At 40.3% G+C, this 144179-nt stretch overlaps 1 long non-coding RNA gene across 1 annotated transcript; it reads right to left on the reverse strand.

The window, feature by feature from the left end:
- Nucleotides 1–5396: 5396 nt before the first annotated feature.
- Nucleotides 5397–60980, reverse strand: LOC120384986. Its single transcript, XR_005589187.1, has 5 exons — nt 60741–60980; nt 57819–58216; nt 6998–7080; nt 6843–6920; nt 5397–5683 (listed from the first exon to the last, which is right to left on the reverse strand). It is a non-coding gene; the product is annotated as an uncharacterized LOC120384986 (long non-coding RNA).
- Between the last annotated feature and the right edge of the window lie 83199 nt (nt 60981–144179).

The following is a 144179-nucleotide window of genomic DNA, read 5'->3' on the forward strand; positions in this document are numbered from 1 at the left end:
TTATCATGTAAGGGGTTACAAACAGAACCCAGCTTCCTGGCCCATTACATGGTTCATCTAGGGAGTGGATTAAAAAAAAAGGAAAAGATGTTGCAATGTAGGCTATTTATGGGGGAAGGACTACCATCCTAGCTTGCTGTGTTCTGTTACTTTGATCCTATTTAGAATTGTTTTTGTTTTATTTTAACTCTCCCAGCTGTTTCATCTGTTCACCAGCTTACAGATGTCTTCATTTTTGTCTTCACTGCACTGAATATGATTGTAGTTTACTGACTGTATTGTACAGTATTCTCTGTACTAATGCACTTGGGAGAGGAAAGCCAATTATTAAAACATATGTGAAGCAATTAGCTATGGTTTTTGAATGATAGGGGATATCTATCTTATCTACTTCAGCCTGAATGAAATAAGGAAAAATGAAATTTGAGAAACGTTAGTCTTCATCTCTTGATCAAGGTGCCTCCTAGTGTCTAAACTGCTTGGACATAAGTTCCTTTTTCTAGAAACCATTCTAAACATCAGAAGATATGATTGAAGTGCAAATGTAACAAAAGCATGAATAACTATGGTTTTGTATGATTATATAAAGATATTATACTTTCATAGTCTGACATCGGATCAAATATGATGGGCCAATTGTGACAAAATAAAAGAGAACAGAAAGAAAGCTAACACAAAGAAAGATTTCAACTGCCTTCCTTTTATAGGTAGTGTAGCATAAGGGGCAGAAGTTTCAGATAAAAAGCAAAATACAGACTACTACTACCACTTACTGTGAGGGCCGGAGTTTTAATGCACATGACATTATGGCCTGGGAAACACCCAACATTCCTGTAGTACTGCTGAAATCTTTTTTATTTCCTGAGTTATGAAGCGAAAACTTATTTGCTGTGCAGTTTGACAATGACAAGTGTCCTTTAATGATGAATACTTTTCATGCCCCTTGCACTTTCTCCCTATTTGATGTAGCAGCTGATTCTATTTATATTCCTTTATGGATAATCCTTGTTTGTCTTATTCTGTAGCAGTAAATTTCAGAGGTCTAGATACATGTTTCCTATAGAAGCATTTAGAATCATAGAAATGTGGGCTGGAAGGGACCCCAAGAGGTCATCTGGTCCATTCCCCTCCACTGAAACAGGATTAAGCATACCTAGATCATCCCTGACAGGTGTTTATGAAACCTGTTGGGGAAAAAAACCTCCAGTGAAGGGTATTCCAAAACCTCCTAGGTAAACTGTTACAGATTTTTTTCCTAACATCTAACCTAAATCTAACTTTCTGCAAACTAAGATTATTATTTCTTGTCCTACCCTTGGTGGACATGGAGAACAATTGATCACTATCCTCTTTGACAACCATTTCTGTATTTGAAGACTATCATGTCCTCCTGAGCTGCCTTTTCTCTAGACCAAACATGCCCAATTCTTTCAGCCTTTCCTCATTGGTTATGTTTTTTACACCTCTTATTTTTGTTGATGTTGTCAGGACTGTCCAATTTATTCACCTCTTTGATAAAGTGTGATGCCAAAAAACTGGACACAATGATCCCACTGAGGCCCCACCAGTGCCAACATAGGAGGTAATTGTTCTGCTCTACTTGGTGCTGGTGAGGCCTCAGCTGGATATACTGGTGATACATCCCTGAACTATATTAGACTTTTTTGCAACAACATTACATTATTAATGTATGTTACATTAATGTATGTTACATTAATTAATAATGTAATGTTGTTGCAAAAAAGTCTAATATAGTTCAGGGATGTATCACCAGTATATCCAGCTGAGGCCTCACCAGCACCAAGTAGAGCAGAACAATTACCTCCTATGTTGGCTCATATTCAATTTGTGATCCACAATAACCCCCAGATCCTTCTAGGCAATACTTCTGCCTAGACAGTTATTCCCCATTCTGTATTTGTGCATTTGAGTTTTCCTTCCTAAGTTTAGTGCTTTGCATCTTTATTTATTGATTTTTATTTTGTTGATTTCAGGCTAGTTCTCTAATTTTGAAAGGTTATTTTTAAGTCTGATCCTGTCCTTCAAAGTGCTTGCAAACCTCCTCCCCGCAATTTTCATTTCTTCTGCAAATTTTGTAAGCATATTCTACAGTCCATTATCCAAGTAATTAATGAAAATATTGAATACTACTGAATATTGAATGCAGGACAAATACCGGAGAAACCCCACTTGATATTGTCCTTCCACTTTGTCACAGCATATCTTGATAGCTAATCTTTGAGTATGTTTTTTCAACCATTTGTATGCCCACCATATAGTAATTTCTTCTAGAACACATTTCCCTAGTTTGCTTATGAGAATGTCATGTATGACTTTGTCAAAAACCTCACTAATGTGACAATATATCACATCTACTGTTTCCCCTACCTCCCATCCACTAGGCTGGTTACCCTGTCAAAGAAGGAAATTAGGTTGATTGAGCATATTTTTTTCTTGACAAATTAATCTTGGCCATTACTTACTGCCTTATTTTCCTCTAGGTTTTAACAAATTAATTGTTTAATAATTTGTTACAGGATCTTTCCAGGTATCAAAGCTAGACTGGCTAAACTATAATTCCCCAGGTCCTCTTTTACCCACTTCTACTTCTCCAGCTTCTGTTCCATCTCCCCTTTACATGAAATAACTATAACTATAGCTTTATGCCTCAAGATCCTCTCTGACAATCCTGGATCTCCCCTGATGTCACTTTCATCCTCTCCTTTCCGTCCATCAAACCTAGGTATTCTAACAACTTCTTTCTAGTGTAACCTGATGGTCTCTTCTCCATCTTTATGGGTTTTTTTGTGAGCCTTAATTATAACTAATTTAATACCTGCATAATCATGGAATGTAGTGTAAAAAGACTTCTAATGTATGAAGTGGAAGAAATAGCTGAAAAGAATATATAAAGCTGTAGTTTTTGATCCTATTGATATTGTTTTTTTCTTGCAATTTAATGAACATAAGTTAATACATCATTGCCATTTTTTTCTGAAAACACAAAAATGAAGTCTGTTTTCATTTTTTTTTAAATTATGGTATCCAGTATTTCATAGAGCTCTCTGCATGAGTTCCTGACCATTCGATCCTTTGCTCTGACCAGCAGAGAAGCCTTTCACTCTGCCACGCATCTCTCATTTTAAAGAAGGGGTATAGAAATATGCATACAACCTAATATTTTCCTTTCCAAAATGGATGTATTTTAGTGTGTGTAGGATACTTATAATGTCCTTTGCAATTATATTTATACCTTCTTAGTCTTTCATATTTTGTTCAATGGCTAATATTAAGTAAATCAAAGATCTTATCTTCTTATCAAACATTTTATAGTTTCAATGCAGTATATCAGGAAGAGAATAGCAACTTAATTTGAGTATTTCCTGGTATATGATTGAAAGTTATTTAAAATAATTTAAATCCAGTTTTTGCAATGTGCTTAATTTGAGTTCTCTTTCTTGATGTTGTAATTAATCATGCTAATATTGTCTTAAGTTAGTGTGCACGCCACATAAATGTATATTAGTTGGTTTGTACACCATTTTCACATTGAATTTTTCTCATCTGTAGGACAGCACCGAACACAAGAAAAAACAACACATTAGATTTCTGCTATCCAACAATCCGAAAACTGATGATTTTAAAATTATCCATGGTGATTTGCCTTTAAAGTGATGCTGGTGTTGAATGCTGTACCCTCACTAGGAAGTGTTCTATGCAAGAGCTATAAAGCTATTTCCAAAATGGATAATAGACCAACTACAAAATTGTACAAGCTAGTTGGCCCATACATTAAGGATAGGAAGGTTCACAAGGGTTTTCCAAAGTTTAAAGTCAGCAAGTTCTAAGCTAGGGATAATAACAGCTTTAGCAAGATATACATTTTATTATTGTTGGATTTTTCACAGTGCCTAGAAAGAAACAAATGTCTCACAGGAATGTAAAGTACTGTGAAAAATAAGCATTGTGGAAAGCATGCAGTTTAGTTTTACTAACTATCTGTATAAACCAACCTAAAAAAATTCTACTTGGTCACTTACCTTGGATGAGAGAATTTGATGAGCAAATAAAATCTAATTAATTTTCTTTATCATCAATCATGGTAGAAGGCAGAAAAGTAAATTTTATCACTGGGTTGGTAAATTTTCAGGACAGTTATGTGAAGCTGATTACTCCAATTAAAAATAAAAGCTTTTAGAAATCCCTAGAAGGGATAAGTTTTATACACATGATAGTATCTGATGACTGACAAAGTAAGGCACGCTAAGCAGAATGTGTACAATTACTTTGCTACTTTAATGATGCTTCTAATAATGCTAAACCTTGGAGCTGAATTACTTTTAAATGTTCAAGACTGTTTCTTCCAATTGTAAACAAAGTCAACTACTGTCATGATGCATGCCCTTTAATAGGATCAAAACAGAGACATAAAAAAGAAGAAAAACTGAGAAGGCTATAAGGAGTGTCTTGCCTAGGTTGCCCACAAATTGGAGATATAATTATCTTGATCTCAACTTGTGTCCTTCTGAAAATATAGGGCTACATTCTGGTCCCTGTCTCCATTCACCTTGTCCCTCTGGCAATACAAAGGGGACAGAGACCCGCCCTATAAGGCCAGCTGGGGATTCCCCTGATGTAATATTTCTCCATGTTGTTATGAAGTTGTTTACTCTACTCTCCTGAGTTCAGGGAGAATGTTTGGGATGAAGGATAGGAAGAGAGCCAGATGGGGCAGAACCTCAGCGTAATGCACTCCTGTGATCTTTGGTTGGCAGAGTGGTTCTTAGGCAACCATTAGACCTGTATAATTTAGAGATGCTGTAAATTATGCTAGGGGCTATTTCTTTATTAGAACTACCTTTCTGCCCATTTCTTGGTCCTGAACCATGCTCAGCTCAGCCAGACCCCAAAATCTGGGGCAGACTCATAAACTATTGCTTTTTCCTTGGTGAAACCTCAGTGAACACAAAGCTTAGTGTCTTCAGTAGTTTTCTCCATTTGAAGAAACCAGCAGGGGTTACAAACTGTACAAACAGTGAACAGTGCATATAACATATGCACACAACACGCAATACATCACATATGAAGTCTTAAATGCCTTGCACACATATCTTCTTTATTGAAATCTTCAGGGAAGACCATGAAAAAAATAAAGCTGCACATGAGTGTCTGTGTATCTGTACAGTGAAATAGTTGAACTTCACATTTGCATGGTCCAGAGAGTTTTTTTAAAGCTACATTCTAAATATTTATTTTCTAGTTCAGCAGGATTATTTAACCGAAAGTTGTTACTAGCCATTCAGCCTTGAATATCAAAGCACAGTATTATATGCCTTTTATGACTCCAATGTTCTGATTGGCTGACTAAGACATTTGATCTCAAGAATATTCTATAATTACATTGTATTAAGTTCAGAAACATCATCAAAGGAGCACTATGAAATTGAATCTTAAAAATATAGTAAGAACAAGTTAGGTTTTTACCATTTCCCATTCACATTGTCATAAGCATGGTTCATAATTATTCTTTTTTTCTTATCTTTGTCAGAAGAATGAAGTATTGGAATACAATACTTTCAAATATTCTATAAATTGCAGTCATGTGTTGTGCTCCTTTGATACTTGTACTAGTCTTCTATTTATCTCATTGTCATTTCCTTGCTCTGTTTACAGCTCCAGTGACCTGTGGGAAAAGAGCAGCATGATCAGCAATCAAAACAAAACACTGAAAAGGTCAAAGTATTACAGAAAGTAGAACACTTGGGACATTGTAATTTTGATCCCTCATTCTAATGAAAAAAGATGAGAACTGGAAATTGAAGGAGAGGAATCTATTTTCATTATCAACTGAAGATTTTGATCTTGCACTCCTCCCTGGGCATTGTATCCCATAACTTCAAAAGAGACACTTTTTCTAACAGCTATGTTAACCTTCCTAGAGTTTTAATCCTATAAGAAAAAAATAGACTGAAGCTTGTAGTTTTATGATTAGAACAACATGTTTCAAATGGCTGGTCTGTGTTTAGCACACTCCTTATAACCTCTATTTAACTTTGCTACAGCTATCATTTTGAGGGATGTGTGTTTGAAAAGCCAAGTCCTCACCTGAGTCTCCAACTTTGTCTCACCTCAGAGAAAACAAGGACTTCACCAGCACTTCATTTCCATCCTGTGCTATATCCCTCACAACCATCACTACATTTTCTTCTAACTTTCCATATCATTTCAGGTGGAAAGGCACTCAGAGGCAGGAAGCCCACTGAACACTTCACATCAGCTTTTGATTTACCTAGGGATGCTAGGTATTCAGTTAATATATTTGTTTTTATGAGGATTGGATATGTAGAAAATAATTTCTTTGGACATATTGGAGAGGGATGAGGTGAGGAGTGAACTGAAACATATTGTTCCCTCATGTCTAATGAGGTAGGTGGTCTTCATGGAATGAAATGTTGCTGGGTAGAAATTCATGGGGCACTGGTAATGCAGATTCTGTGCCATGCCTGATTGGCTCTTATAGCAGTACCCAGCTGTAGCTCCTCATTCCCTTTGATGGCTCCCATTTTTGGGTGACCAAGAGGGAACATCAGCATTATCTGTGACTGGCAACTTGGATGGTGGAAAACAGCGGCAGTTTCAGATTGCTGTCCTGATTGGAATGGATCAATGTGATCGCAAGAGGTCCTGTGGCCACATTCAGTGTCTGCAAATACCTAATGGAAAATCAACCCCTTCTATTTGGTTTGGTGGTGGAGAAGACAAAGCTTTACTACTGGTCAGCATCATACAATAGTTCCTCCATTTAGAAAATAGTTCCTCTTTACTTATTAGAATTCATGTACCTGTCTCAGATTATCCTCAGGAGAGTTGAGTCTAAGTTCTCTTCTGTCATTACTAAGAGGTCATGTAATCAGGCTCAACTGGAATGTATTAATCAAAGATTAGTCAAGATGAATAAAGTACAATACAGACTACAGAAAGAAAGGTTACACATTACCAGCCAATCTGAAGACTGGAAAAGTGATTGTAGCTTGACTCAGTCCTATCTAGCTCCCTGGAACTCTGCTCTTCATACTGTGTCTAGGACAAAGGAAATTCCTTTCCCGTAAATGATCTACACCCGGGATTCTTTTTAATATATCCTAGTTTACCTAATCAATAAGCTAAAGATATCTGCCCTTTTATTACATCTCAGCATATCAAATTAATATACTAAAGATATCTGTAACCAAGTCCTTATTATAGAAAACTCCTGTGGCAATAAGTAATTCCTAATGAGCTAAAACCATCTCTGAAAGGGTCATTTTCTCATTGATCACCTATGACATTTTCAATAGCAAGTATCCCTCAACAACCACAAGTGGTCCTTTCCTGGACATCAGGACACATTCTCCACAGGTCAACAGGGTCAGGGTAAAAATATTATACACATTCCACCATTCAATAACAATGAAGTTCAGTGTGCCTGGAATTATAGATACAAAACACTTTGGTTCATGCACAAAGGATTATGAGGGTTTTATATACAAAGAATTCTGGGACTACAAAGCATCATGGAGAATCAGTTTTATTTTCAAACAAGAACATCTATGGATTATCTCCTGTTTTGAGCCAGTGATGGATTTTCATATGGTGGGGAAATATAAAGCTGTACTTAGTTAGGGCCAAATTCAGCACATTCTTTATCTAGCTTTGGCATTATGTAGGATAATTACTGTGGAGGATGTTTTTGTTTTTTCTGATCTGCAGCCATATATATTTCCTCTTTAAAATGGTTCATATATAAGCATTAGTTACTTTAATTTGAGTAAATGAAAGTGGTGTGGAGGGGTAGCAGTGGTCCTTTAGTTTTTTCTCTGACTGTAGTGTTTAACTTTATTTTTGTAATCTAACTCTCTCCTCTTCCTTCCCCTGACTAGCACTGTCTATGTGACTCTCTCTCTCTCTTTCTCTCTCTCTCTCTCTCTTTTTCTCTCTCTCTCTCTCTTTCTTCCTCCCACCCCACCCTCCCACCCCATTGTTGCACTGCATTTAGTTGTAGTGTTTTTCATTACAAACACATCTAGAATATTTTCCCAGGGGATGAAATTATTTCTGAATAAAACATGTCTTTGCCCTAAGTTATTTCTTACTTAAGACGTTGTGTAGCCATTTTCCTATAAGTGTGAAGCAATTAAAATAAAATATTTTATTGGGGGAACATAATAAGAACATGCATTTAAACTAATTAAAATGTTAATTCGGCAACATTTCATTATTGATGGACTACATAAATCACAGGTAGTATGATTTTGCTAAAGGATTTGATCTGATTTATGTGACTTTAACTATGCAGATGTTATTAATTCTACACACATCATTCATGTTTACTGCACTTATTTAAAATTCTGTAGATCACAATGACTTTTTTTAAAATCACAGCACCTGCTGACATTCTGGAGTAAAGTTCTCCCTTTGAATGATTACTAGAGACCTCCATTATTGGTGATCTTGGCCTAAAATATCTGATACATAACATATACACTACACAAGTATAAATCCTTTATCATTTTCTCTGAACTTAGAGATACTGGGTTATGTAGTCTGAGTTAAAGAAGGATAATGAAATACCAAGACTCAAAGATATGGATTTGAGTATTGAGTGTTGTGTATTCCTAAGACAGATTCATAAAAATACACATTGAAGACAAAGGTGAAAGTTAATTCAAAAACTGAATGTGTTTACTCCCTCTGACTTCTTTTTCTTGTAATGGACAGCATCTAGTAGTCTGAACATTCCTCATGGTTTAGCCATCTCATAGCATCACAAATCTTCTAATTCCAATATAATTCTTCCTCCCACCCCTTTCTTCTCCCTTTGGACTGCTACAGCATCACTCTCATCCAAGGATAAGTCTGGGTTATTACCCAGTCCAACTCCTATTGAAGTCTTTCCATTACAGGCTATGGGAGTTAGATCAGGTCTTTTCTCTGGGAAGAGCTGAAAGCTTCTTTTCTTTAAGGTGATGAAAACATTTGTTCGCTGAATATATTCTGTGTTGTGTGTAGTTTTCTGTCATATAATGTTTTTATTCACTCTCATTTGCACACTATAGTCATACAAGGCAGTGTAATAGTGGTGATAGTGTAACAAATGCAATGTGGTGTTCTGCCATCATTTACTGGTGTATGGAAGTAGAAGTTAATGAACCCGCTAGAGTCTTAGTTAACAGAGCTAATTCTTTTACCCCAAGCAGTAGCAACCCATGCTTTTAGTTTCTAGGTTCAAATCTCATTACTGAGAGCCAGGAGGTCAATATTACATTTGCTTTCATTAAGCAACTGTAATTCTGCATAAATTGTAAAGAATGACTGTAGAAATGTTACAGTGGTACCTGTTTAAATGTGTTCGTTTACACATGCACAGGAGTTATATTTTTCACTCTTCATTATTGTTTCAAAGTACAACTGCATTGTGAATCCTCACCAGCTGATGAGCACAGACACGATGTCATGCCTACATTATCAGGTAATAAAGGAAAAAATAACGTTGTACTTAAAAATGAACAAAGCCTTGAAGAAAAAAAATAGGGTGAATCTAATGAACCCTTAGCTTTAGGGCTGCATCAATAGTTCAAGTAGACATCAAAATCCCCCAAAAAGCCATGATAGAGTTTTCTCAACAACCAGAAGTGGTCAGCTTGACTGGTCTTGCACAGGTAAGGAAGAACGGAAGGAGAAAAGATCCTTTCCCCTGCACAGAAACCAGCTACAATGTGCCTTGAGAACATAGGGACAGCATCAGACTTGCACATGAGGGAGTGGAGGGGCTAGCCTCTCCAGAGAGGGCAGGATGGGGCAGGGCATGGTGATCACCTGACTCCCCTTTTGTATTAGTCAGCAGAAGTCCTGCTGCACTGTGTGCTCTCTGCACAGCCCAAGAAGACATTCTGCACATCCTTCCCCAGATCAGGGCTGTACATTTTCAAGGCACAATATGGCCATCTGAGTTAATTTTTGTCAGACTTGGGCCTTAAAATGTTATATGACAGCATATTAAAATAAACATCTCATTGGTCAGCAAGTGTGAATGCCTAGCTGCTTCCATGTGGCCATTCCTCAGGGACAAAAAGTAAATTCCAGGTGAACAGTATCCTAGGCAGCAGTATTCTTGCTATAAATGGCAATACTCCAGCTGGCCAGTTTAAGTAGAATAGGTCTAGTTTGATTTTTTTCTTCACTCAGCTTTGTGGGGACCAGCTCAGCCCCCATTTCTAAGATTTTTTCCCACATTCAGTGAGTTAAATATCTTGTAAGAAGACCAAAAAATCTATCAACAAATTTAGACGCATAACACAAAGCCAGTCATGACCCAAATATATTGGAGAAAATAATTACTGTCTGGGGAGAACTCAGTGTCTTGCTGTCTGTAACCATACAGAGATCCCTGAAATTTGTTCTGCAAAATTATTAAGAAAAGAGAAACAAAGGTGACAGACTCTTCAGCTATGGAATGAAAATGAAGTAACAAAAGCAATTAATGAATTTACAACAAAAGATAAATGGATTCTTTCCCCTCTCCTACAGAATTTGCACTGAATGATTCTCACCATAGGCAGAGCCAGCATACAAAGCCATTCAAACAAACCGAAGATCCTCGGAGAGTTTAACTCATGCATTGGCTAACCAGAAACCATATAGAGTATGTCTATATTGCACCTGGGAGCATAATTCCCAGCTCAGGTAGACAGACATATCTACTCTACTCTAGCAAGCACGCTAAGAGTAGCGTTGCCAGATGTAGCACAGGGAAGGGCTTGAACTAACCACCTGTGTACAAACTTGTCCTTGGTATGTAGTTGGATAGCTACCCCAAGCCACTGCCCATGCTCTCCCACTAACTGTCTGTCTGAGCTGGAAGCAGGCTTTCAGCTGCAGGAAAGGCATACAGTTAGGCAAAAGCAAACAAACAAAAATAAACAACAAAAAAACATAAAGAGGAAAAAACTCTACATTTTGGTATCTTAAAAGCAATATATTATAAAACTCTAAAGAAGACTCACATTTAACTACTATAAGTCAGAGGCTTTCAACTGCTATGTGAGAAAAGTAGATTCATAGGGTTGGAAAGGACCTCGGGAGATCATGTAGTCCAACCCCTTCTCAAAGAAGGACCAATCCCCAAATGGCCCCCTCAAGGATTAAACTCACAATTGTGGGGTTAGTAGGCTAATGCTCAAACCACTGAGCTATCCCTCCCCCTCAACTGTATGAATCGATATTTCTTAGGACAGAAAAGTGCCTTTTTACACCAGCCAGCCTTACTCTGACCCAAGATAAGGGCCTGTTTCCTCAGCCACTGGAATATTGGTAAATCTTCCATTGACTTCAGCAATAAAAGTGTTAGGTCCCATAGAAAAGATTACAAATTGATGGGAATTTGGGTGATTTTTGGGTGCCCAACTTGATACCCTAAAAAGAACTGTTATCAAGAAGGTGATTGGCACTTTCTGAAAATCAGGCCATATTTAGTTATTTCCAGTTGGGAACCCAAAAACTGAGGCAACCAAAAGGGACTTCTGCTAATCTTGGCCTATGAGAATAATCTTAGAGGTCTATTTGTCTTCATTGAAATAGTCTGCTATTGTGTTGTTATCTCTAGATACAGAAAAAAAGATTTTTGAATAAATCACAATGGTTTACAACCAAATGACTCTCTGCGAATTAAAAGCCACTCCCCGAATTGGATTAAAACTATTTACAGATATCACAATAGATTTTGTTAAACACAACTATTTACAATGTCTATATAGTCTTCTAAAAAGGAGGTTGCTGCCTGTCTCCATTAGCATCTATCTTTTCTGTTAAATCTATATCTCCTCTTCACCAGAATAAGAGAAAATCAACATATAAAAGTCTTCTTGAGAAAACAAAATAATCCTCACAAATGTACCTGTGTAGATTATGGAATGTTGATGATAGAAATGCTGATGATCTCTTTAATAAAAAATTGTAAATTGAATTTCTTCAGTTCATTATCAGGTTTTAGAATTAACTATAGCAAATGTGAAGTCATGGAATGAAAACCTCCTCAGGCATAGCACTGAACATTGTCAAAGGGTATGGTAAACTTAGAAGCTAATATAACTCCAGATGTAAGAGTTATGGACAAGATCCATTGCCTTCAACTTATAGCTTCTGAGCAAACACAATTGATTGACTTTGGGTGAGATGAATGGATAACTTTAAGATAACTATTTCAGCATGTAGTGATACAGGGTGGCCTCCCTCTGAGCCAGAGTGGGAGGCAACTCTCTCTGGGCCCTGATGTGTGGAGCCGGGCGGGGCCCAGATGGATGGAGCCAGGCCAGGCCCACCCTTCACCCCTAAAGTTGAGAGGTGGGACAGGAAGTATAAGAGGCAAAGCCTCCCCTTGAGGGAGACAGGCACATCTTGCTTTCTGCAGGCCTCTGGCCCTGCTACCAAACTCAGTAGTGCCCTGCCCCTAGAGAAGACTGAGTCTAGAGAGGAGCTGCTCAGATTGCTGGTGGCCAAATACCCCAAGGAGATGGAGAAAGCTTGGAAGCCGGGCCCCTCACCCCAGATTGTGGTAAGAAATAGCCCAGGGAAACCAGACTCTAGTTTTGGTGTCAGTGCTCAGGTTGGCATGTTTCAGTGGTATCCCCACTGACCCAGTGGCAGAGGGCTCTGCCACTGTCAGGGCCCTGGGCTGGGATCCGGTGAAGTTGGGTGGGCCCTGGTATCCCTATACCCAGCTGTCAATCTCACCCCTGAGGTGACAGCCTCCCTACCTTAGGCCAAACAGCCTTGCCTGAGAACCAGAGCCCCATAGAATGTTTGCTGCTTTGCTCTGCCTGAGAGCCAGAGCTCCCTAGACTCATTATGGCTCCACCTCTACGAAGGCCAGGGCCCCTTAACTGTTTGCTGTTCTGCCATACTTGAGTGCCAGGGTCCCACAGAATGCTGCCCTTGATTTGCTAATTCCTCCTGAGACTGGGCTGACCGCACAGTGACGCAGTGAGTCAAAGTGGCCACCCTCCAAGCCAGAGGGGCCAGGACGACTCCTAACCCACTACACAGCAAGATTAATTTACTTGTGTGTTTTGTCAGTTTTCTGAGGTAGGTAGCAGTACTGGTGATTTAGTTTGTGGTAACTCAGTTATTATTATTATTTGATATTAGTATTGAAGTAGCACCTAGAAGCCCCAAATCATGGACCAGGACCCCATTCTGTTAGGTGCTGTACAAATGCAGAACAAAAAAAATTCTTTCCCCAGAGAATTTACAGTATAAATATTCTCTTATTCAATTGCCAACCAGTTATTTAGCAAGGTACTAGGGGCCAATGTGTCACTGGAGATGATTTCAGATGAGACGTATCAACTCGATAAGGTGGTGTTCTTCACTTCCTATCCTAATCTGTTGTTTAGCATTGTGGTTCCTTTTTTGCTATGTTTCATCTCAGAGGTACATGTATTTAAGTGGTTGGTGAATGATCTCTGCATAGGAAACAGCACCACAGACTGATATACATAGGAGATATTATATGCATGAAGATAATTGTTTTTAAAACCTCTTGCAGTGAAATTGCTCTGAATATGAAAACTTTTCATAATTTCTAGATTTAAAAAATCTGAAAAAATAAACACTCTTGAGAGCCAATATGAACAAGTGAGATGCAAAACCATGAGATACTCATAGCCTGTAGTCTTAGTCTAGTACAAGAAACAAAGGCCAGATATACACTAAGGAAGAAGGATTCCAAGAAATCTCTCTCAGGGATCAAATCTGGCTCAATGCATTTAGTAGTTTTACAAGTAGCTTAAAATATCTTATAGCAAAGTCACACTAAAAACATGGGAAAGAGTAGCAAATGGGGCAAATCAGTGTAGCTTCATTAACTGAAGCTCTGGCCTCAAGATTAATCATAGAATCATAGAACTAGACCTCAAGAGGTCATCTAGTCCAGTCCCCTGAACTCAAGGCAGGACTAAGTATTATCTAGACCAGGGGTCGGTAACCTCTGGCACATGGCTCAATAGGGTAAGCACCCTGGCGGGCTGGGCCAGTTTGTTTATCTGCTGCATCAGCAGGTTCGGCGGAGTGCAGCTCCCACTGGCCGCTGTTCACTGTCCCAGGCCAATGGGGGTGGTGGGAAGCCGCAGCCAGTATGTCCCTTGGCCTGCGGTGCTTCCTGCCACCCCCATTGGCCTGGGACGGTGAACCACGGCCAGTGGGAGCCATAGTACACTGAACCTGCCGAAGTGGCAGATAAACAAACTGGCCCGGCCCACCAGGGTGCTTACCCTGGCGAGCCGCATGCCAGAGGTTGCCAACCCCTGATCTAGACCATTTCTGAAAGGTGTTTGTCCAACCTGCTCTTAAAAATCCCCAATGATGGAGATTCAACAACCTCCTTAAGCAATTTATTCCAGTACTTAACCACCCTGACAGTTAGGAAGTTTTTCCTAATGTCCAACCTAAATCGCCCTTGCTGCAATTTAATCCCATTGCTTCTTGTCTTATCCTCAGAGGTTAAGAAGAACATTTTTTCTCCCTCCTCCTTGTAACAACCTTTTATGTACTTGAAAACTGTTATGCCCCCTCTCAGTCTTCTCTTCTCCAAACTAAACAAACCCATTTTTTTTCAATCTTCCCTCATAGGTCATGTTTTCTAGACCATTAATCATTTTTGTTGCTCTTCTCTGGACTTTCTCCAATTTGTTCACATCTTTCCTGAAATGTGGTATGCAGAACTAGACACAATATTCCAGTTAAGGCCTAATCAGCGCGGAGTAGAGTGTAAGAATTACTTCTCATGTCTTGCTTATAATACTCCTGCTAATACATCTCAGAATGATGTTCACTTTTTTTGCAACAGTGTTACACTGTTGACTCATATTTAGCTTGTGATCCACTATGACCCCCAGATCCTTTTCCACAGTACTCCTTCCTAGGCAGTAATTTCCCATTTTGTATATATGCACCTGATTGTTCCTTCCTTAGTGGAGTATTTTACAGTTGTCCTTATTGAATTTCATCCTATTTACTTCAGACCATTTCTCCAGTTTGTCCAGATCATTTTGAATTTTAATCCTATCCTCCAAAGCACTTGCAACCCCTCCCAGCTTGGTATCATCCAAAAACTTTATAAGTGTACTCTCTATGCCATTATCTAAATCATTGATGAAGATATTGAACAGAAACGGACGTGGAACCGATCCCTGTGAGACCCCGCTTGTTATGCCCTTCCAGAATGACTGTGAACCACTGAAAACTACTCTCTGGGAATGATTTTCCATCCAGTTATGCACCCACCTTATAGTAGCTCCATCTAAGTTGTATTTCCCTAGTTTGTTTATGAGACAGTTATGCGAGACAGTATCAAAAGCCTTACTAAATTCAAGATATACCACATCTACCGCTTCCCCCCTATCCACAAGGCTTGTTACCCTGTCAAAGAAAGCTATCAGGTTGGTTTGACATGATTTGTTCTTGACAAATCCATGCTGACTGTTACTTATCACCTCATTATCTTCTAGGCAAATTGATTTCTTAATTATTTGCTCCATTATCTTTCTGGGTACAGAAGTTAAGAAGTTACTGGTTTGTAATTTCCCGGGTTGTCCTTATTTTCCTGTTTAGAGACGGGCACTTTATTTGCCCTTTTCCAGGCTTCTGAAATCTCTCCTGTCTTCCCTGACTTTTCAAAGATAATTGCTAATGGCTCAGATATCTCCTCAGTCAGCTTCTTGTGTATTCTAGGATGCATTTAATCAGGCCCTAGTGATTTGAAGACAACTAACTTGTCTAAGTAATTTATGACTTGTTCTCCCCCTATTTTAGACTCTGGTCCTACCTCATTTTCACTGGAATTCACTATGTTAGATGTCCAATCACCATCAACCTTCTTGGTGAAAACCGAAACATGCCTGGACCTGAAATCTCCTTGCACTCCAATTAAGAAAATCCCAATAAAACTTTACTCCATCTATCGGGACTAGTTTTGTTTTGTTTAAATCAGAAGCAAGTAGGTCAGAACAATTCAAAATTCCTAATTTGAGAGGAAATTAAGACTGTTGAGTCACCAACCATTCCCCACTTTCAGGTAGCAAAAACAATCTGTGTTGGACTAAATGACTAACCATGCAGCACAGGTTATTTTCCATGTGTCTTGATATGATCCACAAGAATCATTCATATCATCATGTCTCACAATGTTTTCTAGGGGATAGTTTATATGGTGCAGAAGCAAATATCACGTTTATTTGGTTCACTGGTTACTAATTATTTTGCAGGCATTAATTAATTCCCATTATTTTGGGAGGGAGAGACAAGAGAGTCACTTGCAAAAAAAAAGCATTTTTGTCCTGTTGTGAGATTGATGTAAATGAAATCCATGGCATGTCAGCACATCTAGTTAATTAGTGCTATGAAACCCTCATGATAAATTTTTGTTTATTTCATGCTCTGTTAACATGAATCAAAGACATCTGAAATGAACATTCCTCCCAAGTCTGAGAATGCAAGACTGAAAAGTAAGTATTTTAATCCTACAAGGGATGGCAAAATCTTCACACTTTAAGGGCAATGGGAGTTGTGGTACTCAAACACTGTACACCAAAAAAAGAATTTAATCTTCTAGCCTTCATGAATAAATGGTACCACTGCTTAGGAAAGAAACAAAATATTCACTAAACATTATGGAAAAAAGTCATTCTAATACATATGGCTAATGTAATATGCACGTAAGTGATCACCAAAACTTTCCAAAACTGTACTGAAAAACGTTTGCTATATCGTGCCAATACTCAACTGACAGAAGGATAAAATACAGATAAATCATATGGAATCAGAGAACATAAAGGTGTAAGAGACCTATTATATTGATTATCCAATTGGCATTTCGTTAAATACATTTAAAGCTTCACCAGAGAGTTTTGCAGTCACTGTGGGAACTTTCTTATCCTCTGGAATTTTATATACTTCACAGAGCCTGTCAAAGTCAGCAAGATATTTTTCAATACACTCTGTTTCTTTGTGTTCAGGGAACAACTTGTCCCACAGGAGGGTTCCTTGGGTAGGATTGATTATTGCTTGAGGAGTGTCCACCCTTAGTTCCCATTGGATGTCAAGTATCAGAGGGGTAGCCGTGTTAGTCTGGATCTGTAAAAGCAGCAAAGAGTCTTGAGGCACCTTATAGACTAACAGACGTTTTGGAGCATGAGCTTTTGTGGGTGAAAGTGGGTATTCACCCACGAAAGCTCATGCTCCAAAACGTCTGTTAGTCTATAAGGTGCCACAAGACTCTTTGCTGCTTGTAAGTTGGAGGATCAGTTTCCTGCCAGTGCGTAGACTCTGGGACCTCAGATGGATCCTGATAAGTTGCCTGCCTTTCATTGTCATAATCAATGAGGAGATTTCTTAACTCAGCTGGCTTTTTTCCAGTGTAGAATATGCAGAAATCTGAATACAATTCTTCTGGTTTTGGTGCATTTAGCATATGTTTCTTTGCTCATCTTGTTCTTGCTTCTGTTCTATGTCACACCCAAAATAAGCAAACAGAAACAAACAAAAAAAAACCCTAACTTTTCTTTGACTGTTCCCAGCCTTCACACTTGAGAATAGCTTAAATCTGTTACATCAGTGTTAAAATGTAAATCTCAGTTAAAATAACAAGGGTTGTATAAATCCTACTTCAGCTATGCCACTGTTACATCCAGGGTTTGTGTGTGTGTGTGTGTGTGTGCAATCTAGACCAGTGAGGGGTTGTGTCATCACCTGCTTCACAACCTTTGGTGCCTCACAGTGCTTTGGGCCACTCACAAACAGCTTACCAGCGTGTAGGTCATACCCTGAGTTTCTGTGTTTAGCTGCAGCTCTGGTCCAGCAGTTCTGACCCTAGCAGCCTACCAGCAGCACACTATTCACACTCATTCCAAGTCCCACATTTCCCCCAAAATACATGTTCTGCACTTCCCCTCCCTCTGTTGGACAGTTCAGATATTAAAGGTTCATTGCTTTTACTACTTTAACTGGAGTTACCAAATGGTTCAGTTTAAACACAGCCTGGATTGATTAGATTAAAAAATATAACAAGTTAATTAATAAAAGAAGTTAGGATTTTAAGTGAATTCAAGTATGAGATAAAGTTAAAAATGATTACAAGCAAATAGCAATGAAAACATGCATCTAAAAATCTAAAATTTAATCTAGCAAGTTTTGATTCAAGGTTTTTGTTCAAGATTGACTTTCATACCCACAGTCTTCGAGCAAGATCATGACTGACCCTTCCCTTAGTCCGGATCTTTCCAAGAGGCCCAAAGATGCTGGTGTCTTTGACTTCTTAGGTGAAAAAGAAAGAGACAGAGATAACTTGAAGTTATTTGCCCCTTTCTTTTATAGTCCACTGCAACCTTGAAATTGACTTTTCTAAAGACTAACCCCCAAAGCAGAGTTTATTCAAATAGTAAAAGAGACAACATGGAGTCTGTTGGGGAAGATGGCTCCATGCTCTTTCTTTCCCACCTGTGTTTGCTGAAATGCAAATTTGCTTTGTCTCCTGACATTTCCTCCTCCTGCTTCTGGAGGATCCTATTTATTATTAATAGCAGTCTGGAAAGTAACTCAAATACTTTCCTGATGGACTGTTTTTTCTTTAAATGGACAACCTATCCTAATTCTCAGTTACTGAAGGACAATCTCTACTTATTTTATTTTCCACAACCAAATCTCTGTACAACTTTTCCTGAGTGATGTATCCAAGTATTCAGATTCTAATATCTAAACTGTATTTTTAAATCCATTCACCTACATTTGGGTTATGTACTCTATGTATCATATGACTTTAAAAACAAACTTTGTATTTGTGGATAATCTAAGCACTATACCCAGATGTATAGACACTCTTTTCCCAACCTATGTATTATCTATTTTTTTTAACATTAGCGTTAATAACATTTTTAAATATGTAAATTGAGTTAAACACACATTCCCCTGGATAGACCTGCTTAACAAACTTTGCCTAGGCAGGACTTTTGAACTTATCCTAATAACACCATAAAATGGGATTTCATAGCATTATATATAATGTTGCTACATATATTTCATCAGATATTATTGACCAGATAGTTGTTAGTTTTGAAATGATACTGCACAAGGCATATTTTGTACAAAGATAATTACAGTAGTGTGTGTAGTGTGGATACAGGAGTGTTTCATCACAATCAGAAAGTCCATTCCCTGCAAATATTCATATTCTACAAATCATAGTGATGAGTGTGATAATAAAGATTTAGAAAAAAATTCTCTTCTTTCAGTCCAGTGGGGGATTTGGAGTCCTTCAGAGTTAATTCCATTCACTAATATTGAGTACCTGAAAAAAGGAAATGTTTTCTAAGAGGAGAGGGGCATTTAACCCTCAAAGAATATAAATAGATAGTCTAAACCCTTCACTGATGGGTCATGCAATAATAGGTATGTTATATTTGATTATGGACAAAATATACCTACAGAACGGAACAGAACATGGTCACAGACATCAATAGCTACTGAATTTCTGAAAACAAAAATTGCTGAATTATCAACATTTATTTTTGAAATTCACTCCAACTTTTAGTCAGCAACCAGAGACTATTATCCTGTGACAATGCTCTATCTGTTGATATTGCCTCTGAATAAGTGTGATAGATTGTTTATAAAGGGAAAATCATTCAGAAATATCCAGTCTGCTATACAATACTTAAGATGATTTTGGTGTAAGCTCAAAAGCTTGTCTCTTTCACCAAAGTTGGTCAAATAAAATATATTAACTCACCAAACGTGTCTCTCTATATAATACATAGAGCTTTATTTTCCCTTCATGAAAATGAATGTGCTGTAAGCAGTTTTCATTCTAAATGTACCAAGAATGTATTACTATGTATAGATATTTTGCATTTCATTTAAATACACATCCATGTAAATAAATTTTACAGGCTGAGATTTGATATCAAACTCCAAAAAAGGTTGAAAAGTATTTTAATATTGTTCAATCAAGCACAAGTAAGTTTTGTCCTCTGTAAAATAGATTTTTAAATACATAGATATTAATGTTCACAAACAGACTTTGCAATTGCTGCTCAGATACCAGAGAGAGAGAGACAGAGAGAGAGAGATTGGAAATATCTAGACAGTCAAGCAGACAAATGTAAGCTGAAGGTCAACAATCTGTAAGGTTGTAGAAAAAACAGTGTACTAGATTATATTGTATTTGAAAAATACTACATGGTCATATTTTAAAAACTGTGGAGGCTTTTATAGCAATGAACTCAGCACTTCCATGGACACTCTGACCATGTTCCCTCCCCAGCCAGAACTGCCTAGTTCTGGGCCTTCACTGGCTAATTATAGGCTCTTTAAGCCAATAGTAGTTGTGGCCAGCTTGTGTCCAACATTTCTCCTGGAAGACATTCTGCCACGGGGGCTTTAGTCAGGAATTAGAACTAAGGGACTGGGTTACCCTGGGCAGGAGCAGGGCTAGGAACAAGCAAGTGCTAACATGGCCATAGGCAAATGTTTGAACACCTGCCAAAATGCTGCTGGGCCTAAGAGTTGATCTACTGATGCTTCCCCCAGCAGGTGGTATAGCTAACCAGGCAGTGTCATAAACAGACGGTTAAGGGTTAATGCCTCTTTTACCTGTAAAGGGTTAAGAATTTCACCTAGCCTAGCTGATACCTGACCAGAGGAACCAATGGGGGAACAAGATGTTTCAAGAGGAAGGAGGGAAGTTTTCTCAAGCCTGGTCTACACTAGGCGTTTAAATCGGTTTTAGGAGCGTAAAACCGATTTAACGCCAAAACCGTCCACACTAGGAGGCACCTTATATCGATTTTAATGGCTCTTTAAACCGGTTTCTGTACTCCTCCCTAACGAGAGGAGTAACGCTAGTATCGGTATTAACATATCGGATTAGGGTTAGTGTGGACGCTGATCGACGGTATTGGCCTCCGGGAGCTATCCCACAGTGCACCAGTGACCGCTCTGGACCGCAATCTGAACTCGGATGCAGTGGTCAGGTAAACAGGAAAAGCCCCGCGAACTTTTGAATATTTCCTGTTTGCCCAGCGTTGAGCTCCGATCAGCACGGGTGGCGATGCAGTCCGAAATCAAAATAAAAAAAGAGCTCCCGCATGGACCATGCGGATGTGATCGCTGTAAGGGCAGGCAAATCCGTTCTATCAGCACTCCATTACAGAAGATGAAATTCAGAATCCTTTTTTAAAAATCTCCAGACAGACGCCATAGCAGGGACTCAGCGCACTGCAGCGTGACAAGCGTAATGGAAAGCCAAAGAATCAAATGGATGCTCATGGACTGGAGGACTGAAGCTATCCCACAGTTCCTGCAGCCTCCGAAAAGTATTTGCATTCTTGGCTGAGCTCCAAATGCTTCTAGGGTCAAACACAGTGTCCGCGGGTCAGGGCATAGCTTGGCAATCTACTCACCCACCCCCAGAAGCGAAAGGTAAAACAATCCTCTGACTCTTTTACATGTCACCCTATCTTTACTGAATGCTGCAGATAGACGCGATAGTGCAGCACTCAACACCAACATCCTTGCTCCCCCCCCCCCGCCATGGGTGGCTGATGGTACAAAAAGATGGAAATCCATCCTCATCATCAGCCTCAGCTGATGGTACAAAAGGACTGGTAACCGTCCTCGTCATCAGCCTATTGGCCCTAATTTTTTCTGGTGGATGGATGGTGCAATATGGCTGGTAACCATCCTCATCATAGCAACAGGGGCTGAGCTCCATCAGCCCCACCCTTCATGTGTAAAGAAAAGATTCAGTTGCCCCTGGACTAGCAGTGGGATGCTGGGCTTCTCTCCTATACACTGCTTAATGTCCTGTCTGGACTATCATAGCAGCTGGAGGCTGCCTTCCACTCATTTCTCACTAACAAGTCAGTGTGTCTTATTCCTGCATTCTTTATTAATTCATCACACAAGTGGGAGGACAATGCTACGGTAGCCAAGAAAGGCTGGGGGAAGAACAGAATCAACAGGTGGGGTTGTTACAGGAGCACCCCCTGTGAATAGCATACAGATCATAATTTCTGCAGGCTCTGACACAGAGCAGCTGTGCTCTCTGGTTCTATGATACGGTGGTTCTCTAGTACACTTGCCTATATTAGGCAGCACTGATTCTATTTTTAGATACCAAAAAGGAGGGATTGACTCAGGGAGTCATTCCCAATTTTTGCTTTTGCGCCCCTGGCTGATCGGCCATGGGCACTTATTACAGCATCTAATTTTACAAAACTATGGAAGGTGCAATATGGCTAGTAACCAATCTTGGCTTTGCCCCTGGCTGATCGGCCAGGGGCACTAGCAGCAAATGGTACAAAAGGACTGGTAGCCATGATCATCCTCAGTTCCAATTTATGGAAGGGTTTGGATGGTGCAATATGGCTAGTAACCATCTCTGCTGTCATGCAAAAGCAAAAGCATGCTTCTGTGTAGCGCTGCTGAATCGCCTCTGTGAGCGGCATCTAGTACACATACGGTGAGAGTCACAAACGGCAAAACAAGCTCCATGATTGCCATGCTATGGCATCTGCCAGGGCAATCCAGGGGAAAAAGGCGTGAAATGCTTGTCTGCCGTTGCTTTCCCAGACGAAGGAGTGACTGACGACATTTACCCAGAACCACCCGCGACAATGATTTTTGCCCCATCAGGCACTGGGATCTCAACCCGGAAGTTCCAAGGGGCGGGGGAGGCTGCGGGAACTATGGGATAGCTAGGGAATAGCTACCCACAGTGCAACGCTCCAGAAATCGACGCTAGCCACGGACCATGGACGCACACCACCGATTTAATGTGCTTAGTATGGCCGCGCTCCACCTGATTTTATAAATTCTGTTTTACAAAACCGGTTTATGCAAATTCGGAATAATCCCGTAGTGTAGACGTACCCCCAGTGTTAGTTTCAGTTTTGTGCCAGAGTAAAAAGACCCAGGAATCAAACAGGGTAGTGAGTATTAAAGAAGGAATAAATTAGTTTATGTTTATTTTTTTTGTGACTTGTCTTGTGCATTAGAGGGATAATCAAATTGGGTCTTCTTTTATGTAACTAAGGTTTTGCCCAGGGGAACATCTTCTGTGTTTGAATCTGTTGTCTGTGAGACAGAGGTATTTCTTTTACCCCTTTTCTTTAATTAAAAGCCTTCTTTTTAAGAACCTGATTGATTTTTTCCTTGTTTTAAGATCCAAGGGGTTTGGATTGGTGTTCACCGGAAATTGGTGGAGAAGTCTCTCAAGATTACCCAGGGAAGGGTTACAGTATTTGGGAAGGAGAGATTTTGGCGGGGAAGACAGAGTTTCCCAAATGACTCATAAACAGCTGTTTTAAATGATTTGGGTGGTTGCAGCATACTGATCTAAACTGGTAATTAAGCTTAGGGGTTCTAATGCAGGTCCCCACATCTGTACCCTAAAGTTCAGAGTAGGGGCGAAACCTATGACAGGCAGCCTGAACACACGCGAGGTGTGCTTGTTATGTTGCCCAGAGACTGGCTGTGCTGCAGGACCTGATCCTTACACAGGCATGCAGGAAGACAAGATACCAGGGATATGGTTTAATTAAGACATAACTTTATTAACTTAAAAGGTGGGAACTATCGCCATAACTCAGACAGCGCAGGTCATGATTCCTACCTTAATTATATCCACCTGGTGGAGGGTTACCATTACCACCCCCGCTCTCACCCTCACCCTTCTACATCTCAACCCAGCCCCTTGCTGGGATCCCACTACCCTACCCTCAAAGTGGTTTGTCTCCATACTGTACTAGACACTAAGACCCACAACCCTATTCTCCAGCTTCTTTTGAGGATGCCTTCCCCTAAGTCCACTTCCAACTCCAGTTTATCAGGGAACTGGGCAATGAATGCCTGCATTGTACACCAGCCATGTAATATTCCCATTGCAGAAATACGTAAGGGTGTTACCTAGGACTTATTCCATACCTTTATGTGGCATTATTTATTGACCTGGCCATAAGAGCTGATGGCCAGCTTGGGTTCATTAAACAATTAGGCATCTCTTTAAACCTGCCTCCTTAAACCTGCTAGTCAGTTTCCCAGGAGTTGAGATCTGTACAAACAACACTCAAAGGAGAAAGATAGGCTACTCGCCTCTCTTAATAGATTGTCAATACAGCTTCCTGTTCCACATCCGCAGTCCCCACTCTTTCAGAAACAATGTTGGATTCTATGGATGTTGAGGGAACTAGAGGATCACAAGGGGTATGTCTCATTATATAACCTCACGAAGCATGTTCCACAGCCTGGACTGAAGTCCAATTGGTCCCTGAAAGCTCTGAAAGCATCTTATTTTAAGATGGTCTGGGCTTTGATACATTGTAGAGTTATATCCTAAGAGTATGGAGCTATACAGGACATATATTGACAGAACACAAATTGTAGATGAGTAATGTCCCTGTTTCAAATATTACTGCAGAAAAGGATTGAATAAAGGTCCAATTTGCACTTGCATTAAGATTCCTTTACACTGCTCTAGGAATTTAACAGGACCTTAAAGTGAGCATCAGTGTAACAACTTATGCCCATTTTAAGAACTGTTTAGACTTCAAAGTAATATAATGGTATCTTGACACTTTAAAAAGTACATCTTAAAAGAGTAACAGAGTCAGAAGGAAGAATTTTACTTAGGTATCTGTTTTGCATGTCTTCCACCTTGTTAGGATAACCGCTGTACTGCAGCAAGATGTCAGTCTGATAAAGATATATTGGATTTCAGTATAAATCCTGTCTCCAACCAACAGCACAAGGTGAGGAAGCTACAGCTGAAAGATACATCTTCTCATATAAAAGATACAGACAATTGAGAGGATAGTACATGGTGAAAGTGAACAGATATAATTAGACTATATTTACAATTTTTCAGACTTACTTCTTTAACTTTTATACAGTTACTATAAATCTGCTTTCTGCTTTTCTAAAACCCTAAAGATTTTTCAGTTGGACACTCACCAACATTTAAACACCAAACTTGCTCTGAACAATAAGTACCAGGAAGATGATTTAAAACTGCTTCAGATAGCAAGTGCAGAGAATCATAAAAATCAGAAGTCATCATCAGTGACATTAGCTAGCAAGTGCTGTCTCATCTGAGTCACACTGTTTCATGTAGAATAGGCCTTATGTCATTTGGGCTAACTCTGCGGGTATCAAATAATCCCATTAAAAGTGTTTTCACTCAGGATTTCTTTAAAGTAAATAAATAAATAAAGTAAATGTCATTCATACTGCAACTACCCTACAAAGTACACAACTTGTAAAAGAAATACTGAAGAACTTTCTAAAGAGAAATTCACGACTAGGACTGAAATCAGAAGACCAAATTCTACTCTGTTAGTCCTGATTTACATCAGCGAATCAGGAAAATTTGGCTCATGGTGCTTATCAATGATGCAGTCATATCAAATGATTACACGCTTACCATTCTACTAGTACAGGGGTAGGCAACCTATGGCACGTGTGCCGAAGGCAGGAAGCAAGCTGATTTCAGTGGTACTCACACAGAACCAGTCTGGGGGGCTCTGCATTTTAATTTAATTTTAAATGAAGCTTCCTAAACATTTTAAAAACTTTATTTACTTTACATACAACACTAGTTTAGTTATATATTATAGACTTATAGAAAGAGACCTTCTAAAAACGTTAAAATGTATTACTGGCACGTGAAACCTTAAATTACAGTGAATACATGAAGACTCAGCACACCACTGCTGAAAGGTTGCCGACCCCTGTACTAGTACGTCAGGAAGCTGTTAAACAGCAGCTGCTGAAGGTAGACATTTTTAAATCATCAGATCTGGATAACTTGCATCCAGGAGTTTTAAAAGAGCTGTCTGTGAAGCTTGCTCAACCACTAATGTTGACTTTCAATAAGTCTTGGAACACCTGGAAATCTCCAGCAGATGGGAAGAAAGGTATTGTTGTGCCAATATTTTAAAAAAGTAAACAGGATGAACCAGCTAATGATAGGCCTGTCAGTTTGACATCAATCCCAGCAAGATAATGGAGCAGCTGGTACAGGACTCAACTTATACAAAATTAAAGGAAGATAATATAATTAATGCCAATCAACATGGGCTTATGGAAAATAAATTCTGTCACATTGACTTGATATTTTCTTAATGAGATTACAAATGTGGTTGATAAAGGTAATAGTGTTAACGTATTATATTTAGTAAGGCACTTAACATTTTGGTTGAAAAACTAGAAAGATATAAAATCAATTTGGAACATATAACATGGATTAAAAGCTTGATAACTGATAGGTCTCAAAGTGTAATTTTAAACAGAGAATTGTCATTGAACAAGTGTTTTTTTAGTATGGTCCCACAGGGATTGGTTCATTGGCCTACACTATTTACAATTTTTATTAATACCCTGGCAGAAAACATAAAATCATCACTGATGAAATTTGCAGATGTCACAAAAATTGGGGAAGTGGCAAATAATGAACAGGATAGATCACTGATACAGACTGGTATGAATTGCTTGGTAAGCTAGCCAGAAGCAAACAGTGTGCGTTTTAATATGGCTAAATGTAAATGTGTACATCTAGCAACAAAAAATGTAGGCCATATTTATAGGATGTGGGACTTTATCCTACATTTATTTATAGGATGTGGGAAGCAATGACTCAGGAAAAGGGTCATGGTAGTTAATCAGCTGAACATTAGCTCCCGATACGACATTGTGGCCAAAAATGAGAATGTGATCCTTGGGTACACAAACAGGGGAACCTCGAATAGGAATAAAGAGGTTATTTTACTTCTGTATTTGGCACTGGTGTGATCACTTCTGGAATACTACGATCAGTTCTGGTGCACACAATTCAAGAAGGACGTTAATAAATTGGAGATAGTTCAGAGATGAACCATGAGAATGATTAAAGGATCAGAAAACATGCCTTTTAGTGATAGACTCAAGGAGGTGAATCTCTTTAACTTAACAAAGAGAAGGTTAAGGGGTGAGTTTAATTAGTCTCTAAGTACCTACATAGGTAAGATTGGATTGGACTATTCAGTCACAAGAGACACTGCAAACCATCTACACCATAGGTTGTAATTCCCACCATATCTTGTAAACAAAAGGATGCCAACAAACCTACATAGAAAACAAATATTTAAGAAAGGTGTCTTCAATCTAGCGGAGAACGGTATAAGACAACCCAATGGCTGAAAGTTGGTGGTAGACAAATTCAGACTGGAAAAAAGGTGTAAATTTTTAATGATGAGGTTAATTAACCATTGAAACAATTTATCAAACATCATGGTGGATTCTCCATCACTGACAATTTTAAATGAATATTCTACATTTTTCTAGAAGATTTGCTCTAGGAATAATTTTGGGGAAGTTCTATGGCTTCTGTTATATAGGAAGCGAGACTAGATGATCACAATGCTCCCCTCTAGCCTGGGAAAGTATTAATCTTATATTTAATTGTGCATTTCCTTAAAAACATGTTTCCTTATCAAAACTCACCTTGTAAACAAGTTCACATGGAGGGCTGGGGGGAAGCATCCCAGATTTAGAAGATCAGAAAGAGATCAGTTATATCCTCAGCTCTTCAAACAAAAAAAAAGGCCCTTAAAGATACCCTTTTAAGCTCACTTTATAGCTCTTTTCCACTCTGTTCCTCTGTGCCTATCCAATGCTTAAGGGGGGAAAAGCACTTAATTTTTTTTAAATTAATACACACTTCCATTTATTTCCTTTCTCAATTTTTTTGATGCCAGTCTGAATGTTACTGGAGGATGACTTCAGCAGTTCCTTTTGATCCTGTCCATGGAATAATTTAAATTTTCTCCAAAACTAGGGAAGTTATAATCCATTGTTGGTATTGAAACAGAGAGTGCCCGAGTCCTGATGGAGTATCTTCATGATAACTAGACATTGATAACTTCAAAGAAAACAATCTTGAATGGTTAGAGATAAATGCCCTAACTGATAAAACACTGTATGAGGTACTAGTTGGTGTCTGCTACAGACCACCAAATCACAGTACAGAACAAGATGACCAGCTCCTTACGTACCTATCAACAATGTGGTAGAAAAAAAGCTGTGTGACATCTTCTGGAGGCCTCATGCTGCCACTATTAATACATTGTTGGAATTTCCAAATATTATAGATGCCAATTTTCTACCTTAAAAATTGTTGTCTCCAACATGGGGGAATTCTATATTAGATGTTGTCTTAACAGATAAAGAGGAACTGATTACAGAATTAAAACAGTAATGGTAGCTTATAGTCAGAGAATAAAGTTATAGTATTTAAGGCCAGAAGGTGGCACCAGATCATCCAGTCTAACCTTCCGTATGTCACATGTCGCCAAAACCACACAGAACCGACACTTAGGTAAATTATAATGATTTCATTACATTTATAATGCACAAACAAAATAAAGTCCAGACCTGTGATATATATAGTCGGCACTTTAAAATGGCCAGTTTCACAAAGCTGAAAACAATTAGGAGCCAAATCATCTGGAATGAAGAATTTAATCAGATAAATGTGAATGAGAATTAGGAATTGATTAAGAACACTTTACTAGATGTCCATTAAACCACAATCAAGGAAGAAGGCCACATTGATTTAGGAAAATGAGGACAAGGAGGAGTTAAAAGGGAAGCAGAACAGCTCACTTTTGAGCAGATCAGGGAAGAGAAAGACCTTCAACCCTTGATTCCTGAGGGAGGATCTGCAGGAAGGCAGGATCTTCCCTGACAACAACTGCCTGAAGGCCCATCGCCAGGGAAAGAGAGGGCATGATCTTGATATATACTGAGAGGGAGGCATTCCCTTCTCTATCTCATACTAACTCAGTTTGGTTCTGTTTATTTCCCTTGCTTTTTTTGTTTATGGGCTACCCCAGAAGGGTAGACACTTGGAAATGACCTGGTCAGAGGGCCAAGTCACTTAAAGAAGCAGGCTACCGCATAGCCAAGCAAACAGCAGCCATAGTCCCCAGGGAAGAGAGAGCTGCCATGCTGTGTCCAGCCATAAGAAGGCACCACATGGTGCGCTGACCCTTTCACAATAACAAATAGAAGAAAGGGGAGATTATTAATAATGAATACGAATCAGAATCTGGGAATTATAAGAAGATTGATAAGGGAAGCAAAGGGACACAAAGAGAAATCGGTGGCCAGCAGAGTTAAGGACAAGAAGCAAGATTATTTTTTAAAATATATTAGGGAGGCAAAAAATCCTAACAATGATATTGACCCTTTAGTAGGTGGAAATTGTACAATTATCAACAATGTTTCAGAACAGACATAAATGCTCAATACATATTTCTGTTCTGTATTTGGAGAAAATACATATGATGTAGTCATATAATAAAGTAACATTATTTCCATTCCATTAGTATCTCAGGAGGATGTTAAACACCAAGTAATAAATATAGACTTATTCAAATCAGCAGGCCCAGGTAACTTGCATCCATGTATTTTTAAAGAGCTGTCTGAAGAGTTCATTGGACTGATAATGATGATTTTTCAATAAATCTTGGAACACCAGGGACTCTCCAGAAGACAGGAAGAAAGCTAATAGTATGCCAATATTCAAAATCGGTAAAAGGGATGACCAAGTTAATTATAGGGCTTTCGGTTTGACATTGATCCCAGATAAGATAATGGAGTGGCTGATATGAGACTCAATTAATAAAGGATTAAAGGAGGGTAACTTAATTAAAGCCAATCAACATAGGTATATGGAACAAAGATCTGACAAACTAACTTGATATTTCTTTTGATGAGTGTGATGGGATGTCCACTCCACACAGGTCTGAAAGGGCTTAAGGTGACCAAGTAGGCCAATTAATGCACAGACTATATCTGGAGGAAGAACTAGAGAGCAGGCAACTAATTGGAAGCAGGTTCAGCTATGCAGGAACAAACAGGGCCTGTATAAGCCAGGAACCTGGCAACAAATGGGGGCTGCTAGCAAGGACAGTTATCACTCTCTGGGAAGAGGGAGGAGTGTTTGGAGGCTTCAGAGATGTGCAGCTGCAGTCACTCCATGGTGCACTCAGAGAGAGAAGGGGAACCAGAGTTGTAGAAGCAGTCCAGGGAAGGAGCAGTAAGGGCTCAGAGAATAAAGCCCAGAACTACTGGGTTGGAGTCCCTGGAATGGAACACAGAGTAGAGGATGGGCCTGGTTTTCCTACCAGCCACTGAAGGTGTGGCACAGACCTGAGGCAGTGAATGGGAATACTCTCTAGGACTGTTGATGGACTGTACCCCTTAAGGCGGATTGCTGAGTGACCTAGCTGGAGGGCTGAGTCACAAAGAGGATGCTGCAGGTCCTGGAGCAAGAGAGGAGCTGCAAATCATAAAGAAGGAGAGGATTGGAGTGATGGCATGTAAACCATGCAAGGGGGCATCAGCTGCAAGAGCTAATCCCTGGAGTGACCAGAAGAGTGTGGTGCACCTTCTGACAATGAGATTATAAATTTGGTTGATGTAATATACTTAGACTTCTGTAAGGCATTTAACTTGGCAGTATGTGGAATTTTTATTAAAAATTAGAACAATGTAAAATTAACATGGTATACATTACATGAATTAAAAGTTGTAAAACTCTGAATGGAGGGTACTGACAGACTCAGGTCCAGATCTCAGCAAAACTTGTTCCCCAGGCAAGAAAGATTCACAACCGGGGTTATGACACGGTGTGGGTTGTGAGTTCAGTCCTTGAGGGGGCCATTTAGGGATCTGGGCCAAAAATCTTTCTGGGGATTGGTCCTGCTTTGAGCAGGGGGTTGGACTAGATGATCTCCTGAGGTCTTTTCCAACCCTGATATTCTATGACTCTATGACAGAACATATTGTAACCTATCTATTTGTACATATGAAAGTAGGTTTTCTTATCCATTACACATGGATTCCAAATGAAAGCATGTTAGTTTCTCAGAACTTATGCACTACTACTCTGTGGCTTGACACAGTTCACCTTAACAGACCACCCTACAACATTTTGATGGCAGTACTCATTTAAAGTCTGTCACTGTAAAAGAAACAGAAAGCTCTCGCTAAAATGCAGCTGCTGTGTCATAGTTATGATCCTGTTTAAGATCCAAAGTTATCAGTGAGAATTATAACTCTTATCTTACTTTAAGGCACAAAAGAGAGGAAGAGCAGGTGGCTTATGCAGACAGAAAATAAAGCATGATATAAAGACCCAGATTTCTAGATGTCAAGACTTGGGTAGATGACCCCAATTTATTTAACAGACCTTAGAGTTTGAGAGAATTTTTCTGTTTGGAAAATTCCCTATAGACAAGAAGAAGGAAAGCAGTTTATCAAAAGAGAATAAGATCGTCATACTAAAAGAAAAAAGTAATTCTGCCAGAAGCACTCAGCAAGGAATTCTCCTTTGGGTGCAGCAGAATAGATCTGGAGAGCAATGGGCAAGTACCTATGAGGCGTCACTGAAGAAACTGTTTTAAATAAAGATAATAATAATGGCAGTAATAACATAAATTACATTAAACTGTCATGATGGAGCATGAACTCTAACAAAATGTCCTCATATCCAAGAGGTAAAAGCCCCAGGATGAGTGTGCTAATGCACCTCTGCCTCCATTCCCCAAATGCAACACATTGTGATTATTACATATGACATTTTATCTCCATATTGTTAGTAGCAAAGTTAAACAATGATAGCATCATTATTTTTCCTTTAGACTGAGTCTGTTGGTATTTGTATGTACAACATCTAGCAGATTTGGGTTTGATATCAAAATTGGGCAACAAGACAGGAATGCCATGAAAGAAAACAGCAAAATCCTCCATTTTCCTAGATGCAGACCTTTAAGGGCAGGTCTACACTAAGGGCGGGGGTCGAACTAGGGTACGCAAGTTCAGCTACGTGAATAGCGTAGCTGAATTCGAAGTACCCTAGTTCGAACTACTCACCCGTCCAGACGCCGCGGAATCGAAGTCCGCGGCTCCAAGGTCGACTCTGCCACCGCCTTTTGCAGTGGTGGAGTACCGGAGTCGACCGCGGCGCTTCCGGAGTTCGAACTATCGCGTCCAGATTAGACGCGATAGTTCGAACTCCGAGAAGTCGAATTCACCGCGTCAACCCGGCTGGTAAGTGTAGACTAGCCCTAAGAAGCAGTTCTTTGTTTCCACTCCCCTACAAAACTTTCCTCTGATTTAAAAATAAAACATTTTCAAATTGTTTATATGAATAAAATATTTAGAAAGATTCAATTCCTTTTTGAAGTTTAAATTAGATTTTTATTGCTGTGTCTGCAAACCCTGACCGTGATTAATGAATCTGCTTCTTAAGAGCTATGTAGCTGGATTTCCACTACCACCTCCTTTTTTGAGACCCCCACTAGCACGCATGCACACACACACATACACAATACACAACAATGACAAATAATAATAATAATAAAAAAACAGCAGCAGCAAGGACAGAAAACCTCGAGAGATCTTAAGTAAAAAATGTGGGAAAAGACTGAATTAACCATCTTGTTTCTTGCCTTCTTGGTTATTGATATGATAGCAAAGTGTATGCACAGAAAAATGAATAGTTTATACTACAGTTTAAACAGCAATCAAAGGGAAATGAGTGAGGACTGATGATTTTTCTTGTGGAAACACAAAACGGTCTAATAAATAAAAGCTGCAGCCTAAAGGAAGAGGTTCATCACTATCTTCTGTTGTTGTAGATATTGGTTCTTAGGGTATACTTGTGGGCACAACTCAACTGAAATCAATGAAATTGTGTTCACTTTCCTATATGCTGAATTTGCTCTATAGTTTTCAAAACACTCACTAACTGAAACAAAGAAATTAGAGCAGCAGCTTTGCTGCTTTGGGGGATATTTGCTCACATTTGAAGCACTCATTTTAAAATGCTGATGTCTGAAAATCAAATTGTTCATACAAAACCATCAAGAGATTTTGATTTTTCTTTGGTGTCATTAAAAAAAATGTTGTTTTAGAATACCCTATACAAACAAAGGAGTGTGACTCAACAAACATTACAATTGTCAGGAATAGTATGGATCCCTTTCCTTGGCATTACTGTTAGGTGCTATGAGATTATGACATCTCAATGTTTTAAGTTGGTCTTTGTGACTAGGATTTCCAGGTATTTGGTAGAAAGGGTCCAATATCAAAGTCACCTCACTGTCAACTTGTTCTCTAGTTGTTGTTGTTTTTTTTTTAATCTTTTTACTTAGGAGTGGTTGGCAGACCCTCTTCTCTCCCTAATGAAATTATTTTGTTTCTGATAGAACAGCCACATTGACAAATATTCCCATAAGTACATTTTTGATTGTTTGTCATATGCACAAAAACAAACAAATAAACAACAAGAACGAAAAAAACCCAACAACAGATTTAATACCTGGAGATTCCCAAAACTTTTTTTTTGTGAGGCTTGAAGAAGTTGTATGAACACTCTTGGTGTTTTGATCAATTCAGCGCTCATCTGCACTTTCTAGTTTTGCCTGTGTCTGGAAATGGGAATACTATGAAAAAAGCTGCTTTCACATGGCCCAAACCAGAATATACTAGAAAAATTGTTCTCGCAGTATTTTAAGGTGAAAGAAGTTTGGATAAGCAGCTCACCCATTTAAAACTGGACAAAACACTCAAGTATTCTTCAGGGAACAGTCTAACAGTGGCATGGATTGGGCAGCTTGCTCTCATTGACCTTGTTCTTCATTTATCTCAACAATGGTATGCTTATCCAAACGTCCTCCAACATTTTACATGTACCTGTCAATTAATGGTATTGGATATTTGTGTCTGTTATGCCCCTGTTTCAGAAAGATTGTGTGTGTGAGACTACATAAAATGTGTGCAGGGAGTTCTTTCAGTCCATTAGGTTATAAATGTATACGTGTGTGTGTTTGATTGTAGTTTATGTAATACATATTACTGCAAGATTAAAGGCACTTATATACAGATGAGAAGAGGTGTCATCAATCCGTTAAATCAGGCAATCGCAGTGTTACACAAATGGCAGGAAGAAGAATGAGGTGCCTTCAGTATGCATTATTTATCTTCGATGTTTCTTTCTGTCCTTTTTTCCCAAGCATTTTTAAACCTCTAAAAAATTACTTTCACAGCAAAAACATGGAAGTGGCAATGTTTCCCTCTATTAAATATATGTTTCTGTCTATTTATTTCTCAGAATTGAAATGTCACTGTTGCAGACAATAAGGTACTAGGAAAACCTAACACTACTGTAGCCATTGCTCACAGGCTGCAAAACTGAAAGAAGATAAGTATGGATGCATTGATTATTGTAATGCTATTGTTAAAACATGCTAATGGCCACTAAAGTTGTGTGAATTTTACAATAGGACAAATGTACCCATTCTTTCAAGAGGCAATGAGTGTATAGATAAATTAAATAACTTCCCGTTTCTGATTGGTGGTAAGAGGAGGAAGAAAGAAGAAGCAAATGGTAAAGGATTAAAGGAAATCTCCAGTAACTTTAATCAAACTTTATGCTTATAGATAACATCTAACATTGTCAACTCACTTGTAACAAGTGTATTATACCCACATTCCCCTTTTCCCAACTTTAGGAACTGTTTGTCAACCTCGCGAGGAGGATGAAGATGAAGATGAGGCCAGTTACTTCCTCATACTGCCACAGATGATTCCAGACTCAGCCCCTCAGTGTTGGTCCCTGATCTAGTTTGGCTGGGTCCTGCAAAAACTTTAGTCTGGATTTATTCTGCGGTGATAGAGGGCAGAATCTGGCTGTGCATATGACTCTGGCATTTCTTGATCAAGCCTGCAATTTTAAAAATCTCTGCCAAGCACACTCTGCAAATGTAAGGCCGTATTCTTCTCTCAGATTTTGCACATGCTTTCCTGTACACACAAACAAATATTGGTGTGAGTGAATATTCTGCACCATAGACCATTTCCCCCTACTGTGGCAGACACAAAGAAGAAGCCCATGGGACGAAAGCTACAGTTCAGATTCACTTCAGAGATTCCTTCAGGTCATTCTATAGGGGGAAAAGTAAGACAGAGTTTACCCATTCCAATATAGGCAAAAATTTAGTTGCAGAATCCCAGAGAACTGCATAGACCTTGGGGGAAACTATTGCAGGGCAGAGCCCTGCACAAAGAGACTCACTTCTACTCTCCCATTCCCATAACCCACCCAGCCTTGTCTGGCTTTCTTCATCCCCTTATCAGCATAATTCTAGTGGGCATGACTCATGGCTCCATGCAGATGGCTCTACTTGGTAAGCTCCACAGCGCAGAGAGGGCTCTGTAGGAAAGTTATCTTTCTGTCAGACTGTTTGCAGAGTCAGTAGGTGGTTGATATGGCCCTCCCCAGCCCCATCTGCTATAGTCTGTGGAGCTTCAGCAGAGGGACATCCATGAGGGTCAAAAAGAGGGATATAATGCCAGAGATTTAAGAGTTAGTTCCATGTGTGAAGAGTTGCCTTTGAATGTATATCTAGGGACTATCATCTGAACCAATATTGTGGACAATATTTAAAGAGGTACTCCAGAGTGGCACTTTGTTTTCTGCATTTCTTACTTGGACAAACTCCCAAGAGATCATTGGGAGTTATGGGTGCACTGGGCCATTAACAGGCATACTTCTTCAGCTGCATACATGCAATTTTTATATCCCGGTTTCCATAGACATGTTTTATATCAAAATAAATATGCAAATTACAAAAAGAAATATAGGTATTCCTTGCACTTCTTTCTGCATTATCATTATGTAACACTTGTGAAAGTTCTTTTATTTCGGGAGTCAGCAAATTCTCTATATTTTTATATATTATTAAGAAGACGGGAGTTTAACAGTAATTACTATCTTTTGTTGAGCTCTAAGTAATTATTTCAGAAACAATCTAATGGGCAGCCCTACATCATGTCTTTGTCTTTCAGTGGAATGTGTAACAATTTTTAAATATTTACATTTGCACATTTTACAGAGACATTGTCAATTTGATTTTTTTTAAAGATGACTAACTTTTATTATTTTTTTAAATCCAATTTCAGATGGAGAACCATTTAGATAGCATGCCCTGACTTAAAAAAATATTGTAAAGACTTTTTTCCTCCTATTTTCCTCTTGAAGGTATTTATTAAGGTTTTTTTCAGGATAACAGAAACTAAGAGAGCTGGTCAGGGATTTTCCATTGGAAAATCATTCTGATAAAAAAATACAGTTTCTGCAAAATCAAAATTTTCTGCAGGAAAGTCTCAATGTTGGTGATTTAAAAAAAAAGTCTGTTGAGAAAATATAAATAAAATATTTCATTTTGGTTTCATTTGACCTGAAACAAAATATTTCATTTTGTTGATATGACCCGAATGTTTCAGTTTGAATCAGTTCAATAAAACATAACATTGCATTTGCTTAGTTGAACATATCCTTATGGGAGTTGTCCTTTGGGTCCCATTCTCTCCTATAGGCCAAACTTTCCAGAGGACTTCATCTCCCACAATGCAATGTAGATTTCACTCTGACCAAACTCTCCAGGGTGCATCATGAGACTCAACTAACTCTGAGTTCATCACAGGAAATGTAATCCAGGCAGTAAATATTGGTTTTGCTTATCATTGGTTAATAACTAACCATGTGTTCATATAGGAAAGAGAAGTGATTTAATAAGTTTGACAGTGAAGGGTGTTAAGGGCAGAATACTGTAGAATGTTTTGTTTGTTTATTGTTTTTGTTATTTTCTGTATATAAATTGTCCAAAAATAAAGTAAATAATTTTTTGTGCATTGGATTTGTGTTTGCAAAACTAAATCATCCTTTTATTAGGGGTTTGGGGATGCAGAAACAAATATAATTGTTGTTCAATGGGAGTAAGTAAGAGTCATTGAGATGAAATTTTTTAAAAAGTACCAAATACTCATTTTCACCATTGTTGGCATTCTCATTAGAGCCTTCTAAACACGTTATAAAGGAGGTCAGATGTCTAAATGCAGCAAGCATTTGCTGGAAATTTGTGGATGTTTGTCTTTCTTCACACTGTAAATTTGGACTGCTCACCATATTAGACATGTTTCTCGTCACCTGATATATGACCCAATGTATAAATGGTAACTCAGCATTTAGAATATATAAAGAAATACCACCAAATAGAAATAAAATAAAGTTATTTTATTTTACTTTATTTTGCAGGGGGTTGGAAATGGAAATGAGATTTTCATAATGAAGCTGTGGTGTTAAAGCTGAAAAGTTAAAGGTAAAATGTAACAGTTTGTCACAATTACGTTTCATATTGGCAGGTGTTCTGAACTTTCTGTTTGATAACTAGACATATAAATTTCAGTTCTTAAAGCTTTACAGCCAATTTAAGGGCTCATTTATTTCACTGACAGCAAGATGTATATGCTGCCTGGCATACTGGATGTCTGGGGCCAAATTCACCACTTTGTTGCTTGCTTGTCTCACAGGAAGTAAATAGTAGCAATTTTTCAGCAAAGGCATACCAGCACAAGGTGTTTAGCAAATAAATGAGCATAAGATGACCTGTGGTGTCCTGAAATTACTAAAATTCATGAATAATAAAATGATCTATAGATTGTTAGCAGAGGGCTATAGCAAAGGCTAATTTGTAGCCAGTGAAGCTTTACAGGATAATTTGTAACTTTTTAAAATTTAATGACTTCATCAGTTTTTACCTATTTTTTTTACCAGTATAATTGTCTGAATACTACCTTCAGTAGAGATCTTCTGCTCAGGCAATTTCATAGTTGCCTATATATTTATGTTAGGAATAATTAGCTGCCTTCATCTGAAGAGGGTTTTGAAACTCTTTTTTTTTCTTTCACATCTGTTTTATGAGCACTAGCACAAAGGACCCTTGATCTCAAGACATGTTTTGCATAGCATTCCGTAGACATTATTATCAGAAAGTCAGGACTAGTCCCAGGGTAGATCAGGACTTCACAAAATTCATCTTGTGAACAAACCATTTGATTTTTTTGAAAAAAAGTAAAGAAGACCTGCCAAACTGTATAGTAGAATTAAAGTAAACAGAGAGGAAAACATAGGCTAAAATAGGGAGCACTCTAGCAGTACTGTTAAATTTCTCCTGTCCTCCACAACGTGACTGTCAGGTAATTGTAAGGACTCAGTATCCCCGCTGCTGTGTGGATGTGTCAGAGACTGAACCTGCTCATGCCTCAACACATCGATGGGCAGTTCTTAAAACCTACGGGCAAGGATCATGTGTTGAAATCTCTTTCTAATACTCGCTGGGAGGCACATGCAGTGGCAACAAATGCAATTCTGGAGTCCTACTCAAAGATTGTGGATGCATTAGAAAGTATAGCTGAAGACCAACCACAAAAGGGAGAAACTATACGAGAGGCAGAAAACAATGCAAACAAGATGCAAGAACTAGAGTTTGTATTCATATTGACCATGGATTTTCTTTTCTAAATGATATGGATTTATCTGATGAAGAATATTCACAAGGTTCCCAAAAGCTACTTGACTCATATCCTGTTAACTTGAACATGAATCTCAGTGGAGAATTATGGCAGTTCCACTGTTATATGCACACAAAGTTTAATGAAACAGGAAAAATGAAATTCAGTCACATTGATCTTCATGACACAATATTGACAGACAGAATACAATGTGTATTTCCAAATGCAGAGATCACACTACGTATTTTTCTAACATTGATGATTACTAACTGCTCTGCTTCTTTTTCTCAGCTGAAAAGAATAAAAAACTCTCAGAGAACAACAATGTGTCAGGACAGACTTGATTCACTTTCCCTATTGTGTATGGAAGCGGACATGCTTCATCGAGTCAGCTTTGATGAATTTATCCAGAATTTTATAATCAGAAAATCTAGAAGAAGCTATTTTAATTTCAGCATACATGTAAGTTTTGTGTCATTTTGAAAAATAAAATTTTATTTTTATAGTATTGTTTTTATTTTGAATTACATATGGGGGGTACCATAATCTTTTCAGTGTTTAGGGCCTCTGAAAATCTTAATCCGGCCCTGCATGGTGCTGTAGGGATTGGCAGTTTTCTTTTCCCCACTCTAAGCTAACTTTTCCCAGAGAAACTGGCCGGTGTAGAGATAACATCTTCAGCCCAAGGGCCATGGATATTTTTGGCTGGATAGTGTGCAGGGTTTCAGCCTGCCTTTGTTATGTACCAAGTATCACTGGTTGTTCTGGAAGATCAGATAGAGCCCATTATTGCATTTTGCAACAAAAGTAAATCTTATTAGATACAAAGGATGATACCCTGCCTCTTACACTCACTCTGCAGATGGAAAAAGACAGTCTTTATGCTTGTCTCAGATCCTCCTGAATAGAAATTGCGTTCAAAGCAATATCAAAATGCAATGTTTGTTCTAAGAACTACTACTGTATTCAACTCTTGTTTCACTCCTTGGAGTTATTTCATTTCCTTTGCCAGGATGGTGATACGGTTTTAAACTTTCTAATTCTCCAGCATTGGCTTTCTTGTAGATTCCTCATGGGGCATGAAGGGAATGATGTGCAATCCCTCAGCCATGGTCCTAGTCAGCCTCCTCCCCATACCCACAGACAGGTGGCTGAGTTTAAGGTCCAGGGATGAGTAAATGTGCTTATGGAATTGGCAGTCCCTTCCCTTCCTATTCCCCTTTTCTTCCTGGATGTGAAGTGGAAGATCCATTTGTGGATCTTGGGGAATGAACTCTTCCAAGGAGCTGCCAAACACTGGATGTATTCCTAATAGTGTATGTACCTGTAAAAGGGATGCTCCATTTGTAGCAATACAAGTTTGTATCAACGCAGAATTGAACATTAAACTACAAAAGCAAAAGCAGAATAGTAGAATACTGTGTGTAATTTTTATTTTCTCTTTAAAAGTGTTATTAATTAAGGAAGCTGAATTTTCAAATCATTTAAAAAAAGAAAGATAATTGTTTAATCTCATTCTGAGGATGCAGCGAAATAATGACATTTGGCAGATATTAAAAAAGGGCCCAGAGGATATATATACAGTATTAATATCAGAGAAAGAGGAAGAATGAGAATGAAACACAGCATGATAAGGGACAAAATAAAAAATGTATATGTAAAAAGAAAAAAGGAAAAAAAAAAATAAAAAAAAAAAAAAAAAAAGATAGATTTTGTTGTTGTTTGACAAACGTTTCCATTTTTTTCATTTTTCATTTTTCAATCGATGGGGGAAAAAAAAATACTCACTCCACCATCTTTTCTTTTTTTTTTTAATGTAATTATCTTTAAAAAAGAAAAAGTCTCTCTCTCTTTTGCTGAAATTTTTAACTGATATAGTTATGAGCACCTGGCAGGTAAATGCAGTGTATAATAGTTGTTTAGCCACTCCTATGGAATTTATCCTGATGGGAACTGCTTAAAGCTTTTCTCATCAAGACCTCAATGCTGCAAACACTGACACACATGCTTAAGCACATAAGCATTGACATCAAAATGAAGTGGCTCACTGAAGTTCCATGGAGCTACATATGGACTTTGCTGGATTTGGGCCCAAGTTGGCAGTATAACCATAATGGCCATGTACCAAAATTCCCACAGAGTTCAATCTGATTTGGAACATGGCAGGGTATGTTTCTTTGGTCCTGATCTTAGATCCCTTGTGCATCCAATCTCTCAATAACTTCAACAGATCAGTAATTCTTCAAGAGTTTTGGATGTACAAGGAATGATTAGTCATGGCAAAGTAAACTTGATACTGTTCAATGCCACTCCTACAATTCTTATGCACAGAAGCAATCCTTACTCACACAAACAGTTCCATTGATTTCAGTGGGGTTGCTGTGTGAATAACCCAAATGTGAAATGGGCCTAGTATAAACTTTGTTTTATAGTGACTGTAATCAGATAAAGCAGACCACTTATTTAGTGCCAAAGCTATGAAAATGGTGCCTAAAGGAGAGTACATGGGAGCTGTCCCTTAGAAAATAAAGACAAGGCAAAAGTGTTTTGTGCTCTCTTTGTCCCCCAGCAAGATATGAGAGATGTAACTCTCTTAATTCCCTTGAGCAGACCATCCACAAGATGAGCAGGAAAAGACTTGTCTGCTATTACCGAGAGACCTTCGCCAGCATCTAACACTCTGAAAAAGCTGATTCATCACCTGGTTCCAATAACTGTCGTAGTGGGAACCGAAGATCACAAGAGAACATAAGAACATAAGAAAGGCCGTACCGGGTCAGACCAAAGGTCCATCTAGCCCAGTATCTGTCTACCGACAGTGGCCAATGCCAGGTGCCCCAGAAGGAGTGAACCTAACAGGCAATGATCAAGTGATCTCTCCCCTGCCATCCATCTCCATCCTCTAACGAACAGAGGCTAGGGACACCATTCCTTACCCATCCTGGCTAATAGCCATTTATGGACTTAACCACCATGAATTTATCCAGTTCTCTTTTAAATGCTATTATAGTCCTAGCCTTCACAACCTCCTCAGGTAAGAAATTCCACAAGTTGACTGTGCGCTGCATAAAGAAGAACTTCCTTTTATTTGTTTTAAACCTGCTGCCTATTAATTTCATTTGGTGACACCTAGTTCTTGTATTATGGGAATAAGTAAATAACTTTTCCTTATCCACTTTCTCCACATCACTCATGATTTTATATACCTCTATCATATCCCCCCTTAGTCTCCTCTTTTCCAAGCTGAAGAGTCCTAGTCTCTTTAATCTTTCCTCATATGGGACCCTCTCCAAACCCCTAATCATTTTAGTTGCCCTTTTCTGAACCTTTTCTAGTGCCAGTATATCTTTTTTGAGGTGAGGAGACCACATCTGTACACAGTATTCGAGATGTGGGCGTACCATGGATTTATATAAGGGCAATAATATATTCTCAGTCTTATTCTCTATCCCCTTTTTAATGATTCCTAACATTCTGTTTGCTTTTTTGACCGTCTCTGCACACTGCGTGGACATCTTCAGAGAACTATCCACGATGACTCCAAGATCTTTTTCCTGACTTGATGTAGCTAAATTAGCCCCCATCATATTGTATGTATAGTTGGAGTTATTTTTTCCAAAGTGCATTACTTTACATTTATCCACATTAAATTTCATTTGCCATTTTGTTGCCCAATCACTTAGTTTTCTGAGATCTTTTTGAAGTTCTTCACAATCTGCTTTGGTCTTAATTATCTTGAGTAGTTTAGTATCATCTGCAAACTTTGCCACCTCACTGTTTACCCCTTTCTCCAGATCATTTATGAATAAATTGAATAGGATTGGTCCTAGGACTGACCCTTGGGGAACACCACTAGTTACCCCTCTCCATTCTGAGAATTTACCATTAATTCCTACCCTTTGTTCCCTGTCTTTTAACCAGTTCTCAATCCATGAAAGGATCTTCCCTTTTATTCCATGACAGCTTAATTTACGTAACAGCCTTTGGTGAGGGACCTTGTCAAAGGCTTTCTGGAAATCTAAGGCCTGGTCTACACTAGGAGTTTATGTTGAATTTAGCAGTGTTAATTCGACTTAACCATACACCCGTCCACACCAGGAAGCTAATTAGTTCGACCTAGAGGGCTCTTTAGTTCTGTGTGGGTGGGGGGTACGTGACTTTGTGGCATGGGAGGGCGGTTACAGAACTTATGCAGCGGTCCATGTCCCGGACCACAGAGCCACGCAGCAGGGGAATCTGTAACCGTCCTCCCCCGCCACAAGGTCACGTAGCCCCCGCACACAGAGTCCCGAAAAGGAGGGATGGCAGGCTCCGTCGAAACAACCAGTCTGGCACTGCAGACCGCTCTAGGAGCAGGAGCCTATCATTCCTCGAGTGCAGAAGCGGTGTTAACATCACTGCACACCCTACCCACCACAGTCTGCATCCCTGTTTCAACCCTTTAACACGAATTCATTAATAAAGAAAACGTTGTTAATTAACAATGTTCCATTAACTTTATTTTTAAACGTGTGTTGGAAGCGGGGAAACGTGGTGAACGGGGTATGTAACCAAAGAAGAAAGTCAACAGTAACTGAAGCAGGGGCAGGTTCAGCTTCTCTGTAAAGAAACTGAACAGTCACAGGTTACCCTGCTCCCTGAGGAACCTAGCTTTCAAAGCCTCCCGGATGCACATCGCTTCCCGCTGGGCTCTTCTAATTGCACGGCTGTCTGGCTGAGCGTAATCAGCAGCCAGGCGATTTGCCTCAACCTCCCATCCCGCCATAAAGGTCTCCCCCTTGCTCTCACAGAGATTGTGGAGCACACAGCAAGCTGCAATAACAATGGGGATATTGGTTTTGCTGAGATCTGAGCGAGTCAGTAAGCTCCTTCATCTTCCCTTGAGACGTCCGAAAGCACGTTGAATGATGACAGTTACCCAAGACCACCCTCGACACGTTTTTCCCCCCAGCATGCATTGTGGGGAAATCCCAGAATTCAAATGGGCAGCGGGGACTGCGGGAACTGTGGGATAGCTTCCCACAGTGCACCGCTTCCAATGTCGACGCTTGCCCCATTAGTGTGGACTCACAAAGTCGAATTAGTGTCCTTAGTGTGGACACACAAATTCGACTTTGTAAGGTCGATTCCACAAATTCGAATTAAGTTAAATCGAACTAATCTGGTAGTGTAGACATACCCTAAGTATACTATGTCCACTGGATCCCCCCGTCCACATGTTTGTTGACCCCTTCAAAGAACTCTAATAAATTAGTAAGACACGATTTCCCTTTACAGAAACCATGTTGACTATTGCTCAACAGTTTATGTTTTTTTTATGTGTCTGACAATTTTATTCTTAACTATTGTTTCGACTAATTTGCCCGGTACCGACGTTAGACTTACCGGTCTGTAATTGCTGGGATCACCTCTAGAGCACTTTTTAAATATTGGCGTTACATTAGCTAACTTCCAGTCATTGGGTACCAAAGCCAATTTAGAAGACCACAAAGTAGAAGATGTTCAAACTCCTTTTTTACCATAAGTATGTTATTCTCCCCTTTTTCTCGGTTGTCTATTTTTATCCCAAAAGAGATTGTTCCACTACAGAAGGAATGTGTGGATTAAACATGGGGGTGTGTGCATATCTTTGGGGGGAAATGGCTCCATTAATAGTTCCTCAAAATTAAACCCCAAGCTGCAATCTCATCAATATAATGTCTCCTTGCCTAAATAAGTGTTATTTGTAGCTTCTATTGTGAAGCTGTATACATTATTCAGTAACTGCCTCTGTTATGAAGTCAGTTGTTAAAACTGACATATTACCTATAATAACAACTGTGAGATTTAAGGGGGAAGCATTGAGTAGCATTGAGGTCATGGGATAAAGAAACCAGTTTGGCTTCTATGCTTCCTTAAGACTAGCTAAGTGAAGTTTACCACTGTGGGTGATCTTCCTTCATTAGGATCATAAATCAAAATGGACAGTCACACCCTACACCTGCCAAATTGATTTCACTGTTGAGACAGGATCTCTTAGATAGGGCAAGATAGACTAACATAAAACAATCTCCTGATGCAAGATTAATAAAAAGACATTATGTGTCCTATCAATCTCATGATTTGAATACTTGCTGTATTCATTTGATGATTTAATGAATTGGTGATCTAAACCAACATCATTTTAAGTCATTGATCTATTGATTCAGTTTCAATTATGACCTCACCTTGATCATTATATCTTTTCAGTGTTAATTAGTGTAGTGAAGTTATAGTAGTTTTAATCTTAGGGACATATTCATTAACTTGTAATATTTGCTTGCATGTCCTTTTTTAATAAATCCCATTAATTGGTTTATTCTTTCAAATTGCAACATGGTCCAGAATTACAAAGAATAAGGTAAAATATCTGAATTACCTGAGAGCCACTTGCCCCACTTCTTCAAGAACATAACTGAAAATGTATCCCTAGTTCTTTCATGTCCCCATATTCTGTTTTTCTGATCATTAAAGGATTTTCTAGTGAACTGCTAAAATATAAATGCTATTAGTAGTATCATGGAATCATAGAACTGGAAGGGACCTTGAGAGGCCATCTAGTCCAGTCCCCTGCCTCATGGCAGGACGAAGTATTATCTAGACTGGATAGTATTAGCCAGTTCAATTCATCTATCCAAAGGGAAATCTCCTAGTGCAACTACAACCTTCTGCAGGATTATGCACTTTAACAAGACATGTTAAAATGTGCATAAGAAATCTCTTGTTCTGAGAATGCTGCACTGTGTATAAACATCAACATAATCTATTTGTGCACTTCAAACAAAAAATCCACTACACGGTATCATACAATTCTCTGTGACTGACAGCTTCTGCCTGAGAAAGTCAGGGACTGATGCAACAGGAAAGTTACTGTCAGGATTGAGAGTTGTCTGGAAAGGTATGAAGATTGATAGGCATGAGAAGAAAATACACTCACTAATTATTACATATATATTTTAAATAATCAAAATGAAGCTGTTCATATTCCATTGCTCCATCACTTGAGTGATACAAACTTTCCCCTAATTTAAATGAGTGCCAAATCATACAAAGAATTGCAGGGGCAGAGAGGCAGTGTAAGCACAGGTTGCTATTGCTCCTGCAGGTTGATATTGCTTCCAGGCGATCCCTTGGGAGGGAGAGAAGGAGGGATCTGGAGGGCTTAGGGCAGTGTTGGGCAACTGCTGCCCGCAGGGTGCATGTGGCCCATCAGAGTAATCTGATTGTGGGCTGTGAGACATTTTGCTGACCTTGACTGTCCGCAGGTATGGCCCCCTGCAGTTCCCAGTGGCCACGGTTCACTGTTCCTGGCCAATGGGAGCTGTGGGAAGCCACAGGCTGCAGGAATGTGCTGGCTGCCACTTCCTGCAGCTCCCATTAGCCGGGAACAGCAAACAGCGGCCCCTGGGAGCTGCGGGGGGCCATGCCTGTAGACCAGGGATCGGCAACCTTTAGCACATGGTCCACCAAGGTAAGTACCATGGCAAGCTGGGCCAGATTGTTTACCTGCCACATCCACAGGTTCGGCCGATCGCGGCTCCCACTGGCTGCAGTTTGCCACTCCTGGCCAATGGGGGCTGTGGGAAGTGGCAGCTAGCACATCCCTCGGCCCAGGCTGCTTCCCGCAGCCCCCATTGGCCTGGAGCGGTGGACGGCAGCCAGTGGGAGCCGCGATCGGCCGAACCTGCTTTCCCTGGTGAGCCACATGCCAAAGGTCCACATGCCAGCCGATCCCTGCTGTAGATGGTCAATGTCAGCAAAATGTGTCACAGCCTGGAATCAGATTACCCTGATGGACCTCATGTGGCCTGAGAGCCGCAGGTTGCCCACCACCCACTTCTTCCATTCAGTGAAATGGTGAAACCCCCGTCAACTATATACTAGTTAATGCAGAAGCAGTTTTGCTTTAGGAAGAATTTCATTAGTGGATTTTCTTCTGCATGCAAACCCACCTATTATAATGGAGGACTAGCAAGGCCTTTAAATTGTAGCCCATTGCCATAGTATCTGAATAGCAAGGGGTATTTCTATGATAGTGGACTTTTCCAAATGAATTCCCGCTGCAGTGCTCTGAGACAACAGGGCACGTTGTGACAAAAGATCTGCTTCTCCTCTTATGCTCTCTGCTTTTAACTAATGCAATGTAAAGACATGGTCATTAAAATGACCACAAGTCAACAATTCCTGCTTCAAAAATGGTTGCACTATTGTCAGATTCTGTTGTACCTTACCAATCTGCTAGAGACTAGAATGAAGGAGACACAGGACTCAGTCCTCAGCAGGGCAAAGTTACAGGAAGCCTTTTGCAGCTCCCTGTCTTTGAGGCAGGTTCTACACCCTGCCAAACCCTTCTGTAATTTACAACAGCTATCAGCTGGCTCTGGGTCTGGTACAGCAACTGGATGTCACAGAATAACAATGGCATCTGGCTATTCCCATTTCCTCCTGGCCATGTTTACATTATAGACATTACAACCTGTGCTGGCTTTCTGCCCCTGGTATTGCTGAAACAGCACAGAGAAATGGCAACAGGCCCAAGCATCTGGCCCATAGTAACACAGCTTAAGGTGTTTGGTCTTTCCAGTTCTGTTTAGTCTGGAAGAAAAATGTTTATTTCCTCTTTCTTGTGGCCTTTGAGTGTCTACACTACAGTTAGACACCTAAAGCTGGACCATGCCAGCTGACTTGGGATTGGGCTAAGGAGCTGTTTAATTGTGGTGTAGACATTCTGGTCAGGCTGCAGCCCAAACTCTGGAACCCTCTTGCCTCGCAAGGTCCTAGACCCTGGGCTCCAGTCTGAGTACAAATGTACACTGCAATTAAACAGTCCCTTAGCCTGAGCCCCATGATCCCGAGTCAGCTAGTTTCTAATTGCAGCATAGACATACTCTGAGTCAACCTTTCCTTACTGCCACCAATGGCATTGTGGCATTATAGTTCACTTGTACAGCATCTAGTTACATACTGCAGAAATACTTCACTTGTTCTGTTACAGAGAGGTATTTACCTGGATAACACATATACATTATTATGATCATTTTAATTACTGACACCTATTAGCACTATTCAAAAATACAGAGGGATTGAGCCAAATACAGAGGTGATGTAAATGCTGACAAGTCACCTATTGGCAAGTCAGTATGAATGTAATGTAAGTAGGTGTGATATCACACAATGATCCTAAAAGTATTAGCTACAGCTAAAGAGGCCAGTTATGCTACCTGGCTTAAACTCAGCCAGGGCTAATTAAATACAAAGCCATCTGTGGAAGGAGCTGGGTGGTGACTAGAAAGAAAGGAAGCATAGATTAGAAGGAGGGTGCTCAACAGCCATCCTAGTCACACGTAAAAGAGGGTCTCTTCTAGGAAAACTGATAGTAGGGTGGTAGATTTTCTGGATTAATCCATACATCTCTCCCCATTGGAGATGATAAGGGTGCCGAAGGTTTGGACATGTGGGAAAAAAATTGTAAAGGGAAAATGAGGTTCAGTAAGTGTGGAGAAGAACATTCATATGAAAATTGTGTGCAAGGGACAAAATGAAAGTGTAGCCGCTATGGACAAAACCATAGTTCAGCATTCAGGGAACATACTGTGGCAAAGTAAGCTAGGGAAATACAAAAAAACCTAAGATCACTAATAACATACTATATGTGGAAGCTGTTAGGAGACATCAAAGAAAAAAGGGGAGGAAGAAAGGAAGCTCAGTAAGGGGAAAGAAATAACAAAGCAACAAAATAGTGGAAAGGTATGTTATGATGGGGATAACAAATAACATAATGTCTACTGAGACAGAAAGGTTCAAAGGGTTTATGACTGAAGCAATAAATTGCTCATCTCAGATGGGGGAAAAAAAACAGAAATTGAGAATTATAGTTAAAGCAGCTGAAAAGTATTTCCGTGTTAGCAGCCTAGCTATAGAATGATGCCTAAGCAAAGGGTATGTTGCTGGTGGTGAGGATTTAAAGAAAAATATTGTTCATATGAAAACTAAACCTGATGTTATATGCATTCAAAAGACCTGGTGTGAGAGAGTGCTAGGTAGGAAATCCAGAGTCAGCACTCTGTTCACAGCAAAGCCAATCAGGCATAGCAGATTGGAGGTGATGAGGCAGACCTATGCCTAATTTGTGGGTGGGGCAGGGCAGAAAGGCTAATTAAGCCATTACCCAGAGCCCACAAATAGGCTCAGGAAGGAAGTGAAAAGGGGGAAATCAGAGAGGGAGAGAGAGATTGCTCTCCCCCTGCTTGTAAAGGCACTAGATATTCTGTGAAGGTGGTGAGACTCAATTATAAATAAATGCACAGGGTTTAAACCAGCACAAGTGTCTCTGTGTGGTTTGTAGACAGAGACAGAAGCAGGATTGAGAAGGCCCTGTTCCACATGGCTAATAGGGAACAGTAGCAGGGTGGTCCCCTGCTCCTGTCCTTCCGGGCTTGGAACAGCCCAGGGGGAAGGCTGTGGTTGGAGAAAGCAGCTCTAAAAGGCTGGGCTGATTGGGGGAAGTGGCTGCAGCTGGGCCACACCCCAATCAGGCCACAGCTGGCCTGTATAAAGAGGCTGGGAGCCAGGAGCTCTGAGTTTCTCTCTGTTTACAGAAAGAGATGGGCCTGGCTGCAGTGAGTTAGACACAGAGTACCTGAGTGGAGCAGGGCTGGGGAGTTCCTCCCTGGAAAGCCCCAGGCTGTGGCCTAGCATAAGGCCAAGAGGTACTGGGAGTTGCAGAGGGCAGTCCAGGGGTAGGCAAAGGCAGCAGGTCCAAACTCCTTTGCCTATGATGAGTGGCTGATACTGCAGTCTGCCCCAGGGCGTGGGAGCTAGATGGAGACCGGGCAGTAGCCAAAACTGAGGCAAAGTGGGGATAGTGGGTTGGGGGTTCCCCAGGGAGGGGAGACCCAGATTGGTGGGAGACTTCCAGGGGGTAGCACTCCATTTAAAAGGTCACCAGGGTCCAGGGAGGGACATGGAGGCCAGAGGAAAGGCAGATCACCGGCCTGCAGAGGGCACTCTGGAGCTGGAACCGAGCTAATTCCCAGAAGTTACCACAGGTGTGAGTCCACTCATCTACAGGAACCTACACTATAGAATTGTTGGATGTGATGTATATCTAGTATAGTGACCTAGAAAGGGGTAGGATGTATGTACCTTCATTAAGGAGAAGCTAAATTATTTTGAAGTAGAGGTGAAAAGACCTAAAAGTGTGTAACATGTTATTAATTTTAATGCAAAATAATTCCACATCACTAAGAATATATAACCTGTGCAATCCATGCAGAAAATTAAAGGCCAAATAACTGAAACAGATAAATACAGAGGCCACAACTCTGTATATTATATGTGGCGATCTAAACAGCCACAACAGGTTGTGAGGAAGTAGGAAAAATGATAATGGAACATGTCTGGAGCAATTCATTGATGAAAATATCTTAGAAATTTGAGTGGGGAAGCACCTACCTATGTTTAATGCAGCTGATGGAAGTTTCTCTTCTTTAGACCTGGGAATTGCAACAAGCCACATAGCAAGGACATGTAGCTGGGGAATCTATAAAGAGGAGGGATTGGGTATTGACTACTTCCCAACTCTCATTATATGTCAAGGAAAGGATAATATTGAAGAAAATGATTGTCTCCCTACTTGGAATCTGAAAACATCTAATTGGGATCTCTTTAGAAACAAATGTGTTTGAATATATAAATGAACAATGTATAAGGAAATGTTAAAGGCAGCAAACATAGCTATATCTAGGATTCTGACTCATCCTAAAGATAGAAAATATAGAATAATATAGTAGAATAAGGATTGTGAAATGGCAGTTTAAGACAGAAATAATGCATATAAAAAAGCAAAATATACAATGAATAATGAGGACTTAATGAATCATAAAAGAAGTAAGACACAAGAACTATAAAAGACTATTAAAAAGGACAAAAAGAGAAAGCTGGAGAAAATACTGTGGAAAAATTAATAAAGATACCAATATATCAGAGAAAAGTTAATGTTAGGAAAACAAATGGTATATGAAGTAAAAACAGTAAAATCCCAGGATTCATTGTCGAAAGCCATGGAGTAAGATGCTCCAAAGTGAAAACTCTGGCAGAAATATTTCAATCAAGTGCAGAGATTCATGAGAGGAAAAGACAATTCATTGAATAAAATTATGAGTTTCCTCATCATCCTTCCCCTTCTTCAATATCTATTTTAAATAAAAACTTTTGTATGAGGGGACTTCTCAAAGCTAATATAAACAGCAAAAATTCTGTTCCAGGCAAAGATCGTAAAAGCTTTGAAATGCTTTAACACCTAGCTGAAAGAATACTGAGGATGATACTAAAATTGTACAATAGCATGTGTGGAAAAGATGAGTTTGCCAACAGACTGGAAGCATACAGTTATTGTTCCAGTAAGAAAACCAGGCAAACTGCAATCAGGACCAGACGCATACAGGCCAATTGTCCTTACAGCTCATTTGGGTTACTCCATGTGTGATGGAGTGTTTACCCCACACCGCCACTGAAGGGGTTAAAATGGCTATAAAGGGGCTACTTTTCAGGATGGGCTGAGGTGAGGTGTAGGCTTCAGGTTCAGTTAAGCCAGTATATCCAGCCTATTTGGGCAGGAAGAGGAGGGGCTTGTATAAAAGCACAGAGTGAAAAGCGAAAAGGCACTTCAGGGAGAGAGAGAGAGAGTTGGGGTTGAGAGAAAGGAGTAAATAGAAGCCTAGGGGAAATGGCAGCAAAGGTGATGCCACATGGACCTATCTTAGCTGCTGATTGTAGGGGCTTTAGAGTGTAGAGGGTGGGCCTGGGTTCCACTAACAGCCACTGGGGGTGTGCAAAGGACAGGAAAGTGGACTTTGGAAACTGTCTGAGGTGGTTTATTTACAGAGACTTTGATACCCCAAAGGGGGGAAACTATAATGAACTGGTTTGAGGGCCAAGCCACAAAGAGGAAGTGCTGCAGTTCGTGCAGGGTGAGAGAGGCTGCCAAATAATCAACTGGATTAAGAGGGAGGAGAAGCCACAAAAGGAAACATCAAATCAGTTGTGAGCAAATCCCCAGAGCAGTCACAAAGAGGCGCCTTAACAATGAGTGGAGCAGACCTCATGACACCATGGAAAAAAATGGTAACTGAAAGATTGTTTTCATACTTAGTGCACAGAGTCAGTTTAGGAGGGGAAGGAGTGTGGTTGACCGTATTGTTAGAATAGAACTAGAAGCACATAATAGTATAAGAACTAAATAATGTATTATAGTAACTTTTCTGGATATTTAAAAAGGTTATGATATGTCATAAGGTGACTACCATGGATATAAAAGTGAGAATGGATAGATGGATAAGGGATTTCTTAAGTAAAAGAACTATGTAGTTCAGAGTAAGGAAAGCCTACCTCGGTATATGTACACTTACAAATGGCACTCTACAGGGGAGTGTCATCAGTCCTACCTTATTCAACATTATGATAAATGATCTTCCAAAAGAGATGAATGTAAGAATAGGCATCACTCTGTTTGCTGATGACTGTGCCATATGGGCCCAAACCAGAAACCCTGCAATAGCTGTTAAATGAATAAATGAAGCATTAAGGAAGGCTGCACAATGGGGACACATGCAGGGTTTGAAATTCTCAATAGACAAAACTAAAGGAATTATATTCACTACAAGGAAATTAAGTTGGATCTATATGGACAGCAAATAAGCATAGTTAACAGCTTCATATTTTAGGTGTTATATTTATAGCAAGCTCTCTTGGAAGGATCATATTGAAAATAATAAAGATAAGTATAAAAGCAGAACCAACTTAGAAAATTATTTCTGGAACTTCCTGACAGATGGAAAGAGGAAGAATGGGAACTGTGTCTCTGTTCCTTTGCTTGGAATTAAGAAACCTGTAAGGCCATAAAAAAATTGTAGCTGTTTTGATAATTGAACTGGCAGGAATAATGCTGGCATTAAATTGGGTCATAGATATACGCCCAGTGGTCATCCTGTCTGATTCCTTATCAGGACTACTGGCTATTAGAAATTGTGCTTCAGGAAGCAGAAATGATATACTTAATGAAATATTACTGATAACAACTGCATTGACGCTGTTGGGTGTAATCATAGTAATAGCATTGATCCCCGCACATATAAGAATAGTGGGCAATGAGCTGGCAGAAAAAATGGTGAATACTGTTTTCAAGCATGAGCAAATTAATTTAGACATTCCTTTGGGTAAACTTAAGTTTAAAAATCTAATTAAAAATGAGTTGTGAGAGGAATGGCAGGAAATATGGAGAGAAGAAAAGTAGGGAAAATCTCTATGAAATTTACCCAGGAGATGAAAATATATTTATTCCAAGGCATATGGACATGATATATTCTAAGGCACTGAGATAGAGAGTGAAGTGGCTCTATTTAGAATTTAAACTGCCCATTGTGGCTTAAATAGTCATTTGCTTTTAATAAACAAACATAAAGATGCATTATGCTGAATGTGCAAGGTCCAGGAAACAGCTGATCATCTCCTTTGGGAGTGCAAAGAACTTACCATCAAAAAAGGATATTTATGTGAAGAACATAAAGGACTTAAAATATACCCATTTTCACTGAAAAACCTAGTAAGAGTATCAGGAAAATAGGTTTCCATACAAAAAGTAATAATGCACGCCTTTAAAAAAGCTAGGAAAGATGAAAAACGTTGAATTACACTGGTCTACAATTTTTGAGAAGTCGTCTGCTTCAGAGATAAAATGTGCTATTTATTATGTATTTTGATGTGCTGAATTCAAATATGACAATTAAAACAACTGATTGGCTACTGTTTCTAAGATTTTAAGTTTTTACATTTTATGTCTATGTATATTGTGTAGATAGTAGAGTTTTAATCATAAATTGTAAACCTAGGTCTTTTCATGTGTTTATGGTTGCTTTACATGATAATATTTCACCTGTCCTGTTTATGTAACACTTTAAAAATCAGCAAAAGGGTTATATAACTAAAATTTATTATGAGAGTGCAAAAAATGTATCTTTAGTGACATGTTGCAACCAAGGCTTTTGTATGCCTTGAGGAGGTTTTCCACCAACAACCTGTAGTTGTCTGCCTTGTTGTTTCCGAGAAAATGTATTGCCACTAACTGGAAGGCTTTCCATGCCGTCTTTTCCTTGCCACGCAGTGCATGGTCAAAAGCATCATCTCGAAGAAGTTCACGAATCTGAGGACCAACAAAGACACCTTCCTTTATCTTAGCTTCACTTAACCTTGGAAATTTTCCATGGAGGTACTTGAAAGCGTCTTCTGTTTTGCCAATGGCCTTGACAAAGTTCTTCATCAGACCCAGCTTGATATGTAAGGGTGGTAACAAAATCTTCCTTGATTCAACAAGTGGTGGATGCTGAACACTTTTCCTCCCAGGCTCCAATGACTGTTGGAGTGGCCAATCTTTCTTGATGTAGTGGGAATCTCTTGCACGACTATCCCATTCGCAGCGAAAACAGCAGTACTTTGTGTATCCAGTCTGCAGACCAAGCAAGAGAGCAACAACCTTCAAATTGCCACAAAGCTGCCATTGATGTTGGTCATAGTTTATGCACCTCAAAAGTTGTTTCATGTTGTCATAGGTTTCCTTCATATGGACTGCATGACCAACTGGAATTGATGGCAAAACATTGCCATTATGCAGTAATGACTTTATGCATTATGCATAATTATGCATAATTGCCATTATGCTTTAAGACTCATCTTCGATGAATCAATGAACAGTCTCCACTCATCTGGATCGTGAACGATGTTGAGGGCTGCCATCACACCATCGATGTTGTTGCAGGCTACAAGATCACCTTCCATGAAGAAGAATGGGACAAGATCCTTTTGACGGTCACGGAACATGAAAACCCTAACATCACCTGCCAAGAGATTCCACTGCTGTAGTCTGGAGCCCAACAGCTCTGCCTTACTCTTGGGTAGTTCCAAATCCCTGACAAGGTCATTCAGTTCACCTTGTGTTATGAGGTGTGGTTCAGAGGAGGAGAATGGGAGAAAATGTGGGTCCTGTGACATTGATGGTTCAGGACCAGAAGTTTCATCTTCTTCCTCTTCCTCGTCTGACTCAAGTGAGAATGATTCTGGTGCATCAGGAACCGGCAGTCCTTCTCCGTGGTGTACTGGGCGTATAGCTGATGGAATGTTTGGATAATGCACAGTCCACTTTTACTTCTTTGACACACCTTTCCCAACTGGAGTCACCATGCAGAAGTAACAATTGCTGGTATGATCTGTTGGCTCTCTCCAAATCATTGGCACTGCAAAAGGCATAGATTTCCTTTTCCTGTTCAACCACTGGCAAAGATTTGTTGCACAAGTGTTGCAGCATATGTGTGGGGCCCACCTCTTGTCCTGCTCTCCAATTTTGCAGCCAAAAGAAAGGTGATAGGCTTTCTGAACCATAGTGGTTATACTGCGCTTTTGTGATGCAAAAGTCACTTCACCACAAACATAGCAGAAGTTATCTGCACTGTTCACACAAGTACGAGGCATCTCTGCTCACTTTGGCTAAACAGAAATGTGTCCCTTTGCAAAATCAAACACTGACAAATAAGAGAGCACGACACTGTATGATTTCTAGAGCTGATATAGGGCAATTTGTTCAGCAGAGTGATATAAGCTTCGTTATGATTGCATCATCCATGACTTCTAGGAATAACATGATGCAATTCATATCATGTATGACGCAATACCAGCTTCAGATTGCATCATTCATTGTTTTGCCTAAAAAGCAAGTACTGTCCAAACCCAGTCATAGATTTATTCATAGATCCAGTCAAAGATGTATTTTAGTCATTTCTGGTTTAAATTGAGATCCCTTCCCTTTATAACTCACTTATCCTCCGCTGTTCCCAAGTCAAGGGTCATATATACTGACCCAATAGCATATGTTGAAAACTAGAGCCAATCAACAATTTTAAGCATCATTTTCGTTCTCAGTGACCCCGAATTAGTAAAGTTAGACTACATTTATTTCAGAAGCATTTTGGCTGTAGAGCAGTGAATGGTGTCCCGTGCTGTATGGTTATTGACTCAGCAAGTGGGTCTAGTTTGCCATAAAACAGAAGAAGGAAGAGAAAATGCTGGGGTCCCTCTCTGGGTCTACAGAGACTAGAAGGGTCAAGGAGGAAACTTAGCAGGAGAGTTGGCCCTTGTGTCCTCTCCTGAGTAATAAAGCCTCGTGAGAGGCCAGGAGAAGCATAAAGCAGCCACAGGACTGGAGTAAGCTCCTGTGGTGAGCCCTGATAAGGAGAGGATCTGGACTGCCCAGGAGATAGTTCTGGGAGGTGTTCAACTGAGAGACAGAGAGAGGGATGAAAGGCCAAACTGAGGAGGCTTACAGGAGGGTTAAATTTATGTTTTTGTTTTGGGATTTATGAGAGATTTTGGCGGGGGGAGGGAGTGTGATTTCCAGCCCTAAAAGAATCATAAATGTAGTGAGGCTGTGGTAGAAACTTTGACAGGTTTGGTAACAAGAAGACCAGGGAGGTGGCAGCAAATGATCTGGCAGAGTTAACTTTGACTGCCTGTCCTAGGATTCCCTGAACTGGAGCCCAGTGTAGAGGGTGACCTTGGGTTGCCCTGCCAGCTACTGGTAAGGTGGCATAAAGCCCCTGAGAAGAGGAAAAGGATGATTAAGAGCCTGAGAGAAGGGTGTATGAACCAGGGGCCCAGAACTAAGGGCAGTAGACTGGCCAGAGGGATCAGACATTTGTTTTGTTGAACTTTCTGTTACCCTAGAAGGAGTGGGACTAAAATGTGACTCAGTTGGACAGCCAAGTCATGAGAAGAGGCAGACCATCTTGGGACTGGAGTGACTGTTGGCAAGGGGCACTAGAAAAGGAGAGCCAGCTATGCCATGGGGTATGCCAATGGTGAGTCCACCCTTCTACAGTAGGCTAATTCACCTGGTGTGGCAGAGGAGGGACTATACGTGGAAAATTAACCAATAGGCGATGGTAAGAAGCTGAAAGATAGTTTGTGCATGGGGTGCGACTATAATAATTAGGGCCAATTTCTCCAGTCTTCCAACTTCACAAAGTGAATCTTAAGTGGCCAGAGATGGCCATGGGAATGTTCCCCCTGTTTAGTGGGAATCTCCACCAGGATGAAGTTTTAGATGCCATAAACCTCCAGTGCTATAAACCCTGGCCCCCAGTATAAAGGGACAGGACATGGAAGGGGAGGTGAGGGGAGGAAGTGTGTCAGAGTGCAACTCCATCGTACCTGATTCTCCACTGGTGTAAAGTTTCTGACAGACCTAACACCCAGCGGCATAATTTAAGATGTCCTCTGCGGCTTTATGTTGCTCCAGAAATGGGCAGCTGAGAATCAGGGTGCTGTGACTGGCTGAGGCACAGTGGAGAATCTCGTCCTTCAAGGGCCCCCCAGCCTTGTTTTGCATCCGTCTATTGGTTGCTTTTCATGCTACAACCACACAGTGCCACAACCATGGGGATTAACACATACTTATTAATGTATAATTTGATTGAACATTTAAGTCATTGCTGAATATGGTCATCCATGATCTGGAGGATCTATACATGTAAGATATTACCTCAGCTTTCATTTAAAGCAAACAAAAACAATTTTTCTGTTCCTTTCTAAAACCTTGAGAATGCAAATGAATACTCATATTGAATTTTTCTCACTTTTATTTGTCCTAAAGCTTACTCTTACCGGCTATTAACCATCATTGTTATAGCAACCCACGGTCTTGGAACCCCCATAATAATATGCAGTGTACGGGGAGACTTTGGAAAACCAGTAAAGTGCTTGAAACCACTATGGCTTATTGTTAAAGGCGGCCTAGTCAGCAAGATGTAAATTGGCTATTCAGCAATCTCAGCTTGACCCAGGTAGGAGGGGAGGGGGTTTTGGGTGCCACAGAAAGGGCAGCTTGACCCAGCATCCTTCCTGATAACAGTTGTGTTGAAATTGCTGATACATGCATTTTAAAAGAGTAGGATATCCCCCAGGAGTGTCTATTGGGGTCTCAAGGCTGCAAACTCTGGAAAAACCCACACCTGGTTAATCAATCAGAAGGAACCTCTTGCTTGATCATTGAAACTGCTTACTTAACAAGGTTTCTTTAAGGGATGTCATTCTATTACTAATGTATAAATAAGGGGAAAAAGCTTGAGATGGGGGGGACTCTTCAGGACTAGTCTCTCTCTGTCTCTCTGGATGCATCTTGTGTTCCCCACCGGCAGACGGGCTGCCACTGTGCCACTCAAGACCAACACTCAGCTTCAGTAATTATCAAGGGTTGGGGGTGTGTTACTAACCTGTTGCAGATATGTGCGAGTGCTTGAGACAAAGTAAAATTTAGCTTTAAGTGAAAGCACTCTTGTGTCGTCCTGTTTGTGCCAGCCATCTATCGGTCGGACGGACGTGTCTCCCCTGATTTATTTCCTGACACCACCTCGCACAGAGTAAAAGTTATCAAGAGCTTTGGGTTGCAAGAACCCCGGGTAACAGCAGGTGCAGCCTAGGTTTCTGCTGATGGTACAGGGTTGTTGCAAGCTTCCTCCCAGCTGAATTGGTGCCTCTGCTGAGCAGTTACTGTAGTTTTTGTCCACAAGGAATATTGTTTAATATTTTCTTAAGTGTACAGTGTTATCTTTCGGCCCCAGGCATGGATCAGTCCCATTGTTGTAGGCACCATTCATAGTAGCTTACAATCCTATTTAACAGAGGAATGAAAATAAACCATGAAATGGAAGTGAAAAAATAGAGGAGGAAACAGTAAAATGAGCATTTTTTACTTAATCTGAGAGAGAACCTCATCTGGTGAATTACACATGGAACTGAGAACCTGGGATTCTTCCTTCTTATCCTGGTTCTGATATTGACTCCCTTTATTATCATGATTAAATCACTTAAGGTCTGATTTTTGCCAACCTTGCTTACACTGAGTAGACTCTTACTTGGTGAGTAGTCCCATTTAACTCAAACAACTGCAGGAAAAGTAGGCTGGGCTCCACTTCTCTTGCAATGGGAGTTTGGGGATGGCTTAAAAATGACCTTTTAAAATATTAAATAAACCAGTTAAATTATGCTTAGAAAAATCTCTCATAGTAGGAGAATGGCAGTAGGAAGGAACTGGTGACATTTCATTGGGTAGCTTGAAAAATTGCTTCATATACCCATAGAAAAATGCTAAGGCTGTCTCTGGATTTAAGAGATTTGTTAATTCAGTTGTCAAACAGGTTTCTTGCCTACATAGCATAATTTATTCTTGAATATATATTTCCTCTATGTAGCAGGGACACTCATTCTTTAACATTTAGGAGGTACAAGCTGAAAAGGTTGTGGAGAACAAGGACAAAAAGATGGCAGTGGCATAAATGAGAGAGAATGCAAATGCTTAAGTATATCTGAAAAGCCTTGAGAAGTTGAATTCACAAGTCAGAGTAGCCTTGCATGGTCCTAACTCTTTGTATTCAGCATTTACACAGTCAATAACCTAAGCTGATATTGACCTTGGTAGCAAAATGGAGTAATATTTTCACTTGGGTGAACTGTTATTGGATAATTTCTCCAGTGTATTAAGCACAAACATTCATTCCATCAATATCAAGTATGTATGTTATCTTTTTCCATCTATTTCTTTTTCTGTTGTGCAAACATTTTTATTGTGCTCAGAATAAGGACAAAATCCTTTCTGTGAGCTAAATTAATCCTTGGTTTAACACCAATGAAATCACCTTACTCCACTGCATTTGCTTCCTGTGTTGAAAGAGGTGTCACTTATAACTTACTAAGGCTGTAATACAGCATAGCATCTTATTCTAAATGTAAGAATATATATGAATTTATTTTATTTGTTTTCTATTTAATTTTTAAATCATAGTTTTACCTCCAGCACGTAGTTTCTGGACATGTTCACAATGAAATACAGTTAAAATACAATGAATAAATTAACCTATGCTGCTGACAATTGGTGCCATCTAAGGAGGATCACTGCATTTATGACCCTCATTGTGCTGGAAAGCAAAATATAAACTTCCAGATAGCATCCCCAAACTTTTGCCTAGACAGTTCTTAAAGAAAAGAACATGCTTCCCAATCATCTACCTTACCCACCATCCTCATTAAACAGGTGGAATTAGTACAGTGTCCTAAAAGCTAATGATCAGGGGTCTCAGACAATCATGATTCCCTCCCTGGTTCCCATCTTGCTCCAGGCAGAAATACTTTGTGCCAGCCCTTTACCAGGTGTACAATACTAATCACTGGATGCTATTTTAGCTCTTCTTGCTGGTGTTTGTGGTAGTGAGGGAAGGTCTTTCTCTGGTCCTGTCAGTCCATTCCCCACCTACTTAAAAAGGGGGGAAAAAGTAGCAGGAACAGAGTTAGAGAAAAGCCCATGGGGCATGAGGGGAAACAGATGTTGCTGCATAGAAGGAATGCAGAGAGAGGAAAGACACAGGTCTTGTCTACACATAAAAGTGGCACAAATTAAATGTATATTGAATTAATTAACTCAGTGCAATCTCATGTGTGGACACTCTTTTATTGATTAAAACTGGTTATATTGTTTTAGCTTGTACCTGTATATTAACTGACACATGCTGAACTGCTAGAAACCAAGCTTAATCGGATAGTGTCCTTACATAAAATAGCATATGTTTAACTAAATAGCTATAAAATCACATAGTTAATTAAATCAGTACAACTCTGTGTAGACCAGGGGTCGGCAACTCTGGCACGCGGTCTGCCAGGGTAAGCACCTTGGTGGGCTGGGCCAGTTTGTTTACCTGCTGTGTCGGCCGGTTCGGCCGATCGTGGATCTCACTGACCGCAGTTCGCTGTCTCAGGCCAATGGGGGTGGTGGGAAGTGCTGCGGGCTGAGGGATTTGCTGGCTGCAGCTTCCCACCGCCCCCATTGGCCTGGGACGGCAAACCGTGGCCAGTGGGAGCCGCGATCGGCTGAACCTGCCAATGCGGCAGGTAAACAAACTGGCCCGGCCCACCAGGGTGCTTACCCTGGCAAGCTGTGTGCCAGAGGTTGCCAACCCCTGGTGTAGACCATGCCATAGAGAGGGAAGAGAAACAGAGAGGGGGGTGGATAAGACAAACAAAGGACAGAAATAGCAGTGGTCCAAAAATGAGAATATTTTTCCAATGTGTGATAACAAATGCAACGGTGAGGCAATGGATAAATAACAATAACAATTGGTTATTATATTAATGACATAATTTACCCTGATCTTTCTGCAAGCTTCCTGTTGACATCAGCAGGGGTCCCTTTGGTACTATGTAGTCATAAATTTATACACCAGCCCCTAGATTGAAAATGGAATTTGCTCTTCTACACAAAAGAAATTTAACACCTTGGACCTTGAGCCAAACTCTCATCAATGTCAGCATTGTTTTCTGGTTTAGAAATTGAGGAGTCTTTTTTTTTTCTGGCACCATTTCACCATAAGCACAAAAGCAATCTTCACTGCTTTTAAAACAAACAAACAAAAAACCCTGCCTTCTTGGAATTTTAACCTTTTCTGGCTTCTTGAAATTCTAACCTGTGCATGTCACAATGAAGGTGTAGCTAAAAGGAAGAATTGAAATAGAGCTACTTGCATCAATGGGTCTTGAACTCAACATAACTTTCTTGAGTGACAAAGCAGGTAATGTCAGAGAGAGTGCAGGCTTCAAAAGAAAACAGAAGAAACTAAAAAAACAGACATCACTAAAGAGAAGTTAAAAGTTCACACAATCACAATACAGCCTCATGACTTGTTTCTCTGACTAAAAATAAATACTTTTATGCACAGTGACATGGTCCCATTCTGAAGATCTGCCATAAGAACATACATATTTAAGCACAATTATGTTATGTGTTTGCTTTCTATGTTAGATAAATACACACTTCTTAGTAGAATTTGATGTAGGGAGAAAAGAAGAAAAGACAGAAAACTATGCAACCTTGTGTGTATATCCTTCCAACAGAAATGAGAGGGCAGGACAAGAAGGAGTTTGAAATAACCTTAGGACATTCACAAAAGATTGTGTATTTTGGGAAGCCGTGTTTAGAAATGGTAATTCTCATGACATTTTAATGATGAAATAAAAACTCTTACATTAAAATAAACATTTTCCTAATACCCTATTTGGCTGGAGGTTACCTCTTGTGATATTCCTTAATTTGGTCAGGTAGGTGGGTTCTATTTGCCTTCTTGTAGGCAATTCCGCATTTCCCTCCCTCTCTCAAATTGCTGCCTTGCTTAGCTCCCATTCTCCCTTGCCAGGCTCATTATAGACTAGTTGTGTAATATTCACAAAGATTTGTGGATGAATTGTGGAACTGCAACAGTCTTTAGGGAGGCATGGTCGAGAGAGGCTACAACAGGGACACACAGCAGTGCTACGTGAAAGTTAAGGAGCTCCGGCAAGCCTACCAAAAGACAAAGGAGGCAAAAAGTTGCTCCAGGTCAGAGCCCCATATATGCCGCTTCTATGATCAGCTGCATGGCATTCTATGGGGGGACCCTACCACCACCCCACCACTGTCCGTGGACACTTGCAAAGGGGGTCTCACGCAACAGGGAGAAGGATTTTGTGGATAAGGAAGAGGAGGAGGAGGAGGAGGAGAATGCACAGCAGGCAAGCAGAGAATCCATTCTCCCAGGAACTTTTCATCAACCTGGAGCCAATACCCTCCCAAGGTGGGATCCCGGACCCTGAAGCCGGAGAAGGTACCTCTGGTGAGTGCATATTTGTAACTACACTACAGGGTTTAAAAGCAATTGTGTTTAATGTTTGATTTTCACTGAAGACATGGGATACATTCGCGGCTACTGGAAAAGTTTGTTAACGTATCTGGGGGATGGAGCAGGAATCCTCCAGGGAGAGCCTGCCTTATTTTGTTCTCCATAGTAGGACACTTTACCGCACCAAGCCAGTAGCAAGTATTCTGAAATCATTGCAGCACAAACCATGGCAGCCAATGGTCCTGGGGTTTGGTCTCATTCAAGAAACATTTGGTCTATATCTTTCTGTTAGCCTCAGGAGAGTGATATCATTCATGGTCACCTGGTTGAAATAGGGGAATTGTTGTAAGTGATCAGTAAAAGGACCCTGTTCATGCTGGGCTGTTTGCACTTGGCTAAAAGGGATCATCCCAGAGAATAGCCATGCAGTAGGGGGAGGGGTGAAATGATCATCCCAGAGAATAGCCACACAGCGGGGTGAGGGGGAGGGGTGTGCTGCAAATCCACCTGAAAACCGCAGCCCCTCCTTTTAAATGGCATGTTGGGTAAAATCTGTTTCTGACCTGTTTTATGTAATGTCCATCTTGGATGTGTAAAAGGACAGCTAAGCCTCCATCTTGGATACCCTTCTCCTCAGATGATTTAGTGCCCTTTCAGCCTTTTTTAAATCAAGGAGGGGAAAGGTCAGGGCAGTTAGTCATGTGACAGCCATAATCTGCCTAGCAACAGCAGGTTATTTAGTATGTGGCACGCCTGTCCCTCAGGGCTGTCCATCTGAGTGGCAGCCAGTGTCCCACACAGTTCTACTAGTTGCAAGGAGCCCCAGAGGGACCAGGACTCATAGGACTTTAAATTCTTGGTCTCTATTAACATACTTGCACTCAATTGCTACACACCATTAGTGAGCACATACTTGCACTGGACTACAAGGTCAAGCAGAGACTGCGTGGGCAAGCACTGAAGACCTACCTAAGGGAGAAGATCTGCCCAAGAGGGAGAAGACCTGCCCAGAGGACCTGTCCAGAGGGAGAAGAATACCCAGTTCCTGAGTTCCTGTTTGGTGTCCAGTGCCCCTGATTTTCACCACTATCCCTGTTGGTATCCTGAGTTTTTGTCATTGTGTCCTTGTCTTCAGGATATGGTATTGTAATACCCATTGTGGTTTTAAATCCATATGTTAAGGGGGTTTAAGGGCTCTGAGCTTCACACTCTGGTAACACTCACAGAACCGAGTGTGTCTTGCTCATGTTGTTTATTGTCTGAAGGGGGTCCTTGTCTAGTTTAATGACTAGTGGCATAATAAGTGTGTGTGTGTGTGTTACATCTTATTCTGCCTCTGTCTTAATAAATCACCCAATGATAGATGCGGGAGGGGGTGGGATCTGCAGACAGCCCATCTTCTGATCTGTGTAGACCACAGTTAAACTGTTTTGGGCTAACAGGCAAACCCAACCGGCATTGCTTGCTATGGGAAAGGAGGGTGCTGCAGTTTGAAACCATTCCCATATGTTATGAAGGCAGAAGAAGCCAACCCTGCATACTTTTTGGCTTACCATGGCTGCCTGGAAACCGAATTCTGTTGCCCAGCCGTGTGTGATGTGTCACCATAGCAGCAGGCGCTCAGTATAAAAGGCAAAATGTGACCTTGTACCTAAAGCACATGTGCTGTCTGCTGTGAATTGCTTGATTGACTCTGAAAGAGTCTCCCTTTTGTTCTCAAAAATATATCTTAAATTCTACTCTCCCTTTTTATCCCCCCACAGGTGCAAATGTTTCTACGGTCCCCTATCATCTCCATCCCAGAGGTTATCACAGATTAGAAGGCAAAAAAAACCCACTCATGATGACATGTTTTCTGAGCTCATGCAGTCCTCCCGCACTGACAGGGTACAGCTGAATGCATGGAGGCATACAGTGACAGAGGCCAGGAAAGCATATAGTGAGCACTATGAGAAGAGGCAGGAGGCGATGCTGAGGCTAATGGGGGAGCAAACGGACATGCTCAGGCATCTGATGGAGCTGCAGGAAAGGCAACAAGAGCACAGACTGCCACTGCATCCACTGTATAATTGCCTGCCCTCCTCCCCAAGTTCCATGTCCTCCTCACCCAGATGCCCAAGAATGTGAGGGGAGGCACCGGGCACCCAGCCACTCCACTCCAGAGAATGGCCCAAGCAACAGAAGGCTGTCACTCAAAGAGTTTTGATTTGCAGTGTGGCTACAATAAGCAATGTGGCCATGTCCTTCCCTCCTCCCATTCTCCCACACCCTACTCAGGCTACCTTGTCAGTTATCTCACTTTTTTTTTAATTAATAAAGAAAGAATGCATGGTTTCAAAACAATAATGACTGTATTTCCTTTGCCTGCTGTGATCGAAGGGGGGAGGATAGTTGGCTTACAAGGAATTAAAATCAACGTAGTGGCTGGTTTGCATCAAGGGGAAACACACAAACAGTTCCTAAAGATGCGAGCGTCATGCACTTTTCCTGGACATCCCATGTTGAAGTCGGTGAAACGTCCCTTGTGATCCACCAGTGCTTGCAGCACCATTGAGAAATGCCCCTTGCAGTTTACATACTGGTTGTCAAGGTGGTCCGGTGTCAAGATAGGGACATGTGTTCTGTCTATTGCCCCACCACAGTTAAGGAACACCATTGGAGCAAAACCATCCAGTATGACCTGCACATTTCCCAGAGTCACTACCCTTGCTAGCAAAAGGTTAGTGATTGCCTTGGCTACTTGGGTCACTGCAGACCCCACAGTAGACTTGCCCACTCCAAATTGATTCCCGACTGAGCATTCAGGCATTGCAAGCTTCCACAGGGCTATCGCCACTCGCTTCTCAACTGCCAGGGCAGCTCTCATCTTGGTATTCCTGTGCTTCAGGGCAGGGGGAAAGCAACTGACAAAGTTCCAGGAAAGTGGCCTTACGCATGCAAAAGTTTTGCAGCCACTGGGAATCATCCCATACCTGCAACATTATGCAGTCCCACCAGTCTGTGCTTGTTTGCTGGGTCCAGAATCGGCGTTCCACTGTATCAACCAGCCCCACTGCCGCCATGATGTCCCAATTGCCACAGCCCATGCTTTCAGGAACATCTGTGTCCATGTCTTCATCACAATCATCCTCGTGCTGACAGCTCCTAGCTAGGTTCTGCACATACTGCAGGATAATGCACAAGGTGTTTACTATGCTCACAACAGCAGCAGTGAGCTGAGCAGGCTCCATGCTTGCTGTGCTATGGCATCTGCACAGGTAACCCAGGAAAAAAGGCACAAAATGATTGTCTGCCATTGCTTTCACATAGGGAGGGAGGGAGGGGAGACTGATGACATGTACCTAAAAGCACCTGTGACAATGTTTTTGCCCCATCCGGCATTGGGAGTTTAACCCAGCATTCCAATAGGCAGCAGAAACTGCAGGGACTGTGGGATAGCTACCCAGAGTGCACCGCTCCGTGAGTCGATGCTAGCCATGGTATTGAGGACACACTCTGCCAACTTAATGTGCTTAGTGGGGACACACACAATCGACTGTATAAAATCACTTTCTAAAGATCAACTTCTATAAAATTGACCTAATTTCGTAGTGTAGACATACCCACACAAAAGTACTGGTTACACTCCTGCTACATTATTGATCCTTTTCTCTATAATACTAGCTCCCTAGCCCTGAATTGTTGAGTACTTTATTTACTTCTAGGTCTCTCTTCTTTGACTTTGATTTTCCCCTCTCTTTCTCTGACAGTTTCTGTTCTTTTTGTTATTTTCCTCCATATCTCTCTGTTTTATCTTCCAAATCCACTATGCGCAGATCATATTGCTGGCAGAAGATGCCCGTTGCTATTAGTAGAGCTGGGCAAAATTTTTCATCTGAAACTTTTTTCAGCTAAAAAAGCAGACTTGACAACACCAAAACATTCTGCAAATTCATGTCTTTAATGAAAAATTTTTGGCTGAAACAAAAAGAATTCTGAACGAATCAAAATCTTACTTTTTTGAAACTGTCAATTTGAAACATTTTTATTTTCTTGTTTCAGAATAACTGCATTTCAAAATTCCCTTTAATTTTATTTAAAAAAAAATCATACATTTAATAAGTAAAAATCAAAACATTTTTTTATTTTTGATTTGCAAAATGTTTTTTAAAAGTTTTTTGTTTGATCTAAACCATTTATTTTTTATTTTTAGTTATCCACTAATAATAATAATAATAATAATAATAAAAACCCATTATTCACAAGGCTTTAGTTATTAGTGCCACCAGTTCATAAGAGATGGTTACAGAAAGGAACATAGTTTTCTCTCATATTCCATACAGTAGATATTGCAGCTCCTTGCTTTAGGAAACTTAACAAAATAATGTGTTATGATTTTCTTGGGGTCAGATTTTCAAAGTGTTTGTCAATGGGTAGCACACAAATACCCTGGAAAGTCATTCCACTTAACATAGCATAAAGCCAATGAGTCTAGAAATTTCCCAGATGACTGAGATTTAAAATATCTCATTGAAACAAACTTAACCATGAAAGGGAGTTGCCTGAAATTGTAGTTTTTGACCGAAAAGTGACTGCATAAATGGCATTGTCAAATTCCATTTTAAAGAGTATAAATCCTGAGAATTGCACTGAAGAAACTGAAGCTAACTTTAGCTTTTCTGCAAAAGCAAAAGGCAGTTTTGAAAATATCTCTCTTTCTTCCCTGGTGGCTCCCATACTGTTGATTAAATCCTTCCCACTTCTCTTTTGGAATATGTACCATACATTAAGGGACAGTAAATCAGCAGCCCATGCACAGATCCTTCAGACTGTAAACATCTTAGGGGTAGGGACTTTATTACCACTGAATGTGTGTACAGTGCCTGGCCCAAATAATGCCTGATTCTTTATTTGGGCCCTTAAGTGCTACCACAAAACAAATAATAAATTACAACTTTTAAAGACCCTTTTAATAACCATGGGGAATGAGACATAGAAGTGGGGTGAAGATGCATTTATACTTTAATTTCTTCAGAATGATTTAAGATTTTTATGGCTAGCACTTTGACATAAGAACAGATAATTAAAGTCTACTTACATGAATTTGACAGTGTTTAGAAAGGAATATGCACCAGTGAAACAAGCTGCTGCACAGCTAGCCATTATTCATAAATAAAGGTCTAAAACACTTGAGTGATTCCTCAAGTAACATATTCTAGTTAAACTACTGTAGCCTTTGATAGATTGAAGAACTGTCCTCTAAAATGGCTTTGAACACACCATAGCAAAAACAGATGAGTGAATGACTCTCTCTCCCTTACACCTTTCTTTCCACAAAAATGGATTTCACCTATATTATTTGCTATGAAGGTAGTAAAGTTATTACAATATAACACTGTCATAGGGTCAATTTTGCCTGCTTTGAAATAAGTATCTCAAGGTCACTATGTCACTTATTCCTCAAACCTTGCTGTGTATGTATAAGACTTTCTATTGCAGATCTGTCAGTTCTGCTTTACAATAAATTTGTAATTTGGAGGATAATAACAATTTCATAATAGTCTGAAATTAGTTTATGTAAACAACACAAAGGATACAATCACTGTATAGAAATGTAGATGAAATTATATGGGCTCAGAGTTCTTTAGATCCCCAAATATCAGAGTATTACTAAAAAGAGATGCTTCTAAATAATCAAACTTCCAGTGCACAGATGATATTAGAAAAGAAAACATTAATATTTTAAGTAACTTCATTGGTCCAGGCAAAGGATAGAGTGTAAAAATCATTCTCTCAAAGCAATATCACTTTCCTTTCCTACACCTTTTGTAATGTGGAAAATATATCAACAAAATAATTAGAAATACAGTTTCTGTGAAGATTTCTTGGAAAGTAAAACAATTCCGAATGCAGGAGAAAATTATCACACGAATTACATTAGGACAAATTCTTAGTTGTCTGTTCTACTTTCATTATCATTCTCTCATTTATATATTTCTTCTTTCCTTCTATTACTTCATTCTCATTGTCATCATGAGAGGGTTAAAGGATAGTGCAGAATATCATTGATTAGATTTCTGTCCATAGTGTGTTAGCGCTATTGTGTTGTTGCTTTTTTTCTTGTGTGTGTACATATAAAGTTATATTAAGTTCAGCCAAAACAATTTTAAAAATCCTAGATAATAAGAATATATCTAGTAAAGCAGTATCATCATCAATTTTAATGGAAACTACTCCTAAAGAGTACTGCCTCAAGTGCAAGAGCTTCTAAGTGATTTAAAGCAATGTCCATGTGGGGATTACACTGCATAATCATAGCCAGGGTCATGCAGAGACAATCCCAGGAGGTGCTCCAGGAACTAATATGCTTCTGTGAGGCACAGTGCTTCCAAGAAGCATATTGGCTTCTCAAGAAGCATACTCTGGCTTTCAGGAGAGATGTGCCTTGCTGTGTCACCCTGAAGGAGGATGAAGCATATGATCTCTTCATGGCTAATCATGCCCTGCCACCTTGCCACCCACTTCTAGGCTGGCTAATAGCCAGCAGATACAAGCAAACAGTGGTTCCTGCATGCAGAGGGTAGAGGGACTTCAACTGTGGCTGCTACCTTTTGAATGGAGAGAGGATATAGGAGGCTGTGGTCTTCTTTTGTGGCTTCTACTTAGTTTCTTTGCTTCATCATCTGTGTCTCTTCAGTGACCCACTACCAATGGTGGCTGAGGGGTTGGATCAGCACTACTGATCTCTGGGGAGGAATAAGGACGAGGGTCAAATTATGGAGTGGACATGGTCCATATGTGTGGGGGAGGGGACTCTCAGGTCCCAGCTGATACAGATATGGGAAGAATAAGTAATACAAAGGGAATTTATCAGGCATAAATCAACATTTGTCATCCATCTGACTGATACTGTTTAAAGGCCTTATCTCATGATACTTAATGAATAGTCATTTGCATTTCTAGCTGCCGTAGATATACCCGTGGTAGCTCTGATTGAGCTAGCACATGAAAAACAGAAGTATAGCAACAGCCGCATGAGTGAGGGATAGGCTCACTTCCCCAAGTACAGAGAGGGTTATAGTCAGAACAGCTAGCCTCTCCCATTGTTTTCACTGCTGAAGCTACAGTTCTCAGAGTATACTAGCTCTGATTTGGAGCATTAGTCATTGCTGTCACTTTTTCTTTAAGCTCAGATTCTAAGACTCATTATTCCATAGTCACTCCAACAAAAGAAGAAGCCATCATGGACCAACTCCTTACCAATTTCGAGAAAGTGAAGGACGATGTGACTAACAGAGGCTGTGGAACCAAGATGGAGACTGGGGGATCCTAAAATATTCCCCATCGCCACAAGAATAAGTACACAGTGAACAACAAGTGGCATCTACTGCTTCATGAGAGACAACTGAGATTAAGCTGTAATGTAGATGGAAAAGGGAAAAGCAACCAAAAAAGAATACACATATTTTTTTCAATTTGCAAGAAAAAAAAGAAAAAAAAACCTTTATGTTCAATAAAATGGTAAGGAGAAAGAAGAAATATCAGCAAAAAGAAGTAATGGAGGATAAAAGTAGGTCAATTCATAAATAAAGAATGGAATGAAATTAATACTGCATTAAAAGTGGCCTAGATGCTGTACCACTTTTTACAATTTGTCTTCAGGAAAATTAAAGGAAAAATGTATATGATTAGCAAATGAGGAAGGCCTTATAGTAATGGCTACTGAGGGTCATCAGATAAGGAATACTTTGAAATTGTGAACATATGCACGTCAACTGGTCTGGACAATATTCCTCATAAAGGTACAAAGGGAATTAACAAGCAAACTTATTCTTCCCCTGACAATTATTTTTGAAAAGTCATGGAAAAGTTGCAGAGATGACAAAGGTTTGGAGAAAAGCAAATGTAGTATCTTTTTCAGAAAGCAAAGTATAGTGGTCCTGACAGTTACCATCCTGCCCTATCCTGAGTAAAACACCAGTGCAGATACTGAGAGGGGAATTTATAAAAAAAAATCACTAAATATTAAGGCTTAGATTTTCAGAAGAGCCCACAATCCACAGCTCCTATTTAGTCACTTAAATAGATAGCTGGATATTCAAAATGGCTTAGCTCCCATTAAGACACCTAAATGAAGTGGCCAAATTGCAAGGTTCTCAGCACCCATTTGTCTCAATGAGTGCTGCAGAGATGAGCACTGAATTTAAATGCTTAAATGGGGGATGAGTCCTTTTGAAAATCTGGCTCTAATTGTGAGTGATGAGAACTTTTGAAAATCTAGCCCCTGGAGAATAAAGAAGCCATGAATGATAAGCATCATGTATTCATACAGAGCAGATCTTGTCAAACATCTGATTTAAAAAAATAGTAGACATAGAGAAAGTGAAGTATATTTATCAAAAGCTTTGCTATATTCTGAAGTGTACAACAGAATCTGTTTCTCAGTGAGCCTAACTCTAGCAGTCCCAATGAGTAAATTTTTCAAAAGCACCTAACACAATTCCCATTGAAGGGTGTATTGCAGGGATCAGCGACCTGTGGCATGCAGCCCATCAGGGAAATCTGCTGGTGGGCCGGGACAGTTTGTTTACCTGTAGTGTCCGCAGGTTTGGCCAATTGCAGCTCCCACTGGATGTGTTTCCCCGTTCCAGGCCAATGGGGGCTGTGGGAAGTGGTGGACAGCACATTCCTTGGTCCACGCCGCTTCCTGCAGCCCCCATTGGCCTGGAATGGCAAACTGTGGCCAGTGGGAGCTGCGATCAGCCAAACTTGCAGACGCTACAGGTAAACAAACTGTCCCAGCCCTCCAGCAGATTTTCCTAATGGGCCACGTGCCAAAGGTTGATGATCCCTGGTGTATTGCAAGGAATAAGGTAGCTTCCCTTAAATAGTTTGCAAGCCCTCTAGTAGCACTCACCATGCTTGTTTTAGAAGCTGCCAGAATCCAACCAGAGCAGTGAATTTGTCTAATCTGGCATTTTCTGCCTATTCATTAAATATGGTCATTTGGATCTTGCCTTGAACATGTAGCTCATTTATACTGTGTTTATTTTGTAAAGGACAGAAGACAGAACAAAAGTCAATGAAAATTTTTACTCCTAAACCACTTAAGCACTACTGAAAATCTTACCCATTGTGAAATACCTTACTATGGACCTCAGCAACATGAGTAAAAGTGACAGGGCTAGGCCCAAAATTATTTAATCTTAGCTTTGATGTAAACACTATTGGCTGAAATCAGGGTGAATAAACCTTAATCGAAAATTTAGAATAAAAACATTATCAAGTCAGCAAGAGAGGGTGTTAGTTTATCTCAGTGACTCATATAGCTTAGGTAAGCTTGTACCTGGAATATTGGACGAATTTCTGCCTGAAATGTGCTGTAAGCAATATATTGAAAACAATGGGGTAGCACAGACATTGGCCTATTATGCTAATTTCTGAGTATCTCTTTACCAGCAAGATACTGGTAAATTGGAAGGAGTTCAGAGAATAGCAACAAACATGATCAGAGGACTGTAGGACTGATTCATGAGAGGAGATAAAAAGAACTAAATATGTATACTGTTGCTTGGCTAAGCGATGACTGAGGGGGGCATAATTACACCCTTCAGATATTTGTAGAATGTGAACACTAAGGAAAGAGAGGAGAATTATTTAGCATAATAAAAGGGAATATGCCTTCAAGAAATAGAATAAAATATACAAGGGGAAAAATTAGGATGAATATCAGAAAATTCTTCCTTACAGTACAGTCCATCAACTTATGGAATAAGCTTTCAAAGGAAGTGGTAGAATACCAAAGTGGACACTTGTTAAATAATTAATATAAGACAAGGAACATTCCTGCTCTGACAAACAGGTGGACTAGGTGACTGTGAGAAATGTGGAGGAACTCTTTAATAATTGCATCTAGATCTGACACTAGCATGGTGGTTTTGTACCATATAATGCAATGGATATGTTCTCCTAGGGCAGGGGTCTATAACCTTTGGCACACGGCCCATCAGGGTAATCCGCTGGTGGGCCGCAAGACATTTTGTTTACGTTGACCATCCCCCTGCATGCCCCTCTGCAGCTCCCAGTGGCCACAGTTCGCCATTCCCGGCCAATGGGAGCTGCGGGAAGTGGCATGAGCGGCAGGGATTTGTTGGCTGCCGCTTCCCACAGCCCCCATTGGCCTGGAATGGCAAGCGGCAGCAAACGGAGCTGTGATCACCCAAACCTGCAGATGCTGCAGGTAAACAAACTGTCCCGGCCCACCAGCAGATTTCCCTGACAGGCCGCGTGCCAAAGGTTGCCGATCCCTCGTATAGATCCTACCCTTTTCCTAAAGGTGACAGAATAAGAGCTTTTTAAATGTGTATTGACTTAGTTATGATATTATTGGGTAATGACAGTGAGTTTATATAACATATTCAACTTGTGTTTTTTCTCAGCTTGTACCACTTCACAGACATGTATATAAGCAGATGATTCCTTAGGCAGTTACAAAGGCCACATCTGTAAAACTCTCATGATTCAGTTCATAACTCATATTATTTTATTTATGAAGTCAATAAAGCACATGAAATAGAAAACTGACCCATTTTTTTCGAGACAGTGGCTTTACCATATGCCCCGAAAAATAAACAATGTATTGTTTTGCTGCCCTGGAGCACACTGAGAGTTAAAATCTGCCTCCCAGCTTTCCCCTTTCTCCAACAAGGATATACTCTATGCCAGGTCTCTTCTTGGTGCAGTGTACATCTTCCAAGTGCTGCAATATAGCTATGGCAAGCTGTGGGTGAGGGCAGACCCATGTGTTGGTGCACTCCCTATCTTATCCTTGCTACATGTGTGGAGGTGATGTAACAACTCTACATGTCTCGCGGCACTGGTAGCTATGGTATGGGTTACCCATGTTGGGGCATTAGAGGTATCATGTATCTCCGTATTGCCCTGCATAGCTGTGTAAGCTGGGGTGTGATTGGGCTCTTAGAGGTTTTTTAATCCTGTAACCAGTAGAGTGTAGCTCACATTTTGTTTTAGTCGTGGAAATGCTCACTAATGATATTCAAATCTTGATTTCCTTCTCTACAAATGTGATTGTTTAGTTAATGATATTCAGCTCCCTGTGGCTATTCTTTTCCTTTGAGCAATGTGGTTAGTGGAAAGGCCAGAAAAGCTTCACACCTCTTGCTCTGACATGACTAAGCCAGGGACAGTCTTATTAGTGTGTACTTTTAATTTCAGCAGATAAAAAACAAACAACATAAATGAGTTTAGCCATTACACAGAGGGGAGGTAGAGGTTGTTAAAGGACAGTTGGAAAATTTACTGCAAGTGATATCATGCAGCCATTTGCAAAGCAAACTGAGAAACACTACATTTTATCACATCTGTGTAAAATACGTTCAATTTGCAGTCCAGAAGTAGGCTTTTTTGATGATTAAAGAGCAGTGAACATGGAGATCAGAGAGTATGTTTTCATTTTCTAGAAAATGAACTTCAAACAAACATAATGTCTAATTACAGTGATATAAAGTAGTCTATTACCGTGAGTTACAACATCCATTAATGCATACCTCTAAGATACCGGTGCTTAGAAGTGAAAACGTATTGTTCCTCAAATGTAATTGGGGGGCGGAGGGGCGGAAACAAAGCAAAAAAAACAACAACCAGTCAAACAAAGAAAACAACACACTTTGGTGCTGACCACTTCATAATTGTTGTTGCTCATTCTCATTACTTCTAAAGTTTTATGTTTAACTGAGTTTTCATAAATTTCCTTTCCATCATAATCATTGTTGTCAATTTAGTTACACAAAAACATATACCTCTCTTTACCACTAGATGGGACTAGAAAACCTTGCAATTTCTCTTCATAGACTAATTCCTACGGATGCATACCAATAATGTCTTCACCAAAAAGCCTGGAAATTGTCCACAACTGAAAATGTCCAAGTTCATGGAAGGGTATCTAAGACAAAGTAATTACCACTTGGTGGAAGACTGCCTTTGTTGTTAGTAACTACAACTGCCAGAAGTTAGTCTAGTTAAAATATATCAAAACTGAGTGTATTTTCAAAGTCATTGACGGGGGAGCATATCCTTTATATTTTCAGAAACTGCAATAACTCAAACTAAAAGTCCATATTGATTTGTTTGTCAGTGGATACTTCTGAGGCAAACCAAGATACTCACTCTTCAACATATCTGATATTTAACCATTTAAAAGTCTGATTAGAGTAGTTAGAACAGGCTTTTAAAACCCCTTTTATTTCATTGGAGGGGATATTTACATCTTTGCATGTCTAAAGAAGAAAGCAAACATTTCTTTTGTTGCTGAAAAGAAATGAATATATAGAATTACTAGTTTCACTATGTATTTAAATAAAAAAGCATAATTAAGATTTAAAAAAAAATCCATCCCCTTTATGATGACAGATTACTGCTTTAGATATACTATATTAATGGATTACCATAATAGCCTTTCCCATCAGTTGATCTGCATTTGAATCTTGTATTAAACACTTTCTGTGCTAAGCATAATTTGGAATATTTTTTTAAAAGAACAATGTAATTTCACCAGCATGGCCATGTTAATTTAGACCACTTTAACTACTGGCTTAGCACATCCATATCCTTCTTCGATTAAATACAGATTTTCCTTTTAATTCTTAGAGTCATGGCATAGGTAATTCATTACACTGTTTTCTCCTTTGACCAGATGACTGAACATCCAACACTTTCAGTGCACTTAAAAAATAAAATTAAATTGCTTTTGTGCTCTTCGTATCAAACTTTCATGTTTGCTTCTTACCTTGGAGGTAGCTGCTCAGAATACCTGTGACTTGTTTGCAACATGCTGTGAATTTCAGCTACAAGATGGTCATACCATACTACAATTAAACCATTTAAAACTAAATCTTATTAAGCTGAACATTGCAGATTTTAATCATGATTCTTTAACACAGTTGTCAAGTGACTTTAGAAATTAGTAGGGAGAAGACCAACTAGAAGTTACCCAGGCACCGTAGGTCATTCTGGCAGATGTACTGGCAGGCCTTTTAGGATAATAGAATGAAACCAAGAGAGTTTTAGTAGCTGAGGAGCTGATGGAGCTGTGGCCCACTGTAATTCTCATACTCTTCAAGACTATGAACAGCTTTCTTCTGGCCTTCATCTCTGCTTTTATCACTTTCTTCTCTCCTCACTTCCTTTGGCCTTAAAGTTCCCTTTGAATCCTTCTCCCACAATATCCTTTGTCTACTTCCTTAGTGCCCCCATCACAGTCCTGGTAGAGCTCCCCCAGATGAATACTCATCAAGATTCTGTGTTTGGGTCCCAAAAAGCTAGACCCATTATTCTTAAGTTTCCATTGCCCTGAGTAGGCTGCAAGCCCCTTTTCATGGACACTCTGGCACACTTCCTAGGCACAGTCTTTCTGTCTGTTACCCCTTCATGGAGATGGCGTTCTCAGGCCCAGCTGCACTGGATCTCCAATACCATAGCTGGCTCCCCACTAGCTAAAACATACCCTTTCCCAAATCTCCAACCTGGTGTGAATTCTGGGTTTACAGATCACATCATCAGGAACACATAATAGTGGAAGTAAACAGACATACAGGCTATGGGTACATCAACACTGTAGTTGCAATCCCCAGCAAGGGTAGAAGTAGAGCACATCCCTCGGCCCGCGCTGCTTCCTGCAGCCCCCATTGGCTTGGAGCGGTGAACCGCAGCCAGTGGTAGCTGCGATTGGCCAAACCAGCCGACACGGCAGGTAAACAAACTGGCCCGGCCAGCCAGGGTACTTACCCTGGTGAGCTGCGTGCCAGAGGTTGCCGACCCCTGAAATACTGGATTCTCCTCCTGCAAATGACTTCTCCTCAAAATCACGGAGTCTCTCATTCCACTTCAGCCAGCTCCATTTTCCTCCAGCTAGTCATGCTACAAATGCATGCACCTCTCTTCCTCCATCCCTCCCAAGCTTCCATTGTTTCTGTGAGTATCTCTAAGTCCTCCCCGCAGAGTGTCTCAGACTCTGTGTTTTTTTAAGACTCAGTGTTAACAACTGATTTTTCTTCTTCTGTTTGGGGCTGTGGCACTACAAACCCCAGCAGAGAAGTTGGAGAAATCTGGTTTCTCATAGGATGAGACCAATGCATTGTCCTGTGGTGATTGCATTTGAATGGGAGATTTAACATCCTTCTGGTGTCTGTGGTCTGGGGGATACATGACACAGTCCTGATAGCATGTGGCTGACTCCACGTACACTGGAATACTCAATGAGACAACAATTTCATAACATCAACAAGTATTCATAAGCTGTACCCAGACAGATTCCCCAGATAATCGCCTCTTTGGCTGGAACTGTTCTATCCCTAAAATACAGTCTTTCTGTGAAACCTGTCAAGTTCTATCCACCAAGGTAAGAAAAAGTGTTACATTTTAATTATTAAAAATGAAACAAAATCTTTGTTCATTGAACTGTGCTCTAAAATTCTTCTTTTTGTGAAAAAAAAATGGGAAGTCAGAATTCTATGATGTATTCACTTTGTTTGTAAGCCACATGGGACAGGTACATCGGTTCCCCTTACATTTTGTACAGCAATGAGCACACTGCTGGCACTCCACAACCCAGATGGCATACTGTGACACATGCAACAGCTGCAGACAGTCTGCCTGTTTTGCGTCTTGATGAGGGGTAAAATATAGCTCTTTTCCAGGCTCAAAGTCAGATCGCAAAAAGTGCATCGGCATAAGTAAAAGCCTGTGTCTAAAAGTGTAATAGCAGTGGTTTATTTGCTCATTTTATTTTTTGTTATAAAATGAACAGAAGTGCATATGATAAATTGTATTGGCAGCATAAAGTGTGAACGTAAAATCAGAGTGCATTTAAAGTAGTGTGTAAGTAACTTGTTTTAGATATTTTTGTGGATGATCAAACTATATTAGGCAGCAACCTTCTGCAACAGCCAAAGTAAGGTTATTATTAAGGAGTCCCAATAATAGCTATTGTTGTGGTCTTCTATTATATTTCACAATTCACTGCTTTAAAATATATTTACATGGCGTCCCAATGGTACTTCCTTTGTTTTATGAGTTCATGTTTACATTTCATGTGGGATAACTTTATTATTCTCAAGCATCAAAATTCTCAGGAAACCACACACATTAATACTAAATTGCACAACATGGTACTACTGTGTAATGTATTTCAAACAGGCCTGACAGAGGCCCAGATCCTCAGCTTACGTAAATCAAAATAATTCCACTGACTTCAATAAAGCAACATTGATTTACACCAGCTGAGGATCTGGCCTATAGTTGTTGATGATATTGATGCTAAACACATTCATTTATTGCTGTTACATTCATTCTAATTATGATTTTTAGCATATTTCCCAAGTGAAAGCCTTTAAAATTGTATGAGATTTTACATTATTATTTGCAGCATTACTCCCATAACAATGTGGTATTTGATACTCTGAGAATAAACAAATGAAGAATAACAACAAAAAACAAACAAACATGGATATAGTCTAAAATTGTGCCCTTCTGACTTCCTTTTTATTTTATACCCAAGAGTGAGACTCTTTAGAAGTTAGTACCATTATAATAAAAAGTCCTCTATTTTTTTTTAATTGTCTATGAGTTGAACTAGGTTATTGCCTGTAGCTAATACCAGAACCCTCTAAGCCCTCATAATGGGGGTTCTGGATCTATAACACATCCTATTTACATTCTATTCTAGTTGAGCTCTTATAGCATGACTAACATTGTAGTATTTGAGCCATGGTCTCTACAGGCCCTATCCTGCAAACACTTACCACATTCATACAGCTATCCTCATTCATGCATGTAGTCACCCTGAAGTCAGTGTAAATATTCTGGATGCATTTTAGGAGTAAAAGTTTTCAGGAGAAGCTCCCAAAATAGATGAATTAATTTTACATAAGAAAAGATTTTACAGAAGCGCTGTTAGTTACTTTCTGTAATGTCTAAATTTATCTAGATGTCATAACCTTGCTTCATATTATGGAGGATACAGCAGAGCCAGAGAACTCTCAAGGAGCCAATTACAGCTCCCCAATTGTTTGTCTGACATCAGCCTTGGGCTGGACGTGGTCCTGTGATTGGGCTTAATCCCCATCAGCTGTAAGGCAGGGAAATTAACTTGATTAGCTATGCTCTGCACCTAGGAGATGATTAACTAATTCCCTACTAGTCTGAGAAGGCATAGGCAGGCTTTATAAAGAGCTGAGGGAGATCATTTGAGAAGGTGAAGGCTAGTAGAGAGGAGCTAGGAAGCATTGCATCTTTCTGGGATGGGCCTGGAGGAAGATCCAGTAGTCTGAGAGTGGCTGTGGCCAGGAAGCAGAGCTGGAGGAGTAAGGTTAAGTCCTGTAGTGAGCCATAGGGCAGAGAAGAGCCCCAAGCTAGGGACTGTGAGGATGTAGGAAAAAGAAGAATCTCATGACAGGCAGAAGGCCAGTATATGTGGTACTTAAACTTCCAGCAGGGAAAAAACCTGGCTCATTAGTACCCTGATAAGCAGAAAAAATTAAGTTGAACCCAAGAAGTGCAAAGGACGTTTGGTTTGGAGCTGAATCCCAGAAGGGGACTGAACTGTTGTGTGACTTGGCCACAGGGCTGAGCCACATAAGATCCAGGAAGGGAGTCCGGCAAAGAGACTGCCCAGGAATGGTCATCATGGCTGAGAAAGTGGCCAACAGAGGGAGCATAAGAGACCAAGTACCGTAGAATGCTGCATCCAGACAGGAGGAGGTGCCCTAGAGGTAAGAATGCATATATACACATCCCTCCAACTTAAGGATTCTCTGAATAGATTCCAATGTAGCCATTCCCCCTGAGCACTCTTTGCCAGTGCTGACATGTCCTTTGCATTGGAAGCTACAGAGAGAAAGATGTGAGAGGCAGCTATGTAGGCTCTACACCTACTATGGGTTCCTCCAGCCAGAGAGAATCCAAGGGGTGAAGGTTAGCCTTTGTTCCCTTTGCACCATGTAGTGACACAAACAGCATCTGCCATTACAACTTTTAATATTGAAAATTCTTGAATAACTTTCAAATCTAAAAGTCTGTAAGCTCTTTGGGACATTTACTGTATGTTTGTAAAACCATTTAGAAAAATAAGACTTCAACCTGGTTGTAACCTATATGTTTTTGCAGTATAAATGTTTAATAATAATTATAGCCCTCTAATAGAAAAGATAAAACATCTTGGGTGGGGGGGTTGTTTGTGTTTTCTTTTTTTAAACCTCGGTGCTAACTTTGTTGCCACTGATGTCTTGATGGCTGGATTCGCTATCCTGCTGCAATTGACCTTACTGCAATGGGAATTTTGCCATTGGCTTCAATGGGAGCAGGCTGGGGTCCTTCATGCTGTGCTTAGGTACAACTTAATATACACAAACACATTCATTTAAATAATATGCAGTAACTTGAATTTCCTCTACAAAAGAAGCAGAAAAATCTGTTTCACAAAAACAATTAATAATGCATCACTTGTAATTCTCCTGTATCCATTCAGTATCCATTGTGATAGAATCAGTTTCCATGACCTGTTATGCTAATCCTATAATTGCCAACTTAATCACTTTAAATTGAACTTAAATCCTTCTATGTAGATTAGAGAAGAAGAAAAGGCCAAAATAAGTTACCAAGAAAAAAAATTCTCTCCTCTGAGATCTAAATTAACTCAAATGTATAATTGATTAGCCAAGTATGAGATAAAGACATACATTAAAAATATGCTTCTGACCTTACACTCTTGACCTGCTTTGAAAACCTGCAATAAGGAGTCATAAACTAGTTTCATGAATACAGTGATTACTGTGGATTTTTAAACCATCTCATATTGATCTTGAGCAAATACAAAGCTTGTGACCAAAAAGGTCATCCACTCAGATGGTCTTAACTCATTTATTTTCTTAAATTTTATCTTTTCTGCAGTACATTGGGGACATCATTATAGAATCCTGAAGAATTCAGGAACGATTTTTCCCATCATCTGACATCCAGAGGCTGATGATTCTAGATTCCCATAATGCAGGAAGTGGAGCTGCTGGCCAGTGGACGGTGGGATCTATCATCTATCTGATTTTATATCAATTGTAATAAACCCATTTCAATATAATAGGTTAGGGAAAGCAAAATGAAGACATATTTGAGTATGGTTTTTGGCAGTGATATAGCTTTGACCCCACAATCTGAGAGGAGAAAGTATGTGTACATTATATACTGTGTCAATTATAGGTTTCAGAGTAGCAGCCGTGTTAGTCTGTATCCACAAAATGAACAGGAGTACTTGTGGCACCTTAGAGACTAACAAATTTATTTGATCATAAGCTTTCGTGGGCTATAGCCCACTTCATCGGATGCATAGAATGGAACATATAATGAGGAGATATATATACATACAGAGAACATGAAAAGGTGGGAGTTGCCCAACCAACTCTAAGGCCTGGTCTACACTAGGAGTTTATGTCGAATTTAGCAGCGTTAATTCGATTTAACCGTGCAACCGTCCACACCAGGAAGCTAATTATTTCGACCTAGAGGGCTCTTTAGTTCGAATTCGGTACTCCACCCCGACGAGGGGAGTAGCGCTAAATTCGACATGGCTATGTCGAGTTAGCCTATGTGTGGACGGAAATCGACCTTAGTAGCTCCGGGAGCTATCCCACAGTGCACCACTGTGTTGACGCTCTGGACAGCAGTTCGAGCTCAGATGTTCTGATCAGCCATACAGGAAAAGCCCCGGGAAAATTTGAATTCCTTTTCCTGTCTGGCCATTTTGAATCTCAATTCCTGGTTGGATATCGGGGCGAGCTCAGCAGCACTGGCAGCGATGCAGAGCTCTCCAGCAGAGGAGTCCATGCAATCTCAGAGTAGAAAGAGGACCCCAGCATGGACTGACCGGGAAGTCTTCGATCTGATCGCTGTGTGGGGCGATGAGTCTGTGCTTTCGGAGCTGCGCTCCAACAAACGGAATGCAAAGACCTACGAGAAGGTCTCCAAAGCCATGGCACTCAGAGGATACAGCCGGGATGCAACGCAGTGCTGTGTGAAAATCAAGGACCTGAGACAAGGCTACCAAAAAATCAAAGCGGCAAACGGACGCTCCAGAGCCCAGTCCCAGACATGCCGCTTCTACGAGGCACTGCATGCCATTCTCGGTGGGTCTGCCACCACTGCCCCACCAGTGACCGTGGACTCTGAGGATGGGATAGTGTCGACGGGCAGTTTCTCGGCGATGTTCGCGGATGGGGAAGATGAGGAAGGGTTTGTGGAGGACGAGGCAGGCGACAGTGCTTACAATACTGCTTTCCCCGACAGCCAGGATCTCTTCATCAGCCTCACAGAGATCCCCTACCAACCCTCCCTGGCCGTTAACCCGGACTCTGAATCAGGGGAAGGATCAGTCGGTAAGTGCTATAAACATGTAAACATTTATTTTTTAAAAAACAGGAATAAAAACGATATGAAAAGAAGGTCAATACATATAGGGATAGAACAGAAATCCTCTGGGGACAGTTCCATGAAGCTCTCATAGAGGTACTCGAAAAGCCTCCGCAGGAGGTTCCTGGGGAGAGGTGCCTTATTGGGTGCTCCGTGGAAGCACACTCTTCTGCGCCAGGCCATCCTCAGGTACAGTGGGAGCATTGCCTCGACGAGCATGGCAGCATAGGGCCCTGGTCTGTGCAGGGATTCATGCAGCATGCGCTCTCTGTCTCTCCTAGTGACCCGCTTCAGGGTGATCTCGCTCGGCGACTGCTACATCTAATTAGGGGAATTACTGTAATGTTACTATTGTGAATGCTTGATGTTTCCTTTGCATAACAATGACCATCGTTTAACAGCCAGGTGGTGGAGGCTGCAGAGGGAAAGCATACAGGGATCTTTCCCGGGGAAAGCCGCGAGGGGCTGGAACAGGGTCAGACTTTATGCTTTCCAGATTGCCTGCAGCAGGAGGGCACTGCTATCCATTAACTGTTAAGCAGCCTAAAGTTTACGGCTTGCCAGGCCTGGCTGCTACACAGCTTCTGCTGTCCTGCCCCACTTGTCTGATCTCCAGTGCAAGACCCCAGGCAATGAAAGCGAATGCCGAAAATTCGAACTTGTCCTGAGAGCACATGAGATAGGTGCCCTGTATGGTCTTGTTCACAGAAACAGACTAGACTGTGTTCAGTGTTCGCAAACATGTATCTTTGCAAGGAAATCACTTCCTTTTTCCCATCACACAGCTGCGGCTCTTTCCCGAACTGCCCCGGCATCCCCCTCACAGAGGCTGGCGCAGATTAGGCGGCGAAAGAAAAAGACTCGGGACGAGATGTTCGCTGAACTGATGGCCTGTTTCAGAGCCGAGGCGGCCCAGCAGAGCCAGTGGAGGGAGACCCTCTCTCAGCAGCAGCGCTCACACAGCGAACGGGAGGACAGGTGGCGACAGGAAGACCAGCAGGCGACTCAAACGCTGCTTGGACTAATGAGGGAGCAAACGGACATGCTCCGGCGCCTTGTGGATGTTCTGCAGGACCGCAGGCAGAAGCAGAGAGCCCCCCTGAACTGTATCTGCAACCACCCTCCCCCGCCACAAAGTCCTGTCCCCCCCCCTCACCCAAAATCACAAGAAGGAGGGGCGCTAGGGGCCATGAAAACTGTAACTCCACCCCAGCAGAGCGCTCATGTAACAAACAGCTCTCATTCCCTAAAGTATGAGAATTGCTTCCCTTCCTGGCTCACCCAATCCCAAATCCCAGTTTCATCCCCCAACTGTGTAGTTGAGTATTAAAAATAGTTTGCTGTTCATTACTGTTTCCATCATGTTTCTTTGCAGAAGATTTTTTGTGAAGAGGAGATAGGGGTTTGTTAATTGCATAGGACAGCCACCATTACCAGGGTACAGACATGGGGGCAGGATCAACAGCAGGTTACACACAGAGTGCAGTCACTAGGCACCCGGGTCACTCTGGGAGGTGTCTGCTGCCCCAGGTCAGTTTGGGAGGTGTATGCTGCCCCAGGGTCCGAGCGCCTGGCATCCACAAATGGCAAGGCAGGCTGCCCTTACCATGCCCTTCCACCCTAGCCATGAACCTCTCCGATGCCATGAGCCCCAGCCACAGCCATCATCCCCCTACATCTACTCACCCTTCCCACACACCCCTCACCCCTTCCTGCAAACCCACCCCTTCCTGCACACCCTCCTGTAACCGTCCTCCCCCCAGAGACTGCTGTAGGAGCAGGAGCCTGTCAGTCCTCGAGTGTAGAAGCGGTCTGTACATCACTGCACACCGTACCCACCACAGTCTGCGTCCCTGTTTGAACCCTTTAACGCGAATTCGTTAGTAAAGAAAACGTTGTGAATTAACAATGTTCCAATAACTTTATTTTTAAACGTCTGTTGGAAGGGGGGAAACCTGGTGAACGGGGTATGTAACCGCTGAAAAAAGTCAATAGTAACTGAAACAGGGGCAGGTTCAGCTTCTCTGTAAAGAGACTGGACAGTCATAGGTTACCCTGCTCTCTGAGGAACCTAGCTTTCAAAGCCTCCCGGATGCACAGCGCTTCCCGCTGGTCTCTTCTAATGGCACGGGTGTCTGGCTGAGCGTAATCAGCAGCCAGGTGATTTGCCTCAACCTCCCATCCCACCATAAAGGTCTCCCCCTTGCTCTCACAGAGATTGTGGAGCACACAGCAAGCTTCAGTAACAATGGAGATATTGGTTTCACTGAGATCCGAGCGAGTCAGTAAGCTCCTCCATCTCCCCTTGAGACGTCCGAAAGCACACTCCACCACCATTCTGCACTTGCTCAGCCGGTAGTTGAAGAGTTCTTTGTCACTGTCCAGGGCGCCTGTATAGGGCTTCATGAGCCAGGGCATTAGCGGGTAGGCTGGGTCCCCGAGGATCACTGTTGGCATCTCCACATCCCCAACAGTTATTTTGTGGTCCGGGAAGAAACTACCTTCCTGCAGGCGTCTAAAGAGAGAAGAGTTCCTGAAAACACGCGCGTCATGAACCTTGCCCGGCCACCCGACGTAGATGTTGGTAAAATGTCCCCTATGGTACACCAGTGCTTGCAGCACCATTTGAAAGTAGCCCTTTCGGTTAATATACTGGCTGGCCTGGTGGTCCGGTCCCAGGATAGGGATGTGAGTCCCATCTATAGCCCCACCGCAGTTTGGGAATCCCATCGCGGCGAAGCCATCTATGATGACCTGGACGTTTCCCAGGGTCACTACCTTTGAGAGCAGTAGGTCAACGATTGTGTGGGCTACTTGCATCACAGCAACCCCCACGGTAGATTTGCCCACGCCAAAGTGGTTCGCTACTGACCGGTAGCTGTCTGGCATTGCAAGTTTCCAGAGGGCTATGGCCATTCGCTTCTGCACAGTCAGGGCTGCTCGCATCCGGGTGTCCTGGCGCTTCAGGGCAGGGGACAGCAAGTCACACAGTTCAAGGAAAGTGCCCTTACGCATCCTGAAGTTTCGCAGCCACTGTGATTCATCCCAGACCTGCAGCACTATGCGGTCCCACCAGTCCGTGCTTGTTTCCCGGGCCCAGAATCGCCGTCCCATAGCATGAACGTGACCCATTGCCACCATGATCTCCACGGCGTGGGATCCCGTGCTTTGTGAGAGGTCTGTGCCATTCTGACACTTCATGTTCTCACCGCGCTGCCGGAGCCTCCTCGCCCGATTTCTCAGCAGCTGACTGTGGAAGAGGTGGACGATAAGGTGCGAGGAGTTGACAATGGCCATAAGTGCAGCGATGATCGCAGCGGGCTCCATGCTCGCAGTGCTGTGGCGTCCGCGCTGTCACTGACCAGAAAAGTGCGCTAACAGATTTCCCACCGGCGCTTTCAGGGACGGAGGGCAGGAGTGATGGTTGAATGACAACAGTTACCCAAAACCACCCTCGACACATTTTTCCCCCAGCAGGCATTGGGGGCTCTACCCAGCATTCCAATGGGAAGCGGGGACTGCGGGAACTGTGGGATAGCTGCCCACAGTGCACCGCTTCCAAAGTTGATGCTTGCCCCGTTAGTGTGGACTCACAAAGTCGAATTAGTGTCCTTAGTGTGGATACACAAATTCAAATTCATAAGGTCGAATCCACAAATTCGACCTACGTTAAATCGAACTACTCTTGTAGTGTAGACATACCCCAAGAGGCTAATTAATTAAGATGCGCTGTTGTCAGCAGGAGAAAAAAAACTTTGTAGTGATAATCAAGATAGCCCATTTAAGACCGTTTGACAAGAAGGTGTGAGAATACTTAGCATGGGGAAATAGATTCAATGTGTGTAATGGCTCAGCCATTCCCAGTCTCTGTTTAAGCTTAAATTGATTGTATCAAGTTTGTATATTAATTCAATTTCAACAGTTTCTCACTGGAGTCTGTTTTTGAAGCTTTTCTGTTGCAAAATTGCCACCTTTAAATCTGTTACTGAATGGCTAGAGAGGTTGAAGTGTTCTCCTACTGGTTTTTGAATGTTATGATTCCTGATGTCAGATTTGTGTCCATTTATTCTTTTGCATAGAGACTGTCTGATTTGGCCAATTATGCACTTCATAGACACCACCCTGAACATACCAGTATATGACAGAAAGAGTTATTTCCTCCAAATAGCAAAACCAGTTGATGCACCAATGACCTAATGTCAAGCTGTTAGGTTAAATCTAGAGGGAGCACCCTGTAAGATGGATGGGTGCCCATTTGCCTAAAGCAACATCAACTTTTTTTCATCACAATGTCTGTGAAGTTACAAAGACTTTGCTGAGTTAGCCTGACTTGTTTGCAAGCTATGTAATGACCCATAACCCTGTAGAAGCTTCATTGCCCCACTGCTTTCCCAGAGGCTAGGTTCAAAGACATCTTCCCTGCATTCCATGTAAGCCTGAATCCTGGGATCCCACAGAGGTTTAATTACAGTGATGTGATGCTAGCTGTGAAGACTTCAACAGAAGCAGCATTCTCCTCACTAACAGGTCTGGAGGGAGGATCAGTCCCTCCATGTTGTATAGGTGGCATCTGCTCCCCCAGTCTCCTGGCTATTCCACAAACCATTGCAACCCTCTCTTCATTCTCTCTCTTAGCTCAGGCCTTTTTGGGGTGCCAATTGCTCTGAGGGAGTAGAGATGAAACTGTATCACGATTACAGGGCCTGCAATTGTGCCAGGCCTTACATGGGCTGCATAAGAGTGACGAATGTTCCCTGTACTCTCTCCAACACTGTCATTGGGCCAGGCAGAATCTGTCCCTTTGATTACAGAGCAGGAATAGTCCTGTTTTTTTTTTTTATTGGTGGCCTATGAGACACCTGTATACCAGGCCATTTCTGCTAAAAGTCTTGATGCACGGAAGTTATGTGCACCAACTGTTACTTCTGCGCACAATCTGAATTGGGGTACACTTACTAGCTGTATAATCAGATGTTTCTGACCTGCTGCTTTGAATGACTGCATATCTATGAGTCATAGACAGAATAACAGGCATCACTCTTAGAATATGGGATGAATGAATATTCACCAAAGAAAATTGGGGGAAGTGGCGAAAAATATCTAGAGTCTGGGAAGATCCTTCTCTCCTACTAAAGACACTATTGTGTTGTGTATATAGGGTAGAGAGAATTTGCCAGAAAGGTAATCTTGAATCAAGACTCGCTAATATATTGATTCAGGAAGAGGCTAGTCATAAACTCTACAATGGGCTCCTCTGCAGATAATTTCTTACTTATTTTGGAAATCTCTTAGATATTTCATTGTAGTATAAACACAGAGATCATTTAGAAAGAAGGTTATGACAAGGATACTCAGGGGACCAATGGTGGCTTTCAGTACTTGGAACCTTTGCCAGATAGAGATTTGATGTGGGAGAACCTTATGAGACAGAGAATTGGCAGTAGATTGTTGGCACCCTAATTCCAGTGCAGCAATCACGATTAGGTAGTTAGCTGAGGGCCAGCTGGGGGCATTCATCCCTGAAAGGTCAACATCAGCCTTTTTAAGTAAAGCAAGAATTGTGTGGCCTATAATGGAAAATGGTGGCTGCACCATTACTGGAATTCTGTGCACTAACCTCAACCCTCCATGTAATCAAGATGCTCAAAGGAGCAACATTTGGAACAAAATGCCTGAAGAATGTATGAAAGAATGGTGGATTATCCTCTCCCAAGCCACATCTCGTCCATGACACTAGAGGAGAGCTAGAGGGTGGTAAATAGATTGGTAGATAGCCCTGTAGAATCCTTGATGGGATCTTCCTAGTCCAAGCAGCTCTGCTAGCTATAAGAATGGTGTAAAAAAGGGTGGGATGGGGAGGTTAGGGAGTGTCTGAGGCCTCTTGGTGTCCACTTGAACTATGAGTGAGTGAATTTCCCCCACTACCACCACTCCTTTTCTTTGATTCTCACCTCTAGGATACATCAGTTTCAGATCAGTGCCTCAGTGCAGGTATTCTCTTAATTACAGTAATTAAGCTAAAGCAAAAATGTTAATAGCCTAATCAATTCTTGTTAGCCTTTCAGTACAGAGAAGATAAATCCTGATTACCTTCTAGATATTAAACAAATATCAAGCTTTACTACAGTGATCTACATTTTAAAAATATGGAAACATCCATTGTTTAATCATGCTTTAAAAAGTAGTCAAAATGACCTAATATGGTTTGGAAGCTGAAGGAAAAGAAAAACCTGACTCCTGGTATTGAGGCTTAAAATCCCTAATTGTCCATTGCCTGCTAATTATTAAAATAAACAAGACGCATAATTTAAAAAGGCGGACTAAAATGTCAAGGGAAAACAAATCCTTTTACCTAAAGGATGTAATCTGTTCTTCTAGCAAATAGAAATTGCTTCAGGCTTTAAAAATCTGGATCTGAACAGTTTCTGTGTTTGGTTATGTTCAGATCCTTGTTTTCAGTTCAGACCCATTTAAAATAAAAGTAGAAAGAAAGCAAACAGACAAGATCTTGTGACTAAGATATCTGGGATACTTATCTCAGGCTTTTCTGGAAGCTTATTTTATGTTTCAAAGAAAGTGAGGTTCTATTGTTTACAGTGGCTAAGCCTTTACTTTTGAAAGAGTGACATTTAATAAATACAGAAGAGAGAGACTGAATTTGACGATTAAAAAAAAATAGTTTCCCCCAGAAAGTGCATTTGATATTAAACATATTTCATATAACCCTTTTGAGGAGTACACCACATTTGACTGTCTAGTTGAAGTTGACATTGCGTAATTTCATGTTTCTTTCACTGGGCAATGCGTGACATTTTTCCACAAAAACACAACATATTTGAAAACCTCAAATCAGGGAAAAGACCCCACCTTTATGCAGACTTCCTTCTTATAAAAAAATAGAGAGAAAAGAACAACATTGATAAAATATAACATTGGGTCTGGTCTGGGGTCCAGAAATGCATATGAGCAGCACTGAAAAGAAAACGTGTAAAAAATCAGTGGTGGTGTTTTGCAAATGTAAGACTAGGATCAGGATATACAAAGCTCTATTGCAACAAGATTTTTTAATAAGTTACAGGCTAGAGCCTCAAGGGAATGCCATAGGTGTTGCAATGCCTAACTGCTGTGCACCCTGCTGCCTAGCAGAATCCTAAACTCTGAATTAGGCACTCGGGCTCCCCAGACAATGCACGAGGTGAGTTAGATGTCTAAGAAAGGGATTCTCAGAAGCCAATAAGCTGAGTGGGGAGCTGCCTAAGCTATCCAGGAGGGAAATGCAAAGGAAAGTGATGGGGCTTAGGACCAGATTCACAAAGGTACTTAGGTACTTAACTTTCTCTGATCTGTGCCTCAAAGGTGATGCCTAAACAGCATTGTGGAGCCCATGGAAGCGAATCCTCCAGCCTGCATTGACAGGCTAGCAGAGCTCACGCTAGCACTCTCACAATAGCTGTATAGATAGCACTTTGAACTTGTGGCTTGGGCTGATGCTCTGGCTCCGAAGTCGAGGGAGGGGGTGAGTGATGTGTTACACATATGCTCTTTATCTATGGTAAGTCAATTGTTTAATACAAAAACACTAGCATGAGGCATAGCAGAGCTGAAAAGGATGTGCATAGCTGCCTGTCACTTCATAGCCTTTCTTACAGTCTGGGTAAACAATTTCTATTATGTTGTGTTTGCTCACAGTAGTTAAGAGAAAACCATCCCCATTTTGCTTATCCCAGAAAAATGGGGTGTTTTGAAAGATGATACCAAATTAATTGTAGATTGTCTCAGCTTCATAGAGATACTTTTAGAGATACTTTTCTTTTACAAATGGGATATAGATATAGTTTTCATTTCAATAGCATGAACAGTATAGAAGCAGCAAATGTCTCTCATAGATGGAATAATATACTGTATTGACTTTGGTCTCATTTCTTGCTTTATGGTCCTTTAGTGAGCATTGAAAATCCAGGTGTTCCTCAGTGATCTATTTGTATAAGTGGATCTCTATTTTAGCTGACAAATATAAAATAACAGGTAACCAGATATCTCCCTAAGGCTGCAATAAGGACATTTTCTAAAAAAATTGTCACCATTGTGAACATTGTTTAAGTGCTTCCAGTGCTAGCAGGAAACCCTAGTATAGATGGGTGCTGGCTGCCATAGAGGTTTAAACACTGCATTTACAAGAGTTGCCTCAAGTATGGTACATATGGTTCTAAAAAAACCCTCTCTATTGTATGCAAGGCCTAAAGATAAAAATCACCCTTCCCAACACACAGCCTGTTTTGTGAAATAAATGGTGATGGTGGTGAAGCTGGGTAGGGAACTTAGATATATCCTAAATCATGGCTGATCACACTGCTTCAGTAGAGGCTCTTCTTGTCTATGTGTTAGGACACCTCCAATCTGTTGCTGCCCCCTATGTAGGGTTGCTAAGGGATTAATCACAATTGCACATATCTACCTCACTCCCATCTTATCTGCACCATCCTATTTAAGGCAACATGGAAGACCCTTTCACGGTGTGCTGGGAGTTTGGATGCTCTGTGAACTCTCATGTCAGGCAGAAATGTTGCAAAGAGACCCCTGTGGAGCCCTGTGAGCTGTGGAAGATAGAGGTCAAACTATTCTAGTTGTAGGCAACATTAATATACTTCTTAAATGTCCTTTAACGTTATAATGTGGCTTAGTGTTGCTTGTGACTCATTCTCTGCTTTTTTATTGACCCTTCCAATAAAAAGAAGGAAGAAACACCACACTTGAAAACTCCTTTTTTTTTTCAAGATGGCAGCAGCATGTCTGAATATTCTCAGCTAAATTCAAAGACATCTGTCAGCTCCTTAACTATGACCTCAGCCGTATGGGAGCAGAGTCTCTTCCCTGACATCTAGTGATACACTAGGAGAAAAGACTTCAGGAGCTGTCCATATTTGCATAGACATACCTACTCTGCTTAGGTGTTCAGCAAACAGAGCAGCCTGCTGAAAGTGATCAGTTTTGACTGATTTTAGATTACAATTCACTTCAGGATTGAATGCAGGGGTAAAGAAATGTAATCCTTATTGTATGGTTGGAGGGCAGCAGAACAGTGCTTAGCTTGCCCTGATTGATGGTGTCACCTTAAACTGAACCTCACTTGCTAAAAAAGGGATCAGTGAAAGGGGTGTACAGGGAATAGGTGTTTCTATCTGATGGTGTGGACTCTGCCTAAAGAGTCCTAGACAACATTTGACCTTCCCCTTTCTACTATTCAAAGACTACTGATTGAACTCAATTGAGAGTCCTTGTTTCTGTTCAATGATTACTAGAGCTGAAGTCACTGAGGAGCCAGCCTACAGACTAAGATTTGGACATGGTAGAGGGACAGCATTGCAGTGAAAGACAGCAAAGAAACCTCAGCATAGAGGTTCTCCAATACCCAGTAAAATCACTAAGAGCTGAGCTAAGTGGGGGAACCTCAGAACTCAGCATTGTTGAAGTGGCAGTGAGTGATAAGCAGCAGCAGAGATGAGTGATGGCAGAGGTAACAGAGGTAGCATCATTGAGCCAGAGATGGCGGCAGCAGCAGCAGCAGAAGCATTACTTGCCTGCCCTCCCCCACCTTTTTCAGGGGTCAAGGTGGACCCATGTGAATGCACATCTGAACTCTGGGTCTTTTCTGACTAAGGATAACCAACTATGAATGGGGTGCAGTGAAGGGAAAGGGTACTGGTGTAGTAAAGGGACATTTGTTCACAGGACTTTCAGAATGCAAGGTGGACATTGCAGGGTGGGTGTTTGCTTATGGTTACTTGCTTTTGAATTTAGGTTGTCGTGTTTTCCCAAATTAATGCTGAGTTCCCTTTCACTTTTAAGAAAAGCCTTTTTTTTTTTAAATTATACACAGACTTAGTGCTTGTGAATGGGGAAGTATTGCCTCTGAGAGGTGCTTAGGAATGGTGTTTAGATTTACCAGATTACTGGGTGTGGGCTTGAACTGGTTCTCTTTAGTAGTGTTAAGAGGAAACCCTAGATCAGGGGTTGGCAACCTCTGGCATGCGGCTCGCCAGGGTAAGCACCCTGGCGGGCCAAGCCAGTTTGTTTACCTGCCGCGTTGGCAGGTTCGGCTTCCACTGGCCACGGTTTGCTATCTCAGGTCAGTGGGGGTGGCGGGAAGCTACGGCCAGCACATCCCTTGCCCACGGTGCTTCCCGCCACCCCAATTGGCCTGAGACGGTGAACCGCAGCCAGTGGGAGCCACGGTCCGCCGAACCTGCCAACATGGCAGGTAAATAAACTGGCCCTGCCCGCCAGGGTGCTTACCCTGGCGAGCCGCATTCCAGAGGTTGCCAACCCCTGTTCTAGATGTTGAACCCAGCTCTTGTTGCTGCCAGCTCCACCTGGTAGAAGTGTTACAAACATATGTAAATAAAGCACATTGTGAACATTCATAGGGCAAGAAAGATATCATAGGGAGAAATTCACGGTGACCTAGAACTTAACTCTTCTCTCTGAGCTGACAACACAGAGCCTCTTGTTCTAAAAGCTTAGCCCCCTGCTAGCTGTGTACTTTGCTACTTGTAGATAGCCTGTGGCAGTAGTTTAGCAGTTCACACTCCATCCAGTAGAACGTGTGTATATATAATCTACCTAATTCACCGTGGCAGTAGTTTAGCAGTTCACACTCCATCCAGTAGAACGTGTGTATATATAATCTACCTAATTCACTGTAGACTCATATGCCATTGGAGTTTTAAATTACATAATTCCACAAGGGGAAAATCTGAAATATGAAAATAGTTGAGCAAAATTTCAAAAGTAAGAAGGTATTAATTTTTTTTTAAATATTTTGTTTTGTTTTACCAACTACACACTGTCTTGAAATGCAGTGTAGTTGTAGCCATGTCAGTCCCAAGATATTAGAGAGACAACGTGGGTGAGGTAGTATCTTTTTTTAGACCAACTTTTGTTGATGAGAGAGACAAGCTTTTGAGACACACAGAACTCTTCTTCAGGTCTGGTAAAAGTACTCCCAGGCTATGTCTACGCTAGAACGTTTGGTGGTAAAACTTATGTCACTCAGGGGTGTGAAAAAACACACCCCGGGTGACATCACTTAGAGAGAGGCACCAGTGTGGACAGTGGTAGAGCAGCGGGAGAGCATCTCCCACTGACATAGCTACTGCTGCTTGTTGGTGTATGGTTTAATTATGTGGACAGGAGCGCTCTCTCCCTTCAACATAGAACGGCTGCGCTGGAGATCTTACAGCAGCACAGCTGCATTATTACAGATATGCCACTGTAAGGTCTCTAGACAAAGCCCCAGTGTCACAGCAAAATGCCAGATGGAACAGATTGTTGAGCATAAGTAGTTAGCACATATTGTAAGGGACCATTCAAGATAGTGTGGCCCATTAACACCCCTGCAGTCATAGGACAAAAAGAGGGGATTGGTGGTTTACAGATAGTCTTAATAAACCCTAAATCCAGTATCTCTGTTCAATCCATTAATTAATTACTTTAAACTCCCAGGATCATCTTTTGAAAGTGGTGTGCAGGTTCCTTTGATGGTTCAGCTATCAAGTGACCACTTTTTGAAAAGTGTTCACCCACAGGTAACAGGGGATTAAAATTCCCTTATAGTATTCCACCACAACTTCACCAACCACTACCCATCCATTAAACTCTCTCCGAGTCCACACTAGCATCAACTTCCTGGACGCCACAATCATCTTCAACAATGGAATCCTACAAACAACTGTATACAAGAAATCCATGCATCACCAAACCAACCTTCAGAAACCAAGTAACCACCCCAAACACACTAAGAAATCTGTTATCTACAACAAAGCACTAAAATACCACAGAATATGCTCTGAGGAGAAAGTCCTTGATATATACCTTAACACACTTAAAATCGCTTTCACCCAATAAGGACAGTCCACCGGAGAAGTATATGGCATCATGGAACCATGCATCCAATACCCTGAGACAATCTGCTTCAACAGAGAAATAAAACCCTCTCTGACCTCATATTCCTAGTTGTCACCTATCACCACATATTGGACCTCAAACTGGGTATCATCAGACAACTACAACCATACTGATGGGGACCAAATCCTGAAAGAAATCTTTCTTGAACCCCCTCTTCCAGACTTCACACTGCCTAAGCTCCTCACAGACCAAGACACACCAACTCAAAGGAGCATCAGACCCTGCCAGAACAACAGACGCAAAACCTACACACATCTCTCCCCTGATACAATGATCAACATCCCCCATAACACTCCTCTGAAGATCCATGGATCCTACACATGCCTATTAAATGTGGTGTACATCATCCAGTGCACTAAATGCTAGACAATCATTACGCTTTCAAATGAACTCACACAGTAAAATAATAAAAAGGAAAAAAAATAGCCTGTCACTTATGGGTGAACACTTTTCACAAAGCAATAATTCTGTATCTCACTTATCAGTCCTCAGTCTCAAAGGAAACCTGCACAACACTTGCAAAAGATGAGCCTAGAAGCTTAAATTCATTACTCTGCTAGACACTAACAATGAACTGAACAGAGACACTGGATTTATTGCTTATTACAACCATCTGTAACCCACTACCCCCACCCCCCTTTCTTTTTGTCTCATGACTGCTGAGATGTTAACAGGCCACTCTACCTTAAATGGTCCCATACAATATGTGTTAACTACTCATGCTAAACAACCTGTTCAACCTTGCATTTTGCTGTGACACTGGGGATATGTTTCCGAGACCTCAAGAAGAGCTCTGACAAACTTGTCTCTCTCACCTACAGAAGTTGGTCCAAAAAAATATTACTTCGCCCACCTTGACTGTCTTGAAAATCAAATGCACTTAAAGTGATGTTTGTTGCTGAATTTCTATATGTATTGCAAACAAACAAACAAAAAAACAATAAGTATGCATAGAATAACTTAATTTTCCAGAAGCAAAAGATGGATTTGCAAAATGGAAGTGTCTGTGAAATATCATACACATTCTGACATTATCGAAATTATTGTGAATTTTTAAAACTGTGAGAAATTGTACACTACAAAAATTCCCTGAGTTACAGCTTTTAGTTCTACCCCAAAGGATCATGCACAGCTAACCAGAGTGTTTTACACATTCCCAATACACATGTATTATGTGCGTGCACACACACACAATCAGAAACTCACAATCTGTGTAAAAAAGGCCTGTTCTATATTCACTGCATGTCTATTTATATCCAAAGATTGGAACTGTGGAAAAGGATTTCTCAGTGCTGCAAAGGAGTATCATGAATTATTTACAGTAAATCAAATTTTATAACCCTTCTCAATCTTTCATAAACTGTATCTTCCTATTTTATTAGATATTTTATCCAGGGACTTAATACAGCATAAGTCAGGAAAATCTCTTAAATTCCTACAAGGTTTGTAGGAGTACATGCAGACAGAAACAGTTCATAGAGTAGCTCATGCATGTCAGGTAACTGTAGGACTATTAATATCCTTCAAGTGCTTAATTTTTAAGAGAAAAGGGGCCCAGTTTTCTCAAGGGCTCAGCACCCAACCACTTCTAAAATTCTTAATTAGGGTTAGTGGGAACTGCTGGGTGCTCAGCACACTTGAAAATCTATCCCAGAATTAATTGGTAAACTGAGCTCATTTAATCAATATGCTAATTACTGCAGCCAAATGTAAGGGTCAAAAATCAAAAAACAATGAATACTGGTCACATTAACAGAATGGGGCACTATATCATAGAAAGGAGTTCTTGTGTCCACACGTCAAAAAGAATGCAGAAAAAAAACTGGAAAGGATTCAGAAAATAGCTTCAAGAATAATGATATTGAAATCAATAGAAGTTAGGAGCCTGAATATCTGTATGGATCTGGGTCTAACTACCTACATGAGGAGGATTTCAGTTAGCAGAAGGTTCTTTAATTTAGTAAATAAGGGCATAACATGATCTTGTGGCTGGAAGCTGAAGCTACATAAAATCAAAATAAAAAGGAGGACACACTTTTAACTTTGGAAAGAATTACCAAGAAATGGGGTAGATTCTTCATCATGTGAAGTCTTTAAATAGTGTCTTTCTGGAAAAAAAATAAAAATAAAAAAAAGCTTTAAGTCAGCCAGAAGTTATGGACTTGATGCAGGAGTTTCTGAGTGAAGTTCTATGGCCTTCATAATGTATGTTACACTAGATGATTGTAATAGTCCTGTCTGGTCTAAAATCTATTAATGTCTTAGATGCATAGAAATAAAATTATTGGTGCAGCTACTAAAGGTTCAACATTTATAAACTCTTCAAAGGAGCTTGATTTTGAAAGATGATTTTTTGGCCTCATTCTACAACAAACAATAATACATCCAATCAACTGACTTAATCCTTTACCATTTTATGTATATGTTACTGTTATTAATTATTTGTATTACAGTAGTTCATACAGGCCCCGGCCAGATGAAAACCCCAATATCCTAGCTACTGTAGAAACAGATAAAAAAAGATACTCTTTTCTCTCAAAAACAAAGAATCCTGTGGCACCTTATAGACTAACAGACGTTTTGCAGCATGAGCTTTCGTGGGTGAATACCCACTTCTTCGGATGCAAGCTCATGCTGCAAAATGTCTGTTAGTCTATAAGGTGCCACAGGATTCTTTGTTGCTTTTACAGATCCAGACTAACACGGCTACCCCTCTGATACTTTTCTCTCAAAAAGCTTACAAAAGGAGTCTATAAAGTGACTAGCCAAGCCTAATGCAATATTGTTGTTCTTACTACTGAATCATGTGGTGTTTTTTTTTTTTTGCCAAGCAACTCTTAATTTGTAATAATCTCACATAGAATTAAACATTACAGGAAAACAAATGAATGGTCAAATACCCTAGGTTTGGGATTCAAAATAAATGAAAGATGAAGGATTTTGCAGCCATAGTTGACTAAATTAAGGCAAAAAGCTTCTGAGAGTCAGAAGTGGACACAATAGCTTCTCACAGGCAAGCTCTATTAATGCATCAAACGCATGTCTCTGTACTAAGCATTATTAACTTTGTCAATATTACCTAAGGCTTCAAAACTGTAAGATTAAGATAAACGTAGATGTTTGGGAATGCAGGGCTCAAAAACCAGTTTAAAACAAAATTGAGGATTTCATGTCCAATAGGGTTTCAGTTTCTTCAGCAATCTGAGAAACCTCTAAGACTTACCGAAGGAGAATATTGATTGCCAAAATGTCGATAAAGAAAAAATAGGTTAAATAACTGATAATGTGTTTGAAGCAAGATTACATCTATTAATGGGAATAATCCAACAGTGTTCAGTGCAGACCAACTTGGTTAGACCTGACCAAATATAAGTGTAATATAATTCTGTGGCTTAACTGAAAGACTGAATCTGCCTTCTTCAGAATAAGACAGAAATAAAATGAACATGAAGGAAAGTTAAGTTAATTACTGACAGCCCAGCTCAAATCATATCAGTAGCTTATGTCAATTTTAATCATTATAATTACAGAACAAAAGTGATCCCAGAACTCTAAAGCAGTTTATTACAGATGTTATGGTCTATTCTATTCTAAGTAAGTTCTTATAGTACAGTGATGAGAATGCTATCTGAATTCTTTCCAATTATGCATTAAATGACTTGGCTAACATCTGGCACCTATCTGTTCATTCATTGTCTCCCCAGGAGGAGTGTGCAGTGAGTGATCTTGTTTTGATAGGGTTTTTGCATTTATTGATTTACTTACTTACTTATTTTAGTGAATACATATCAACATATAATATATGTTAGAGAAGACACCAGCACTTGGAATGGAAAGGGGTGAGGTTTGCAATAGTCCTTAGTGCCTGGGGGAGTTTATTGCACAATTTAAGACTGACCTCAGAGAAAGTTCTGTCTCCCATACAGAAAAAAACAAAAATGCTTATTGTAGAGAGTTCTATTGTGTTAGAGGAGCAAAGTTGTAAACCATGGTCTCCATCCCAGAATTTTCAGGAAGCACAGGCCACGGAGCCCCTTGAAGATAATACAAATAAATAATAACAAAGAGTGAGACCTTGAACTTTATACTGGCTTCCCACAGAATCCCAAACAGAGAATGGGGGACAGATTTGATGTGCCTGTGTTGCTGAGGAGATTTACTGAAGCTTTCTGTACTAGTTTGTCCTTTCCTAAGTGCTGAAGGCTCCATATCCAGGTATATTACTGTACATTGTTATAGTTCAGGTGAGATGCAATGAAGACTTGAATAAGGCCAGCTCATTCTCCTCCAGGATAAGATGGAGTCTCCTAGCCAACCAGAGATGATAGAAACCATTACACATGGACACCGCTATGTTAAAGCTTATGTCAGCACGGAATATAAAAAGTACCGGTAAGCTACAAACTGACTTGACCAATTGTGGTTGTATACTTTCAACTCTAGGGGACTGCACCATGGACGCAAACTCTTCTAGATGTTTTCCTTTGCCCACAAGCATCATTTCTGCCTTGCCTTGGTCCAGCTTCAGCCAGATATTCTTCATTAATGAGCTGATTTTATCCAAGCACTGGTATATCTTGGTCGTGCTGATGTGGTTATATATTGTGAAGGAAGAAATTTCTTGCATCTGAGAAGTATGATCACGGGATAATAATGGATTTTTTTCTCAAAAAACTTTAGGATTTCAGTTTATGTCTGTGGTGAATAGCCTAAGGTTGGCAGATCTTATAATCTACCCTGATACAGTACAGGTCATCAAATTTGTGATTCCCTGAAGATCACCAGGGAGGATGGTTTACCAGGAGAATTTTACAAAACCTTATAAATAACAATGTATTCTCTTTCTATTTTCTCTGAAAGTGAGGGAAGCCTATACTTTCCCAGTGGCTGAAAAGAGCTTTAAAGGAAAAAATGAAAAGTGCATCTACACTCATATGAGCAAAGGCCAGAACCTACATGTTAACAATATGCTAATTCACTAATTTTCAAAAGGAAACCAGTGGTTTAAAAAAATGTTTGAAAATCATATCCACCAGAAAATGCAGCTCCAGGCACCAAGGATTCATTAAAAAGCAAATGCACCCGGGACTGTACATCTGCCTAGACCTGGCATATATCTTTGAATCCAGCAACAGATTTCCCAAAAACTCAGCCACGATAGAAGTCAGAAGACAATGGGAAACTTACTCCAGAAATAATGACAGGTCAAATACCATCCCATTAGTTCTTCTCCTGAGCTAAAGACCTATGGTCATATATGCATTGATATCTATATCCGTGATGAGGTGTCTTGCATCACACACACCTGTTCCTGAAGGCCATCTCATTACCCAGAGATGTCCTGAATGGAAGATACAATTTACAGTAACCAGCATGGATTGGAAATGGGCAGTGTCAAAAGACAGATATGACTTGCTGCTGTTGCTGTCCATATTGGAGGAAATAATTATCCCTCAGAAATAGCTCTATCAGAGGTAGCAGACTGGCTTATCTCTGTAATGTAAGGTCCCGTATGGATCTCTGAAAGGATCCTATTGCCAGGAATCTGACAGTAGTTGTGACATATTTCCTATGTGTTTCTCTTTTGCAAGAACACCAAAAATATTCATCCTGGAAAATTAAATGCTGTAAAATTAATTCCTGGGTGTAAATAACTGTTTGATCATCTCATTCATTATTCTTTATTTCTGCCTAAAATAATTTTCAACGGTAAAAGCAAGGTGACACCAAATTCATGTGGAGCACAAGTAACTTGGGACTATATGAGTGGCTTTGTTGAAATGAAAGACCTTTTCAGAGGTGTGCCAAAAACTTCTAGTGAAGTCAAATACTTATTTAAAGTAAATAAATTTGGTGTTCATCGGGCATTTTTTTCTTCATTCAGACACTGTTATTTACAAAGCATTCATTACATTCTATGTAACATTGTATGAACACTTGAGTTTTGACTTTTGATAAATCATTATTTTTTATTTTTTTATTAATGAAAATTTCACCTTTCCTTTTTTCCCCTACTTGTTATCTAATTTTTGGAACACTATTTGAGGATGGAAGCAGACCAACTATGCTTGGGAAACGACATGGGCATCTGTAAATTATTCAGCAAATATATAGCAATGTTGGAAGCTGATGATGTCTGGCAAGATTGGATGAGACAACAGCACTACTTCTGATAGATAAATTCTTGCTCCTATAGTAATCCAAATATTAGACTCAATCATGCTTTCGTTTAAGTGAATGGCAACACTCCCATTGACTTCAGCTGAAGCAGAATTGGGCCTTTATCAAAAAACTTCTGGAAATAATTCACATTTTAATCCTTTTACACATTGTGTAACAATCTAATACTCTAACATTCTAATAATATTTTCAGCTCAGAGTTTTCAGCTTCTCATTTCCCTGAAATAGGCGAAAGACATGAATTCTGGTACTAAATTGCAGGACATGTGAGATGTTCGTGAGTCTCTATTTCATTTCACTAAAGGAATTTTAAATACATTTTGTGGGTACTACCAAACTTAATTTAAAAAAATCCTTGTCTCATTTTCCATCCATTTGAACTTTAATCATATCAGATTTATAATAAAACAGCCAAGAGAGAATAAAACCATAAAAATGGAGGAGTATCAGGACCTGCAGTAGAGCTAGACTCTGGGCCACCTAACAAGTACAGCTAGCCCGTAGTAGGCTGCCTGATTGGCTACTGCCTGACTGCCTGGAAGAGGGAGCAGACTGGCTTTTAAGCCCAGCAGCAGCAAAAGTTCAGTGGCTGCTCAAAGTGTTTGCTCATGGTTGTGATAGCTCCTACTTTGTTCCCAGTCTGGCTCCAGGCCTGTTCCTGCCTTGTCTCACCCCAGTAACATGGTTCTAATCCTCTTGCTTCTTGACTTCTGGCACCTATGCTCTGGGTTCTGGCTACTGATGTCTGTTCCAGCCACTAGGCATGACTGCTCACATCCCACTCACTGACAAAGGGTCTTTAAAGTCAAGTTGCTTATGAAATATGGGCTTAGATCCATGACTATTCAATAATAATGAAATAATTCATTAGTAGTAATTTACAAACATTATCTAATAAATTAGTTCTAAGGTCCTAATATAAGATTTTAAAAGTGCATGACAGTAATACATATCTTGTAAGAGTTTCTCAAAAATGTCAAACTAAGGCCCTGATTCTGGGGATGCTTAAACATGTGCTTAATTTGATTTCAGTTGGAGCACTTTTATCTAAAGTTAAGAACATGCATAATAAGTGTTTGCAAGATTGGACCTAAGATTCTTCTGTCCATTAAAGATTGTTATAGAGCAACCTTTGTCATGCAGCCCAACAGGGTAAGCCCCCTGGCGGGCCGGGCCGGTTTGTTGACCTGCCGCATCTGCAGGTTCAGCCAATAGCGGCTCCCACTGGCCGCGGTTCGCCATCCCAGGCCAACCAATAGGGGCGGCGGAAAGTGGCATGGGCGAGGGATGTGCTGGCCGCCACTTCCTGACACTCCTATTGGCCTGGAGCTGTGAACTGCGGCCAGTAGGAGCTTCAATCAGCTGAACCTGTGGACGCGGCAGGTAAACAAACCAGCCCAGCCTGCCAGGGGGCTTACCCTGGCGAGCCACGTTCCAGAAATGTGCTGGCCGCCACTTCCTGACACTCCTATTGGCCTGGAGCTGTGAACTGCGGCCAGTAGGAGCTTCAATCAGCTGAACCTGTGGACGCGGCAGGTAAACAAACCAGCCCAGCCTGCCAGGGGGCTTACCCTGGCGAGCCACGTTCCAGAAATTGCACTTATGGAAAAAGTTCTGTAAGTCAGGTTTGTGTAACCCAGGGAGCGTCTGTATATCCCAAGCATTGCAGAAAGACAATAGGAGGAAAATATCTGCCTAACCAGTTGATCCTCATCTAGCATAAGAGCGAGGCATACTGAACAGTAGTGATTTAAGCTTGGTGGTAAATGAATGGTAATGTTCCTGAGCTCCTTACATAGAATATTTAATTTGCACCTTTTTACTTTACATGGTAGAGTAGTTGCTATGGAAATAGAGTGCTGAAACCACTGCCTATTATGCTGACCGATCCTGTTTAATTGTACTCCTGTCTGTATCCATCTGTGGTCTTTTTTCTCATGCTTAGTTTGTACATTCTTTGGGGCCAGAGCACACTTTTTTTATTCTGCGTTTGTACAATGCCTAGCACAATGCAATTCTTGTCCATAATTATGGCTCCTAGGTGCTATGATGGTAACAAAAATTAATATTTATTCTTTTTTTTCCTCAGATTCCTCTGAAACAAGTTAATTTTTCTATATGCTCAGATAGATGAAATTATTATATTAGGAAGCTAACACTACTGCTAAGGAAAAATTTGTGAGTGCTACAATTTGTGGTACTCTAATTTCCTATCACAAAATGGAGCGCTTGGGTTTGTTAATTTCACCTACACAAATGGGGCGGGGAAGAGAGGAAGAAAGAGACACTGATTCAAAAAATATTCTCTAGAACAGTGGGTCTCAAACTTTTTTTACTGGTAACTCCTTTCACATCGCAACTCTCTGAGTGTGACCCCCCAATACATTAAACACACTGTTTAATATATTTAACACCATTATAAATGCTGGAGGCAAGCGGGGTTTGGGGTGGAGGTTGACAGCTCGCAACCCTACATGTAATGACCTCACAACCCCTGAAGGGTCCTGACCCCCCAGTTTGAGAACCCCTGCTCTAGAAATCTTGGAAAAATTAACTGAAGCATTTAAGCCACTTTATGCTATGGAAACAAAAAGCTGTGGAGAGAAATGAAGTTGGACGACTTGAATGGTATTAAATGCAAGACAGTGACAGTTGCACAACCTAGTGTAAATAATGCCGCTAACAAGCACAACATGTGGTCTGCATAAATCTGACATTTTGCTTATACTACTAACAAGATTTGGAAATTATGCTGTGTTTTCAAAAGTTAAAGCAACCCCTGGCCTTAATGTGGAAAGCAACTCTACACAGATGGGCTGTGCACATTGACAAAGTCTTGTTGGCGTGGATAACATGGATTGCACCCTCAGCAAGTTTGCAGATTCCACTAAACTGGGAGGAGTGGTAGATACACTGGAGGATAGGGATAAGATACAGAGGGACCTAGACAAATTAGAGGATTGGGCCAAAAGAAATCTGATGAGGTTCAACAAGGACAAGTGCATAGTCCTGCACTTAGGATGGAAAAATCCCATGCACTAATACAGACCAGGGACCGAGTGGCTAGGCAACAGTTCTGCAGAAAAGGACTTAGGGGTTATGGTGGATGAGAAGCTGGATATGAGCCAACAGTATGTCCTTGTTGCCAAGAAGGCTAATGGCATTTTGGGCTGTATAAGTAGGAGCATTGCAAACAGATCAAGGGACATGATCTATTCAGCATTGGTGTGGCATCATCTGGAGTACTGTGTCCAGTTTTGGTCCCCACACTAGAAGAAGGATGTGGAAAAATTGGAAAGAGTCCAGAAGAGGGAAACAAAAATGGTTAGGAGGCTGGAGCAGGAGACGCTGAGGGAACTGGGATTATTTAGTCTGCAGAAGAGAAGATGAGGGGACATTTGATAGCTGCTACCTGAAAGGGAGTTCCAAAGAGGATGGATCTAGACTGTGCTCAGTGGTAGCAGATGACACAACAAGAAGTAATGCTCTCAAGTTGTAGTGAGGGAGGTTTAGGTTGGACATTAGAAAAAAACTTTTTCACTAGAAGGGTGGTGAAGCACTGGAATGGGTTACCTAGGGAGGTGGTGGAATCTCCTTCCTTAGAGGTTTTAAAGGTCAGGCTTGACAAAGCCCTGGTTGGGATGACTTAGTTGGAGATTGGTTTTGTTTTGAGCAGGGGGTTGGATTAGATGACCTCCTGAAGTCCCTTCCAACCCTGATATTCTATGATTCTATGATTGTTGAAATCAGTAGGGTACAGGTGGCTTCTCCAGAGCCAAGTGCAGAGGACTGTTGAAGTTATAAGGGACACATTATCATAACATAAAACTTATCATAGAAATGTAGGACTGGAATGGCTCTCAGTAGGCCATGTAGTCCAGTCCTCTGCACTGAGGCAGAACTAAGTGTTATCTAGACCGGGGTCGGCAACCTTTGACCTGCGGCCCACCAGGGTAAGCCCCCTGGTGGGCCGGGCCGGTTTGTTTACCTGCTGAGTCCACGGGTTTGGCCGATTGCGGCTCTCACTGGTGGTGGGAAGGGGCGGCAATCACATCCCACATCCCTTCCCGTAGCCCCCATTGTCCTGGAGCAGCGAACCGCATCAGGTAAACAAACCGGCCAGGCCCGCCAGGGGGCTTACCCCGGAAGGCCGCGGGCCAAAGGTTGCCAATCCCTGATCTAGACCATCTAGAACAGATTAGATAAACACCTGTCAGGGATGGTCTAGATAATACTTAGTCCTATCTCAGTGCAGGGGACTGGACTAGATGACGTATGGGGGTCCTTCCAATCCTGCATTTCTATTATCAACTATTACAGGAAAGTGGATCGCTACTACTGAAGAGTGAAAGTAGCTTACTGTTTAAAAGATGCACTAAAATGTGCTCTAAAATCCTCATACTGACTCAGGCTTTCTTCAGTCTTGCTGCACCTCATGGGGCTGTGGGGTAGGGCTAATGGACCAAATCTTACGATAATTTGAGCAAGGAGTTCCCAAGATACAGCATCTACTAAAAATAGCATATTCTCTAATCTCCCACAAATTCATGTCACTCTCTCAAGATTAATTCCCATTAGTTTGCTCCTCCTGTTCCCATTCTCCTGTATAGACTAGGATCTCCTGCTGGACTACTCCTTCCATAATGCTCCCTTGTGGTGAGGGATAGCTGTGCATCATAGTGGCTCTGCCCATGTTACATCATGGGAGATGTAGTCTAGCTTGGGATCCCAGCCTATATAGGAGAATGGGGAGAGGAGGATCATGCTACAGTTCCCACAAGGCACTGCAACTCATGTTTTCAGCAGAAAACTTGGTGTTCAGTTAAAATATTTCAGTGAAAAAAATCAAAACGTCCAAAGAGATCAGATACTTTTCAAGAAAAATTGTTGAGTCAAAAACCCATTTTTTATAGAAAACTTTCAACCATGTGGAAAATCAGTACATCCATCAATAACAATTCTTATTAGTGACATTGATCATCCAAACACCTTCTTTGAAAACCCAGTTTAATGACTAAACTTTGATGAGCTGCATTTGCAAAAGTGACTCAAAAACCTAGCTGTTTCTATGATTACTCTTTGGGATCTCACAAGCACTGACAGAGTGGAACCATAAAGGGGGAAAATTGGTCACATTCCCCAGTGCCATGTTTGGAGGCAAAGGAAAGTGAAGTCAATCCTTGAGGGGGCCGCTTAGGGACCTGGGGCAAAAATCAGTACTTGGTCCTGCTAGTGAAGGCAGGGGACTGGACTCGATGACCTTTCGAGGTCCCTTCCAATTTTAGGAGATTGGTATATCTCCAATTATTATTATTATATGTGCCCTCCTACACTCCTGCCTTATTCACTTATAACTAGCCTCCATCACTGAGCAATTCTCCATAGTTGTTCTAATAGTTTAATGGTGGTTAGGGGCTCTGGAGTGGTAAGGCCCAGGTTCAAGTCACTTCTTTAGTGCTTTGGATCTGGGTCTTCCCCTTCTTGTATGAGTGCTCAGACTATAGAGTCAGTTATTCTGGCTCAATGATTACATGGCTATTGTTATACAAAGTGAAATAGCACCAACAGAAGACATTGTGAGCAGCCCACCCTTAGAATAGCCAAGAAATTAGGACATTCACCTAGGACCAGGGGCAGCTCCAGGCCCCAGCACGCCAAGCGCGTGCTTGGGGTGGCAAGCGCGGGGGGGTGCGCTCTGCTGGTGCCACAAGGGCGGCAGGCAGGCTGCCTTTGGCGACTTTCCTGCGGAGGGTCCGCTGGTCCTGCGGCTTCGGAGGACCTCCCGCAGGCAAGCTGCCGAAGGCAGCCTGCCTGCTGTGCTTGGGGCGGCAAAATGTCTAGAGCTGCCCCTGCCTAGGACATAGTTTTGAGTCCCTCCTCCAAATTAGGCAGAATATAGGCTAGAAGCTGGGTCTCAAACTTCCCAATTAAGCAACCTACCCACTGAGATATTGGCCATTCCAGACCTGATATCTCTCCCTCTGCCTTTTTGTGAAAATTTTCAACCAATCTCATTTCATCCTGATGCAGAATGGGAAACATTACTGAAATCTTGAAAATATTCATGGGACAGAAAAAAACAGTTCCTGTTCAGTTCTACACATAACACAGTGAATGCAGTTGGAGTTCAAGCAGACAAATCTGAAACACAACACAAATAATGGCACATTTTCTTAGTCTTTTGTATCTGCCTATTATGGAGTCACACTTATTGAACCATTTCCAGTGACTATTGCCAGCGCTAGTGGGAAGAGTTAAAGTTTGTTGTGGGAATGGCATGGACATCCATGCTTTGTTTACTAGTTCTCAAAGGTATGACTGTAGTTGAACTCTGAAAGAGCACCACTCACCACTGGGCAACTTTACTTCTGCATTAATGAAGGTTTGGGGCAGTTACTATTAATCTAGTTCAATATCCTTCTTCCACGGTGGCCAATGCTATACTTTTCATCAAAATGCCTATATTGTATGTAAGAATGTGATCCTCTGCTATGGGGTTTAACTATATCTTGTGTTCTGAAATCTGAAAATTGATAACCCTTGTAATCTCATCCAAGCTAATCTAAACGTAGATGATACACTTGCTAAAAGAATCCTGTAGATTCATCAGATGTGGGCAAGATGAACCATAATGCATTTCAGTGTCTAAACATATATTCTTTCTTTACCCTAAAGAAACAGTTAACTACAGTTAACATCTTCCACTGCATTTTTGGAATATCTGTCATTAGTCAAACTGCAATGCAAAAGTTATCAATTGTTAGCTAGGTTAGAAATTAAGTCTTCTATCTTATGTCTGTATATGCTCCCCAAGACCATAGTTTCTGAGCACCTATTAATCTTTTATTTATTTATCCACATTTTATATACAAGGAGCTGAGATACAGGGGGACTAAGGCTCACACTGTAAAGATATTTAGGAATTGCTCTGCTTGCTATTACAAGACTAAGTGATGTAGACATCTAACTTCCAGGTGATTTAGGAGCCTAAATTCTACTAATGCTGCCTTAATCACTTAAGCCTTGCAACACTGAGTAGAGCAATATCTAAATGCCACCTTTTAAGCAGCTGGGCCTAAATGACTTACCTGAGGTCACCCAGGAAGTCTGTGCTAAGGCAGGGACCAAAATCCAAGGCCAGAACCCTAACCTTTGGACCATCCTTGTTGTCACACAAAGCTCCAGGCTTTCAAGGTTCACTTTTTTCTAGGATTATAAATATTGATACAACATCTTATATGTACTTAGGGCTCAATATACAAAATGTTCCAAATAAATAATGAATCTCTGCCCAAAGGCAGTACATTCTAAAGATGAGTTGGTTCAAAAGAATATATAGTTGAGTGCTTCATAGAACAAATGGATCTTCCAGATCCTTTTAATGACCATGGTTACTGAGTTACTTAACTTAACATTTGAGCGGATTGGAAATGTAAATATTTTCTATGAAAAAAATTCAAAGTTTTATCACTTTTTTCACGTAATTTTGTTGCTTTGGGGGCAGGGGAGGCAGCTTATAGAGTGTTGTTGTTTTTTTGAAAAATGAAAACACTTCCTGTTGATGAAGATTTTTTCATGAACATTTTTCAACTAGCTTTCCTCACTGCTTGGTTGAGGAATTTCCGGGGAACCATTAACAGATTTGTTCAGATGCTAAGTACAGCATTGGATTGTAATGCTTCAGTTTTTCCAACAAAGAAGCAGCAGCTCTTCTGCTTGTAATACTAGGACCTACGTAACCCCTCAGGAATAAATGACGTTTTGTTAGCAAAAATTCTCTTCCCACCCTCTCTAAAATTTACATAGTGGTTATGTGACTCTGCATCACCTTCAATACAACTTTGTATCTCAGAACCACAATTTAGCCTTCAATATTTGAATGCATAAATATTACCATTATAGAATATATAAGCCAGGGGTTGGCAACCTCTGGCATGCGGCTCGCCAGGGTAAGCACCCTGGCGGGCCGGGCCAGTTTGTTTACCTGCCGCCTCGGCAGGTTCGGTCAACCGTGGCTCCCACTGGCCGCAGTTCGCTGTCCCAGGCCCATGGGGGTGGTGGGAAGCCATGGCCAGCACATCCCTCGGCCCACGGATTGGCCAAACCTGCAGATGCGGCAGATAAACAAACTGGCCCAGCCCGCCAGGGTACTTACCCTGGCGAGCCGCATGCCAGAGGCTGCCAACCCCTGATATAAACTAATATTAATTGAAGTTTAAGTTTTGAAAAGCAAGGCACAGGAAATCACAAATTAGTGATTTACTTCAGCAACAAACATGTCATACCTCTATTCTGGCACAAGTGCAATGCATCTCTGTCCCAGGAGTGCCTTGCAGGGACCTCTTAACTCTCTGAAGTACAAGGTTGCCCCTTACAGGAACTTTCTCCTATGATACCTTTCTGGGGCTAGCCCTTTAAATTTAGCAGCTGCAGACCTAAAAATAGCCATTTTGCAGCTAGTAGCTGCAGAGTGTTCCTGGCTTGGTTCTTGCTGATAAGTACTATATGTGTTATGTTTTCTTTTCATTTATTTCTGAGATAGCATATTCTCACAGTTCTGCAACTGGAAGCTTCAACAAAGTCTGAATGAGGAGTTTGCTATGGAAGATTTGTTGCTGAATTAGGTCTTTGTGCATTTGACAATGCACTCATGTCTAGCCCTCCCTTACACACTTTGTAAATTGACCGCCGAGTGAAGGCAAAGCATACCGAGACTTTTTAAAAACAAAACAAACAAAATAAAGCTGCTATGGATACCTCTTGCCTTATTCATTTGGCTGGCAAAAAAGAAAAATGGCAACCTCCAGTACCTTTTATAAGATATCATCTTTTGGAAGGGTTTATAGATATATTAATCTATTTTTCTCAATCCATTTTCTATTAATTCATTCTCATTATTTTGTACTTTTAACATTTGTATCAAAAACATAAAACAATCCTCATTGCAATTAACTGACATAGATAAAAATTACTCCTGAATGTTATTTCTCCATTTACTTTTATCAGAGAATGCACCTAAGGTCTTATGTTCAGTACGAGCCAAATTTTTATAAAATATAGCACTTAATTCTAACTTCATTTGACACAAAGGCAAACAGTGCAGTAGCTTGTTAGTCAGCAATGTAAAATAAATGTCAGGTTTTTTGTCTTGAATTTAAAAGGTTTTATTGAAAAGCTTATAAAAATGTAGAGCAAGCTGATATTATTCTAAATATTTAGTCTGTCTGGAAACATTATACTTCATAGTAATTCAATTAACATTCAAAAAGAGAGTTCTGTTTTAATTCTAGGTTTGCATGGTGTATTACGTATGTATGGTATATGGGAAGAGGTAGTTTAAAAAAAACAACAACAAGAACCCTGGCTGTTTGAGGGAACTGACTAAAGTATATCCCAAAGATGATAAAAAATTGCAAAAATCAATAAGCAAATCAATTTGAAAATGTTCCAAATCTTTTTCCAAATTAAGAAGAGAAAATTTCATTGACTAAAGGCTTAAAATATAAAACATTCACATGGTACTTTGTATTGCTGCTTGTTTCAGATTATTTAATCAACTAAAAGTTTTCAAAGGTACAAAATACCTTGCTATAAACAAAAGCATACACTCAGGAGATTAGCTGCTCCAGTTTAATCCAAAGTATAAGTGTAACATTCTGAAAAAGAATATTATAAACACAAATTGAACACAATGAAACCTTGGGAATTTTGCAGGCTACTGAGCATGGTCACAAGCATTAGGATTGGCTAACTGGTCAAACTTTCACATGACTTTAGACAACAAAACAAGAATCCACTAAAGCTAAACCGTCCTGTCACAAGGCAAAGGGATAAGAAACACCCACAAACAACTGCGCCCTGGCCAAATTCTGCTGTTTTTCTCTATACCACTTCTCAAATCCAATCTTTGTTTCCTATCAACAGTACTAAAGCTTTCTTCCAGGCCCTGTACATCACACATTCTGATTACTGTAGTGTGATCTTCTCTGATCTCCCTGACAGTCATGCCACTCCCCTTTCTGTACATACAAAATACAGCTGCTAAGAATATCTTCCTGGCCTGTCACTCTGTCCATGTTATCTCAACCCCCTATTTGGGATTTCTACTGATCTCACGTCTTCCACCACATCAAGTTGTAGTTTCTTGTTCTCATCTTCAAGGCTGTTCACAGCTCGGCCTCTCGCTATTTATCAGTTTGTCACCTATTGTATCTGTTCTGCCAGTCTCAACCACATGTTTGTGTGTCGGTTGGGTTGCACAACTGTCTTCATTCCTCTTTGTTGTACTATCTGCTTGGAATGTATTTACTAATCTCTAAGACCACAACCCTCTCTTTCTCATTCTCTCTTAAGGTTCACTTGTATTGTGACCTTGTGGAAGAAATCACCTGACCAATGACAGCTATTTTTGGACCTAAAAAAAGGCCTTTAAATAATTCTGCACCATCAACTTGTACAACTTGTGTATTAGTGTAATCTTATTACTACTTCCAGCCTCTTTTATCCATCCCATTGTTTTTTTCACATTCTCTGGCGGCCTCTTATCTTCAATTAAGCTTGATACTGAAAACATTTTATGCGTATTCTTAACTGTACTTAACTATGAATAGTTCCATTGATTTTTTTTTAAGTGGTTCTACTCATGGTAGTAAAGTGAAGAGTGTTAGCACTTCAAATCAGGGATCAGACCTTCTATGTATTTGTACAGCATGTACCATGCTGAGGCCCTGTTTCTAATGCTACGTTTCTTTCTAATGGGGATCGCTGTGTTACTACAACAGAAAAATGTAATAAAGATAATATAGGTATCAAACCACTTGCTATTTCATTAGAAACTCAGGAATTGTCATAGTCAGTGACATGTAATTTTGTTGGGGAAAAGGGGCAATTTTTAAATGAAGGGCCTCATCCGATTCCTATTGAAGTGAATGGAAGTTGTACAAAAGACTTTGCCTGAGGCAGAAACTAACCACAAGCCACCATTATGTACCAAAACATACAATAGCACCACATGACGGCAATGTCCTCCTCGATCCCAGTGGATGGTTTTGTGTCTGCAGGAACTTCTCCCATTAGCCCTGTACTGCTACGTTTCTTTTTTTGTTAAAAAATTCCCCTACTATGTAGCAGAGGTTCCAGTAAGTGTTACATCTTGATTTGTCTTAAACTGCACTTCTCCTGGGACTGCAGTACTACATATTGGATCCTGGAGCCGGCAGTTTCTAGAAGTGACCAAAGCAGTCCAAGATGAGGCAATGTGGGAGCCATGAACAATTTTAGGGAAAAAATGCTGGAGGGAGCCAACAGCAGAATACAGGGAGAAATTAGTTATTAAGAAGACAGCAGCAGAATACAGGGAGAAATTAGCAGCAAGTGACAGGGTGATTTAGGAAAGAATGAAGGAGGAAATCAGAAGAAGGGGGATTTATAAAGCATAGACTATAATTGTCTGCAGTGGAGATAACACTCCTCACTCTCAGTATGAATTGCCACTGCAGTACCCTGACACCATAGCTCTGTCATCAGTCCTTTACTTCAGTAGAGCTCAAAGCCTGGAAAGGAAGAGGAAGAATTGAGATGTTCTCTTGCTTTTTTAGCAACAGCCAGAAGCACTCTTATTCCAGAGCTTATGCTACTATTCTGAATGCATCCTGCATATTCACAAAAGTGGCCTCTAACATTAGACCACAATACAGACATCACCAGGGAAACTTTTATATACAAGTATCAGAGGGGTAGCCATCTTAGTCTGGATCTGTAAAAGCAGCAAAGAGTCCTGTGGCACCTTATAGACTAACAGATGTATTGGAGCATGAGCTTTCGTGGGTGAATACCCACTTCGTCGGATGCATGCCTATGCTTTTATATACAAAACAGTCATGTGACACCATTACTGATTATTGGTTTCAAGGGAATACCTTGATGGTAATAGTTACAGTGGTCATTAATAAATAGTCAACACTTTCCAAGTGACTTCACCGGATTGCCTGAGATACTGCACTAAAGCCCTATATTATCAATTCTTCATTGCAAATTATTTGCACAACTCTCTCTGGGGTAGAAGAGAGAAACTTCCTCCAGGGCTCCATCTATTGAGTGCTCTGCCAGAAATTACCCAATCAGTGGATCCTCATATTATTTTTCAAGGTTGTTTTATTTACCCTAATTGAGACTACAGTGGGTACAGAAAATGCTAATCAACAATTCCACTTCTTTAGACTGCACATTATGAGGTGAAAGAAAAGTCTGTTGGCCTTCAGTTCCACCAACTTCTCAAACAGTTGTTCTTATCCACAATCCACATTCCATTCTAGAACCCTCCCCTACATCAGAGGCATTGACTTTCTACTTTCTCCTGGGGTGCTCGACTCCCGTTCTGCCCCAGCCCCACCCCACAACCCCACCCCTACATTGGCTCCGCCCCCACCCTGCTTCTTCCCACCCGCATTCCACCCTCTCCCCTGAGTGTGCCCCGCCCTTGCTCTTTTCCCTCCCCCCAGCACATCTTGCATGACTCTGAACAGCTGATAGTGGTGGGTGGGAGGTGCTGGGAGGGAGGGGGAGACACTGATCAGCGGGGCCACTGGTGGGTGAGAGGCACTGATCAGTGGGGCTGAGCACCCACTATTTTTTTCCCATGGGTGCAAAGCCCCACCTATGTAGGCATGTGGAAACACACTGTAAAGAGATGACATCACAAACCCTGACACTTCTAGAATGCCTTAGGGCTGCAGAGACCAATACTATCAAAGTGTGTATTTTTTTTAAAATTCACACTAGGACCCTCATAATATACTACAATATGTTTAATCACTCATGTTCCTTGAAGAACCGCTAGCTCTTAAAATATCCTGAAAATATTAGAATATCCAATTGTGTGTACAGCACTCTTTGAAAGAATTAATGTCATTTATGTATAGTTAAATTAGTTAAAATGGAATGTATATGTGAATTGAATATATATAGTTTACAGTAGTTACATTTCAGAGGGGCTTTCTGCAAAGATTACAATACTATACAGCAAGTGAAGTATAATAAAATAAAAAAATATGTAAGATTATGAAACTACTTTAGATCTGTTAAAATGTACAGATGTCTTATATCCTTCAGTGGTGTCATTCACCACTGAAGAAGTTGATAAATGCTGAAGTTAGTTGCATGGTTAGGAGAAAATAATGCACTTGTGGTAATGGGATTTGCTAAGCAAAAACCTTTATTTGCAATTGAATTATTGAGTAGTTCCTCTGCTCCCTATTGCTCCTCCCATGGCTTGGGTAAAGAGCACTAGAAGTGCCTTCATTTGGTGGCTAAACAGCCATATGGAATGGAATGTCAGACTTATATACAGTAATGAGCCTTCCCCATGTCTCCCTGCTATATAGCCCAATTGCCTTCCAGAAGCTAGAGTTGCCCAGACAGCCCTGTATCCTATAGTCATTAGAGCTCCCAGATGCTCAGGAGACTCCCTTCCCAAAGAAGTTCCTCTCATGTAGTAATTGGTACTGAAACCAACAGTACAGTTTGCCCTTATAATGTGACAAAGAGTCCTGTGCCACCCTATAGACTAACAGACATATTGGAGCATAAGCTTTCGTGGGTGAATACCCACATGCATCTGACGAAGAGGGTATTCACCCACGAAAGCTTATGCTCCAATACGTCTGTTAGTCTATAAGGTGCCACAGGACTCTTTGTCACTTTTTACAGATCCAGACTAACATGGCTACCCCTCTGACGCCCTTATAATGTAATCTCTGCAGGGCACATACAGCTTTTTAGAAGCAAATAACATGCGTATGCTTGTGGTGCTGTACAAATAAATAAATGATTCCCACCTAATAAACACACCTACTAATTAAGGGTCTGATCCAGCTCCTGATACAGTCAATAGAAAGGTTCTCATTGAAGTCAATGGGAGATAGATTCAGGTCTTAACTGCAGCCACATCTGCAGGAAAGATGGGGATCGCAACAGACAAATCATTCCACAATTCTGAATGTTGTATTTGTCACTTGGATAGTGGGGGGGCTGAATGCTCCACCAATTCCCAGACAGCCAAAATGAATCCTGTTAGATGTTTTTTGTTTGTGCTGTTTGGAAAAAATAGTTAGAAGTGTTATGTCCCTTTGATATATTTTTCTGCTCCTTAATATTGCAATGGTGGTTATGAATAAAGAATCTCTCTAGTACTTGCAGCAAAGAATCCTGTGGCACCTTATAGACTAACAGACGTTTTGCAGCATGAGCTTTCGTGGGAGAATACCCGCTTCTTCGAACGACCATACTGGGTCAGACCAATGGTCCATCTAGCCAAGTATCCTGTCTTTTGAGAATAGCCAATGCCAGGTGCTTCAGAGGGAATGAACAGAACAGGCAATCATCAAGTGATCCATCCCCTATCAAGTTGCAAGATATTTGTGTAAAAAAAGATGTATGTATTGTGTTAACGCAAATGCCATTCTTGTCTCAGTGCTGGGGAAGAAGTTTGAATGGACTAAAACGGGGATGGTGAACTCTGGGGGAAGGGAGGGAAAATCTTGAGTCCAGACATACTGGAGCTCAGCCCCTCCTTGTTCATCAAATTACATGTGGGAGTGTGCCTGGGGAAGGGAGGGGCTTCTCTGCCTCTCATTGGCCAGTCAAGGAGGATGAGGGGAGCTGAATGGTTCCTCCTTCTCAATTTAAAGCTTTTCTGGGCATCTGGGTCATTGCTTCCTCACTCTCTCCCTCTGGTTGAGGAGTATTGAGGATGCTCGAGGTTTGATCACCTGTTCTGGGGGATTAGGAAGAAATTGCTGGCAGGGATGTGGAGGGTTTTTCAAGTTCCTCATGTCATTGTGAAAGCACAGTGTAGGTTAAAATTTCTATTCTTACACCTTTTAAGTTATGAGGTACTACAGCAGGGGTCGGCAACCTCTGGCACACGGCTCACCAGGGTAAGCAACCTGACAGGCTGGGCCAGTTTGTTTACCTGTCGCGTCAGCAGGTTCAGCAGACTGCGGCTCCCACTGGCCGTGGTTCACCGTCCCGGGCCAATGGGGGCGGCGCGAAGTGCTGCGGGCTGAGGGACATCCTGGCTGCGGCTTCCCGCTGCCCCCATTGGCCTGGGAGAGTGAACCACGGCCAGCGGGAGCCGCGATTGGCCAAACCTGCCGAAATGGCAGATAAACAAACTGTCCTGGCCTGCCAGGGTGCTTATCCTGGCGAGCCACGTGCCAGAAGTTGCCGGCCCCTGTACTACAGGAATGTTTAACTTGTCATAGCTTGTGGCCAAAGTCCTGTGTGGAAGAAGGCTAAAAGAGTCAGCTCCCAGCCCATGACATGTTGTTGGATCTTTTTTTCTGTAAGGTAAATGGGAGACCAGAAGTCTTTGTAACCTCTTCTCAGTGGGAAGGCACAAGAATTCAGAAATGATCTGTGTCCTAAAGGCAGCTGAACAAGATCTACTTCAAGTTGTTGATTATATAGTGAGAGCTTTGTATCCCTGGACTGAACTCCGTGCTTGGTATGTGACAGAGGATGGGTAGATAGTGCCCTCACCATTGTAACTTTAATAAAATTGCAGCCTCCTTCTTAAATCCATCCCTGTGTCTTTCATTCACCTGTGTATCCTGATCTAAGCATTTTCATTTGAGCTCTTCTTTTTTGATGAATTGAACCCAAATATTATTCAGTGGTATTAACACTTCATTTGCCAGAGTTTATGATCTTTTCTATTTTCCTCATTAGGATTTAACTACCACTTTTTAAAGGATGCCTTTTTGCCTCTCATTACTTCTGTTACTTTGTTGTTTAGCCACAGTGGCACTTTTTTTGATTTTCTTACTATGTTTTTTTAATTTGGGGTATACATTTCAGTTGGGCCTCTATTATGGTGTCTTTAAAAAGTTTCCATACAGCTTGCAGGGATTTCACTTTTTGAGCTGTACCTTTTAATTTCTGTTTAACTAACCAACTCATTTTTGTGTAGTCCCCTTTCTGAAATTAAATGCTACAGTGTTGGGCTGCTGTGGTGTATTTCCCACCACAGGGATGTTAAATTTTATTATATTGTGGTCACTATTACCAAATGATCCAGCTATATTCACCTCTTCAACAAGATCATGTGCTCCACTTAGGGCTAAATCAAGAATTGCCTCTCCTCTTGTGGGTTCCAGGACTAGCTGCTCCAAGAAGCAATCATTTAAGGTGTCAAGAAATAACAAAGTTAATTTAAAATAGAAATGTTGACATTGGTGCTGCTGTTTCATTAAATCTTAAACAATGGTTTATTATTTTGGAAAAAAAATCAGCTTTTGGCCTGTTACTTGGTCTTTAAAAAATGTAGATGTTAATTATACTGTATGTGCAAAAAGCTCAAAGGCATTACGCTAGTAAAGCTTGGCGGAAACCCAATAAACCCATTTCAGTCTAAAGCACCATCAAGGGAACTAAAACAAGTGTATGTCAGTATGTTTGATAGTGTAGCCTAGGGGGACATAACACTTGCTCTATATGGGAAGAAAACAGCAGGCCTTTTCACTAAAAATGAGACAGAGAAAAAACTTGTGATGGCAAAACAGAAAAGCATATTGCTGATAAGACAAAAGTGTAAGAGGTTCTCCACAAATTCAAGCTGTGTCTTTCCCAACTAAAATTTCATATTAATTTGCACGTCTGTTTTTTAGTTGCACAGCTAGCAGGAACTGTGAAAAAGGAAATTAGTTGTTCTTTTTCCAGAGACTCTTCACAGCAAACTTCTCACTTTGCTTTTTTTTTCTCTTTGAGCTGAAATATCAGACTCTGATTAGCTGCTTTATCTGCTCTTCTTATTTACAATAATAAGAGAAGAAAAAGGGGAGGCACCCAAATTAGTGCCCTCTTCTGAAAATTTGATTGAAGACATTTTTACATTAAGATTCTGGATACAGTTTCATAAGACCAGATTCCTAAACTAACAAAATGTGATATTTTGAGAAATTCTTTCCCTACGCAGGTAATGGGTTAAATTATTTCTTCACTTTCATTTTGAGCATAACTCTTAACCCAGACCTAAAAGAAAAGAGCAAAATTGTACTCACAGCTTGATAATTTCAGTACAGTTACCGCTGGTAACAGGCAGAAACATACTTGACCATAAAGACTTTACAACAATGGTGGGCAACTTGTGGCCCATCAGGGTAATCTTATTGCAGGCCGCAAGACATTTTGCTGACGTTGACCATCCACAGGCATGGCCCCCCCTGCAGCTCCCAGTTGCTGTGGTTCATTGTTCCTGGCCAATGGGAGCTGCAGGAAGCGGGAGATTTATGGCTGTTTTGAGTTCCTGGTATGGTGCAATTGGCCAGAGCATATAACTGAATCTGGCCCTCTGGCTGCATAGGAATAATTGTTTGGGTGTGCATTGACCATTTCATGCAGGAATCTATAAATGCTTTCCCAATATAAATGTAATCAAATCTCATAACCTCCGGAAGGTAGGACACTACAATTGCATCTGGTTTACAAATGCATAAACTGAGGCGCAGAAGTTTGTGACCTGCCCATAGTTATAGGGTGAGTCAGTGACTGAGGGCTGGGAATATCCTTTGGGATTCTTACTCTTCTTCCCCTTTCCTTAACATTAGTCCCACATTACTTCCTACCATGTCTCTCTAGTATATGGAAATAGAAGCTTATCTAGTACAACAGCCCGTACAGGGGAAATGTCTACATACACTGAGAGAGAGAGAGAGAGAGAGCAGATATATGTATTAGTTACTAAAGTAAGGACAAGCAGCTGTACATATAATATACCTTTTTCATAATACTGAATTTTAAAAAATAATCATTTAGCTCCTGTAATGTACTGTGAGATGTCTGACTTCCTAAATGGGTTCAAGTGTAACTTACTGTTACCCATCACAAGGTCATTTCTGTATTTAAGAGCCTTGCAAAAAAAGATAATTGATTGAGCTGATCCAAGTGCCTTACTCATCTCACTAGACCTATTTCTCAGCTGCCCTAGGTTAATCACCAAGACTGCCACATGCTGATGTCCTCCATTACATCATAATTAGAATTCAGCAGGCAAAGCTGGGGAAAGCTGGCAAAATTATTCATATTTTCCTTCTAGGAGCCAGATGTTGCTGAAAAGATTCCATTTAATTGTGTGATAGATGCAATAATAGTGTCCATGTGCAGAGAGCTGATAGTGACATTGATAACAGTATACGGAAAGTGAAGTGAGGCACGCTTCTTGGCTAGTTAATTATGATTATTCATTTATGTGGATCATCTCATTTCATATTATATGTAAAGTAGATAGAGAAAATAGTAAGAATATTCAAATGTAAAACTGTTTAAAATAATTCTGCACATGTAAAGCTGTGCTCTGTAAAGTTAAGGCTGCTGAAGTGGCTTTTTTTTGGTTTCCTTATCAACAGTGAAATAACCACAGCATTGATATCTTGTTGGGATATAACGCGCTCTATATGGTGACATTATATATGATTTGATATACAAAACATGTGCATTATATTGCTGAAGTAGATTGATGTCCATAAGAAATAAGTTATAGACAGATATTGAATGCTATGGAGATGAATATCAAGTGGTTGATTCTAGCTACAAACATGAAGTCAAGGCCATTATTTAACTTGAGGGATATTAAAATATGGAGTTAGTGGACCAAATTATATTCTGGTGTAAGTAAGTACAACTCCCAGTGAAATATATGGCCACTTATATTTATTAAATCAACTTTCATTCTGGTATTAGATTTTGAATGTTATCAAACATATATGGAAATTATACACATGAATTCAAAAAGTAGTAACTTGTTTAAAAAAAATAAAATGTTAACAAGAAGATAAAGGCAAATTTCTAACTGAAACTTGATTTCCTGAATAGTGAATACTGTTTTTATTTTTCTAACTCATCGTTCAGGAGAGAGTTGTTTGAAAATATGAATAAATTTATTAATACTTCTTCAGATCTGAGGATTATTGTCTACTAATACTAAGTATATACATCTAAGTGGAAAATTTGATCAAAAATAAAATATGGATGAAAATGGAAACAAAAATATTTGTGAAATTCTTTTTGCTCTAGTAAACAATAGAAATTTGCTAATACTTTGACTCTTTTCAGTAGATGGCATTGGGCAATACAGCTGTATATTTTTCACTGATTAGTGAAGCTTGTTAAAACTGTCTTTGAGTGAGTATGTGCAATCACAAATGTAGGTAGTGTTTTGTTTGGTTTTGCTCTTTGACTTAAATCTTCTGATCTCCACCTCACCAAGAAACGACAGAAATGAGTTGGCTTAGAATGGGCCAACTTCAGTAACTAGAAAGCTGTTTTTGACAGAGAAAGAAACTGTGTGGCTAAGAGTTTGGAGATGTTTTCCTAGAGTTCTGATGTGCTGCTTCTGTGAATTAGAAACTTAATTTTGCCTTTGCCATCTAATATTTCTGCTTAGGAATAATGTACATGCTTTTAAATAAATTACATTGTGATACAATCCAGTGCTGGTGCTAGCTCATTGGGGGCCCCAAGCAGGAATATTTGGAGACCATCTACATTCAGAACACATACTAATAATTAATGGGGGTCCCCTTGAGTCAAGCAGTTGCTTAGTTTGTTTACGCCTAGCACAGGCTCTGATACAACCCTTTATATCTGTTAATTCATTTCTCTCCCAATTAGGAAATAACCTGTCTCTTGACCACTTGAAAGACATCATATTATAATTACACTTAAAAATCCCACAATTTAGTGTTGCAGTAACGCCTAGGAGTTCAAAACATGGGACTAGGACCTCAGGGTGCTAGGCTGTACTAACATAAAACAAAAAGAGCTACAGACAGGAGAGCACAAAGAAAAAAAAAGAGAGAACAGTGCCCAGTATTCTGTACAATTCAGCGGATCAGAAATCTCTCAACCCATAATTTGATTTCTTGCTTAGTCAAGCTGGATTCTTCAACTTTTTTTTTTAAATATGTTATTTTCACCTAGCACATCCATAGATCAATTTCTCAGAATCTCACGATATAAAAGCTAGACAGTAGTTTACATTCTGAAACAGAAGAAACTGTCTTGGCAAGCCTTAGTAGTGCTTAACAGGCCACAGAGTCTCCCTTTTGGAAGTAAGGTCAGAAATAGTAGCAAAAATGAACTTGGACAGTTACTTTGGATGTTGATTAATGTTGCAATTACTAAGGTAGATACATTGTCATACTGTCTGAAGAAATACTGTAATGATTGCCCTCTGTGAATTTCAGGTGGTGAAGACAGAAATATGCATATAAAGTGAGCTCCATTAGGCCAAAAGACTTGTGACATGCTGAGGGGTATAATGAATAATTGAGAACCTTTGTTTTCATCAGCATGGGGTGTTCTGATATATTTCCTTAATATATATTGTGACTGTATACTGCCAAGCCAACAACTATCCATTAATTGTGGAATATGTTTTGAATAATTCTGCATTTCCATACAAAGTCAATCCAACTAGGTCTGGAACAGACCTTTCCCCTCAAAATATAAACACTGTTCATTCATAGTGCATTGAAAAGAAATCAGAAAATGTACAGCATCTTTATGGATCAAGCAGAATAGCTTTATAATATCCAGTATGGGCCTGATACTGTGAGATACTGCCTCTTTCAATTCCCACTAAAGTCAATGGGAGTTGAGTGTGCTTAGCACCTGGCAGGATTTGAAACTTCATTTTCCTTTCTTCAGTCTACTGATGATAGATGAAATGTTTTTCTTCAACTGTGTTTTTTTTTACAAACTGAGACACACAATAATCCTCCATAAATCAGTGTATAATTACCAACTATTCAGCAGTGTGCAAATATTCCCACCATAACTGCAAAGCCTCAGCTATTTAAAAAAAGAGTTATGCAACTCTCCATCCATCTAAGCAAAGGTAATAGAGCAGATGTCAAAGTCATTACATGTCAAAAGTATTGAGAAAGTTTAGCAGCAGAGCACTAAGCACAGGAAATATGGAAGTTGGTCTTTTTGATTTTGCACATACACCATACATTAAGCAATTCTTATTCTAAAGCCATTAACATTAGGATAGCATGTGGACTCAGTATTCCAAATAATATGGTAACATATAATGTAATGAAAATAACCAATCTGAATTATCTATATGTAGGACTCTATCAAATTCATGTCTGTGAAAAACACATCAAGGACCATGAAATGTGTTTTCCTCTGTGATATCTGGTGGTGATGGGTAGGGCAGGGTGTGCCATAGCCAGAGCACTTACCATGTACCAAGCTCCAGTTGCTACTTCTGGTGGGCCTGGGGAGGAACAGGACTTCCTCTTTTCCTACAGGACCGTTCTCTGGGCTGGTCAGATCCATCTCCTGGTACCTTTCACGGCTGCAAGACCCACCACAACTGCATCTCTCTTCCTGCCACATCTCTCCCCAGCCACAAAGCACAGCCCCTGCTGGCACTGTGCCTGCCTGAGGCTTGCAGTTTGGTGAGGGGGCAACACTACTTGTGACCCCCAAACTATGTCCATGTCAAATTATGCCCCTGGCCCCTGTGCCAGACTTTCAGCTGGTGCAAAGTGGTGTAGCCATTCTGAATTCAATGAAGCTACATTTATTTACACTAGGTGAGGATATGACCCAATATTTTTAAAAGTAGCTAGGATATAGAATGAGCTACTGATACATGCTATGGAACTGTTGTCAGTGGAAATACTCAACACTTGACTTGATACCCATCTATCTGCAGTTCATGGATAAAAAGATCAAGCCTGCCACAATGTACAAAAACTAACTGGAAGAACTAGCTGGATAATACATACAGATAATATCGTGAGCTCAATATTTGAGAGTTCTTTAAGATAATTATTGTTCCCATTTTACAAACTGGGAATCAAGGCAAAGAGGTTAAATGGTTTGCCCAAAGGTCTCTCAGGGAGAGATATGAATAAAACCCAGGACTTCTGACTCCCATTCTCTGCTCTAGTAATTAGAAAATGTTGCCTCACTAAGATGACCCTTCTAACCCAAATAATTGTGGGCCAAATCCTTACTTAGAATCATATACCTACCTTTTTCTGAAGCCATTGTGAGATGCAGGGGCACCTAAGGGCATGATCAAGAAGCTCAAATGTTTGGTCTAACTTAATGTAAGGAATCAATGGCAGCCAATGATTTCATATGGTGCTGAGCAGTATGTTAGAGGGCTTTCCCTTCACTGTCTCCCCTGGTTCTTGTCACACGGACAGAAAACAGAAGACCAGAAGTCTGAAGTGTAGACAATATGATGTTCATAGGAGTTAGTTTCCAGAAAACGTGTTCCATAACTCTGACACCTCAGAGCCTTTTTTCCCAGTGTCTCTCCCTCTTCCCCTCAGGAGGCATAATTATACCTGCAATGCACACCCACGGTACTCTAGCTCTACTACAGCAAAAGATGAGATAGACATTCCAGTTAAAATTTGTGTTCAGTGCTGTTAATGTCTCAATATTTTTGTTTGTTTGTTTGTTTCCCTCTCAGGCTAGATGTAAACTGAATGCTTGATCATTTTTGGAAAGTTTGAGCAAATGTTCATCCATTTTTTATTTCTGCTAGAGTGGGGAAAAAGTTTTACACTTCTCAGAAACTGTTCATATTTCACTTGCCTTTGGATAACTTACATAGGTTTTGCCTGAAACTTCAAAATTAGCATGCAAATGACCATCATTTAGATATGTGACATTAAGATTGAAGAAATATGAGTCACACAGCAATCACACAGCTTAGTAATGTTTTATAATCCATCAATCTTATCCCACCTCATTCACTTCTTATTATATTCATTGCCCACTCTGACTCCACTACAGAATCTATTTGTCTCCCTAACTCTCGGTCCAACTTTTATGTGGATGAGCTATGCTATCTCTATACAGTTCCATCAGGCCTGACTCCATTATGCTCTCCTACCTCCACATCCATCTGATCCCTCCACACACCACTCTGGCTGATGACTTTCACTGCACTATAGAAGTGTCCTCATCAGACGTTACTGTGAGGGAAGTTATTGCTCTGAAGATTCACAACCTGGTTTACAGCTTGGTGACTTGCCATAACAAGCCATAAAATACGGGAACAAATAATCTGGGTGTGCTTTAGAGGTACACTGGGCTTGCAAAATGGGATTACAGAACAATTTACAGAAATTTAAATTTCATTCCTTTACTGAGAGCTCAGACCTGCTTCTATTAAAGTCCATATCAAACTCCCATAAATTCAATGGGAGCAGAATTTGGCCCCAAATGTATTGTGACATAGGCATAGCATTGCTGTATCATATTGATTATGAGAATTTACAAACTATAAATTATATTAATAACTGCTATGTGGCCTAGGTAAACTCCTATTCCATTGAGTTTAAATGTTACTTGTCTTGTCTGATTAGCTATAAGAGCTATGAAGGATATTACATTGATTGTTTGATCATTTGCATGCCACAATGCTGTCTCTGCCCACTCCTCTCCTGTTGATTTCTTGTCTCTAAATTTTTGCTCTGTTTGGAATGAATTTTGTGCTTTTCCTCCTGACAGCACTAATCACTGCAAATACATCTAACATTTATGCAGCTGGCATTATTTTTGTGTCTCACTTCTGCAGTTAGAACCTTTACAAATAGAGAATAGGAGCGTGTGACAAAGCAATAGACTTTAATATGTTAAATGTTACAGAAGAGCACACAATACTTATAATGGCAACATTTACTGAAAGGTTTCAATTAGCTAACTTTCTTTGCCATAGGTTTGGATCTTATTTCTCTGGATTTCAGATAGGTTTGGAAGATCTCCAACAACTGTGATGACACACTAGATCTATCAAATTCTGTGGAAATGCATGCTTGTAAAGTTATTAATGTCTCAATGGAGCAACAGTTAAAGAAGCTTGAAATTTGATGAAGCAGTGTGTGTAGTGTTTGCCTTGCTAAAGAATATTGAGGCTGATTTTCCACTTCCTTGAATCTTGTATAATGTGAGTATAAAATGTTGGCATGTCATAATGACAGAATTTTCCGCTTATTTTGTACGGGTGCAAAGGACTGTAAAAGGTGCTAGGCAGAAGAAATTAGGCCTTTAGTTAGAAAGGGTAATTGTTTACTTCAGTTAAGGTTGTCCGGCTCAATGCTATGAGGATGAATCAGGGTTTGTAGTGAAAGAGATCGTCATAGGATATTTACCTCATTTGTTGCGGAAGGTGGGTAGTGAATGAGGCATCAAATGAGACAAATGCAAGAAGAGAAAAGATGCTCTTATGGTAAAGGCAGGTGAATGCTGCCCTGGATAATTGGATACTATCCCTGATTCTGCCACAGAGTTCTTATGTAATACTAGGCAAATCACTTAATCCAAACTTTTCACAGGTGGGTTCCTCATTTTCTGGGTGCCCAAATTGAGAACCTGGCGTCTAATTTGCAGAGAAGTTGAGCATTCATAGATGGAAATGTAGTCAGTGGGAATTATATTTTTGAATATAAAAAGTGCTATATAATACTAAGTAGTCTTTAAAAATCAGATCATGGTGGTTCAAATGGGGCACTCAAAATTAATGGACTTTTATCTCTCTGTATCTCAATTTCCCATGTACAAATGGGATAATAATATCACTAAAAGCAGCAAAGAGTCCTGTGACACCTTATAGACTAACAGACGTATTGGAGCATGAGCTTTCATGGGTGAATACCCACTTCGTCGGATCATGCATCCAACAAAGTGGGTATTCACCCACAAAAGCTCATGCTCCAATATGTCTGTTAGTCTATAAGGTGCCACAGGACTCTTTGCTGCTTTTACAGATCCAGACTAACACAGCTACCCCTCTAATAATATCACTGTCTCACAGGGATGTTGTCAAAATAAATTCATGAATATCTGTGAAGCACTCAGGTATTATAGTAATGAGCCCAAGAGGAAAGTAATTCTGTCTTCAGAGCAACATTAGAACAGTGTGTGGTAACAAGGCCTAGGACCACACATTGAACAATGAGGCTATAATAAAATATTGAACCATGGCTCAGTCAGTAAATACACTGTCCATACTGTGCACTAAATGAGGCAGAGCGGCATGTAGAAAAAATAGCGTGTGATCATGTAATTTAAGACTTTATCATAATGCATATGCACAAGAGGACTGAATTAAGATTGCACAAGCAATCTTAATTCTGACATTTCCTAACATTGCAGTGCTTGACTTTGTAATCTTAGTCTTCTTTTAACATAATATTGTGTGTGTAATTTACAGAGAAAAGTGCAATGTTAGGATAAGGTCCGAATATGGCTTCCACAAAGGGAGCAGGGAGGAAAAAGGGTGAAGCTGGAAATTAATGAAGCTGCCATTGCAACATGTGGTCTCTCAAATTCGCAGAAGATGTCTGTCTGAATCACGCAGAATTCCTAATAGGCTCCTGGTGTAGTTCAATCCCTTACACAGACTCCTCTGCAAAGATGTTCCTTAAAGACACAATCTAGTTCTTTATACTGAGCATAATTAGTGAAATATTTAGGATGCTGTTGTATTAAGTGAGAAATAAAGCAGAAATGCTGCTTTGTAAATAGTTCCATGAGACTAGGCAGAGACAGAGAGAAGAGTGTGCATTTTAGCTCTTGCATATAAAAATACATTCGAGACTCTCCAACATAAAAAGTACCAAGATGGATAAAAAAGAAAACACTACACACACACTTGAATGCAAAAGCACTTAGGCATTTTTGACCAGCCTTACAGATTGGAGTTCTAAAAAGACCAATAAAAGTGGATGCATCACTTTTATTTTAAGAGTTCTGATGCAGTGGAAGCTAAAAGGTTGTGAGCAATTGGGAGTAATCAATATATATGAAGGGAGGGACAGAAGGATACACTCTGGGTTTGGATGCAAAAAATGTTGAGTGAATAGTTTTTCCAACAGGCGTCCAGATTTTGTGTCGCTGAAGTCAATGGGAAACAGGATCAGACCCAGATGAGAACAGTAAGAAAACAATTACACCTCTACCTCGCTATAACGCTGTCCTCGGGAGACAAAAAATCTTACCACGTTATAGGTGAAACTGCGTTATATTGAACTTGATTTGATCCGCCAGAGCACACAGCCCTGCGCCCCCCGGAGCACTGCTTTACCACGTTCTTTTTGAATTTGTGTTATATCGGGTGGTGTTATAATGGGGTAGAGGTGTATTTAGTGCTTCTGAGCAAACATTCTGCAAAACGTGATCTGGAATAATAAGTGTGATGGTTTATACCTATATTAGTTTATACTACTGCATTTGCTCTCCCATATTTTCGAGTCATATCTTTGTAGAGAACAGATACAAAATCCACAGTGCTGCAAAAAGTTGATGTCAATGATTCAATAGGTGTCACTCTTCTCTCTTGGTCACTGTGGACCCACCACCTGCAGCATTGTCTTAAAAAGCCCTATTACTGTGAATGCCATCTTACAGATTAGACACACAAATGATGATTTGTTATTAATGGGTCAAATTCTGCACTGAATTACACCCACTGTGGCCTCATTGAGTTTGGTCCAAAATCTGTAACATACATTGGGAATCTTCTGTTATCTGTTACCAATAAATACATAAATAAATTAATTAATTAAATAAAAAATAGCAATTATTCTAGAATGGGATAACTTCAATTCAGTTTTGTTACTGAAATCCCCAATAGCTTGTAATTTAAGTGCTTCCCCTCCGTCCACATAGAACTCCCTCAGATAAGGGTAAACTTCTGTCGTAACTACAGCTACTGCATTTGTGGGAGAAAATACTTCATCACAGTCCAATTCTTGAAATCAGTAAAAAGCTTCAATCCTAAAAAAAATTTCATAAATTAATTGTATCTTCCATATTAGGGATGGTCATTTTTTTTCAAACAGGGAATGGTTTTCCAGCACTAGGAGCATTATGATATTCTCTTTGTATTTTGAAGCTTATTTTGTAAGTGTTTGGTATGTGAACAGAGAAGTCTAATTATATAGTTTTTACCCTCTTACCCTAATTATATAGTTTTTACCGTCTTACAATTTGAGCCAGTCTGGTTTGATTCATCTGATCCATTTGCTCAGCAGTCACTTGTCCCCTCTAGACAGCTCTCTGAAGCAGTTTATCCAGCCTCTGTATCTAGGCTGAAACCTTCTCACCCCTTTGCAGTCAGAAATTATGAAACTTATAGTAAATGACCTCAGAGCCCTCTACTCTCCCAAAGGTGTGACTGAGGGTCTCTAGGCAGTCCTTCACACTAACCCCAGGGTTAGTGAGCTTCAGGGTGCAAATCATGTCTAATGCTGGCCCCTGAGGCTCTCTACTACACATCTTCACTTTTCTGCATCTGATACGACCCATTCATGCAGCATTTCAGTGGTATTTTCCAACCAGGTTTCAAACTCCTCTTCGCCAGCTATTGGGATGGAGCCCCCAGCAAATAACCTTAACTTATGGTAGGAACTTGATGTAGCATGAGATAACACCACTTTTTTCCAATGCTTGACCAAGTACTTTTTCCAACTTATCAGCTGAGGTTGGAGCCCCCGAATTTGGGGCTGCTGATTCAGGGCCAAACATGCCTGACATATTTGCCATTATACAAACTGCTTGCCATTGGCCACCCGCTCGCCGCCTCCCCCCTGCTTGCTTTCTCCTGCCTGCTTGCTGCCAGCAGCTCCCACCCGCCACCTTCTGCTGTCACCTGCCTCTCTGCTGTGACCTCTGTAGGTCAGTCCCTTAGTGATTGTCAGCTGTTAGTGACTTTTAGCTCTCAGTAGTCTGGGCAGAAACAGGGTTCCACAACAAGTGTTTTCAGCATTTAAAATAACAAAAGGCTCCTAATGAAGCCTATTTAGCTATTTGAACAATGGGGAGGTACAGATTAAACCAGACTGGTACCCTGAGGGAGAGTCCACACATCCTAGGGGTCAGGCATTAAAGCAGTGTAGGTGTGTCATGTAAATACAGTTAGCTCCTGAAGTCTCTCCCACTCCCCAACTAGCTGCTTGGGGACAGTTCATGCAGACCTCGCTTACAATAGTAAGATGGGTAGTTCTTACACTTCATTAGTTTTGCTGTTCTTCCAATATAGAGATCAGCTAGCTGTTGTGAAGTGATTACTGTAATGTCATCATGTCAACCATTTTGCAAGACCAAATGGGTCAAATGTATCTCTGATGAAGTCAAACCAGGGATAAATCAAGCCCGTTATATATGGTAGATAGTTATTTTTCAAAGGTATGTGCCTAAAAATGCAGATAGCTGCTTAGTGGGATTTTCAAAAATGCCAAGTTGCATTACTCACATTAAGATAAATGGTAATTAGGAACCTGGGCTTTAATATCTACACCCTCGTTTCTGCATGCCGTCTGTCTTCTGTATTCTTTGACACAGACTGCAAAGTACAAGAAAGGTAAACAACTCTAGTTTGTCAGAGACCTGGGTCACCATATTGATACAAACAAGAAATCTGTTATAGACATCATATCTGTTTATGCATTTTTGAATGTTACTTTCATAATGTCATAATTTGTGGAGGGCACAGATGTTCACCTCCAGTTACTCTTAAGGAAATTCAAATGCAAAATGCTTTGTTTGAAAACTCTACAACAGCAGTATACACATAAATCAGTCCCAAACTCTAAATGAGAAATTAACATTTCTAGATGTGCTACAGCAACTTGTTTTAAATTCAGGTTCAGAACTATGCTTTTGATTTAAGACAGAGGGGACAGGTCCACTGATTTCAGTGAATATATAAGGGATACATTTGCTTCATTGCCTTTAATGTATGTTATCTGAGGGTAAAACAGTTACAGAATGTTTTAGCCCAAACCCAAGTATTACAAACCCAGGAAATTAACAGTTAAGGTTACACTTAAAAGAAATCCAAAGATGTTAAGGTATGGAAATGCACAGTTAAGGCACCAGAACAATCTTAACCCTGCCATGTAGTGATACCTCACAATAACCATCTCAATGTAATTAAGGTTTGTCAGGGTTTGTGTTCACAGCTTAAATTAAATGTATTTTTAAAGACAAAATAAAGTTTGCTTTTTAAAAACAAATATTTCCCTTCATAATGTCACTACATGGCAAGTTTGAAGAGTTTGTGTTATTCCATTATTAACAAGATTTGGCACAAAGAAAAGACTGACACAGGATGTTAAACATCGTCTTACAGGACCCATTTTAAAAATAATTTTAAATTGTTAAATAATTAATGGATATACTTTTATATTATGAAAATTAATTCTCTGCTGAAGAAAGAATTGGGGTATAATTCTGAAAAGGAAATATGATGTTATACATAACACAGAGGTTCAATCCCTCCTTAAGTGCCATATGGAACTCAATTTTAGCTATAGAGTTGCAACTGTCTCCATAATTACATTATAAAAATGATATGATATAAAATTATATATTATAAAAATGATATAAATTCATATTTACATATTTTATTTACATATATTCCCGTTACTTTTGCTGGCTTCTTCTGTGTGATATTTGTATAGGTAGTTACAAATGACATCAGTTTTACCTCCTTTGCTTCATGAAATCAGAGGGGCAAATTCTTTTCCCATCATTATTATTATTATTATTTATTATTTATTTTTATTTGTTTATTAAAGTGAATGCCAAAACTCTTACTGACCTCAATAAAAGCACTTGGTTTTTATTATGGTAATGCTAACGTTTCCAGTTAGGATGACATTGTACCAACACATAGTAAAACCAGTTTCCTGAAGAGCTTACAATCTAAGGTCGCGATCCTCCAACAATTTCTACAAGGGTGGACCTCTACATGTTGTGTGGCATCACATTGATTGCACATTAATATTTTCAAGAATCAGTGCTAAATATTACCCATCCTTAATTATTAAAAATGTTCACATTTTAAAGTTGTAATGGATAGTGGAATTGCATGAAATAGCTGGGCACATATCCAACTATGCAAGATCTTAAATGTGTACCAAGATTATCCAAAACCTGGGGAATTCCAAATTAAAAAATGTTTGAAAGGTTAACTCATGACCAGGTGTCATGAGTTGGCACAGGAATCAGTAGGAGAGCACAAAGAGTCGCTATGTAGAAATGCTAATGAGGAAAGAGAATACAAAGCGGCTTGGAGGACAAATGTCATGGCATTTGTTAAATGAAAATTATACAACAATGACGTGTCCTGGAATGATACATTTTCTGGAACAAAGAAGAGAATGCAAGATTAAATAATTTAGATAAGGAACCAGTAAGATTATCCTAAATAAATATTGCACACATAATGAACAAGGGCACAAGAACTATGTATTAGCAATAGGCTTAAATTTTCAAAAGTTACTACTGATTTTCCTTAATTTTTGGATACTCAACCTAATCCACCTTGAAGAACCCTGATTTTTAAAAAGTACTAAACATTTTCCCTATGAAAATCAGATCCTATTAATGACAGGTTTCACAGTAGCAGTCGTGTTAGTCTGTATAGGCAAAAAGAACAAGAGTACTTGTGGCACCGGAGGGTAGGTCTATACTTACCGCGCGGGTCGACATGGAGAGTTCGACTTCTCGGAGTTTGAACTATCGTGTCTAATCAAGACGCGATAGTTCAAACTCCCCACGTGCTCCGGTCGACTCTGGAACTCCACCACCGCGAACGGCGGTGGCAGAGTCGATCTTGGAGCCGCGGACTTCGATCCCGCGGCGTCTGGACGGGTGAGTAGCCCGAACTAAGGTACTTCGACTTCAGCTACGCTATTCACGTAGCTGAAGTCGCGTACCTTAGTTCGACCCCCACCCCCTTAGTGTAGACCAGGCCTTAGAGACTAACAAATTGATTTGAGCATAAGCTTTCATGGGCTACAGCCCGCTTCATTGGATGCATGTAGTGGAAAATACAGTAAAAAGATGTATATATACACAGAGAACATGAAACAATGGGTGTTACGATACACACTATACGGAGAGTGATCAGTTAAGGTGAGCTATTATCAGCAGGAGAGAAAAAAAACTGTTTGTAGTGGTAATGAAAATGGCCCATTTCCAGCAATTGACAAGGAGATTGACAAGGAACTATGTGTGGTGGTGTGGGGGGGGGGAATAAACATGGGGAAATAGTTTTACTTTGTGTCATTTGGAAGGAAGATGATGTCTGTCTGAATCTGCACGAGTTTTTTCGTGAAGTTGATGGATTACCACTCCATATGGCTAAATTCAGTGCCTTGCATAATGACAGGTTTCAGAATAGCAGCCGTGTTAATCTGTATCAGCAAAAAGAACAGGAGTACTTGTGGCACCTTAGAGACTAACAAATTTATTTGAGCATAAGCTTTCATGGGCTACAGCCTGCTTCATCGGATGCATGCAGTGGAAAATACAGGAGAAAGATATATATATACACAGAGAACATGAAACAATGGGTGTTACGATACACACTATACGGAGAGTGATCAGTTAAGCTGAGCTATTCTCGCCCCTCCCCTCCTCCCCCCCCCGCAATAGTTCCTTACATCTCCTTGTCAATTGCTGGAAATGGGCCATTTTTATTACCACTACAAACAATTCTTTTTCTCTCCTGCTGATAATAGCTCACCTTAACTGATCACTCTCCTTATAGTGTGTATGGTAACACCCATTGTTTCATGTTCTCTGTGTATATATATATCTTCCCACTGTATTTTCCACTACATGCATCCGATGAAGCAGGCTGTAGCCCACGAAAGCAGCCAGCACATCCCTCACCCGCACCGCTTCCTGCAGCCCCTATTGGCCTGGGATGGCAAACTGCAGCCAGTGGGAGCTGTGATCGGCTGAACCTGCCAATGCAGCAGGTAAACAAACTGGCCTGGCCCGCCAGTTTACCCTGGCGAGTCGCATGCCAGAGGTTGCCGACCCCTGCTGTAACTGAAAGCATAAATTGGCTCAAAGAGTTTTCCTCTTCTCTTCATTGGGAACAAGACTGGGATCAAGGTTAAGATGAAAAAAAATGAAAATAAACACACAAAGAAACCAAGCACTGGTTTGTGTCTTAAAGGAAAAGGGCTTAAAAATATGATATCATATCTTAGGTGAGTAATCTGTGTACGAAGACCTAGTTTTTTTAAATGTAATTGTATGTATTAATTTTATTTAGACTAGAATTGGGAAAATAACTAATTTTTTGACAGTTGGCAGTTCTGGGAAAAAAAAGGGGTTCAAACTATATTGAATCAAAAAACTGTAAAAAAGGGGAATAAAAAAAAATCTATTTTAGGTTGAACGAAGCCAGACTATAGAGCAGTGATACTCAGACTGAGGCTTGGGAGTTGCAAGTCACTCTGTAATGTGTCTCTTGCGATTCTTTGCAGCATATGATATGAAAGCACTGTATGATTTTATTATTAACCAATAAGGATATTTTACTATGTTATTAGCCAATTGTAAAATACTTAGTAATTTTTCTGTGAGAATTCTAGATATATAATAGTAAAAAAAAACCAATGAATTCACCCTATTGTGGCTCTTTTGGGTAATGTTGATCACTAATTTGGCTCCTGAACCACTGAAGTAAGAGTCATTCTCACTCTTTCCCTAGACAAGTGACTAATCATTGTCATTGATAATGGCAATTTGCTTTCATTGTGAATGACAGTATCATTTATGGTTTAAGCCCCAATTTCTGTTGGGCGGGGAAATTTAGTTTGGCAGTAGCACTTGCACATTCCTGCTGCAATGACTAATTATTTATACAAAGTGGAACAGCTTCAACAGAAGAGCTTGAGAGAGACTTGTTCCTGAATACCTCACAGCCCAGTGACTAGGAAACTCTCATAAAAGATGGAAGATGTGGGGTTAAAATCCCATGCCACATCAGGTACATCTCAGGTGAGTGTTCTAACCACTGGCTAAAGGTTATAAGGGAGGCCAACACCACCCATTTAAGTCCATTCAAAATTTTAGGGTTCTGAAACTACTGGGTGAATTCACATCACATTTCTGAATAATGTTGGGTTGACTGAAACTGCATTTTTCAGCAAATAAAGCATTTGTCAGCAAATTTTCACCCAGCTTTAATTCAGAGAGAAAGATGGGAGTTTATAAACCTCTTTAAAGTTAGTATTCTTTTTTAATCCGTTCTTGAAAGAGAAATGTACATGGATAGTGGGAAGACTAAAAAAGGGGTTCAATGCACAGGATCCATATGGAAGAAGCTCAGGGACCAGGGTGAAAGAAGGAAAGAAAAGTAGTGACTAAGTGTGCAACTAGCTTTTGTCTCTATATGCGTGTTCTTGACATGCATTGAAGAGTACTGGATTATATGGATATTTTTATATTAAATCAACTAGTTTAAACTGGTGGATTTGCATTGACTTTAACAGGAGTAGGAGCAATGCAAACATGACTGTTGCTTAGTACTCTACTGATGGCAGCCCAATAGTTAGGGAAATCTTTTGACATGCTTCACATACTGCAGACCACATCCTGCTGAAGACATGCTATGTGAAACTGACCACAATGAAGATGCACTGATTTAAACTAGCAGAGAATGATTCAAAACCATTTAGTTGTTTACTAGTTAACTTATGCAATACAAGTATTTATTACCCCTTTCCCTGCCTCTTTCCGGCTACTGTATGTCATGCTCATTTCTATCTGCTTGTGATTATTTAAAGCTCTTAGCACAAAGAGTTACTGGCAATTTATCACACTAAAATAATTTAAAATTATTAAATATCAGCCAAAATCCTACCCTCTGCTGTGCAAGTGAGGAAGAGGGAAGGAAGAAACTTTTCCTCCAAACAAGCAGTAAGGCAGAATAATTTCATATCATATGACGCCAAGGGGAAGTGGTCTTTAGTATAGGAAGCATATCAAACGTTGTCTGCCATTAGTAAACAGTGCTAGGGAGCAGCTAAGGGGATGCACATTGTTCCTGTTCAGCGTAACAGTAAAGTGTGTCCCACAGTGCATCCCACCAGCCTACATGTGGAATCCTCCTTTTTGACAGAAGGACTCCTGTAGCAGAACATGCATCACATAGCATCTTTTGTTCCTCTGTGCTACGCTGGCCATAACAGGATTTAGCATTCAGTATACTAGCTTGTAATATATATATTGGTGGCGAATGTTTGTGTAGGTGTTTTTTCCCCCTAAGCCATTCTTTGAGGCTGTTGTAAAACTTCATCTTGTTCCCAGGGTAATTCTTAAGAGTTCAAATTCTCTGCATGATATAAATAGATGCAGCTCCATTAAAGACACTGCCTATGAGAAGGTGAAGGATGGAAATCACCTTCCTAATATTCCTAAGATTATAGAATTTTAATTGGAATTCATTTGTGCATAGATCAGCATAGATCTGTATTATCACTGACACATGCAAAAGTAAAGGCTAGTGAATCAGAGAAGAGTATTAGGAAGAAATATACATAGCATACAGGGGTTTTTTACACAATACTTTTAGGCTTAATATTTAGTGTGAAATAATCTATATTGTTATGGACTAGATCAGTATTTAGAGTAATCACCATTTATCTAGAATTTTATCCCAAAATGTGAATTTTGAGTTACATTTTAGCAGTCAGAAGGCAATGCTGCCATTTAGTAAGTTGAAACACAGTCATGAAAATACATCCTCTTATAACATCTCTTGTTTTCGGCCTAAATATTCTTTTTAATTTCCTTAATGGGATTATCTTTGTTACCCTTTTTTGTAAATGAGATAAGGTAGTATTTTCACTTATCTACTTGGTACATTAATTTGCTACTGCAAAGAGTATCTAATCAATCACTACATTGCCCTAAAGGAATTCTGAGAACTAACATATCCCCTCCAACTTTGCTATTGATGCCATATGCTTTGCAATGTGACAATTAAAATTTCATTTATCTATACAGTGTAAAATGTACACATAATTTGCTTTTTAGTGGAATTGTTCTTTTCTCAGATATCACTAATACTCTTCTTAAGAAGTGGAGTTTGGAGCACCATACTTAGCAAACACATACCGTACATAACATTTTAATGTAGTCTATAAAATTTATGACAAATTAAGAGTGAATGAACTGACTAAAAATGGAACCACTCTCCCATTGCACCACCTCAAATATTTGCCTACACTTACACTAAACACAATTTGACTATATTTCAGGTTTTGAAATTTCTTTCTAAGACCAAGCTTTCACCATCCCTTCCAGAATACAGGTGGGTAGATCCAATCAGTTGCCAATGCCCCACCAATCTTCTGTGATTATTAATTCTTGTGAAGGAAGCCAAGATATCTGGACTCCTCTGTTGTTTTCAGAGAACAGCTATGTGATCCTTTCTCTTTCACTCTCTGAGAGAGAAGATTAAGGAGGTAGCAGGCTATTTTTTTTCCTACCACAAGAAGTAGAGAAGAATCAGCAAAGATTGATGATCAGATCTCCCAGTGAGAATTAGAAGGGCTTGTTGAAGAAAAGCCACCCGCCACACAAAATATGGTTCCCAAAAGTTATTTCATTTGTGGTATGAATAATGATATTGTTTCTAATTAAAGGTTGTTTAAAGATCAACAGTGCTACTTTCTGCCTGCCTTTGTTCTTCAGAAGATTATTTTGAAGGATAAACTTTTTTAAAAAAATTAAACGCCTTTAAAAATAACCTCTATGTTAACGTATGTCAAGATAGTTCATAACTTCCTAAAAAATGCATATCCGAATCTTGATAATTGCATTTATAAAGAGACCAGATGGCTCTATAGATTGGACATTGGGTATGAAAGAGAGAGCTTTGCACCACTTAATGATGTTTAGAACTGGATGAATAAGCTACATTTTTGGTTTGGAGGCAGTTCTGAATTAAAATAAATAATTGTTCATTTTCAACTGAATCTGATTGATTTTTTGTGGTGGGAGAGGAAGTTTCAAAAATTTGTATTTTGAGTCTGTCTAGAGCAAAGATTTGAATCCAGGCCTTCTATATCTCAGTGGAATGCCCTAATCATTAGGCTAAAGCCAGGGTCAGCAAACTCTGGCATGCGGCTCACCAGGGTAAGCACCCTGGTGAACCGGGCCAGTTTATTTACTTGCTGCGTTGGCAGGTTCAGCAGACCATGGCTCCCACTGGCCGCGGTTCATCATCCCAGGCCAATGGGGGTGGTGGGAAGCCGTGGCCAGCACATCCCTTGCCTGCCCCGCTTCCCACTGCCCCCATTGTCCTGGGACGGCGAACCGTGGCCAGTGGGAGCTGCAGTCCGCCAAACTTGCCGACGCGGCAGGTAAACAAACTGGCCAGGTTCTCCAGGGTGCTTACCCTGGCGAGCAGTGTGCCAGAGGTTGCCAATCCCTGGTCCTATATCACTACCACTTCATCCTCCCTCTCCTCTGGGGGAATGGCCAAAACTATTCATGTCAAATTCATGATGAGCTTTGGGTCAGGCAGAACTGCATTTTTCATCAAATAAACTCTGTCGGAAAAATTCATCCAGTTCAAGTCACATGTTCAAATGAATGTCAGGTTAGTGGTGACTGAAAGGAATTAATACTATGCAACCTTACAGTATAGCCATATTAATCTTTAAAGGACTTTTACAAGTGTTTACTACTTAGTCTTCACCCTTCTGCATTAGAAAAGCATACAGGAAACTGAGGCTGGGGATATAAGTGATTGTCAGAATTGGGATTAGCACTCAGGGTACTTCACTCAATCATCTGTTCAGATGTCTAGACCACACCTCTTATTATTATTATATAGATAGTTCAGTGGCCTATGTAAAATTAGGGTGATGGATTCAATCTAGTCCCTTATGGTCAGGTGCTCACATAATATTAAAAAGGACCAGTTGGCAGTCTCAGCAGAGAGATCAAGGAATGAATAGTTTTGAATTAGATTCTCATGTATAAGAGATCTGCCAGGCAAAGGTTTATGGCCATAGTTTTTATTTAGATTGTAAGCTCCTCAGAGAAGGTGCCATCTTTTTGTTCTGTGTTCATTAGTATAACTGGTGGTGTAATGTCCTTGTATGTCTGTTAACCAAGATATAGCATGCCTTTGGGTAACATTATTGACATATATAGAGAGTTCAAGTCAATGGTGGTGTGTTGCCAGGGTTCCGTCAACTCCCTTTCTGATCTACAGTGAGTTCTCTTTCAAGGTGAGTAATTTTAAAAGACTGGCACTGTCATAAACAGATAGTTAAGGGTTAATGCCTCTTTTACCTGTAAAGGGTTAAGAAGTTCACCTAGCCTATCTGACACCTGACCAGAGGAACCAATGGGGGAACAAGATGTTTCAAAAGGAAGGAGGGAAGTTTCCTTTGTTTAGAGTCAGTTTCAGTTTCAGCCGGAGTGGAAAAGATCAAGGAACCAGCCTCTTATCAGAGTAGTAAGTTTTAGAAAGGAATAAATAGGTTTTTGTTTATTTTCTTTTGTAACTTGTCTGTGCAATTAGGGGAATTATCAAATTGGGTATTCTTACGTGTATTAAGGTTTTTGCCATGGGGAACATCTTGTGTTTTAAATCTGTTGTCTGTGAGATCAGCTGGTATGCTGTCTCCCAGAGGTTTTTTCTTTTATCTTTTTTTTCATTAATTAAAAGCCTTCTTTTTAAGAACCTGATTGATTTTTTCCCTGTTTTTGAGATCCAAGGGAATTGGATCTGGACTCACCAGGGAATTGGTGGAGGAGTCTCTCAAGGCTACCCAGGGAGGGGAAGAGGGTTTTTTGGGGGGGAAGAGAGTTTTCCAGATAACTCAGAAATCTGGATGGTGGCAGCGAGACCAGATCTAAGCTGGTAGTTAAGCTTAGAGGTGTTCATGCAGGTCCCCACATCTGTACCCTAAAGTTCAGAGTGGGGGTGAGACCTATGACAGGCACTGTGCAAAATAGTTCCATTCTTTGGAATAACTAGCTCTTGAGGTTTCTTTAATACGTGCAGCAAAATCAATAAATGTATTGATTTTGCTGCACGTATTAAAGAAACCTCAAGAGCTAGTTATTCCAAAGACTAAGAGTGCCAAACTCAGGGAAGCCTGTCAGAAGCTGGTGGTGTATTCTATAATTAGATTTCACCAAGCCAGTAACAAGTGTGAACAGCTGAATCACTATGCCAGTCTTACCAAAGAGTCACAAACAGCCCCCTTAGACTCTTCAGTCCATCTTGCCACCTAGAGAAATTGGACTTTGTGATATAAGGTCACGTAAACCAAAAATCAGATTGCTCCCAATCCCAAGAGACTAGTCACTTACTCCAGATCAATTGGTACTCTAGATCTTACACCAGTGACAATGCTGGTAACCAATTCTATAGTAAACTAACTAATGATTTATTAGCTAAGAAAGGAAGTGAGAGTTAGAGAGGTTAAAGTAGCTAAAATATATGTTCAGGTGATTCACAGTCTATAATTCTGAATGGTGGCACAGATGTAGTTATCTGCCAGTTTCTCAAAAGTCTCTTGGGGCTGCCCAGAATAACTCTGTTATTCCTCCTTGTTAGAATCCAAACAGTCCAGAAATGAAGGCTCATCCCTGAATCCTTACTGGGACCTCTCAGCTTGTTTTCTGTGAGAAGAAGCTATAAGTAAGAGTCTTTGTTCACTAAAGCAAGTATCTGGCATAGCTGGACAATTTCTCAGCAAACTAATGTTGCTGCTACACTCTATTAGTTCTCTTGTTCCTCAGGATCATGTGAGTCTGAGCATTAACATCAATGGGCCTGAGAAAACAGGAATGTCTGTTTGAACCATGAAATACTTGTTGATAGAGCCGAACTATGCAATAGCTTGTATAATTTGTCTTAAAATTATTTTAATCAGTGAGTTTTATTATGGAAGAGATTTTAGTAGGAGTTAGAAATTAAATAATTTGTGTTTAGGATTATTTCCATTTTTTTCCACCGTGAGAATATCTAACAACATTTTTTTAATTAGAAATTTTCTCAAATTACAGTAGTATCCTATTATGTTCAGATACCATGTGTACTCTTCATGCACATGTAGCTACTTCTTTTATACCCTTATCTTCCTTGGCATCTCCATAGTTTCTTCCATTTGTCCCCTAGATATTTACCTTCATTCCCCACCCCAGTGTGCTGCCATTTTCTCCTCATTCAAATCTTCCCTCTAACCCGCCTTCTAGCATGTGATCTATCACTGTCAATCCTCCACTCTAAATAGTGATATGCACTCTTAATAAAATTCTAAGTGCATAAGCAGTGATGGGTCTTATTCTCGCCTCACATGTACCTCACTCCTACATGGGTTTAACACAACTGACTTCACTGGAATTAATTCGTTTACATCAGGGAAATGGAGATGAGTACTGGGCCTCAAAGGCTTGATTTACCAGTAGTGTCTGGTTGCTTTGTGCTGCTGTAGTGGGGTGGGAAGGAAAGCAGCCAGAGCATACTGGGGAATCTAATCCAAATATATCTATTCTACTTAATTGGTTGTAAGAGGATCTACTCTATGCTTGGAAGAGTATATAGCATGTTTTCATTATTCAGTAACTTAATAATAAATAAAATAATGGATTTTTCAATATGGCTTTGATCCTGCACAACTGAAATCAATTAACCATAATCTTGCAGATGGCCAAGTATCAGGCCCTAAATGAGGCAATCAATAGGTCTATTTATTTATTTTAATTTCATTTAATTAAAATGGAGCCAAAGTATTTGCAGAATTACTTTTCTTTTCATCATTGGTTTTATTTATGTCTTAAAACTCTTCCTGAACAAAACCCCTTTCTCCCACACTTGGTAGAGTGACCATGAAACACAATGGCTGTACCTAATTTGCCATCACTGTTTTTGTTGTTAGTTGCTAGGGCTAGAGAGTCCTAATCCAGCCTGCTCGGCAACAGTTACTCTCCATTATGAAAAGAGTGTAGCGTGGGTAGTTTAAGTGTAACAGAGGCTGGGAAACATGCCAAAGTACTTCGCTATTTTCATTATTACAATAGATGCTTCAAATCAGTGAAGGAAGCAAACATTCCAAGACTTGTAAAATCTCTTTTTTATTTGAAAAGTCCTTTCTAGTAGATAAACATATATAATTTGTTAGAAAAAGGCAAATAATGTGACATTACAGGAAGACAATGAGCCTGATTCTCCACTGACTTGAATATCAAACTCCAGCTTCAGTTGCCATATCCTATTCCATCCTTAAGGGCTCATTTGAGCTCCAAATCAGATCAGGGAAAAGACACCTGTTGAATTGGAGTTCACACTGCTGTTTGCAGCACAAATGAATGGAGGAAACTAATGACAAATTTCAGAGTGGTAGCTGTGTTACTCTGTATCAGCAAAAACAACAAGGAGTTCTTGTGGCACCTTAGAGACTAGCACATTTCTTTGGGCATAAGCTTTCATGGGCTAAAGCACACTTCATCAGATGCATCACAATGTAATTCCTCCTCTCTGCCCACAACCATTTTTCATCAAACTTTTGTTTCAAACTTTTGTTTCCAGTTTACCGAGCAAAGTTAATATTTTGGATGTCCAAGCAGTTTGCTATTATGTGATCTTTTCCAATGTTTCTCTGTGCTGCCATGTTTGAACTAAGTTTGAAGAATTCCTCTCCTGCAAAGTGAATGATACAACACAGAATTACTCAGATTATCTGAGTGGAGGATGGTGAACACAAACTCTCTCTCTCTCTTTCTCATATTCTCTCTCTCTCTTTCTCATATTCTCTCTCTCTCTCTCTCTTTCTTCAGTGTCAGGGACAGAACTGAGGGCTGTTTTCACATCCAAATGATTTCCATTATTAATCTAAGGAAGTTCAAGCTGATATTTTTAGCAAACGTTCAAAGCAGCCTGTCTGACTTGACTCATTGCAAATGAGTTTGCATCTTGGGATGGTAAAACATGTTCAAATGTTTGTAGCTGCTGTAAAGGTCAGCTCTTTGAACAGCAATGCTGTCTGCAACATACAAACAAGCTCAGACTGACATCTCAAGCAGTATAAACTGTTTTGCTTAATTTGTGGTTTAACAAATCTCCCAGGCCTTGCCTCATTCTTATTTTTGTTTAGCGTAGGAGGGAAAAGGAAAACTTCACAGAATTTACATTGATTTGAAGGAAATGCACTTTGCTTCTCTGATTCTGTTTAATGCTAGAGTCATTAAGGAATGAAATATTTACTAGCTTCCATCTTTCAAAATTAGTTGAAAGGGTTTATTGAAGCCCATTTTTAAAATCGGGGAGGAGAGGGCGGAAAATACTTTGACTTGACTGAGAGCTGGGTAAGATTAGAGCATGATCTTATTTCCACAGGATTGGATTCCTTAGGATTGATGTTATGAGCTGCTTGAAACCCTTTTGGGGGTGATGCATGTCCTTCACTTTCACTGACTATAGTGAGAGTTGAGGCCTGCCAGCACTTTGCAAGAGGTGCACAGCATCATTTAACATCAGCTCCCCTTTAACAGAGAAGCTGGATGCCACTCAGTACAAGGAAAGAACGCTTGAGTTTGTTAGGCCTGTAGGAAGTCACAATGGGGTGGGGAGGGCTGCAGTTGCTTGCTACCTGGCCATCCAATCATATTTTTGGAGACTGCATGGAGAGGAAGAATGAGGTATATCAGCGAACTGAAGGAAGATGGAAGTTTGCAGAGAAATGTTTAAATTTCCAGTTTTATATTAAACTAACTTTCCAAACATTTGAGGTGTATTTTCATTACTTCTCCAGGTGGCTGTTGATGTTAGTACTTGTATGTATTATACAAAAGCATTCCAGCTCAGCTCTAGTAGTACTTATAGTATGTGTAGAGAAAGTTTTTTCCTTCTTGCCCTTATTTGCAATTATTTAGTTGTAGTATTTAGAATTTTTTTAGAAGCATCAATAGCTAGTGTTGGTTGAGAAACTTTTGACAAACCAGTATTTCATCAGAAAATGATAATTTGTCAAATCCAAAACTTTTTATGGTAACATTCATGGGCAGTGGGTGAACTCCTGGCTTGGGGAGGCAAGCCCCACTCCTTCTGCCTGAGGCCCCGCCCCTTTCATGCCCACCAGCCCACACTGTGGCCACTGGCCCCTGCCCCAGGATAGCGCTCCCACTCCCCCCCAGTCACAGAGCGCCCGAGAACCAGGCAGAGCGGCCATAGCCCCCCTGACCCCAGAAAGCTGGGCACTGTGGCCCCATCCTTCTCGGGCTGCGCTGCCCGGCCCAACCCCACACCTGGCATGGCCCTCCCACCCCAAAGGGGCCCGCAGGCTGAGCTGCCAGCCCCAGCGCTGGGACTGCGGGCAGATGGTTTGACAGGAGTGCCTCCAGCCCCAGGCAGGCACGGCCCTAGTACTGGGCAGGCAGCATGGCCCCAGCACCTGGAGGATAGATGGCGTGGTGCACTATGGCCCTAGGGGCTCAGCATGGCCTCCAACTGGCCTGCTCCAGGGAACACCAGGCAGGATAGTGCCGGAGGGTGGAGCATGGGTGTGGGGACATCAGGCTGTTTGAGAAGGCAACACCTTCCCGTGCCTACGATACCCTCCACCAATGGTAACATATCAGTTGTGATTAAACTTTAATCTGAAAGGGTTCTCAGGTAAAGAATGGAATTTCTGCTCAAAGTGAGACAGAGAGACTTACACCCTCACCCCAGAAAGTGGTTAGGGTAATCACCTGGGATATGGGTGCCCCAAGTCCCCATGCCACCTGATCCAGAACTTGGATTGAACAAACATTGCCTATATGCCAGATGAATGGCCTAAGTACTTTGCTATTCTGGGGTTTGGGTCTAGGGTTTGTTCTGGGAAAAATATCTGAAATCTTGACATGTTAATGGGACAGCAAAAGCATTCCAGCTCAGCTCTAGTAGTACTCATAATATGTGTAGAGAGAGTTTTTTCCTTCTTGCCCTTATTTGCAATGCTTTAGTTATAGTATTTAGAATTGTTTTTTTATGTTTTTGGGCCTGAATTGAAGAATTGATAAGCACTCTCAAATCTTGCTCAAGGCCATTCGATTATTTTTATTTATTTATTTATTTTATTATAATTTTTCCCCAATTTTGGTTCCAGATGTAGGCCTTGGTCCTGCAACTTCAAAAGGTGGCATATGCATTCAGGAAGGGTAAGTTGCATGATTAGTGCCTTAGAACTTAGCAAAATATAGCTCTTCCCTCAACAAAATATGAAGGGCTTCAGCTGACCTTCTCAAAGCATGAAGGGGAAAGGTCAGCCAGTCACAGACCCTCAAAACATACAATATGATTTGTAGCATGTGCTCTTCCCCAGCAAACCCAGAAGAGATTTACAAATTACACCTCTAAAGATTATCGTGTCCCTAGATTGAGAAATTAATTCATGGCATTCACTCTCAGCAAAAGGAATGTGTAGATATAAACTTTCTTAGACAAAACTTTACTGATTTGTTCTGTCCAAATCTGAAAACACACAATTTTCATGTGTGTTTCAGTTTTATTGTAAACGTTTTTTCAGAGCTCAGTTTTTTTATAGACTGCAAATGTGCACCAAACTGAACACCACATCCAACTCCCCTAAATTTTTGTGCACTGTTAGTGTGGTCTGAATTTTGCGATTTAGGCATATTGCTACATTTGACTACTCTATATTTGTCACGTCCTTCAAGATTTTTATGCTTTCCTGGAATTTTTAAAATGCTAATACTGGTAATTGGAATGGACTAATTCCTGTGAACCAACTCACCCAATCAGATTACTTCCCTACCCCTACACACACACATTCTAAGTGGCAGGCAAAATATACAATATTGCATATCTATGTATTATGTCTCTATATACACATGAAATATGGAAAGACAGAGTATATACATACAGAGTCTGATAATAAAGTGTTGCATGTTGCACTTGTCATATGCTGTAAAACATTACTATGGTTTATTTTAAAAAAGCACACACACAGTTGCCTGTTGTAATTAGAACTTGACTTTTGAAATATTGTATGCTAATTTTAAATTCTAATTTTAAATCTGTGTTGAGAAAATGCCACATCCACATTACAGGGTAGATAGATACCAAAGGTCAAATTTACAATTCATATACTGTCACAGTGAGTTTAATTAAAAGATAATAAAAAACCTATAGTTTATTGATGGTTTTAGCATGCATTAATGGCTTTGACCTTAGGCTAGCCTAAGGCATATCTACTGTTTCTTAATTTAATAGAATATGAATATACAGAATCAGTTTAGTATTGTATGTGGCACATATCAGTAGAATTACTTACCACAATACCGAAAATTTCAATGAACAGATATGTTTGTACACTAATCAAGTCTAGCATACATGACAATGGTGTAAAAAAGGGTCAGTTTTCTTATGATAGCTATAGTACGGGGGTAGGCAACCTATGGCACACGTGAAAAAGGCAGCACGTGAGGTAATTTTCATGGCACTCACACTGACCGGATCCTGGC

The sequence above is a fragment of the Mauremys reevesii genome, linkage group 1 (genome assembly GCF_016161935.1).
Source record: "Mauremys reevesii isolate NIE-2019 linkage group 1, ASM1616193v1, whole genome shotgun sequence".
In the NCBI taxonomy this organism is placed as follows: domain Eukaryota; kingdom Metazoa; phylum Chordata; order Testudines; family Geoemydidae; genus Mauremys; species Mauremys reevesii.